The following is a 144,179-nucleotide window of genomic DNA, read 5'->3' on the forward strand; positions in this document are numbered from 1 at the left end:
CGTAAATTCATCTCTTCCAAAACAAACATAAATTCACAATACATGTCGATCCAACCCATGGAAGAAGAGGAAAAAAAATTATAAATTGTATCTTTTTTCATCTTTTTCATAAACACATCCAAGAAGGATCCTAGAATTTATAAAGATAACATTAAGTTTTTCAAAGGTTTTGTGTTGTTGAGAGGTAGGAATTGGAGAGAGAAGCTGAGGAGAACCTTTTGGCTTTTCCAGGTCGTGCCTTATTATGCTTTTGTGAGACAGGCAGAACCGGTAACTGGTAAAGCATTTTAAAATGTTAGTGATGGGTGAATTTTTTTTTGATGATGTGGACCAATGAATGGGAGTGTGTTCAATAGAGTGTGACAGAGAGTTTGTCCTTAGCATTGCTCAATGGATCATACATAAAGTGGTCCCCACATAAAGTGGTGAGACCCACATGAGTTTCACCAAATAGAAAAATGAGTGTTAGAGAGAGTGCTAGAAAGAGAGTGCCGCTAGCATTTCTCTTTATTCTAATAATGTTTTAAGCATACAATAAAAGATGTCACCAACTGATGTTTGAAATCGACACATAAACACTACATATAAGAGAATGATTTCTGCAAGGTAAGAATGTAAAAGTATTTTAAACAAGTAATCTCTGCATGCTATGAATGATCCACTCAATTTTTTCTATTAAAAAATATAGCTGTACGAAATTAGTTCTTCCATAGATGTATGCTGATGTCAATTTTTTTTTTTTTTTTTTATAAATGCAAATTTTGATGATAAGTTAGTTTCATAAATGCAAATGATATGTGGACTAGTCTTTTTTTTTATTTTTTAAATTGGCTAGTATTTTTATTCTTACTAGATACGGTATTAGCATTTTTACACACTACAATCATTATAAGAAAGTAGGTTTTTTTTTTTATTGAGCAGGGGGTAGAAATAGTAGTCAACACAAACCCGTTTATAGAACTGATCAAAATACTGGTTCATACTAATCAGTGCAGTTTTCTAATGTAAGCTGACTTTGTACACTCGAAGTTTACTCATGCCTACAGTTTAGTTAAAGGAATTGATGATTTTGAAAACTAGTTATGTGCAAATTCAGATAGACTTGTGATGACAACATTGTAACCACAATCTTATAACAACATGAATGTCAAGCGAAGTGCTATCAATACATTCTTTAACACTAAGATTGATTGAATTTCATGTAAGCCCCTCCATTTTGGAAATGTCTTCCAAGCACTTAGGAAATATAACTCCCAATAACTAGTGGGACAATCAATGTTGAAAACAGAATATTAGAATGTGTTACAAGTGCTTCTTGATATTTAATATACATCCTTGGGTGGGATTCAGATTATATGCAGTAAGAAAATCCATGCAATAACACAATTTACAAGTCTGGACAGTTCAATCTTGATTGCACATTTCAATTACAATCTGAGCTGTGCATACTTGCTATGTATTCTGAGCCGTCACATTGTCCGACTTGCCGACTGCGGGATCAAAGTTTGAGATGTGCAATCAAGATTGGATTTGCCTTGAAATCGTAACTAAAGTTCCAACTTGCTAACTGTGTAACTGCATAAAATCACATTCCTTTACCGCATAAAATCTGGAACAACCTTTGGAGAGAGTTGCATTAGACTGAGAAGCAGATAAAAACTATCTTAATTTTGGTTATGCACCTTTAGGAAAATATCTCTTGCACATATATGTATAGGTTAGAGTGAATGGGTGCTTAGAGAAACAAAAGAGAAGTTATCAACAGCAAAAACAAAAAGCAAAACAAAAGAGAAGCGCTATTACATGTACGGTCCAAGCACATTTACACGTATAAATATAATGCGAAAAGGAAAAGGTAAAAATTACAAGGCTTAAGATTACCATATGTTACCACCGCCACAGAGTAAAAACCTACCAGACTCGATTCTACTTTTTAGCATCACCCTATCAACCAACAAGCTCTCAGCTGATGATTGGAAACTATAATCACGGATCTCGCCATAATTTGATCTCATAGTTGGCACCTTTGAAACACTTTTTTCAAACTTTTTTATGTATTGTTGGATATCATGTTGAACTGTAGTGGATTCAAATGGCTTCTGTGCAAAGGAGAAGCAGGGTTTAGATTCAGTTTCCTTGCTATCGGCAGTTGAACTGACTTGTCCATGACTAGCTTCCTCAGAATCAATGCTGGTTAGTAGCTGCAATGTGTCATAATGGATATCATGGAGTTGTTCTCGAGTGCCTGATTCCTGTAAAAATGTAAAAAAAAAAATTAAATATTCATTATGGAACAAGTTTACATAAACATGTATGATTAGTTCAGAACTTAATGGATTCAAAAACATATACATTGTCCAAGAATAACAAGATGCACTTGTCAAGTAGTAAGTAATTACTGGCAAAATTAGAAACTGAAGAAGCATTTGAACTTGCCTCGGTTAAACGAGATGGAGTCGGTGGGCCGACGATACTAAGTGGAGGATCCTCTTGGGATGAAAAGTCTGAACTATCAAATGTCGATAGCGATACACACTCATCAAAATAAGCTTTGGCATCTTCTGCAAGACGTTTTGACATCCTTTTTCTTTCAATGCTTGACTGCCAACATGTTTTTGGTTCATTAATAATGGAATAAAATCAAATAGAACAAAAGCATGCAAACCAGCACATATAATGAGAAATTGTTTACAAACTGTAACAACTACAATTCACTTGAGAGCTGTGAGATAAATGTGTTAAAATATATGTGATGCATACAATCAAGTTGTGTCAATGTCTGAAAACATCACGGATTTGTTGAGAGTTAGAAGGGGAGGGGGGAAGACATGGGAGAACGCAAGACCCTATCAATGCCTATGCCCAAGTAAAGCACCAATGATATAAGCATCGCACATCAGCTCAAATGGCTTATCCAATCAGGAGCAACAATCATGGATGCACATATTAAGGCTTTCTTCAAAGTTTCAAAAGTTATCACACATTCATCAGTAATTCAAATGCTATATCATGCTGCGCCAGTTGACACAGAGGCTTTGCTAAGTCCACCTTGCGTGCAGTTTTGTTCTTCCTTAGGACTAAAATTCCATATGGGGAAACTCAAAAGGTGAACTGGTGAACTTTGGACAGCTTCGAGAAATTCCCCAAATTCTTTTCCTATTCTCATAATACTCTAAAACCTTAAATATTAGTCATAAAGTGTCTTCTTGCTCCACTCAGAAAACACTTTTGGGAGAGATAATTCTCCGGTCAGCTTCCCTTTTCTCCGCAACCCCCCACCCAAACAAACCCCAAGGGAAACATTGACATCAACAACAGTTAAAATGACATGTGGCATTTGCTTTTAAATATTTTCAGATTTGTATGGTTTTAAATAAAAAAATTATTTATAATTTATAATACCACAAAAGTGTATTAATTTTCTACCCATCCATGGAAAGTTCGTGTACAGACACATATTTTTTGCAAGCTTTACCCCATTTTTTTTTTTGCTATTAACAGAGAGCCCTCCTAGGAGAATCTTTCCACCGTACACATGTCAAGTGTAAAGAATATGGTTCATGTACAACATAGAAAACACACATGCTATATATGTTGTGGTTGTGGAGGCATAGTATTTAAGATAGTCACCCAAAAAGTTGGAAAAGATCCATTTAAGTGAATAAAATGTGAAATAAACCTACTTTTCTTGATGGACGAGACTTTGGTATATTAGGGGTCTTGGGATATGGAAGAACTTCTCTCAAAATTCTATCCAGTTCTCGTACTCGATGTTCTTCAACTGCAAGATCTGCTCGAAGACGTCTAGCTCGCTCTTCGGCCTGTAAGTATCACAAGTTCTACTCAATAGAAAGCAATATAAAAGAATGAGAAGTTAACCATACTTCATCTACAAGTATAGATGGGAATATTACCTCTTCAAGCTTTTTGGTGTACTCTCTTCTAATCTCAAATGCTAATTCTACCGTACCAGGGTTTAGCAAGTCAGGATGAATATCAGCCATGTCAGTAACAGAAATGTCTGTAGCATTACTCTTTTGAATAGCCTATAATTTCAAAAAGCCAGAAACAAGTTAGAGAATAGCATAGAATTTCGTTTTACAATTATAATAGTAACAATATAAAACTAGGTATAAATGCATAAACAAACAATAGCACCAAACTATATGGACTTTGTGATGAGGAACTACAAATTTGTAATACATAAGAAGGCAAAAATCAAGACATATAATGAGCAAATGACCTTAAGTATGCATATTTCACAAACGGGAAAGAAAATCAAATGATATTTATAACAAATGCAGACATTGCTAAATTCATGTAAAATGCAAAGTTGTATCTAACTAATAGACCTAGATCTGATATTTTCAACTATGAATATACATTGAAAACTGAAGAGTGTTTTATCCGATGATTCATTCCCTGAGAAAGAATCAACTGCCATACTGCTTTTAGGCTGATTTGTTATACTGAAAAGTGAAAACCCTAAGTCTAATCCATAGGTGTAAATTACGGTTGCAGTTATGGTTGTGAAAATAGTCATTGTGATACTAGGAATTTATATTTGCACCAAAAACAGAGATTGTTGCAGTCTGACGCAGTCTGTTGATCCATTTCATTTTGATGTGCCTGTCGAGGCCATACGTTATAGGCTACAACCCATGCTTGTGATTTAAAATTATTCCACGATAGTGTGAAGCAGTCGCAGCATTCTACATTAGTTAATGTGGTTTAAAATTCAGAAAACAGAACAATGTGCATGAACCTGTTGAACCTCTTTAGACTGTTTTCTATTTGAGAAATTGGTGAAAGATACCACAGTATAAATGCCAGATTTTCAAGGTAAAATACCGTCCATTTACCCATTATACAGGATTAATAAGTGGTTCTCTTGCTTCATTTTTCTTCAAATTTGTGCATAATGTGTGAATCACCAACAATGATGTCAATTGCAGATCACGGAAAATAGCGGTTTGCTCAAATTCTGCTACGCACGAGTGCTATAGCGCCGCTATTAGCTGGTACTTACAAAATTTTGTACTAAATAGTGTTTAACAGAACAATAGTGATTTGTTCAAATTCCGCTATGCAATAGAAATATAGCGCTGCTATTTAACAACACTGATCACCACTGGTTATATCAATTCAAATAGAGCCAGTTAACTTCAAGCCGGCAAGAAGAAAGTCATGATCTCATGAAACTTACACTTTCGAGGTCAATCTGAATCTCCGAAATAGCTCGCCTCACTTCAGAGCGAACTGTTTCATATATATCACCGGCTCCAGGCTGATCCCTTTGTACCGACTGCAGAAGTGAAGACCCAAGCTTATTAAAAAAAATTATTTACATATCATCAAGAACACTGGCTAATTTTCGGTTTCATATTGAGTGTAGAAGCATTAAATTTTCACCCTTTGGAATAACTTGTTACGGTTTCAAGTTTCCTAGATTTAAGATACTATGACCTACATCAACATATCATGAAAACAAGTACTCCATCCATTTAAAACATTCATAATTTAAAGTTTTGAACAAGAAAAGGTCAACAAACACCTTAGTTTTAGAGAAATATAACTCTATTTGATTGAATTACCCTTTTACTAGATTAATGCTCTCCATCCACTATACAGAAATTCCAGGAGACACGGAATAAACTAATAATCCTTCTCGGTCTTCTAAAGTGACAAACAATGTGAAAAAACCTAGAATTTCTAAAGAAACCATTATTTTGAAACAACTGGAATATCATTTTCAAGCATTAGTGATATGAGTATGACTACAATAAAGATGACATAATTTCCTATAGGGATATAACTTACCTTCTGTTCACAAACTGCTTTGATAGTTTTATCATCGCAACCAAATCCAGAACTTGCTGTAGAATCCACATCATCACAGATTTGAGTTTGCAAACCAGACTGCGAAACAAACATGATTAGGATTGAAGAATCAAGTAATCATTTCAATCCTCATCTCAATCATTTTAATATGATGCAAATACACACTGGAAAATAAACAACATACTGAAGTCGAAGCAAAACAATCTGAGACCTCAACGGCCGAATGCTGACTAGACCATCTACGCAGATCTTTCTCTTGATCCATCACATCTTTATCAGTTCTTCCAAACAAACAACCTTTTCTATTAGTCCCCCCTAACTTCAGACCATTCCTATCTTTACAATCAGCTTCACTCTGCTCAAACATCAAAATTGCAAAGTAAGTGGAATTTTTTACATACTTTTGTTTCCATGCTCCTCGTGGAAACAACAAACAAGAGTGAATTTGGTTAATGGAACTGGAAATATTTTCTACTTTTCGAGACAATCATGGCATGTTCTTTCCTTTCACTTTATTCTCAGTTTGAACAAATATTCATGTACAATTATTTTAAAAAGGCAAATAAAAAATAAAAATGATCTGATATTTTATCAATATTAGTGAAAGAAAATATAAAAACGTGAAACCATTTCATAAAACAAAAAGCCTTGAGAACTTGTTCGATAGAGAAAATATTTCAATTTGGATCCAACTCATTAATCTTATTTTCACTCACAATTACAAAGTCATAATCTTTAGATTCATTTTTTTTCTTCTAGATAACAATGAAAAATTGAAAATATCTTGGTGTTTTAACTATATCTTTTCTAAATTTTAGAAAGAGCTTAAATGGTATGCAGTGTTAGTGTAAAAAAGTTGTACACATGCATCCTATCACATCACCATATTGGATAACTGTGTACACAAATTAAATTGTTTTAAAAAGGTGAAAAGAAAATAAATTTGTTCTTTTTTCTGATTATCAGCAGATAGTCAGATACAATAAATAAAATACAGAAAATCATGACCTCAAGGGTCTGAACTAAAATTTAAAATGCCGTTAAGCATAAACAAACAAACAAACAAAAAAAGATGATAAACTTTCACATGGATCAAACTCTGTTTACCCTGACATTTCCTTCATTTATCAACTCCATACATATATGGTACGTAGCATCGACACTTTAAAACGAAGGTAGATATGTCCGGAGTCTGACACATGTCAGTAACATTCAATCACTTATTTACTTAAATTAATACTGGAGCATATATAATCATTTGATACCAAATCAAAAGAAAAACATTTAAGCTTACACCACTTTGCTGCACGAATCCAACCAACAAATCATTGAATTGAAAATTTTTATGAAATGGATAAATTTATAAAATCTTATCAAAATCGAAAATCACTTCATACATAAAATCTCATAATTTTTCTTTTAAGATATAATGTGTTGCAAGTTCTACGAAGGACCGCCTTCGTGGATCAGTACTTGAAAATCAGCCAATTATGATTGATGATGCCAGCCCTCAAAAGTAGAAACTCATCTTATACCCTTATTGTAACGTCCAAGATAGTGACATGATCAACGTCGATTCGGCAAAAAAACTACAAGGCCTCGGGAACATCCGCACTATCACACTCTATAAACTAACTTAACCAAACAATTTGGCTCAAGCGGTTAATGAACTCACGAATTTTATCGAATCGAAAATCACATTGTAATGCCACATTTTAAAGACCAATTGAACATAAAAACTAAAAAGGATATAGTAGTACCTCAGAAGTGGAATAGTTAAAGCTCCGCCGCGAAACCGGGCATTGTGAAGCGGACCGGGTCGAGCGTCGACCAGTATCAACCCGAGAAACACTCCGACCCGGTTTATTTCGACCGGGTTCAACATTTCGCGCCACGGAACGTCCCCTAGAGGTAGAAGAAGGCGCGGAAGTTTCTAGAAAAGGAACCGTTTGATTTGATTTGGAAATTTGATCAAAGAGAGGGTTATCTCTTTTGTTAAGAAACTCAGTGTCGAAAGTAGTTGTTGTTCTTGAAAACGCGCTAACGCTTCTTGACCGTCGGATTGGAGGGTTTTTAGTGGTAGAGGATCTAGTGGAAGTGTTTGTGGAAGATGATTGGTTATTGTTGTTGTTTCCTCTTCTTGAAGAGGATTTGAAGGATGAAACTGCCATATCTCACGAGAAAATGAAGGAAAATGTGGGAGAATAATGGTTTTTGTATGAAATGTGTTGTAATGATAATGAGTTTGTTTTCATCTTCGATTCAATCGTATGTATATCCAGCCAACCTGTTGTCTCTTGTCCAAGAAATAAATAATACCAAAAGTAAACTATCACATTTTTATATTGACTTATTTTAACATAAAAACTAGGGTCAAAAATGTAAATGTTCTTTATCAATATTTCAAATTTCGTTTTTAGTCCTTACAATAAAAAATTTCGTCTAACATTTTTAGTTATTGTAAAAAATTTCACAAATATTTTTAGTCTCTATGAAAAACTTCATTTAACATCGTTTGTCTCTAAATGCTAATTAAAAAAAAAATATTACAAGGATTAAAAAGTGTAATTTTTATTTTTAAGAATTAAAAACAAAATTTTAAAGATTTTTAGGGACTATTTGCTTAAGTAATCATAAATTCTGATTCATCTCCTACATGAAAATGCAAAGAACTTATTTGTTTTATTTTTTAACTGAAATATGTCTCAATAAACTTTTGAGGGACAACATAACATTGGCCTTGTTATTATTTAATATTATTTTATTGTTTTTATTTTAAATTTTTTATTTGTTTTTGTGTCACCTTTTGGATTTTGATTTTGTTTAGAGATGTTTATCGGTTATCATCGTGATCACATGTTTTTACAGCAAACAAAAGGTTAAATAACTATTTGATTGAGTGAGATTTTTCAAGATTCTTTCTATGTAAGCAAGAAAGCTTGGTTTTGTATGACTACAAATTTACTTATTAAATATTAGTATGTGTTTGTCATAATTAGTTTTTTTGTTAATATATATTTACTTCCTTTAATAAAGATCATTTTCGATTTACCTATGTAAAAATAAAGTTTATATTTCAACCCTATAATATAATATTTTTTTTATTTTAAACTCTTATTTCATGTGACTATGTAAGTAAGCCTACATGGTATGTAGAATTTATTAGGTGGCACGCTAACTTGTCATTTTAAAATTCTTTTAGATTTAACTTGATTCATTTGTCCAAGAACATGTTAGATGTATTACAGATGATAATCTTCATGTTCACTATCTTTCTTTTGATCTTTCCCATGATATTTGGGTCGATCCCTCCTCCATAAATAATGTGAGAAGAAGGGAAATTCTCTCGAGGGCTCATGCGTAGGGAATTCACCATTTCCATGTCCATGGGGAACTTTTTGAAATCTTCTGGTCGGAAGATTGCTATGGCTACCTCGAGGACTTTGTTTATTTCATGGCCTTATTTGGTAGCTTCATTTGTTTTTTGGTTTAAATGCTCTTTTGGTCCCTTAAGTATTTATTTGGTATCGCTTTGGTCCCTTGACTAAAAAAAAGATTGTTTGAGTACTTTAATTTAATTTTCATTACATTTTTTGGTCCCTTCCGTTAGGTTTAATAAAAAACGTTAAGTGTGGTACACGTGTCGATTTGGCATTGGCTCTGGAAACATTAAGGGACCAAAGTGATACCAAATAAATACTTAAGGGTCGAAAAGAGCATTTAAGCTTTTTTTTATCATCTTCTTCATCTTCATCAAAACCTTCATCATATTCATCAATTAAATCCAAAAAAAAAAACAGAAAATAATCGAAAAAAACTAAAAAAATAAATATCAAATCAGCATATCCTTCAATCTTTCCTCTTCTGCGTATCTCAAACTTAAAACCTCATGCTTTAAATAATCCTTTGTTGAATCTCAAACTCAAATCTTCTCCTCTTTACAACCAAGAAGAAAAACAGACTTTATTCACATAAAAATTATTCAAGCATCTTCATAATTGTTTTTCAACGTGTTCATAATTATAATAAATTGTTATCATTTCTTTAAATCATTCCTTCTCAATTGATTCACTTCAACCCAAATCCATAACCCCTCTTTTATTCAACCCAAATTCATCTTGATAAACAGGACATTGATTCATTTTCGAGTTCAATAACTCATCGTCAACAGTCATCGTCGCCGTTTCTGGGAGGATCTAATATCCATTGTCGTTGTACCGCAAGGATCTACTATCCACTGTCGTTTTTCTAGATTCAAGGTTTTGGTGAGAGAGAAAAATGGAAATGGTTTTAGGAAACTATGAAGAATAAGATTGAAGAAATGGTGGAGTTTGATTATTGCGCTAATCACCATGTTCGTCCAATTCTTCATGATTCGTTGTTCATTCCTTCACACACATCAAATTATTTAATTTCTTTTCAACAATTTAATTTAGCATTTTTTTTTGGGAATTAAAGTTGATATATGAGATTAGAGATTGAATGATTTTTGGTTCTAAATTGGTAAAGATTGAAAAAGATTTTTTTTCTGGGTTGGTGTGTTGTTGATGATGAAGATCATGAAGAAGAGGATGAAAGGAGAAGGAAGAAGAGGAATAGTACAAATCCTAACGTTTTTTTGATTTTTTTTAACAGAATGGACCAAAACAGGTAACGGAGATAAATATAAAGTACTCAAACAATATTTTTTTTAATTAAGGGACCAAAGCGATACCAAATAAATACTCAAGGGACCAAGAGAACATTTAAGCCTTATTTTTTTAACGACGGGATCTCAAAATATATCATAATTTTCTTCTAAATCTCGATTAAGTTAGTTACTTGTGTCTCAGGATAAAATATCTCTCTTGTATTTGCTTTTCTTTTACTTGTTCATAATTTGTAAATTACTAATATAGATATAAGTAAAAAAAATATAAAATAGTAATGAAATTAAATTAAAAGCTTAAACAGACATTTGACCTCGTAACTTTGCACTAGTTGAGATTTTGACCCTCTATTAAAAATAACATATTTCAACCCCTATGTTTCCTCCTTTTTGCAACTTTCAATCATGATTATTCAAAATCAACCATTCAAGACAATAAAAATAAGTGGGGTGTTTTATTGAGTAAGTTTCAGATTTATAGGGCAAAGAATATGGCTTGGGACTAGTTGCTTCATCTTCTATTGTCTTGAATGGTTGATGTTGAATAATTAAATTTGAAAGTTGCAAAAGAGGGGAAACTTAGGAGACTGGAATGTGGTTTTTATTAATAGGGGGCAAAGTTGCAATTGATGCAAGTTAGGAGGTCAAAAGTGCATGTAAGCCTAGAGATTATTAAGGCGGCGCCACGGATAGTGCGCGCCTGGGACCCTAGGACTTCTTTTAAGGGTCCTAAATCCTTCTTGACGGGTCTTTAAACCTTTTTAGAGGTCCTTCAAGTCCTTAGGAATATTATGACGGTCCAATATATATTAATGGAAAAATGCTTAATAGCAGTTTTGATCCTCTAAGCATCACGATCTTGCGATTTTGGCCGCCTAACAAAATAAATTACAACTCAGCCCTCTAAGTATTGCCACTTTTGCAGTTGGCCTCCATGTCAATTTTGACCAAATCAACATAGACGTGACACCTCATTTGAGTGATTACGATGTCATATGTGTAATTTTTTAATTTAAAATTAATAAAAAAAAACCTAGATATTTCATTAATTAAAAAAAAAAGGAAATAAAAAAAGATAGGGGCCAAAATAGATTGTGCTTTTATTAGCATGTCTAGAGTACAAAAACATATACGATACAACTAAACTAGTTTAAGAAATTCTCGTGAGTTTAACTCAGTTGATTTGAACAATGCATAATATATATATGGTTAGGAGTTCGAACCCTGACCACCACAGAAAAAACTAGTTTAAGAAGTAACAATACTTGACATTATAATTTCACAAGCTTTACCAAACTCCATGACAAACACAATTTTGAGTATTCTTATAAACACAGTGATAGAAGCATATATGACTAACAAAATAATATTATTGATCTAACCTCTAGACAAAGGATTTCTCAATCAGAATTTCATACAAATACAATGATTACATAGACATTGTTACAAAGAAAAAACAGAACAGAAGACACACTTGAAAATGACCACTTAATTAACTTCCTAATAACCACTTAATTAACTTCCCAAAACAAAAACACACACATAATTAACTGGTATAATATAAATTAAAAACATAATTGCATCACTAACTTTGATATCCCCTCTTATATAGTTGGAAAAAGCTTTATGGTGCGACAAAACTAATGACGAGAAACAACGAATTAATAAGTGCCGTAGGATCCTTCATAAGATTGCAAATTATTTTAGCTTTCATGTATTTTGAAATTATAACACCACTACCCCATGATTCGTGTGCCTGTCGTGCTATTGTTTCTCGCACTAGCTAGCAATGCTCTATATAGTTTTATAATAATAAGAGGTCTAACACAGTTCCAATGTAGAATGATTCTTACTAAGTTACTGATACCAATTTCTTGTTAATCTTTTCAAGTTTAAATGACTTAAGCTCCTCAATTAGTTCTTTCAACTTAGTATAAGAAGAACCACCAACCTCAATAGCTTTCTTTGCAGCACCACTAAGTGCTTTAACTCTTTTCCTCATTTCTAAACACTCTTCTCCACCTCCCATCAATAAACCTATTGCCTTTCCTATATCCTCCCTCTTCACCACATCATCCCCAAACTCATTCCAATTTCTCCATTCTTTTGCTCCAACTGCCACACCAATCTTCAACACATCAACCAACAATCTCTCATTGAAAAACTGTTCAGCAAACAATGGCCAAGTAGCCAATGGTAAACCTGCATTTACACTTTCCATAATAGTGTTCCACCCACAATGAGTCACAACAGCTCCAACTGCACCATGCTCTAGTATCAGAAGCTGTGGTGCCCAACCCCATATCAAATAGCCTTTGTTTCTTTCTTTCATTCTCTTCTCAAACTCACTCAAAAAACCATCATCACCGTCTTCGGCATCTTCGATTTTCCTAACAACCCAAATGAAATCATGGCCAGAATCTTCAAGTGCATGAGCTATTTCAACAAGTTGAGGAGTAGGGAACTTGTTCATGCTCCCAAAACTAACATAAAGAACAGAATCATATTTCTTTGAATCAAGCCACTTAAGCACCCCTTCTTCTTCATCTTCTTCTTTACCATGTCCTCTACCAGCTTTATCTGAATCATCTTTGTTCATCCACAAAGAAACTGGTCCCACACTCCAACTCTTACTTCCCATGGCTATCTTGTAATAGTCCTCATAAGTACCTTCAATCTCATAATAGCTATCAAACAATGATCCATAGCTTTTTTTCTCTGAATCTTTGATCATCTTCATCAAATAAGTATAACCATTTGGTGCTCTAAGCCAATCCGGAAGTTGCAAACGCGTCATTTCCACGTTGTGAGGCAACCCAGGAAGCAGAAAACTTACGCTATTCGATTTAACTTTGGCATGAGGTTCAAATTGTTCAATAGAGTTCATTGCAGAATGAGCAAAGTAACTTCCACCAATACAAATCAACCTTGGAATTCCCAATTCATCAGCAACATCAACACTCCAAGGATAAAACATGTCAGTGACTATGAAATCAGGTTTCATGTCACGAAATAGTTGTGTGAATTGCTCTTGGAGAATGGCAAGTCCCTGATAGATTTTGGAAATTATGTCTTTAGGAGTGTCAGCATTGAAACTTTCCATTCCTTGTGGCAAACCAGGTACTTGTGGAAACTTGACAATGTGAGTTCTAATGGACCGACCGCGACTTGAATCGTGGTCGATGGAGGTTTGAAAAATGGCTGCATTTGCTGGTGTGGTGATTATGGTAACATCCACATTATGCATAGCAAAAAGCCTTGCTATGTCTACTACGAAAATGAGGTGACTTTTTGATATAAAGGGAAGAAAAACAGCTTTTAACATTGTTTCTTCTTCAACTTTCACACCAAAGGATTCCATTAGAAATTAGATTTTGTTTTAATTGAGGTAGTGATAATGTTATTTTTTCCTACTAATGATGATGTTCGAATGTTTGTATACTCTAAAACAAAAGAAAGATAAATGATTATTGGTACATTGGTTGTGTTATATATGTATATATGGATATACCTTACCTTCATTGGTTGAAAAAAGAGGACAAAAATAGTGTACCAAAAAGGCATTAATGGAACAATAATGTATTAAGAAATATGGTCCACGTGCAACATGCATGAATAATTAATATTATTTTCACGGAGCCACGAGAAAAAATTATTGGTTTCATTTGACCACGTTCATTTTGGTTGCACCGTGAATCAAAGCATTGAACACGATATAATATATTATTGGACAAATTACACCTGAGCTTGTAGATATTGGGTGCTTTTAAAAAAGTAAAGATTTTGTGTTAGAAAAATCTAGAGATTTTTTTTTAGATTAATAATAGTATTTTTTTTTAAGTTATTTGTGTTTGTTAAGGTGATGTCGAAGGTGAACCATCAACTAAGTGGTTCATCGGTGGACCACCTTTGTATACCATCAAGATATATTCAAAGGTCTAGATGAAATAGAAAAGAAAATGAGAACACATACATCTTTTCTCACACAATCCATTTCTCTACCTTCTATCTCGATCTTATCTCTCTCAATTTTTTCAGATTCACATCCCTTAATCAAAAACCAATCACAACTGTAACTGCACAAACCAAAGCTATTATTCAGATTCAAATAAAATGCCTAAGATTCAAGAATTGTTTCATAATTTCCCACACAAGGCTATTGTCTTTTTCCGTATTCTAATTGTCTTACTGAAGTATCCATATTTTATATGATAGTATAATTTGATAGGAGTATTTATCATCAAATGCATGACTGATTCAACAAAAAATAAATATTGAATCTGAATAAATTATAAACCAAACAAATAATATATACAAGGAGGGCTTCAATCATGTCCCCTAAGATGTCACATAGTATTCTAATTTTCTCTCTGTATTATGATCCTTCTTAAGTTCTTCGTATTGTTTTTTTTTTTTTTAATTCAATTGGGTTAAGTAATTCTCAACTTGCAAGCATTGAGGAAAAAACGTTTAGGAAAAAAAAAAGTCAATTTTTATTTGCAGAAAATTAAATGTAACCATAAACATTGCTGAGAGAGATATGAAATTTGGTGGGGAAGAGAGAGGAACATGATATCCAGTGCGGTAATGAGTATGGAAATCGTGTGAGCTTTTTTAATCTAAAAGTCAAAATTGATGGTACACCGGTGAGGGACTTAATTGAGCCCTCACCCTAGAATCCACCGTTTGTTAACTTTTTGAAAATGTAAAAAAATTTTTTTTGGGAAAAATACATTCACCTCTCCCCTATGTTTCTCTAAACGATAGAGATATCCCTTCTATTTTGTCACAAGACACAAATCTTCCCTCTTGTTAGAAACGTAAAGTTGCCATCAAATGAATAAATGGAAACGTAGACACGCCTCTTCTCATTCCTTTCACTCTAGTTATAAAGTGCATATACATATTTTCATCTTCTCTTCTCATTGTTGTTGTAACTTGTTCTCATGTTTTTTATCATCCATGCTTTTTCTCTATCGAAGCATTGGACAATGGCTAAATCATTGGATATAGTTGCTTGAATAATCATCCTTGTTTGTTGCATTGGGTATCATTTCTTTTATTATTGTTCTCATCTTTGCTCGTCGCCATTTTCTGCAAATCCATTGTGTTCTGTTCAATATTCTTTTCTGCTCGCTGTTGTTATGGACTCATGTTTTCATCTTGCTGCTGTTTTCATCCATTTCATTCTCATTGTGAGTTAGGTTACCTTCAATCTTCAGATTAAGATTATATGTTTGTTTGATTAATTTCAATAGATTATTATGATCATCTGCCGTTTCAAATTCAGATTGTAATTAGATGACCTAATAAATTCATATTATAATTAGTTGTAGTAATAAGTTCCTATTGTAATTTAGATTGTAGATATTCTTTGACTAACTCTATCAAATTATGTATCTATTCATAAATCAATGCAATACTCATATGATGTGTTTCTTTTGTTGTCACTTCTCTTGTCATGACTAGTTGATGTCTCTTATTTACTCAATTTTTCTTTTTACACGATGTTTCAGGTTTTTGTGATAAAAAATGTTGAATAATGAATGTGATAAACCCAATCTAGGATGTGTGCATTTGCTAGTACACTTTGATGGTACACTCATTGTCTGATAATGGACATGAGAGAATAACAACGATTGATAACCCCTCATTGAGAAGAGACAATATCAAAGTCTTTTTTAGTAACAATAATAATGTTAAGCTAGTAAGGTTATAGTTTATATCTATTTTAAGAGACCTTAGGGATGTTACCGTCAAATGTAAAATTAGAAGGATGTTTAACGGTTTAATTAACGATGTTAAGTTCATAAGGGAGGGTTTTGTATATTTTAAGAGACCTTAGAGGTGGTTATTGTCTATTATTAAAATAGAGAGGGTGTGTCATTTAAAAAAAAAAAACCATGAGATGTGAGTGTATTTTTCTCTGTTTTTTTTTTTAAAAATAATTTTTAATTGGTTCATGTGTTACCTCATTGTGGGTGTGTTTGTTTCAACTTTTAAAAAATTGGATTTTGGGTTAAAAGAATCTAGAGATTTTGAGTTAAATTATTTTTGATTGTATACTATCATAAAAATCTTTTTTTATTTTTATTTTTATGATTTGAAGCTCATTCACTTGAGTTTCTTGAAAAAATAAATATAGATTTTGGAAAAGCTACTAGGGACCGGTTTGTTACGGATTAAAATAAATATTGCACTTAAATCTTTCTTAAGCTGATTTGATCCATTTCACATTTCCTTCTTGTTGCGGATGTGCACAAAACGTATTACAAATCCTACATGCATTTTGTCAATCATGAAGCATAGCTTTTGCTCTCTCCATAACATAAACTTGAGCATCAATTACCTCAAGATATAAGATATGGATAACAAAAATATTATCTTGAAAGCATTGCACAATTTATCTAAGAAAGACGTGGCTTTATTTGCTGTGTGTTGTAGAGTATCTGGAAACAAATAAACAACATAGTGTGGAATGAGGTAATTGATGGCTAAACAAACATTTAAAAATAACAAAAGTGATATTTTTATTTTTATTTTAATAAAAAATTGATGAAATTATTTTATAGGCTAAATTACACCGGGAGTCCTTTATGTTTGAGATTTGTAATAAAATGGTCTTTTAAGTTATTTTGATCACATATAAATTCTTTAAGTTTGAGGTTCGTAACAGATTGGTCATAAAAGTTATTTTGATCACACATCCTTTGATATTATTCTTGTACTAGACCATCGACCCGTGCGTTACCCGTGCTAACGCACGGGTCATATGGAAGGTAATATTTGACGGTAATATGTAACAAAATAGTTTAGATGAAAGTCATGATTGTCATATAATATTTTATAATATTAAGAAGCATAGACGTTGGTACTGTACCATAACATAATTTTCCATGACATCGTCCTTGATACCGTAACGTAACATTATAGGTTAAGTACATGGACGAAGCTAGGTACTAATGAAAAGGGGCAGCCGCCACCCATGAAATATATAGGACCCCTATAGGACTCATGTGTATATTAACCGTTCGTCACCCATGCTTTCATATCCACTTGGTTCACTTATACTAAATTTTATTTTTTTTAATTAAAGGTCCACTCATGTTCTCTTTTTTCTTACCATCCACTCATATTTTTTTATAATAATAAATATAGCATATTGAATTGATCAGTCTATTAAGTTTTATTCCTATTTCCAAGTAGAAGCCAACAACGTTTGAGAAATTAGGGGTGATAGAGATACCCTAAATCATACATTCAAGAACAATTATATTCTAAAGTTCCAATTTCTAAAAATTTCAAGTGCCGCCACACCTCAAGATCTAGTAGTATATATTTGTTATTGTTTATCTTGCAAACAAAGTAGGAGCATGGAAACAAAATAGGAGGAAACTGTTATAGGATGGACTCCGTTTAGTAAAAACAAAGTAGCAACGATGAGTTGAAAATAGGAGCAACGATTATAGGATGAAATAGTTAGCGTCTGGGTTAACTTTAATAAATAAGAGATAAGAGATCTCTCCGTTTGAAAATAAGATTTTGATTAAATTAACTAAATTAAATATGTTTAATTAAACAGGGGTAATACAGTAAAAGTAAGCATATAATTTAGGTTAAAATTAGGGCAACAGTTAGCGTCCGGTTAACTTTAATAAATAAGAGATGTAGATCTTTTTGCATCTTGGTTTATTTCTTGTCTGGATCGCAGTACATTAAAACAATTTGTGCAAAATTTGTGATGTAGATCCCAATTGAAGACGACATAGTGAATATATGAGTATTTTCGATTGAATGAGTTTGCTTCTACCGGTAGAATTTTAGGTGTTTCACCATGAATACATGATTGAATAGTTAATCAAAATATCCCCATAGCTTATCGTGAAAAATGAAATAGATATATAAAATAGGTTAAGCGTCTGTTTGGATACGTGGTAGAACCCGTAAAACGTGCGTTTGGAGTTGTCAAATGCGGTTTGACAGAAATCTCACTTGTTTGGCTAGCATCCATGTAAATCGATTCTATCACCAAAACCACGGTGGACCCGAAGCTACAATTTGGAGCTTATGCATTTGATTGAATCGCGTTTGAGTTTTAATTTCGTTTTCCAATGTGATCTTCCCTTATTGCCCTACATAATTGTCTGCCATGGCCGGAAAAAAGCGTTCTTTAACTCACCGGTAAAAACGTTTTCTTTTCACAGAGGAAGAGACCAAAAGAGATGGAGGATTTCTGGTGAAAAATTTTGGCTCGCAGGAAAGACAATAATTGATTGCTTCCGTTGTATCTCAATTCTCACCCTTTGTCTGCGTTTTGCTGGTTTTACCCCAATTCATTTTTCAAGGCGAGTCACTCACTGAGTTGCTTAATTGCTTTTGCCTTTTGATGATAGCTTTCCTTTAGTTTTTAATAAATTCATCATCTTTTTATTTTTATTTTTTACGATATACAAATTTTAGATTTTCCTTAAAAAAAGAAACTTTAGATTTAAAATGATTTTCTAAACCAATAATAATTTTTTTAATAATTTTATACAATTATCTTAAATTTTTATTATTAAATAATTATCTAAAATAATTATCTAGTTTTAAGTAAATTTAAAAGGTTAATTTAGTCATTACACATTCAAAATCAATTTTGATACAAACCAACCAAACATCATTAACTCATAAGAATCACTTTTATGTTGGTGTATCCAAACAAATCAATTTCGTCAAACTCACGTTTACTAAAATCAATTCTCCCAGAATCAATTCTATCAAACTCCATTATGTTTACCGTAGAACCAAACACACTAAATTGGAGGGGTGTTTTAAGTTTGAGATTTGTAACAGATTGATCATTTAAGTTATTTGCACAAGACATGCTGCATTGTGATACATAAGTCTATATTTTCGAGAAGGAAATGAGGAGTATCACGACGCATCATGACTTTCAATTTGAGTTTTCAATGATTGAAATACAAATGTAGATTAGATTAAAAATATAAACAATTGAGATTTGATGTCAAGTTTGACACTTGGTATCTCCTTCCCATTCTCAAACCACCCATGATAAAGCTCACCTACACTCTCTTGAATGTCACATAAATCTATCCACCAGCACGACACCTTTGCACCCCCTTTCTGTCCCCGCACTTCCTCATTTTTGCCGCCAAAACTTTGTACCATAACCCTCCCCAAACATCCAACCTCCTTCTCAGAACAAATTATGTCCCAACGGACCTCATTAATTTTGCGAGCATCCTCACTCCCAAAAAAAAAAAAAAAAATATTAAAAAGAGATTTAATATGATACTTGTGGGAGCCTAAAAGAAGGAAAACAAATTATCCAAAAGAGACAACAAGACAACAAGATAAATCTAATTAAAATAAGATGACCACCCATTAAAAGATTTATTTAAGTTTTTGACTATTTACTATTGATTTATTTGAGTTTATCTACTTACATAAATTTTGTGAGATTTTTAAAGATAATTTATAAAAATTGGTTCATGACATATTTTCGTAAACTTATTTCAACTTACTTTTATAAATTTTCCAAAATAGCTTATGAAAATACATTATTCCATATAAAAATCAATTTAACTTTATTTTATTTTTCTTTGTAAAATATGACTGCTTATAGATAAACGCTTATCACGACGAGCTTTACACTATAAGCTGTAAAAAGTTTTTTTTTTTTTTTTTACTGATTTACCAATTTATAAGCTCTTTTTTTTTTTTTTTTTTTTTGAGAGAACCAATTTATAAGCTTGTTTGTTTGAAAAGGTCATTTCAATTCAACTCCAAAACGACGTCGAAGCTCTGAACTTCTCCGATGGCCGGAAACTCCTTACCGCCGGTGAACCTCACCGACAATGGCCGACCAGTGCTCTTACCTAATGAAATCGAATGCTTCTTCCTCTCCGGCGTAGACCTTCTCTGTGAAGACGAACCTAATTCATGGTTCCCTCATCTCAAATCCGGCCTCCTCATCCTCACCACTCACCGCCTTCTCTGGCTCCCCGACACCGCCGTCGCATCCTCCTCCTCCGCCTCCGCAGTCCATCTTTCTTCGATCTCCCACATTTTCCCTAACAAGAAGTCTCTGAAATCGGTGTTCGCCTCACGAAGGATCCGTTTTCAGGTATCGCCGGAGACGGGATCGAGATCGGTGGTTGTGACGGTTGTGGTGAGGGGGAAAGGGGATTTTGATGCTTTTGTGGCGAAGTTTTGGGAGAATTGGAGAGGTAGAGCGTGGGAGGAGTCGGAGAAGGTTGCCAGTTCGAGCTCGAATGCGGTGGCCGGGGCAGGTTCGGCATCGAGTGGGAGCGGGATTTATTCGAGTGATGGGACGGTGAGGATGGTGGGAGTTTCGGGGATTTTAAGGAAAGAGCAGGAAATGTGGGAGAGTACTGATAAGAGTTTGCAGGATGCTTTTCAGGATTTGAATGCTCTTATGGTAATGTTTTTGTGTCTATTTATTTATTTATATATTTTTTGTAATAGATTTTGTTAATTTGATGCTTATTTTTAAACGATCCAATTCAAGCTGGATACTTGAAATGTAAAGGGCTCATGTGTTTTATGTGATATGAAAGTACCACTTAAGTTGAAAGGATAATTTCATTGGACTGAAAGACTTACGCATGCTGTATGGAACAAAGTTTTGGTTTGTAAAGAACAAACACGAAAATAAATTAAGCATAGCAGAGATGAGAATGTTGCGTTGACTTTGTGGTAAGACTCGGCTGGATAGGATTAAAAATGACAACATTAGTGATAAAGTTGGGGTAGTACCGAAAGTAGAAAAGATGGTGCAAACTAGGCTTAGGTGGTTTGGGCATGTAAAGAGAAGGCTTGTAGATTTGTAGTAAGGAGAGTAGATCAGATTGAGGATAGTCAAATCACTACAGGTAGAAGAAGACCTAGAAAAGCTATAGGTGAAACTATCAAGGAAGATTTAGAGATTAATGAGTTGGATAGAAATATGGTATATGATAGAACATTTGACTGCTTTTGATCCATGTAGCCGTCCCCACTTAGTGGGATAAGACTTGGTTATTGTTTTGTTAATTTGTTGGTCATTTCGCAAAAAATGAAGTTTATGTTTGAGATTTTGGTGGAAGGGAGAAATTTTTGATGAACTGAATTGAGATGAATTGTAAGTAGTACAGACACTTCAAATTGTAAACATGTCCGAGTGTGTGACACGAAAGATGTGGTTTCACTCAATCATTTTTATTTTCTCAAATTATTACCGGTTTCTACGTGTTAGAGCGGTCGTTTTGTGCTTGGTGTTCATGTTTGCGTTAGTGCTACATAGGCAAAATTGCGTTGTTTTTATCAAAAGTCTAGTTGGTTTTATGATTGATAGAGCTGTAACTTGTGAGCATGGATTTAATTTTATAGGAATTTGTTCAGAATTGACTATTGCATCATAGTTTGATGAGAATCGTATTCCAAATCTTTATATTTATGGATCATGATAAAAATAATGACTAATTTTGATCCATGTAACTGACTTCACTTGGGGAAAATGATTTGATTGCTGTTGTTATATATGACTCGCTGTGGCCATGAGATACAAGGAAATACTAGGTCGCTGTTTACTAAACATATCTAGCATTTTTCAAATATTTTGAAAATTTCAAAACACTGTTTTCATTGTTTTTAAAAATGCATTCTTCCTAACTTTCCTTCTATCTTCTCTCTATCACAATCGTTCGCAACATTAGCCATCTATCTCCATGTTAGGAATTTTAAATGAACATGAATTATAGAAAGTTCAAATTGAAAATGATTTTATAAAGTGAACGGGGCCTTATTTTTGTTTGTCTTGATGTTTACACTTTTGATTTGTGTTCATGGAGTAATATGTGGAAAATGTGTTTTCTTCTCATTTTAGGCTTGGTTACACAAAAGTTGAACATCACCTGATTTGATTTTGATCAATAAGGATTAGTCTGGCAAATGAAATCTTATTTAATAAATTTTGAAAGTTTAATGTTAATTTTATAGGTGTACAGGTGACCTGAGTTTCATCTTTATGATGTGCAAACAGATTTGGTCGTAACAATTGTAGTTAGGTCTAGAAGTTCAACAACAACAACCAAGCCTTATCCCACTAAGTGGGGTTGGCTTAGTTAGGTCTAGAAGTTATTTTGTAATATTTTATCTAGTTTTCTTTTTGGTTTGTTTTAAGCTTAAAAGCTGGTTTAAGTTTCGGGTTAATGATGGATTTGCAGAGCAAGGCTAAAGAGATGGTGATGCTAGCGGAAAAAATGAGGCTAAAACTTTTGTCAGGCTCAAATTCTCAAACAAATACAACTAATGATGAGGAGATGGGTTCAAAGGAAGAGATGCAAGAATTGTTATTGAGTGTTGGTATAATATCCCCCGTTACAAAAGAGTCGGCGGGTGCTTTGTATCATCAGCAGTTATCTCGCCAGGTACTTGTATCTCTGCTCTGCCTAAGACTGTTTTTATCTAATCTAAAGAATTCACAGTTGAGGCTTTTTTATGATGGATCGTTCAATTTTTGCCATTTTTAATTTGGGGTAAGGGGATTCTCATGTCTTATGTTGTTGATTAAAAAAGTGGTATGAAATAAGGTATCATTCATAAATACGATTTTTAGTGTTGAACCATATGTTGAGCATGTTGAAGACGAATTTTTCTTTCCCATTGGTGATGACAACAATTAAGGACTTACATGGAGCTAATATTAAGGGCAGATGGTGTTGAAGAGGAAAATATAAATAATAGAAACCAGGCCAAAAAGGATACACGAGAATAGTCAATAATAGAAGGTTAGAATTATTAAGATGTCTATGTATATAAATAAAACAATCATCGAATTTCTCCACATATAAATAATAGAATTAGAACCCAAGATGCATGCTGAGCATATTAAGACAGGGTGTCGCTTTCTTTGCAGTGCATAATTGTTTTATCCTGGTTTATTGTTATAGAAGAGCCTAGGAAATGCTTTCTAATTCATGCTCTCATTCCTAGGCAGAAAATATTAGTGGTTGGTTAACTGTAAGATATTTTGCTAACTCTTCTACTCTCAAGTTTTGTTGCTTATCATTTGATGTTTTTATCACTTGTATAGAAGCAATCGAAAAATCAATGGTCTGTATTTCTTAAGCTATAGAGTTAATAATGGTCGCTTGACTTATTACCATTTGTTAGTTTTCTGTTTGTTTAAAATATTCTAATATATCCTTGCTAATACTTAGTTGGCAGATTTCGTTAAAGTTCCACTAGAGAGATCCGGAGGAATTATCAATCTAATTGACATTTACTGTCTCTTCAATCGTGCTCGTGGGACAGGTTTCAATACTCTTCCATCTGTGTTCCCTTAGAAATGATTAATTTTCAAGTTGTAGATTGTTTGAATTAATACTGCCCTTCTTCGGTTGTCTAATAAACAGAGTTGATATCGCCTGATGATTTGTTGCAAGCATGCTCTCTGTGGGAGAAGTTTGATGTGTATGTATGGCATTATCTTCTACTTTAATTATTTCTGCCTATGCATTGTTGTAAATTGTGGTCATAGCATGGAACCTACAAGTAGATGACTTCAATTCATAATCTGGGATTCTAACTTGTTTAATCCTTTAATGCAACCTCCGTTTGGATTTGTTATATTTACATGCATTGACTATGTTATTCGATTGTTTCAGCCCAATTGTTCTGCGGAAGTTTGATAGCGGCGTCATGGTAATACAAAATAAGTCCCACAGTGATGAGGAGGTATGTTTGTTTATTTTTTCACCTTATGTAGGTTTTTTTTGGGTGAAATATGTTAGGTCTTGTTACTTCTTTATTGACTTGGGCAAAGCATCTGTGTCGTGGTCGTCCATAATATGATTTGGGGCTATACCCTAATTGTGAAGTTGTAAACTTTGTAGAATAGCTTGTATTTATTCTAGTTATGTTTTCTTAGCAAGCTCTAATATCTGGACCTTTGCTCGGTTTCTTCCTAGACAGTGTAATATGCCTGGTGGGTCCCACAAGTGAGGGGGGACTGTCATCGCCTGGTACTGTGATAAAGAGTTGTAACTTGTAATCATGGTTGTCAAAATCGAGATCCCACTAACGATTGTTCGGGTATTGAAAAGCATAGATCGTAGGATTGTAACACGGATCGTAAGATCCCACCAAATAGACAAATTATAAAAATAACTAAGAAAAATAACCTTGTAGGCCTGGTGGGTCCCACAAGTGAGGGGGAACGGTCATCGACTGGTACTGTGATAAAGAGCACTTGTAATTGAAAGATTTCATGTGACCTCAATTCTGGCTGGCTTCAAGTTGTGTTATGCTTGCACATTTGGGATATGGTTGCTCTTCTTGTTCAGAAAAAAAATAAATAAATAACTTGAGTGAGAGGACAACTGTCAGTTCCTCCTGCATAAATTTGGTTGTTTTCTATTTATTGTTTGGTTAGACTACCGAACCAGTGACCTGGCCTTTTGACTCGTTTTATCTCTGGTCTATAGACTATGCAAGGCTCTTTAGGCTTTTTCAATTGTTTATGCATAAAGTAATTCGGTTAATTTACCAAATATCCAAAACTATTTTTATAAGCTAATACTTAGTCGTTACGAGACTTTTTCCATCCCCACTTCACCATTTTGAAAAGCCTGCTATAGCAGGCGAGCGGAGGTTAATATTCAAATTTCAAAGTCGAATGTTAGATCTCCCATTTGTGGTCTTGAGAAGATTTTTATATCTGTAACGGACTACACAATATTTGCCAAATTTTATTGATTACCATGAACTGATCCTTCCCTCTGCCATATAAATTGCTTCGGGTATGTTGTGTATATAATGAATCTACGTTCAATTGTATGCAACATGGACATGAAATTCAATTTTAGATTATTTATTTCTTCTCTCTGCCCTCTAAATTTCTTGGGGTATAATGATGTTTGTACAATGAATTTACCTTCAATTGTTTGCAACATAGACACAAATTCATATTTTAGATCAACGCCTTGTATCTTCTCTAATGTGTTAACTGTGTTAATATTATGATGTATCTGATCCATGTAGCCGACCGTACTTAGTGGGATAAAGCTTGGTTGTTGTTGTTGTTGTAAATGTGTAAATCTTCATATACGTTTTTTCTGTTTGGTGTAGGTTTTCACTAAAATTAAGGCGCTTGTTATGAAGCCTGATGCTCTTCGAGCTGGGATAAGTCCTAGTGATGCTGCAAGGACACTAGGAGTCGCCCCAGCAATGGCAAAGGAACATCTCTTATCTGCTGAGAGCAAGGGTACAATGCTGTACTACTTTCTTCAATACTATTACCAACAAATCTTTATTCTTAATTTTTTTTTACTTTCCAATCTTTCCCAGGTATACTTTGCAGAGATGTAAGCCCTGATGGATTTCGCTTTTATATTAACTTGTTCCCAGAAATTGATCGAGATGATGTGTATTTGTAAGTGAACTTTCTATACTTGATATGTAGTTTTGGCTTCTTTTTTTTTTTTTTTTGTGAAGAAAATAATTTTGCTTATTGATGTTCTGGTCAAATATGTTCCTCGTTGAGCTAAAATTAATTGCTCTATTCAGCGTTTGTTTCCTTGTTCAGTTGCCCTATGTTCTGTTTTATCTTTCCCATGAATTGTTTATTTGTAAATGAGATGATCATTGAATGCTTCCACATAAAAAAAATATTTTTACTTTGGTCCCATTCTCTTTGCAGCTTATATTTCATGATTAATTTGAGTTAAAAAAAAAGTTTCATGATTAGTAAAATTATTTTTAGATAATATGGTCAAAATCTTTCTACTCGAAACATACAAATAGATTGCGTTATTGTTTCCATTTTAAAATATGCGCATCACTTTTTAAATCCATATCATTGGCTTTGCAGTCGAGCTCTCTGCTTTGTAGTTAGTTTTTTGATTGATATCCCTATTCCTACATCTTATTGTTTCCAATTTGATTACGTTTCATTGATCGAAGAAATGTTTTGTTCATTGATTGATGCTTTTATTTGTGTTGTGATGAAGTGTTGTATCTGCTATTTTTGCAGAGTAAAAGATCAGGGTATTTATCCCTCATGGGTAAGAGCAATCCCTGCTCTTGGTTAAAGTGGCAAGCTTGCTCAATTCAAAGGTATATCAGACAAATTTTCAGTGCCAAGAACTGGCCTGACATGACATGGCTGGTTTGTGTATATTTTTACTCATTAATATTAGAGGAGGAAAAATATTACACACATGTGCTTCATTATATTAGATTTACATTGTAAAGAACATTTGACAAAATCACCATGAAGAATGATTATAGTAATTGAAAGAAGATACATCGAAATAACATTTTATTCATACGAACTTGCCCCTTTGTTGGCAAATGGAAGCAAAAACTTTGCTCAAAGTTACATTACCTTCACTCAGATCGATGATTGTCCTTGTTGGGATTTTTAATTTTAAATTTAACACAGACACACGCACACATATAAATGTAATACAAGCAAATAAAAAGTGTTGCAACTTTGTAAGAATCTGAGAAATTGAATTGAAGTGTTATTAGAACTCAAACTGCATGTTTGATGTGTATCCAAGTGCTGCAAGATGAGTTGCTATGGCTTTATTCATGGGTGGTGGACCACATCTAAGTATCTGCAAAATGAAACCATTTTTGTTTTTAATTATTCTAGGTGGTGATGAATTTTCTTGGTGTTATATATGTCAATATGAAAAGGAAAGAAAATTGATTATTGTTAATTGGCAATTAAACCTGGATATCAGGGGCAGGTGCTGGACAATGAGATTCAATCATCTCCTTTGATATGTACCCAGTACCTCCATTCCATTGATTAGGAGGCTGTCAAATGTGTTGAAAATATATCAAACATTTAATTCTACAAACAACTAAAATTTATTTAGTACTTCCCAGAAAATGTTTTTGTACTTATTTGATAAAATGGATTAGGGGTCAAATTGTTAGTTTAATATAATACAGGAGTGTGTACAATATAAGAATCCTATATTATTATTTTTTGTATAGGTTTGATGGAGCAACAAACCTTATTAAGAACGTGAAAGACATGGAATCTGTGAGGAAATTTGTCTGCAAAGCGATCTAGTTCTTCCTGCATCACCAAACATATACACTGATGTGACAAACATGATTGTAATGTACTAAATAGATACAAAAAATCTTATGAGATCTAATTAATCTCATGAGTAAATTCATGTTGAATTTAATTCTCTTCTACACGAGGACACAACAACAGACATAGGTAATAATTGAAAGACAAATTTAGTTCTCTTACCAACTATATTCCTATACTAATAGTAGTTCTATATTCCTTACAAGCAAGAAACCACTACTCTAAGGACATGATTTCTTAATTAAGTAGGTTACCTTTAGTAGGATATCGTCCACTGTCACATTGGCATAAATAAGGTACACCTTTGTTTTGTCCTTTGGGTTTTCCAGTATGGCTCTTATGACCTGCAACAAAAGATGATAACAGGAAAAAAAATGTCATTTTCTATCTACTTTCAAACTTATAAGATATTATAAGTTATTCGATTGGAAGGTAAATAAAGTCTAATAAAAAATTATTTTATCCAATAATCAAATTCAGATTCTCTCAAAAGATTAACTCGTTAATTATTTGATCCCAGTAACTTAGTTACTATAAGATGAATTTAATTTCTGTACTACAGTGAATTAAAACTAAATGTACATTTTACACATCTTTTTAACAAGTACACCTTTTCAAGTGCCTAGATGTCAAACTCATTTGTACCTGAAACATTGGGGTAATGCCTGAACCTCCAGCAATCATTCCAAATGCCCTAACTTGGCCAGGTTTGTAACTGAAACGTCCCTACAAGCTCCAGCAATACATTGTTATACTTATATTTTCAAGTAGATAAAAATATATATGAAAAATTTAAACTATGCATTGTTTAGAGCCTCAATTTCTTTTGGAGTTAATAATTGGTTCACTCAATTGTTATTTTGCCTAAGATAGTAGTAAGTACCTTGGGGCCCTTCACGGCCAAGTTGTCACCTTCCTTCATTTGTCTAAAATGGTGAGACATTTTTCCATTTGGATACATCTGCTTACACATTGTTAACGTATAGTTATTTTCACAAATAAAGTTTGATAATATATATAAGTATGTGAATGATAAATTCATTTATTCTTTTGCCAAAATTTGTCCACAAAAATATTGTACCTTCACAACTAATTCAAAATAGCCAATATCTGAATCCAATGTGATTGGAGTATATGATCTCATAACTTCTTCTCCTTGACTATCTCTTCCTCTGCTCACCATTTATACAAAATGTTACACAATTAATTTATTTTTCCTTTTTTCAAATATTTATTAAGGAAAATGACACTCAATAATCTAAGATATGTCCACTTGACAAATACATTATATCTATGATCTTATGAAGACATTGAGCTATCTTTTGTTACACTCACCTCCTAGATCCTTTCTAGAAGTAGAGAGAGTATATGTGTCATTCAACCAATAATTGTGGTGGGTGGATGTTTGCTTAAAAAGAAGGGAAATGCTAACTAGTGTTCTCGGAACATTGGTTAAGGAAGCAAATATAATAACAACTTTCAATTCTTTAAAAGTTATAAAAAATATATTTTTTAATTTAAAATTTTCTGTTTTAATTTCCTTAACCGGTGTCCCCAAAACACTGGTTAACATGAACCTAAAAAGAAAAGGGATGTATGCATATTTAAGCATAGTTTAGAATAGATGATAACAACTTTTCCTTATTGACAAATAGTATAGAAATTTTATGTAGATTAATTAGTTAAATGATACTACTAGAGCAACATATGGGAGATTCTTTTTCAAACCTGACAAGTATGTTTTTTCCAACAGGAAGTCCCAATATCGAATTAGGAGTAGGAAGGGCAAATTTGAATCTTGCAGAATTGGGGCTGATCATGGTCTTCTTTACAAGTTTAAATTCTTTGAAATTTTTGGGGTCCAAGCTACCTGAAAATTTTGTTTTTTAGATGGTCACTTTGTATTCAAAGATGACTTACATAATGGCATTTTATTTTTGTATGAAACAAATACCTCCACAGTCAATCTCTAGGACTAATTTCTCAAGCTGAATAGACTACATATTAGAAAAAGTTTTCTTCGTAAGTTGAACATCGAGCTCGAGCCCACTAACTAAGTTGAAAGTAATATTTTAAAAATCAAGTTGAACCAAACGGTTTAACCAATTGAATATAGAATTGACATTGTTCACCGTTCAATTATTTGAGCTATTCAATTACAGTTTTGCCCTGGTTCAAACGGTATAAAACAATTGACCCATGATACGTGATCTTGATGATTCGATGTGTAATTCGATTTTAAAAACATTGTTGGAAGAGATATTTACCATCTCATCTTACAAGCGCTCTTAGATTATATAATGACAATTTAAAATTATTGAAACAAAATATTGGAAATGATGACTTTGAAAATGATCATATAAGTTAACAAAATCTATGAACAATCAAATAATAACAACTACACCTTTGGGGTTTTTGCGATAGTAAATATAAGCAGCTGTTAGGCCTACAGCAACAAGAGCAATTGCACCATTTAGAATTTCAGGCTCCAAGTTTTGAGCAAAAGGTAAGGACTTGAAAAATGCAGGGAAGCTAAGTGTCATGTTGAATGGTAACTCCAACATTATGTACAAAAATTAGCTAATTAATCAATAACACCTTGGTTTATAAATACACATTTGTATATGAATGAACACTGCGAAATATATATATTCCTTTAACTAGTTATTCTTTACTCCTTCTAGATACTATAGAATGAAGCAAAGAATAATCCCAAACTTCTCAAGAAGGATAGCACATTCAACTATACATACTTTTACATTGTTTCTCAAATTAAATTGTGTACAAATCAAACAATTGAACTTAAGGGATTAATAAGGTTTATTAAAGGACATGTTGTTATGGAGAAATCGAGTTTGATTTTTAGATGGAACAATATTTGGGAAGACTATACTTATCCTACGACCGAATTTTAGATTACCATTGCATTCTTTTTCTGTGAACCGAAGGATGAACGGCTTAACGCCAAAAAAATAAAAAAAAATTATGTATCATCTACCGAAAGAGTTTATATGTAGTTGGCAGTGTTGGTAGATGAGCAAGCACTATTAAAGCTCTTTTCCCCATTAGATAGCACTTTTAAAACGACCTTATATAAAATAAGTTGTCTTTTTCACCGTTTGGATTAAGATTATTTTGAGTTTATGCAAATAAATAAGTTTTTATGTTAATTTATAAGTTCTCACTAACGGAAATTGTTTCTTTATAAACTGTTTTTTTCTTCATAAACTATATTTACAAACTAATCAATAATACATTAAAGTTTATTTATTTACCTAAGTTGTTTTACATAAGTTCAGACATGGATGATGAAGATCAAGAAATAGAGTGGAGTTTTTTTGTCCAATATCCTTTTGGATTTCTGGCTTGTAACATTTTCTTGTTTGCTTATAACTTATAAGGGCTTTTTAATGTATTACATTCCTAGGTAGAGTGTAACACCACTTCAGTATGAACCTGTTTAAGCACCAACTCCCACTCAAAAAAGTTGCTAACATTTCTCTCATTATATCACCTCCGTTGATTTCAAATCGAAACAGCAACAATGATATAAGAAATTAAGAGATTAATATATTGTGAACATTTTAAAACATTTTCGCACATGCATCCCATCAAATTATCTACATGTGAGATATGATTGGATGCATGTGTAAAAAGATTAACATTTTTATTATCAGTAGGAATCAAACTCGATACCATGAAGTTTCCAACACGCACACACCCTGCGCGCCAATCATAGACAGTGCATACAAATAATTCCAAGAAATTAATCTATGTTTTTCCAAATTTAAAAAGTCATTACAAGTATGTCGGATTATTTCAAATATATTATTTTAACACTAAGCAAGATAGAGCCAACAAAGAATCCTAATATGATAACTGCAATATAAGCTACAAAGCTAATCACATCACAATATATGTTACATGAGAGTCTTCAACGTGACGCACTCGCTGACTAAATTATCCCTCAAGTAACATTTCTTTCTCGAAAAATCTCCATCTCTCCTTTTTGTTCTTCATATTTTTAATGCTTTAAGAACATAAGTTGTACTCCTTTTCATCTTGATGATTAACAAATTAACTCCAGATTTATGGATATTTTTCAGAATCACAAATCAATATTGATTCCTTTGTTTTTGAACATCAAAAACTTTAAAAGCATGTGGAGTGATAAAGGGGTCAAGGGTACTGTCCCTCGAATAATGTTGATTAGGGAACATAATGTTGATTTGGTGGTTGGGTTGAGGAAGTTAAGGAGTCGAGTGATAAAGGGGTCAAGGGCACTATCTCTGACCCACAACATAACACTGATGATTTGGGATGAGGTCCATCAGCGGATAGGGTTTTTGCCCAATCCGAAACACTAATAATTGTCATTTAAAAAAAAACCATTAGCCTACAAGTATGAACCACTAATATGGTGCGGAAAACAAAAGTTATTTTCTTCATTATCTCTCTTTTCTTTTAAAAAATCAATCCATAGTTTTCTTCTTAAGCATCTTGCAAACTTAAATATATATTGTAAATATAAACTCATAAAATTTCATTGAAATTGTGTACCAACTTGGCCACAGTTGAGCTTATCCTCAATTGCGCACCAACATAAGCATATACTAATCATTTTTTACATTGAAAAAAGCTTGAGAAGAAAACTACCAACTTGTTTTTCAAAAGAAACACGATAGGTATTATGATGAACCAAAAACCTTGCCACATGCACCAATGTTTGTTTCCACTGATGAACCCCCTTCCAAATCATTTGAAACATCATTTAATTTTCCTAGCAGATACATAATGTAATCAATTATGAAATCAAGCCTGTTGAATGCTAATTACTGGAGCATTTCTAAAATCTCTTCGTCTTAAACTCTTACAGCCTCAATGTCTAAGCTTGTATAGTTTCAACAACTGCACATTTGGTTCTAAATTACCTAGCCGATAGTATATTTTTGGGAGCATTTGGTAATTATTGAACATGTCCTCAAAACATGTGAGCTTTTTTTTTTTTTTTTTTACAAAGACAGAACGATATTCATTCATTCAAATCGATAGAGTACATCAGATACAAACATCGCTAAAAACGTAAAGGGTGAATCTGCGAACAAACTCACAACACCCAAGTTAATAGCATACAATGGCAAAATGCCTACAAATAATATGATAAAACCTAAGTCACCGAAATACCCACGCTTTCGGATCTGCAACGTTGATGTCCAAATCATTGGTTGAATTTGTAATTGACTGATGTCGATCTTTCAATAGTACCGGAGGTAAGGCATTATGGTAATACATCATGGTAAAGCATTGTACTCCCTCCAGTCCTATTTACAAGAGAATGTTGACATTTTAGATAAATTGAATAATTTATGTATCTACTCAAGAATCTAAACCAAATACATAAATTATTTAGGCTTAATTGCACTTTCCCCCCCTATCTTTTGCTAATTGTGCGATTTTGCACCCCCTCTTTTTTTTTGAGCGTTTTGCACCCCATCTTTTTGCCCCCTTTCTGATTTTGCACCCCATCTTTGTGTTAATTGCACTTTTGCCCCTTATCTTTTTGTTAATTGTGAGATTTTGCACCTTCTCTTCTTTTTTTTTTTGAGCGATTTTGCACCCTATCTTTAGTCCATTTTCCTCTCTTTTAATGATGATTTTGAACAAAACACAATTGACAAAAGATGGGGTGCAAAATCGTTCAAAAAAAAGAGGGGGTGCAAAATCGCACAATTAGCAAAAGATAGGGGAGAAAAGTGCAATTAAGCCAATTATTTAATGTATCAAAAAATTAATTGTCTTTTGTAAATAGGACCGGATGGAGTATTACTACAAAGAATTGAGCATTTCATCGGCCCGCGGCACAAATGGAGCAAAAGCAAGCTCCCTAGGACGCCATCCTGAATCAAAGAAAGACGCAGTTTCGACAACAATATCTCTAGACTGAGAGTATGCTCTAACTACAACCAACCGGTCTAAGCACCTCATCCATCACCCAAAAACAGACACAACCCACACCCTAATTTTCAATTTCAACTAACAAAATTTTCCCTTTTCACAATTTTTTTCAATTCTAATTCAACTTTCATCACTCTTAACATAATAAATTCAACAAAATCCCCAATTTTTTTTGACAATGATACGATAAGAATTTGAGGAATTTACCAACAGATTTTAATCCCATCATGAAATCGAACCTCTCTAGAATCATTGTACGGTAAGGAATAACCTGAGATCCATAGATTATTGAAGATTGAAATTGATGATGATGATGGTGAAATTTGATTATCGGAGAAAGGAAAACAGAAGGAAAAGAAAAATGGGTGGAAAGCGAATGGATATTTTATTTATTATTATTATTATAACAATAAAATAAAATAAAATAATAAACAACAATGAACGAAACACAAAGAGATGCTTTTTTTATTTTTTATAATTCTATTACAACTTATGGTTTCATTGACTGGGAAGAGTATTCATCGACGAGCAATAGTTTATCAACCCACAAAACAAAACCAGAATTAATGAAACACAGTATAAACCCCTCTTATAGATAGAAACCTCAAGCAGAAAGAAACCAAATATTGCATTCGTAATAAGCTGAAGAATGAAAATCAATGTGGTGTGATAAGCTATGGAGTCTGGATAAACCGTGAAAAAGGCAGCGTTTATTGGAACGGTGAACATCTAGTTGAGTAAATTTCGAACTAATTCATCCTAATTTATTTGTGATTTATGTAATGGGTTTTCAATTTTCAAACCCACAAACACGTGAAAAGAAAAATGTGAGTTTTTTTAATTTTGTGGACGTAGCTGAGGAATTCTAAACAATTTTTTAATGGTCCTTCTAATGTTATCGGCCAACATTATTTATCTTTACTTTTAAGTTAGATCATGTATTTTTCATATTTTTTGAATGAGTTTTTGTAGATATGTTTAGTATAATAATAGAATTTCTTCCACAAAAATTTACAATATTTTACAAAGATTAATTGAATATAAAATTTTAGGCGTTAAAAACTTAAAATTCATATTTAAATAATCCCTTGTGAAAAAAAATTGCATCAGACATTTTTATAATGTTTTAAACATAATTGTAAAAAAAAAAGGTTTAAAATTTAAAAGGTATCATACAAGTTGAGTTAAAAGGTATGACCAAAAATATGCTAACTAAAAATATTTGAAGGATTGTTGTTTGAAGAAAACTTTTAAATAAACTAAAAATAAAATATAATATATTTATAAGGGGTTTTGCTAGAAGTCACCCATGAAGGTGTCTTTTAGCAATCCACACCTCAAGGTGTGATTTCCACTTTTTAGTTATAACTTTGCTAAAAAACACTTTCATAAAAATTAGTTGGTGTCTTTTAAAAAATGCTCATAGAATAACTTGCTAAAAGACACCTTCATAAAAGGTATCTTCTATCAAAACACAGGAACCACAAAATTATTCAACTCTTAAATTAATAAGTATTTTACATTAATTGTTCAAAAAAAAAATAAGTATTTTACATTAGTTTAAGGTTATTTTTAAGCCATAGAATTTTGTCCAACTGTTGAAATTTTCAGAGGATATAGCATTATTATTTTTTATTTTAATTTTTAATTTTATAATATATCAATGGTAAAATGGATCCTGACCCTCCCTCTCTTAAACATATACTAGTGTATTTTCCCGGCATTACCCGGGTTATATATATAGTATTAATATTTGTGGTTTATGTTTAACATTTATTAAAAGTTCATATAACTCAAAGAGTTATAAGATAAAAAAGACTACTCATGTTATGACCTGTATTTTATTAATAAACTATTAATAAATGTTTAAAGTATAAAATAAATATATTCTCATTTTTTTGACCAAAAAAATATTATCGTAGTTTTCTAAATTGAAAAAATTATCATGTTGTGTTATATGTATAATATTTGTGTTCTTGTAGGTTTAGCTCAGTTGATATGGATATATGCAAGGTTGAGTGTTCAAACCCCGACCACCACCAAAAAGAAAAAAAAAGTATGTATAATATTTGTCGAAAATATATATAATTTAAAAGTAATAAGAAAAACAAATTGCTCAAATTATAACAGATATTTGTTTTGTGTCGTGATGTTACCCTTAACTTCTTAAATAAACTATTAACAGTTACCTAAAATATAGATTTAAATGGGGTCTTGAAAATGGACGACAAGATTGAACTCTTTGGATTAGTCGTTCCTTGGACCATATACCGAGTTTTAAAAAAATCTACTTAAAATATAAAATAAATAAATCCTAGTTATCTAAATGGAAAAATAATTAAGAGTGCGTGTTTACAATGAAAATAATGAGAGAGTATAGATAAAAATAAATTATTTTATTATAAATATATGAAATTGATTAAAATGAATAATTTAATCAAATTTCCCTAAAAAATGTAATCCAATAATAAAATAAAACTTTCACTATCAATTTATTATTTAAAAATGAAAGGGTAATCTATTAAATTTGACAAAGTCTATGCTAAATAAAATATAATTTAAAATGAAATTTAATGAAGGAGAAAACTTTAAACGCATAAATAGTTTGAAATAAGGACACAACTCATGAATTTCTTCACGTGTTTTTCATATGATTCTTAACTAAGAATACACTTTTCATGAGTAGTTTATTTAGGAACCATATGAAAAGCACCTAAGAAAATACACATAAGTTTTATGCTAGAAGTAAAACAAGGATAAAACCTAGGTGCATTTTTTATATGCTTTTCGTGTGGTACTTCATGTAAAATACTCACAACTTGTTTTAAAAAAAAATATATTAACAACAAACTATGATTTCTCAAGTCCATAATTTTTTCAAAGTTTGTTATAGTCAAAAAAATAAATTTTAATTATAAGAAGATTCATGTGAAAAGTATGTATGGAATAGGCACCAAAGTTTTGTCCTCAGAATAAAGGATATTTCTAATGAGAAATATTAAAAATTAGTTGTTAAAAAAGAACACAAAGTATATAAATGAATATAATAGTTTTTTTTAGGTAAACTAGGAGAGAGGACATACATCAAGGAGAAACAACGACATTCCAACTATGTTGGCACCCCGATGAACTCCCATCCTATACCGCCAATCTCAAATTTTATTAAAAAAAACGGGGGAAAATACAAGAGGGGGACTAGGCCAAAACCCTTGAAAAAAACAGAAAACCAACAAAAAAACAGACAAAAGAAAAGAAGAATCACAATAACAACCAACTACGGAAATCTAAACCGAGGTAAACCACACCGGTCCGCATAAAAATCCTACTGAAAATATGATGGTAGGACTGACAAACACACTTCCGAATTACCAAAACCACAGACATTCCAGTATATAACTATCACTGATTAGAGGTAGAATTATCACCCGTAGGGCAGATTTTTGTAAGGCTTACCAATAATGGTCTTTTTAAGGTGCTGCTTCTGCTTCTTGGTTAACACATGAATATAACAGTAATAATAGACTTATGAAGGAAAAAAATAATAGTAATAGTAGTTTATATGCATGATATCCATGGATAAAATCGACCATTGACACGAAATGAATAGCTTAATAGGTAGGTACACACAAATAAAATAAATTGATATTTCAAGTACTTTAAATTAATGAATACATATGTAGAAGTAATGGTATCTCTCCAGACAATTTATAATGATAATTAAGACGTGCAATTTGTGTAGAGATATTTATACTACATAAAACATCGGTTTTTTAATGAATAAACTGTTAATATCTTAGTATAGAACATGTCCATTATAAACAAATTATAAAAATAAATAATATGTATTTTGAGAGCTTTTCCACTTGTTGTGTTCCCGACCGACTAAATATATTAGTCTTTATAGCTACACTCAAACAATTCTCGATTCACACAAAAAAAACAAAAAATTTAAAAAAAGGTAAAATAAAATTAACATTGGAGTAACACACATACTAAAAAAATATATAAAATATTTTCAAAATTTGAATTTAAATTAAATTATTAAACTTATTGAAAAAATATTTTAAAACTATTTTAATTTTTATAGGGGAATTAGATTTTTTTTATAAAAATGTGTATATTTGGTTGGATTTAATGAAAATTTATGTGTAGTTTGTTGATATATTTATGCTATATAAAATATTACAAGCTAATTTAAAATTTAAATGAACACTTTTTAAGATTTGCAAACAATTTATTCTCTCTCAAAACATTAAGAATATCATGCAAATGATCAACATGTTCATCAAATGTTTTGCTATAAATTAAAGGGTTAATAGGTCTTTACCCCCGTGTAATATATGTCATTTCTGATTTTCCTCCCTGTATTTTTTTTTTTGATTTATTAAATTTTTTTTTTTTATTTACCCCCTTAATAGATGAAACAAAAACGAAAATTTCTTGAAAAAAAATTGGTTTTTGTTTGACCTATTAGGGAGTAAATAAAAAAATATATTTTACAGGGGGTGTATAAAAAAAAAATTACAGGAGAAAAACCATAAATGACCTATATTACATAGGTAAATACCTGTTAACCCTAAATTAAAATATCATCAAAATATACTACAACAAATTTCCCAATGAAAGAATGCAAAACATGGTTTATTAACCTCATGAAGGTGCTGAGTGCATTACTTAAGCCAAATTAATGGCATCACCAACCACTCATATAAACCATATTTAGTTTTAAATGTTGTTTTCCATTCATCACTTTCTTTCATGCGGATCTGGTAATATCCACTCTTCAAATCTATTTTTGAAAACAAACATGAACCATGCAACTCATCAAGCATATCATCCAATCTAGGGATAGGATATCAACACTTTCCCGTGATTTTATTTATGGCTCGGAAGTCAGTACACATCCGCCATGTCTCATCTTTCTTTGGAACCAATATCACAGTAAACGAACACGGGCTAAGACTCTGATACCAACTGATACGTGACCGACAGGACCGTCTTGAAAACAGGCAAGGAATTTGACCCTAACTGCGACCAGCTGATAGAACCAAGAGTGAGACCCTAATCGCGACCTTCCGGTAGAACCAACACTAAAAAAGTTCTTGACCCAAGAACAAAGGAAAAACTCTCACAATAGAGAAAACTCAAATATATTAATCTTCAAATTGTGATTTGAGAATTAAATGAGCTTCTTATTTATAGCCTAGGCTTGGAATACTAAAGATAAATTTCCACTACCATGCATTTAACAAATACAATGATAAGTGCATCTTTATTACCTAGAAAATAGGCACTAATATGATTAAAATTCCCACTAGCCACTGTAATAACTTAGATGACTACATTTGGAGAGGCTAGGAGAATACAAAAGACCATCTAAAAATCCACCCAAAATAAAAAAACGAAAATTGCTTATTTAAATGGAGAAAATTGAGCTTCAAGTTGGGCTCAAAGCATCTTGATCCAATTGTAAGAAAGTGACCTAATTTGGTGCAGCCTCTGATGCATGTTGATTTTTTTTTTTTCATTGATCTTTATGATTAAGCCCTGTAAAGCTTGATTCATCCTTGAATCTGATCTGTTACCTGCATCAAACAAAGATAGATCAGCTACATTAAAAGTGGCACTAATATTTCCACACTCACTTGGCAAATCCAGCTTGTAGGCATTATCGTTGATCTTCTCTAGAATATGAAAAGGTCCATCTCCTCTTGGGTTCAGTTTGGATTTTCAGTAGTTGTTTTAAGTTTATTTATACATACTAAGAAAATTAGTAAGTTTTGTTATTTTTGAAATTATTTGTTTTTTTCTTTATAATACCCTCCTAAAATTATGATCTTGGTCGACTTCTCTCTTGTATATATGGAATTTGCTAGGATGCACTTAATAGTTTACGAAAGAGTATTTAGCAGAATGCACATTAGAGTGTATTTAATAATTTTTTAGCTATCATTTGCTAAAATAGTCTTTCTAAAAAAACAAATGGGTGTATTCTAACAAATAACATATAAGGTTGTTATAACGGGACTGCACTTGTGTACCTCAAAGTGTATTTAACATGCACTCAAAGTGTATTTAACTACTTTAGTGTCCCTGTGAACATATCTCAGTTGGCAGAGACATGCATTATATTATTATATACAGGGGTTGGGGTTCGAACCCCAGACACCCCACTTATTCAACTTGAAAAATGTGAATCCTAACCACTAAATACTTTAGTTATAACTTGCTAAAATATTCCTTCTAAATATTCAGTGTGTGTACGTTAGCTAATCAAGCACACACTCGCACGCGCGCACACACGTTCAGCTCTTGTCCATCTCTCTTATGGCTTATCAACTTGTTTTCCATCTTTTCGACAAACTGTAAGATTCATAATTTAGCCTACGTTGTATTAGGGTTTTTGTCTGTCAAACCTAGAAAGTGATGTCAATCTAAGTTTCTACTTGTTTAATTATTGAAGACTGCTTTGTGACAATACTAAGTGTGCTTAATATGATGTCCATGATGTTATGCATATCTAATTATGTGTGAAATATGTTGTGTTATGTGAAATTGTCTGTTTGTTGTTAAAAAGATTTGTCAATTAATTAAATTTTTTGTCGACTGTAAAATTGATATGAACATGTACTCATTACCGTTTGAATTTCTATTTATTAAGTGTGTATGATCACTTAAATCGTGAATTGAGCGTTTGGTGGTTCTATAGAGCTTTAAAAATTATTTTATGTTAAGATCTAATAAAACACAAATTATTCTAGCTGTTTAAATTTTGTTTGACTCTGATTGCTGCCAAAATTTAAACAAGGATTTTACATATTTATACAATGCTCCTATATAAAGAGAATATGGAACTTTGTGCTGATTTTTTATTATTCCAATTATACCCTTAAATAAATTTTCTTATAATAATATTATGATATTATTCTAAAAAAAATAAGAATTTATAATATATCATATTTTCTATGTTGTTGGTGTCACCGTAAAAAATAAACATGGTTTGTTAGGTTTGCTATAATTTGAAAGTCATAAAAATATATACCTATACTTTTAAATTTTAATCAAAATCAAGTGAGGTTCAACGATCTAATTTCCAATGGAAGTCTTCTATTTCAAGAGTTATGGTTGATGTTTTATTTGACCGGAAATTAATACAACAAAAAGTGCTTCTTTTCATCTATCTTTGATCTTATTTTCTGAAGAATTTTAAGTTGCTACCAATCCTACTAGAGCTCCATTTATAAATAAATAGGTTTATTATTGGCAACCTCCTCTACTTGATTGGGAAATGAAACATATATGGTTTTGTTGTTGGCACTCCTGCTTTTGTTGCTTGTGGAAGAATTTTAAGGAATAACTCAACTGATTATTTACGAAGTTTTGCATCCAACATTGCTTCAGGAAATGCTCTTATTGCTAAGCTATATGGTGCTATGTTGGAAGTTGAGCTAGCTTCATCTAAGAATTGGACAAAGCTTTGGATGGAAACTGATTCCAAACCTTTTTTTTTTTTTTTTACAAAAATAAAAGATATTCATTCATTCAAATTGGTAGAGTACATCGATACAATGAAAATTCGCTTAAAATAAAAAGGATGAATCTGTGAACAAACTCACATCATCCATGTTAATAGCATAAAACAACAAAGTACTAAAGCCTACACATATGACTATATTTAAGTCTCCGGAATACCCATGTCTCTAGATCTGCAACGTTGACGACTCCAAAGTCATTGATTTGATATGCACTGGATCGAAGCTGATCTGACAATCTGAACTAAACAAATACCTGAACGAAACACGAAAGGCAAACAATGTCGCACAAAGACGATGAACAAAACAAGGTCGCACTAAGACGACGAAATCACAAAAAAAGAAACGAAATAGATGTGTAAATCACTTATTTAAGTAAAAGGGAAATAGAAAAACAAGTTAGAGGGATGATTTTGGATCAAAAATTGACCCTAAATCACCCCTCTTTGGTGGATGAAGGTGAAGAAACTAGGGTTTTGATGACGGCTCCCAGAAGAGAGAAGGGGAAGAGAGAAGATGTTTTTTATCCAAAACTTATTGATAGTGAACCTGATTCCAAACTTGTTGTGAAAGCTTTTAGCTCTATTTTATTATTCTCTAGAAGCTTAGAAATAGGTGGTATTGTTGTTGCATGCTATAAAATCTTTGGATTTTATAGTTTCTCATGTGTTCAGATAAGTTAGCTATTTTAGGTTTTACCGCTCATAATTTCTCTTGGTGGGATAATGTTCATATAGTTCTTTTAGACGATTTTGCTAGAAACAACCTAGGGTTGCATTACTTTAGATTTGTAAATTAAGAGGGTTTTAGTTTTAGTCCCTCTCTTTCCTTTTGTATCTTGCTCTTTTCTTTAATATATGTCTAGGGCAGCTTATTGCTCCTTTTTTGGCTAAAAAAATATAACCATTTTTTTTAGGGACAATAAAAAATGATATTCATTCATTTAAATTGATAGAGTACATCGATACAATGCAAATTCGCTAAAAACAAAAAGCATGAATCTGCGAACAAACTCACAGAATCCATGTTAATACCATAAAACAACAAAGTACAAAAGCCTACACATATGACTTGACTATATTTAAGTCTTCGGAATACCCATATCTCCGGATCTGCAACGTTGACGACACAAAAGTCATTGATTGAATCTGCACTAAGCTGATCTGGCAACCTGAACCGAACAAATACCCGAACTAAATAAAAAAGACAAACAACGCAGCACAAATACGACGAACACAACAAAGTCGCACTAAGACGACGAAATCATGAAAGAAAAAACAAAATAGATGTGAAAATCACTTATTTCAACAAAAGGGAAAGAGAAAAACAAGTTAAAGGAATGATTTATGGTAAAAAAATTGACCCTAAATCACCCCTCTTTGATAGGTTGAAGGGGGAAGAAACTAGGAAAGAGGGTAAAAAATATAACAATTTGAAATTCGAACATTTGCTAAAAAATTCAAGTGGCTGACACATAACAAAGAAACCTTGGAGTTGAAAATTTTAAAGTGTTCAAACCGATTTAAGGATAAGAATACACATTATATGTTGGGATGATCTTTTGATACTAAATTAATAATAGAAACAAAAGGAGTTAATTATTTGTGTTTGTTGATGAATGTTTTTGATGATTTTGTTTGGTTTTCTCATTAGATATATTTTTGTTATGTAATGAAGCGGGTGGTGTGGGAGGAGATAGAGATGTTCATGATTTTCTTTTTTCTTCAAATTGGTCTCCTTTAAACTAACTATGGAAGATGAAATGATGCAGTATCATAATACATATGGAAATGGCAACCTCAAATACCAAAATTAAAAAAAAACATGAGTAGAAGATATTTATTGAAAGGGAAATGTTAACCGGTGCTTCTGGGGTATTGATTAAGGAATTATAAGAGGAAATAGTGTCTTGAAAATTGTGTATTCTACTTTTTTAAAGTTAAAAAAGTGCTGTTTTCAATATAAATTTTATTTTTCTTTCTACTTTTATCTTCTTAACTAGTGCTCCGGGGCACCGGTCAACAAGACCTTTATTGAAAAAGATTTCATTTGATTTTTTCTATTTTAACATTAAACTGATGTGTCTAATTTAGTGATTTTAATTGGTTGACAGTGTAAAATTGTTTTACACTATCGATCTATTCTAATTAATCTCAAAGTTTAAATACGCAAGTCTTTTTTAAAGATGTTTCATATGTAATCAAAAGTGTTTAATTAATGATTAAAAAATATAATAAAGTATTACCATAATTTATCAATGATTTATACACATAAACAATTAATCGTAAGCTTGAAGAGTATTGCTGTTCACACATTTGGTTTTGCTGAGAAACACGAGTAATTTACCCAAATACCTTTCGGCAGTTAACTGCTGAAATTTTAAAGAACCGGCTGCAGTTAACTGCCGAGGAAGACTTCAGTAGTTAATTGACAAAGAATTTCAAACCTGAAATTAAATAAGGAAATACAACTAAATTTTCCCTTAATTAAATTTAATTCTTTACTACATGATTCTTTTTATAACGTTGTTGATTTTATTCATATAATTTTGTTGCCATAAATGAAGAAATATGAGATCCTAGAATTATATATTCGATCACGTTTCTTGCTAGTAATAGAAAAAAGGTTTTATTTCTACAAAAAAAAGAGGTTTTGTTAATAGAATAATTGCAAATATAATTATTTGAAAGAGAGATGAATAATATCTAAAATATTATAAAGTAATAATAGGTTAGTCAAACCTATGAATAATGACAGACATCACTGAAATTAATTACAAATATAATTATTCTATCATTTATAATATTTTTTGTTGTTGCATTTTTTTTTATTGAATCACCATTTTAGGTCTATTAATTACCGATGACAAACATTTTTATTTTTTGTTGTTGCATTTTTCATGTTAATTAAAGTAATAATATCTGAAATATTAGTATAAAGTAATAATAGGTTAGTCAAACCTATGAATAATGACAGACATCAATGAAATTAATTACTAATAATTACAAATATAATTATTTTATCATTTGTAACATTTTTGTTGTTGCATTTTTTTTATTGAATCATCATTTTAGGTCCATTAACTATCGATTGTAGATATTATTCATCTCTCATATTTCTTCATTTATGGCAACAAAATCATATGAATGAAATCATAAAAATAATTATTTTTAATTCCTTAAAATGATTAAAGAATTAAATTTAATTAAGGAAAATTTAGGTGTATTTCCTTATTTAATTTCAGGTTTGAAATTCCTCGGCAGTTAACTGCCGAAATTTTCCTCGACAGTTAACTGCAACCGGTTCTTTAAAATTTCGGCACTTAACTGCCAAGAGACATTTAAGTAATTTACTCGTGTTTCTCAGCCAAAAGTGTCAAGAACAATACTCAAGCTTGAATGTTATTAACCATCTACTAAATATAATTACCATAAGTTTAAAAGGTGTTAATCATAAGTTAAAGTTGAAATTAATGTCAAATTCATACTTTAAAATTACAAATTCGTACTTAATTCACACAATTTTAAATTCAAATTTAATAATATCGATTTTATCAGTTGAACTAGATCTTATGAAGGATACATCTTACTAAATATTTTTCTTTGCCGTCCTTTCTCTCTCTACACACACAGTGCCATTGACCTCTGTGCTGTCCAAATTCACAAAGCTTCTCTCTCACCAACTTGCTTGCTTCTTCTTCTTCTTCTTCTTTTTTTATCTTCATCAACTCAAACAAAACAACCATTTCTCCAAAGCTACCTTTCACTTCTCATCTGCAACATTTTCCAGATTTGAACTTCTGGGTTTGTTTCTTTTCCAGTTTTTTTTTTTTTTTTTTTTTTTTAAAATTTTTTCACTGTCTTTTGTTTCTGTAGAAACAAACTTGTGTGTGAAACAAACAACGTTAGTGTTGGTGTTTCATGTTTTTATGTCTGTTTGATGATTGGATCATGTAATTTAATGTTGTTTATTATGTTCTGATCCCATATTTAAAACAACCTTAATAAATGTTTTAGTACTAGAACAAATTATGTTTTTTTTCAAGATCTAGTTAAGTCAAAGTCAAACTATAATGGATACAAAAAACCCATCTGGGAATTCTTCAAAGATTGAAACTTTCATGCATAATTCATCATCAAGAAGAAGTTCTGGTAGAAATTCAATAAGGGAAGTCACTTTTGGTCACTCTGAGTCCAAACCTGTGAGATATGGATCAAAGGGTGCTGTTGATTCTGAAGCATTCAGCATGTCTCAGAAAGAAATCAGTGATGAAGATGCTAGGTTGATTTATGTTGATGATCCTGATAGAACAAATGAGAGATTTGAATTTGCTGGGAATTCGGTTCGGACCGGAAAATACTCTTTTATAACTTTTCTTCCTAGGAATTTGTTTGAACAGTTTCATAGAGTTGCTTATATTTATTTCCTTATAATTGCTATTCTTAATCAGTTACCTCAACTAGCTGTTTTTGGTAGAGGTGTATCAATTTTGCCATTAGCTTTTGTTCTTCTTGTTACTGCTGTGAAAGATGCATATGAGGATTGGAGGAGACATAGATCAGATAAAGTTGAGAATAATAGGTTAGGATTGGTTTTGGTTAATGGTCATTTCATTGAGAAGAAATGGAAAGATATTAGAGTTGGTGAGATCATTAAAATCAATGCAAATGAACCGATTCCTTGTGATTTTGTTTTGTTGTCGACGAGTGATCCTACTGGTGTTGCTTACGTTCAAACTCTTAATCTAGATGGTGAGTCTAATTTGAAGACTAGATATGCAAAACAAGAGACTCAATTTAAGTTTCATGAAAAGGAGAGGTTTAGTGGTTTGATTAAGTGCGAGAAACCAAATAGGAATATATATGGATTTCAGGCTACAATGGAGGTTGATGAAAAGAGATTGTCACTTGGTTCCTCGAATATTGTACTTAGAGGATGTGAACTTAAGAATACTAATTGTGTGGTTGGTGTTGCCGTGTATTGTGGTCGTGAGACAAAAGCTATGCTCAACAACTCAGGAGCTCCGTCTAAGAGGAGCCGTCTTGAAACACAAATGAACTCTGAGATAATCATGCTTTCGTTCTTTCTTGTAGCTTTGTGTTCAGTTACTTCAGTTTGCGCTGCTGTTTGGTTAAAGCGAAACAAGAATGAATTGAACCGATTGCCTTATTATAGGAAATTGGATTTTTCAAAGGGAAAAGAGGAAAGTTATCAATATTATGGATGGGGAGTGGAAATCCTTTTCACATTCCTCATGTCGGTTATAGTTTACCAGGTTATGATCCCGATATCCTTGTACATTTCTATGGAACTTGTTCGTGTTGGTCAGGCGTACTTCATGATCAAAGATTCTAGATTGTATGATGAGGCAACAAATTCAAGATTTCAGTGTAGGGCCTTGAATATCAATGAAGATTTAGGGCAAATTAAATATGTCTTTTCGGACAAAACTGGCACTCTGACTGAGAACAAGATGGAGTTTCAATGCGCTAGTATTTGGGGTGTCGATTACAGTTCTGCAAAACCCAGCCTTGAGAATGAGCAAGTTGAATACTCTCTTCAAGGTGCAATTTCTTCGTCAAATATGCTTGTCTGCTGTTCTAACATACTTTTAGCTTTAAGTTTATTGCATTTGATCTCTTTTAATTAACTTCGCATGTTTTTTTATTTTGTTGTTGTTATTTGGTCTCAGTGAATGGAAAGGTCTTGAAGCCAAAGATGAAGGTGAAAGTTAATCAAGAGCTTTTGCGATTGGCAAAAAGTGGATTTGCAAGCAAAGATGGAAAACGGATTTACGATTTCTTTCTTGCACTGGCCGCATGCAATACTATTGTGCCTCTTGTAGTTGACACAGCCGACCCTACAGTCAAGCTGATAGATTATCAAGGGGAATCACCAGATGAACAAGCCTTGACATATGCTGCCGCTGCCTATGGTTTTATGCTTATAGAACGAACCTCAGGTCACATAATGATTGATATTCATGGAGAACAACAAAGGTAAATTAATTTTTTTAATAAATTACTTTTTGCTTCTTTTTCTTCCCCAAACAGACATTTTTATGTTGAAAATTGACAATTTAGAATGATTTACTGTTAATGGTTTTGTATTAATGATGTTTAAGCAGTTTGTAAGAGTATTTGCAAATATTATTTGAACCCCAGCCCCTTAACTCCTTCAATTGCTTTAGCCCGTGAATTAGGTCCCAATATGTAGTCCTTTTTTTTTACGAATGCTCCCATTTTTGGGCTATGCAGGTTCAATGTCTTGGGTTTACATGAATTCGATAGTGATCGGAAAAGGATGTCAGTTATATTGGGGTGCAACGACAATTTGGTGAAACTTTTCGTCAAAGGGGCGGATACATCAATGTTCAGTGTGATCAATAAATCATTGAATACAGACATAATACAGGATACTGAAACCCATCTTCACTCTTATTCTTCTGTGGGTTTGAGGACACTTGTTATTGGGATGCGGAACTTAAATGCTTCAGAATTTGATCAATGGCACTTTGCCTTTGAGGCAGCAAGTACTTCTATGATTGGCAGGGCTGCTTTGCTTCGCAAGGTTGCTGCAAATGTAGAGAATAACCTATGCATATTGGGCGCTACTGCTATTGAAGATAAACTGCAGCAAGGTGTGCCAGAATCTATCGAGTCTCTAAGGAAAGCCGGTATTAAAGTATGGGTGTTGACTGGGGACAAACAAGAAACTGCCATATCAATTGGCTACTCGTCAAAGCTACTAACAAGTGGCATGACTCAGTTTAGAATTAAGAGCAATAATCGAGAGTCGTGTAGACGACGTTTACAGGATGCACTTCTCATGTCTAGAAAAAACGTAACTGCACCAGAGGTTGGCAACTATATTGAAGGAAGTTCTGATGGAGTTGTTTCAACTCCTATGGCATTGATTATTGATGGTACCAGCCTTGTATATATTCTTGATAGTGAACTTGAAGAAGAGGTATGTGCTGATAGATCTCAGATGGTGTTTACAATGCATTTCATGCTTATTTCTTATGTGCTGACTTTGACCAATGCTGTTGATTCCAGCTCTTTGAACTTGCACGAAGATGTTCCGTTGTTCTTTGTTGTCGAGTAGCTCCACTGCAAAAGGCTGGGATTGTCTCTCTCGTAAAGAATAGGACGGCCGATATGACTCTAGCCATCGGAGATGGTATGGTATCTTCATTTTACTTGTTTCAGATTATCATTTCCCTTCAAATAATGAGAACAAAATACAAGGACAAAGAAAATGGAAAAGAAAGAAAAAGCATCAGTTAAAAACAAAGATAAAAAATTCTATACATGATTTATTTTTGTGTAAATGATCTTTCTCCTTCATGTGTTATAGGTGCTAATGATGTATCAATGATCCAAATGGCTGATGTTGGGGTTGGCATCAGTGGTCAGGAGGGTAGGCAAGCTGTAATGGCTTCAGATTTTGCAATGGGGCAGTTTCGGTTTTTAGTTCCTCTCTTATTTGTACACGGACACTGGAATTACCAACGACTAGGCTACATGGTGCTATACAATTTTTACAGAAATGCTGTCTTTGTGCTCATTCTGTTTTGGTAAGTTAAAATTCAGCTTATTTCTCTATGTGCCTGTGTGCACGCTTGCATGCGTGTCTTTGCATCACTTTAACAAGTTTATAAAAACTCTTATACAAAAACTATGACCATCGCTCTTTGTGGCTTTTGATATCTTACTATCTTGTTGTGTGTCTTTGTCTACCAGGTATGTTCTCTTCACTGCTTTCACTTTGACAACAGCTATAAATGAATGGAGCAGCATGTTGTATTCAATAATCTACACTGCAGTGCCAACTATTGTTGTTGCCATTTTTGACAAGGATCTTAGTAAAAGGACTCTTCTACAGAGTCCTCAGCTTTATGGGGCTGGACAAAGACAAGAGGCCTACAACAAAAAATTGTTTTGGTTGACGATAGCCGATACGTTATGGCAAAGCGTTGTTGTCTTTTTTGTTCCTCTCTTTGCATATTGGGGAAGCACTGTAGATATCGCAAGTATGGGGGATCTTTGGACTATTTCGATAGTTATTTTGGTCAATTTGCACTTGGCCATGGATGTAATCAGGTGGACTTGGATTTCTCATGCATCCATTTGGGGGTCTATCATTGCAACTTTCATATGTGTCATGGTTGTTGATGCTATACCGTCCCTTCATGGTTACTGGTACGTATTCTATCTTTATGCAAATGAATCCAACGCCGTAAAACACAAGGAAATGATATGTTTATTTTTAAAACATTGCCAATTAGTCATGTCATGCATGCATGTGAATATGTTTATTTTTATAGTCATTATAAAATAAGTCATTTTATTATGTTATAAAATGGCTCAGAGTCACCAATATGTGATAGATCAGAGTGGTAATGGGATCAGGCAGCTTAAGCAAGTGGTCAAAGTTTCAATTCCTAACTCGTGTATAGACAAAACTCTGTTGGGGCGAGGGTGGGAGGACCCACCTTGTGCATCCAACAGGTTCCCCGACATAGATTATACTTGTTAATTGGTGTGGCAGTGGATACTACGTACCTATAACATGTTTATTGAAAACAGTTTGAGTGTTCTAGTTAAAATAAAAGAAGCAATCTATATAGAAATGTAATTTATACATAGATGGAAGACAAGCGGAAAACAGGATGCTTCACTAATCCTTTATGCATGGCAAAATCAATCCTCTTAAATAAGTCTATGTTGGATAGTGTTATACTCTGAATTGGGGTTATAAGTAGGGGAAAATCCTTATCTTACAAGTCAACTTTGTAGGGTTGAGTTAAACTCCACTCGAATTCTACGATGATATTTGTTTCTATCCTAGACTTATTAGACCACCTAGGTCATGTTCCAAATGTTCAATCCTAGGCTTGAGAAGGGCGTGTTGAGAGTTCCACATTAGATGGCTTAAATAGTTTTTATATGCGAGAATTTCTACATTATTTTGTAATTGTATAACATAAAATCTGACTATTACATGTGTACAAAACTTTGCAGGGCTATTTTCGATGTGGCAAGCACCGCATTATTCTGGTTATGTTTGCTAGGAATACTAATAGCAGCATTGCTTCCACGTTTTGTTGTAAAGTTTATTTATCAATATTATTGTCCCGACGATATTCAGATTTCAAGAGAAATCGAGAAGTTTGAGAATAGAAGGGTCAATGGAGATAGACAGATAGAAATGCTTCACATCTCAAATCCACAAAGATAACACTAGTGTTGATCTTGACCCTTTGTTGTATCATTTCTTTTTGTAAAGTTATTCATTCTTTAGGCTACGTCAGAATATTATTGATGTTGGTTGCCATGATTTCATTGTTTTCTATCCAAAGGGTAGATAGAGTTTTTGTTTCATACAAAAAGGTTGTTGTATTTTTGTTCTTCTTGTATTGATAAAATTAGGTTGTTGTAAATTTACATTGATTATAGCAGAAAATGAGAAAAATTGATTATATGTTACTGATCAAATTTTAATATGAAGAGTTGCTTTCATTGCCTCTTTTGATGATACTCATGTTTTTACCTCATATATGAGCCTACTTAGTTCAATTCTACTTTACTAAAAAAAAAGTCAGTTCTACTAAACTGTAAAAAAGAGAATAAATTGATTCTAATAAACTGTAAAAAAGTAAGTTCTATTTAATGTGTATAAAACTCCAATGTAAGATATATGATAAAAAGTAGTTTTTTGTATTGGATTTTTTTTTACTTTATTAAATTTATTTTCAGACTATTAATTTCCAAAAAAAAATTCAATTTACTTCAAATTGAATTGCAACTAAATAATTAAAAAAAAAATCAATTCCCTTTAATAAGTTGATCAAAGTAGCATGTAATGGCAGTAATAATGCAGATGACAACATTTTAGGACTCCATGAAATTAATTCCCTATAGGACAAGTAACTATTCCTATGTCACCTGACAAGGGTCAGTGTGACTTTGTTGTTCATATATGGAAAAAGAAAAAGACTATGGAAACACCACAAATGTCACAAGTCGGTCCTTTCTTTTATTTTTGCTTGCATCACAAGTGGACTCTTCAAAAGGAGCAGAAAGTGGCTTTGTCTTTTCTTTCTATTTTGTGGACCCTAATGTGAGTTACTCATTTATTTTTTTGCTTAAGCCTAATTACTCATTTAGGTTAATTAAAATGTATCTTAAAAAATTATTTGAACATATGATACATATCTTTAAATTTCCAGTGAGGGTAGAAAGTAAATTTGAATTTAATTAGTATACCGAGGAAAGTCTAAGTTTGGTCACAAACACAAATAAAAATGACTTAGGCACACACATATAATAAAAATTTAAAGATAAAAGTAAAAAATGATGTGATTAATTTATCTTTCTTTTAATTCTCTCCATTTATGTATGTGTGTCCAAATATTTTTTATTTGGGGTTGTGATCAAGTGAGAATTGCTCATATATACCGATATAGTATATGTTTTTGTTTTCTACTTAAACATATCTATGAATATCTCACAATATAAATACTCTTGTCGATAATTTGTGCACGCTCTAATGAAGGTAGTCTTCCATCTGTGTATATATATGTTTGTTCTATCCCTTTTTCATGTTGAGGTTATTGAGAAACCAACCTCTACTATCAAAATAAAATAAATTAATTATAAAATTAGAAGGAATTATGTTGCATGAATGCAATCACGAATCACATGAACAAACAATTTCATCTCCATTTCTACAACAAGGGAAAGTACAAGAGATCCAACCTTATTCATGCAAAGTTAGTAAGAATGAGCCCATAGGCTGGCAACCAAATAAATGTTTGAATGTGATGTGGGTCATGCTATTTTCAAAGGGTCTTTTAGTTACCTTCTACAGCCAAACAATTTTGATACCGCAAAGAATAATCACTTTTAACTATAAAATGGTGGATATTGGTTCCAACACACTCAATTGTGTAACGATTGTTAGATATGTAGGCGTTGAAAGAGTTAGAATTTGACTAAGTGTGTGTTTGATGAAAGGCAAAATCACAGTAGAAAGTAGCGTTGAGATAGAACCTACAAATAGTAGCTTTACAAATTCACGATGAAATGAGTTGCAAATGTGAGGCAGCGGTGGCCCACTGGGTAACCAAACACAAGCTAAAAGTGTCAAATGACAAATTGTTTATAAGGAAATCATGGTCCCAAGCGCTCGAAGGACTCAGAATATCCATAACCAAAAGATACTGATCAAGGATTTCCAAAGAGGAGAATTATAAGGTTGTGCACTGGTACTCACCAGGAGATCATTATTACACCCACATTTCATGTGGAAAAAATCGACACCAAAGGTCGTCAGAATTGTCTATAAGGTTCCAAACATTCTTCACAAGAAAAACCTAATTCACATGTGAAGCTTAACTTTTATCCGCTCCGCTCTAACCCATACTTATGAGACGAAAACTTAAACTATAAACCACTTTAATTCGCTTTTAACCTTCAACATCACTTTCATATCATAGCAATATTAAAATTTTAGCACCCTACCCCCACCTAACCTTTCTTTTTCGTGATAAATATACATCTTATCTTACTTAATCCAACAAATCTTACACACCTAAACTCTCAATGAAAAGTTTTATAACTAAAATTAAATTTGATTAATTTTTTAAATTTTTGCATGCCAAAAAAAGAAGAGTACTTACATACAATATATAACATCATTCTTGATATATATATATATATTCACATTGTCTTACCTAACTTAAGAGATTAAAAAACAAAAATTAAATCGAAATATAAATGAACTATTTCGTGCATAAGACTTTTTTTATTTAATTTTACTCACTATAATGATATTTAATTTCATTTGAGTTAGATCAAGTGGTAAATATAAGTGAAAGTTTTGATAAAAATTAATAAAATTTACAAATACATCATCAATATCCCAAATTCAAACATAAATAAAATATTCAACCCAACAATTTCGACATTATTAATCGAGTTAGATTTTACAAACAATTTCATTTGACTTTATTATTTCTACATCTATCTATATAATAAACATTCCCATGGTTTTGGGTTTCTTTGTTTGTTTGTTTCTATGTTGCGCCATCTTTTCTTCTTTAGTGACTTTTTTGAGTCATTTTCCACTTTCCTTCTTTTTCCATCCTAAGGAACTTACAAAGTTGTTCCATTTGAGGCATGTTCCATGTTAAAGAAGAACAACAAGAAGAAGATCCTTCAATCAAGCTTTTTGGAAGTGATATTCAAATTCATACTCCCATTAACCAAACTCACACCACAGATTCACAGATTCACTCTCTTCCACATCAACAATCCATCATGGTCATGCTTTTCATTTTCCTTTTCATCTTTTTTTGCACCTTTTTATCTTTCTTACATATTTTTTTGGCTTGCACTTTACTTAATGCTAAAGTTTGCATTTTTATACTAAAAAATGAAAACCCAGAATTTTATTTTTCATATTGAATGGATATAGATGCTATTTATGATATAAAAACAATTTTTTTATTCATATATAGTTCTAAGTTGTATATACTTTTATAATAATGAATATTTTGATTTTGTTATTCATATCTATAACTCAAAAATGTTTATGTTCTAGCTAGGTATAGTATATGAAGTTGTTTGATAATTTGTTTTGAAGGTACTGAGACTTGACTTTTGAGTGTTACTATAGAAAATAAGTGGTAGGGTTCAATTTTAATTATTAGTGTTTGAATCTGGTTTTTTAAGTTGGACTCAACTGTTTCACCAGTAATTGACATGGAAAATGTTAAATTGAACCAAATTAATTGAGGTGTGTTCTGTTTACTGTATCATTGGAATATGTATGGTTGACCGAGTAATTGAGTTCAAATTATTAATGAACTCTACTAAGTACGAATCGTTCGTGGGAATCTGAGTTCGATTTTTCAGTAGAATAATTATTGGTCAGACTTTATTTACATTTCGGCCGAACTCTGGATTACTGGAACGCCTTTCCTTAGGAACCGAAGGATTAACCCAAAAAAATAATGAAATATGTCAGGCGAAAGAGATTTTTTGAACTTTTGTTATGTTAGAAGTTCAAGATCGATTGCATTTTAACTTGATTCTTATTGTCCTATTCTTTAACTGTTTGATTACTTCACTAGAGTAAAACCATGAGTTTTTGGTATTGTTTAATCTGTGGGTTTTTCATGTATATAGTTTTAACGTGTAGAAATCAAATAGTGGCTATAGCGTAGCAGAATTTGAACAAATTATCTTTGTTCCACGATACATTATTTAGTACAAAATGTTGTCAAATAGCAGTGCCATAGAACTGTTACGCCGCTAATTTGAATAAGTCAATATTTTCGGCGATCCACTATTGACAGCACCGATAGAAATGCATACTATCAAAGAGTTATAACTTTTGGTCCAGATGCAAGTTGTCTTTTTAATGTATGTCAACTGACACAGTTTGGTACTCAATTGCAGAATGGACTTGAAGAATCAACTAATGCTGATGTTGAAGTTTCCAGCAAACAAGTTAATCCACAAGAAGATGCTAATGCTATTCCAAACATGTACAATACCGGTACTTTGAAACCGGTGACCAAAGCGGTTCACAGAACTAATGAACACAAGACTGCCAAAAGAGATACTGACAATCAAGAGAAAGTTTTCAAGAAGCCAGACAAGGTTCTGCCATGTCCTCGTTGCAATAGTTTGGAGACAAAGTTTTGCTATTTCAACAATTACAATGTTAACCAACCAAGGCATTTCTGCAAAAATTGTCAGAGGTATTGGACAGCTGGTGGAGTAATTAGGAATGTTCCTATTGGAGCCGGTAAGCGTAGAAATAAGCAATCGCCTTTGCAGAATTGTCAAGTTCCTGTTACCCTTGATGCAGTACCTGTCATACACATAGATTCCAAGGAGGAAGTTCCTCTTAGTGAATCAGTAGAAACTGTGTTAAATCTCAAGGGCCATAGAAAAATTGAAATGGACTCTTCTACTGTCAAAGAGGATATTGAGAACTCTTCCAGCTCTTCTGTGAGAGCTGCTGAATCCGGGGAAATGGAGTATTCAGAAAGTGGAATAGAGCATGTTGGTTTGACTTTGACACCACAATGCAATGGCTTAATTCCTTTACATTCGCTTCATTATTACTCTGCTCCTCCATGGACTTATCCATGTTGGAATCCAGTGGCATTTAAGTCTGATAACATAACTTCAAGTCCTGCAACCATGATGACAGTAGAAGTACCGATGACACCTTCATATTGGGGCTGCATGCCAAATTGGGTTGGCCAAATGGAAGAATTATCGTTAGTTGGATCTGCGTTCAACGGAATTCCATCCCCTTCATCTTCACCAACTTTAGGAAAACATTGTAGAGATGGAAGTACACAAGAAGAAGATATAATGAAGCCGAATATTTGGGTGCCGAAAACTATCAGAATTAATGATCCAGAAGAGGCTGCTAAGAGTTCTATATGGTCAACTTTGAGAACAAAATCTGAACAGAACAAACCTATTATGAAAGGAAGTGTTTTTAAATCATTTGAACCTAAGTCAAATGCAAGTTCTCGTGATTTAGACGATAATCAAATTCTAAGAGCAAACCCTGCAGCTTTCTCTCGCTCCGGATCCTTTCAGGAAAGCGTGTAATATCCTAACCAAGTCCTAGTAACATTTGTTGTTGGATGAGGCATTGAGGATTCCTTCAAGTACATCGCTGTCATGGCTAATTCCATGTATTCAATGTTTAAGAAGATAGCTATGATAAGAACCACGAGGGAATGTTAAGCTTATTTGTTCTCTGATCAATAAGAATTTCAATTTTGCGACAGGAATAGTTTCATGGTAAGATAGACTTGAGGGTTTGTGCTTCAAGTTCATTAGAATAAAGAGTCATGGAAGTTGTTAAATCCTGACTTTGAGGTATGATATTTAGGATTCCAAGCAGTTGCAATCAAGATATTAGCTCATTTGAGTTTGAGTTCGTGCGCAACGCTCACTTCTTTGTGTATTGTTTTTCATAATTTTTAGGAATGTATTTCATTGTTTTCTGTTCGTTTTTCCAAATGTAGTGTACACTGATTCTTGAGTTAGTTATATAACATAAAAGAAAATGCTCTGGCTAATTTCTGTAGCAAATTTCTGTGTTTTATACACAGGTGAAGTCAAACATTGATCTTAATCAAAATCAGGTACTGTAGAAACTTATTTAAGACATTAATGAATATTTTAGAGCATCATAGACAATGTTTTCTTTCTTTTTTTTTGTTTATTCAACTAGGGATACTTGGTGACTTAAAAAAAAGTTACAAAAAAAAAGGTTAATCATATATGTTTTTTTTTTTTGGTACAAAGTTAATCATATATGTTATTATTGAGGAATTCTAATATGGACCGCCTTCATAACTGATCCACCATGGTCTAGTACTTAAAAATTTATTAAAACTCCAACAATGACATACTCGTTTCTTAGTGATAGATGTTAATGATCCTCCTCATTTTTAAGATTGAAATAGTGACTTAATTGAAACCGGTTTGATTAAAACAACGGAAAATAAATATGTAGCTCCTATTGAACCGATATCAATCAAGTCACCATCTTAGCCGTAAATATGAAAAGGATCATGTGTTTTATTTTTCAATAGTATCGTTGACTATCGTTGGAATTCCTGATAATTTTAAACACTAGTCCATGGTGATCCACTTATGAAGGTGGTTCACTGAAGAACTCACCTATTCTTGCTATCAGCAACCTGACTACAGAGTTTTTTTAGCATGGTGAACGTAGCATATACTTTTGGGCCAACATTTTCTCAGTAACAGCTGTGGAGTAGATTTTTGTACTCTCACTCGAGTGGTATTGACTTTAAAGGTAAGCAAATTTTATATGTTTCCAAAGAGTAAAACTATAGCAATTCAAAAGTAATAAATAAGTCCAAATTATTCCCCGTGGAAGATCAAGCTAATGTGGCACTTAAAGCATTTGATGACAGTCCGTCATTCGCTATTTTTAGAGTCTTTTTATATGTAGTTTGATCACAAATTGGAGTTCACAAGGCAACTTATGCAGCAAAAGAGTAGAAAACTGAAGAAAATACAAAGAAGAGAATCGTGTCACGATTTGGTAAAAACGTGACACGATTTTAGAAGACCAAAATCAAGCTTCGACATTGAAGAAATCGTGTCACGATGGCATAATCGTGGCACGATCTGAGGAAACCCTAATTCAGTGATTTGCGATTCAAGGAGAATCGTGTCACGATTTTAGGCGAAATTATGTGCCTATTTAAGCTGAAGTCTATTCCAAAGACAAGGGTTACGATTTGGGGAGAGCAAAGTGCGATTTTGAGACCTAAAGACGGCTAGGAGGGCGATTTCTTCAACCTTCTATCAGTTCACGTATGTTTTGATTCCACTATTGATTATGCTATTTGTAAACTCAATTATGAGTAGCTAAATCTCTTAGAGATTAGGTCTGAGATGATTCTTTGTAACCCTAATTGAACCATGTTGCTGTGAAACTCTATTTATTGTGAATGACAATCTAGTTTTTATTCAATTCAATTGTTCTTAATGCTTTTTATATCCTGATCAAATATAAATATGATTTAGTGAGAATGAATGACTACTTACCATAGCTTTCTACTTAGACAGAATTGAATTGTTCTTATAAACAGGGTTAGTCTAGGAATGGATAATCGTTTGTTAATGATATTAGGTTAATGTGCTTTAAACCTTCGAGAATTATTAGACCGCCTAAGGAATTAGGGGCTGTAGTTTGAGAAGAGGGTCCTAACTCAAGGGATTGATTAGGACTATTTTGTTAACTATCGTGGAACTAGAAAATCATTCATAAGAATAGGTGCAGTATACCAATTAGGGGAACATAGATGATTCGAAAGACCTGATCTCATCTCTCTCTTATTCTTTCCAAAACTATCTTTATATTCTGTTATTTAATTTTATGCAAACCAAAACTACTGCCTCAGGCACTAAAATAATTTACACATCCTAAATATTAACGTTATTGTTGAATTGAGATTAACACAGTCCTCGTGGGAACGATATTTTTACTACTTCGATAGTATTTGGTACACTTGCCAAAATATCTATCAGCATTCTTGCCACAATGTTTAGAAGTTTGACATGTTGTACTTTTTTTATAAAAGCTTGTCATGTCTATTATTCAGGGACCAATGATAAATAATGTAAGATCAGAAAAAGAGATTAATCTAGAGTGTTTCGTTTCACTCTCTAGATTTAATGATTTTTACTATTGCTGCACCATGTAGCGGATATAGAGGATCTAGTATTGTTTTTTAGTATCTATCTTGATTCTTTGAATTAATTCAGTTGAGAATGTCAAGTACAATTCATGATACTTAGAAACCTTCAGATTTTACTTTCTGCAGCTTGGAAAATTTTGATTTAATTATATGTTATGAATGTTATTTTTTAGTAAAATCTTTTGAAAATACTATGAAGCAGCACTTTTAGTATTAGTCACTACACAGTTCCTTGTTTGTTCAATTAATAAATCAACATTGTTCTTTAAGTTTTCTAAAGTGTTCCCGTTGCTTCATGAACAAAAGAAAGTCTGAAGAATGTAAAATAAATGTTTTGTACGTTATTTGTTGTTACACAATATATATGCATTATTATAGAAATGAAACTGTAACTCATTTTCAATTTTGTTTATCAATCAATAGTTAATGTTCTCGAAGGGGCCTCAGCCCATATTGCCGGTCCAATACATTACGGTCCAACAATCCATAATCCTCGCCACTCAAGGCATGACATAAGACCTCATGTGTGCTTCACAGCACAAGCGCAACTCCATCCATTTGGACCGTTCATACAATCTCTAACAGACTTCCGCCTTTCTCGACGGGTTTCAGAGTCATACAAATGTGCTCCTCTATAAAAGTGTGGCTCTGCGCCACACCCAAGGTACGATCACATTTTACACCTTTTTAACATTACTCTCCTCATTTCTCTCAATGACTTGGGTGCCAGAGTGTTAACCTGTACCTTGCCCGAGCACTTTCACCGGTTACTCATCGAACTTGTCCATTCCAGATCGTTGACTCTAGAAGGAGGAGAATCACTTTATGGATAATTATGTTGAAATGAATTAAAGTGTAGCACATAAATAATTCTTAAGGGACTCACAAAAAAAGGCATGATTTTGGTTTCTGCATTCAGAAATTGAATGAAAGCCAACAAATGAAATCAACAAATATAAATAAAAGGATTATCCAAAAAAATATAAATAAAAGGAAAAATTGATGAACAAGTATTTAGTGAATTCTGGTAACAAAGATAATTTTAAAACTGTGATAATTAATCATGCTCATACAATATTATGTATATATAAAATGAAACATTTTGTACAAAGTAGCATACACCCTATAAATTTCATAGTAACCTTATATCTCTCTTGAGGATGATATAGGTGAGTCTCTATGATCACTTGTTTCTCTTTTCCATGAATTCTGAACTTGTGCTGCAAACTGTAAATTCCAAAGAATATCTTCCACAGAAGGTCTTTCATTTGGTTCACTAGAAAGACACCTTACACATATCTCCATCATTTTCATCAATGATTCATCTGAACATTCCTTATGAACAAATGGATCAACAATACTCCTTCTTGCTATATCATCGGTTTTTATGCTTACATGTAACTGCATCGAGACAACGCATAAAACACCGTTAGGATTAGGAGATGTCTAGATATACAACTTTATCGACTATATCATGTCAAGTGCTTATACTAGTGGATAAGGTTAGATAAGTTGTTCATAACACAATCCGAATGCAGCCCTATTGTATAAGCATTTTGGTATAAGTTGCTTCTACATCGAAAGCCGAAAATAGCATACGATAATAAGCTATTTAGAGAAGCTAAAGAAAACAAGTTATGTTAAACTTTTAGACATGTCTCATACTATTTTCATAAGCTCTTTCAAACAGTTATAGAAATGCTTAGGTTATAATATAAGTCCAAATAAGCTCTGCCAAACACTCTCTAGGTGGTAGTTTACTTACTTTTGTGCTTAATAAAACAGAAAAGTTGGGTTTTATAACTTGGCTCATGTTTAGATAAATTTCACAAAGTTGCTTAGTTGCAAATGAGAAACTTGAAAGTAATACTCACAAGATCTTTCAATGTTCCAACTTCATTGTGGAACATTATTGGTCTTCCCAGAATGATTTCTAGCAAGATTACCCCAATATCATAGACATCATTCTTGTCTCCGTCGTTTATCCTGCACAAATAATAAGTGTAATCATCTTTTTAAAAGCAACAAATTCGATTTTAAAGTAAACAAATAAATAAACCACACCAGAACACAACAATTGATCGGAGTTTGGCTAGTTACGCCTGTGTCTCTGACAACAGCGTGTCTATCGTAGTTTTTCTAGTATAAAGTACAAAACTTAGTTTATACAATATGGTCCAGATTACAAATAGTCCGCCCACTTATCTGCGATCCAGCAAATACGAGCTGTTGGAAATCCCGCTCTCATTGCGCCTCCCCCCCCACCTAATTGAGACATTTAGGCTGCCTTCATTGCAACCTCCAACATCTTCATTGTGTGTGTGTGTGAGGGGGTGGTTTAGTCCCTCATTACCTAGAGATACGACATGCGTAGTGTTTATAAATTTTGGGCAGCCCTCACCTTACAAGGTGGTTTTGTAAGGATGAGTTAGACCCAACCTAAAATTCTACGACGAGCCATACTCAATACTTCTCAACTAATGTCAAGTAAAAATAACTATATTATATGAAATCATCAAGGCATCCTTTGCACAAGGTTTTGGAAATAGGTTATGTGACATGTCCACGTAATTGTAGATATTGAAACCTAAACATTTCCAAACTAGGGTGACCAAGTTATGCCATTAAAGGTAGCAAATCAAGTCATTCTGTGTTAAATTTTCTATACCTTCATTCTCTCTAAGTAGATATGATTACTAGATTTGGTAACATTGTAATATCAAGGAAGCACAATTTTTTACCTTGCTTGGAGATTTCCTTTTACTGCAGGAGAAGTTCCATTGCTGACCTGAATATTTATACGAAAACAGTTATACCGAGAAATATCATAAACAATTGAAGATATTTTAGTAGGAAGAGAAGAGCATATACAAACTGATATTTATCCATTTACCATTCTTTTGTTTTCAGCATAAAGTGGCAGATTATAACTGCTTATTTTAACATTATGATTGTTATCCAAAAGAATATCAGTTATCTTGAGATTATTTGAATACAGTCCAGGCACTATCCCTGTATGCAAAAATTGAATGCCTTTCACTACTCCAATTGTGGCCGCTATTCTCTGTGTCCAACTAAGCTTTTCTCCGTTTGATCCTATCGAAACAAAATGTTATTAGAAAACACATTCTTTGAAGTTTCTGGCATACAAGATATATTAGAAGGAAGATTGTAGTGGAAAATTTTCATTACCGGAGACGCGGCTTCTTAAACTTTTGTCTTGAACGAACTCAAATATGAGAAAAATAGTGTTGACACTTGAATCTTCCTGGTTGCATTCAAAAGAATGACCAAGTGAACTAACCAAATGTGAATGCCTGAGTTTTGAAATCAACTCAACATGGTGCATATAGGCCTGAGGGCTGTGCCTCTTTCGTATCTTCATTCCTCTAATGGTAATATGCATCCCATCAGAGAGCACCCCTTTATATATCTGATATCATAGTACAGGAAAATGAGTTATAAAGATTCTAAGAATTATATGCACAATTGTTGGGAGAACTATAGATTCTAAAACAATACAAAACTATGACAAAACCATCCAGTTCATACATTAGGAAAGTATCAAATAATTTTATAAAAATCAGACCAGAGATCTGATAAGTGCTCAAAAGTAACATATTTTATGCGTTAATCTAGGCATATTAGTGACTTGTTTTGCAAGTTATCTAAGAAAATAAATCATTTGTTGTAATTTAAGCATTTATGCTTTCGATGCCTTACTCTACTCAAGTTGTGCAAGAATGGCAAGCAAGGACCAAGTAACCATGTTCCAAGCCAAGCAGAACTTGCTTAAGAGAGATCCATTCGCTTAAGCGAGAAAGTTCCAGGGAGCAACACAACATCTCGCAGCCAGTTCACTTTCAGCTCGCTTGTGGAAAATGGAAATTCGCTTACGCGAGATTAATGTCCAGCGCAAATGGAATTTCGCTTTCCATCTCACTTCCGGTTCGCGCAAGCAAAGATTCAAAGACTGAAGAAAACTCGCTTACGCGAGATTAATGCCGAGAGCAATTTCAGGACTCGCTCTCAGTTTGCTTCCAGCTCGCTTACGCGAGACTCAACATCTTCAGGGGATAAGGTCCACATGGCGTAACTTCATTGGCCAACGTGGGATTTTCAGGCAGTTCGCTTGAGCGAGATTTCACGAATTTAGCCCATATAAATAGTTTTTCCTTCTCTTTCCAAAGGGGACTACTGTTTTATTTGACATTTTTCTGGTTTTAGAGAGAGGCTAGGGCTTTTTAGAGAGAGAAACACAAAGCAAGGTAGTTAAGAGTAGATTCAACCCAAGATTTGTTGAGACATCATGAGTCTAGGCATGGAATCTTCATCTTTTCTTCATCCTTTGCAAAGCTATCATAGACATATGTAGCTACATCTACCCTTGTGGGTTTTGAGGTATTCAAACAAGCTATTATATAAACTCTTGATCTTTTAATATATGGTTCTAGCTTATTTATTCACTATTGTTGTTATTCTTGTATTTAATGTTTTATTGAGATTCAAAATGATATTGACAAATACTTTTGGATCTAAGAAATAGAATAACAATCTATTTTAAGTTATCACTTTAGACATAGATTTTAATATTTGATAATCACTTTTAATCTAGAACTTAATGTTTTTGGGTCGTTTAATAGGTTGGGAAATCGTCGATTAAACGATCCAATCGACTCTGTGATTGTTTAAATGTTTGAGAAATTGACATTTAAACGATCCTTAGAAATAACGATATCATTTGGACACGAATGATGTTGTCGAGTGATTGTGATAATATCATTTATAAAGCAGAATCCGTTATTTAATCGAGAGATTGCAGCTGTTACGCTTGGTTGATATCTTTAACCCCAAGCGAAATAGCCCTATCTCGTCTCGTTTTACTTTTATGTCGAATAGTTAAAATAGTTTTACACAAACAAACAATTTATACCCAAACACTTAATGTGATAAATATTGTGAAAATGCTTATGAAATACGCAACTCCCTGCGGAAACGATCCTATTATACTTACGTGTAAATAGTTTTATGACAGTAAAAATCTTACATCAAGATCGAACTGGTGAGACCTCCGGATCATGGTTCCATCGATTCAACCATGGTTGAACCAGATCACAAATAAAGAAAATTTAAAAATTATTTAAGAAGTAAGAAAAAGTATAATATGACAAGAAGCAAAAAAAAAAAAACGGTTGAACCAACACACCTTCGTGTCCTGTATGCAGCAGAATTCATTCTAGAGATTAAAATGTATCACATCAAAAGACAATACACAGACATTGGTCATATAATTAGGTAACTCACCCAAATATCCTTATTAACAAAAATATTTATGAAGTTCAATTACTACTAACATTATTCTTTTATGTCGTGCATATTATTGACATATTTGATTCTAGTATGCAGTTTCTAAATTTAAGTGTGTAGTTAACATATTATATTCTTGTAGGTAATGGTGCAAAATATTTGGTAGAGAAATATGATTCTATATAAACCTTTATAGCTTCGAATACATACCTGACCAAGTGGACCTTCACTTATGAGACTTGATGCATCAAAATTATTTGTAGCTTCCTTAAGTTGGTCCAAAGGAAAGGTCCTATATGCAGGAAGACCAGTCCCCATCTTCATTGTTTCAGATATACACCCTGTTAACAAAGAATACAAAGTGACTATGTAGCACAAAAACTTCAAATTAAAGGTGTGTTAGGTGTCCGACACATGTGGTTTGAGTCGAACTCAATCGTCTCTAATTATTATTGGTGTCGACAAGCCACTATCGTGTCTGGTGTACATATGTATGTCGGTGTTTCATAGGTGATGTGTACATTTTTTATAATTGATCCTATCTACTGCAGCAGTATAACCAAAATTTTCTTCAACCAAAGTTTAAAATATTTGTCATACCTCGACACATATATGTTCAGAAACAAAAAATACTACCAGAAACTCTGATTTCCTTAGAATCATATAAAGTATAAACAAAACCAAATAAACACATTTTTGCAGAATTAAAGTTATGTACAAACAAAGCAAAGGATTTGTGGATTTACTTGCATCAGTGAGTAGTTTTGCAGTGTTTAATGATGATACATGTTCTATTATGGACCTTGAAGGCGCCCTCACAAGGCGTCTGTTATTGAATCGGCTCATTATATGTTTCTTTATGGATCTTGTCAGATTTTTCATGACATTTTTATCAGGAACCCATCTGCTGAAATACTCCACTATAGACCTTGCAGTACTTTTCACTTTCTCTTCATTATTTATCTGACTAATAATAACATGTTCCAATGTTGACAATGAAGTTTCTTTCGTAGCATTTTTTCGATGAACCTGATTTACAACCAAGATAACAACTCCAACAATCAATAATCCAACAACTCCTATGCTTGATGAAACAACTACTGCTTTGCTTATTGTTCCCTTATGCTTCTGTTGTCGATGAGGCGAGATATTCACCGCTAAAGCTTCACTGCTGCAGAAATTGTAACTATGCTGATCTTGTTTCTCATTTGATAAACAATTCCTAGCATACAAAACAACTCTCGTTTTTGGTCTCAAACAACTAGGTAGTTCACCTTTCAAAAGATTTGAAGATAAATTCACAAAGTGAAGATCCTCATTGCATGAAAAATTCTTGAAAAGCATACCAGTGAACTTATTTGAAGAAACATCAAGGTAATTGATCGAAGGGAGTGACAATAAAGACGGTGGAAACGGTCCTACAAAACCATTCAAAGAAAGGTCCAATTTCTGAAGTTGATATAAAGAACTTATATTAGAAGGTATACCAAGCCTAAAGCTATTGTTTCTAAGCACAAGTGAAACTATCTTTCTAGGAAGTGAAGGAAAATCAGATCCTAATGTGTTATTTTCCAAATGAAGTACTTGAAGGTTAACCAACTTATGAAAATGAGGTAATTCACCAAATAACTGATTATTTGATAGATCCAAAACTCTAAGAGTAACAAGATCATTCACTGAATTTGGTAAACTTCCACTAATGAAATTTTTCTTCATACTAAGCACAACTAAACCATGAAGTGAGCCTAAAATATTTGGAATTTGACCATTGAAATGGTTATCATCAAGTACTAATGATTGAAGATTGTTAAGATGTGAAAGTTGAGATGGTATTTCTCCACTAAAGTAATTTGAGCTAATGTTAAGTATTTCTAGTGAAGATAATTGAGCTATTGTTTCAGGTAGTGGCCCCCATAAACCAAGTGAAACCAAAGAGAGTACTTTCAAGCTTGATAAAGTGGAAAGTGTTGAAAAGAGTGTGTATGAGTTGAAATTTTGAGGCAATGAGGTGAACTCATTGGTGTTTCCAACAACATGCAACTGTGTAACATTTTCTTCATAGCACACTAGTGTTAAATATGGAGTAGGTTCAATGTTGCAGAAATCTGTGGTGCTGCTTAATGTTTTTAGTGATGAAGGGTAGCCAAGAATTTCTTGAAGTTTGTAAAGTGTTTGAGACTGAGAAAATTGTAACTGTTGTGAGAGATGAATGGTGGAAAGGAAGAAGATGAAGAGGAGTAGGTGTTGTGAATGTGGAAATGGTTTTGCCATTATTTCTTCAAGTGGAGAAAAAAGATAGAGTTGGATAAATAAGTACACTACACAGGTTTTGAACCTAGGTTATAGGAATAGGACCAAGCTGCAGTCTCTGCCATTCATTCAATACCAATGAATGAACTAACTATCTGTTCACACATGGTTCTTTCTCCTGCATATATTTTGTATGTATTGTGATGATTTTTTTTGTTAGGATTCTTAGAAATCGTGGTTGGGTCTGGGACAACCTAACAAACTCGGCTTGTGAGATGATGATTACCCTCACTTATAAACACATGTTCATGTCATTTTTGTTCGATGTAAGGCTCTGATACCTGGTTCGTGGACATAAACAACAGATCTTGGAGATACTCTGATACAATCTTAAAAATTGTGGTTGGACCTAACACAATCCCACAAAACCGGTTTGTGAGGTGAGAATTGTTCCCACTTATAAACATATGTTTATGCTATTTTTTGTGAATATCTTTGATAGAAGTCCGAGAGTTATTAAACATTGACACAGACACGACACTGACACGTCTATACAAATATTATATTGAAAACCTATAATAATATGTAACCATATATGTCACTGTAGAATACTCGAATGTCTTTAATCAAGTGTTAGTGAATACAATTGCGGACTAATCATATGCATACTTTAAGAAAATTGATTATTTGTAAACTGTCTCACACTATATCAATAGTTTTGAGATGGGATTACACTTCATGTACTAGGGAATAAAAAGCCATAAGCTTTAATGTTAGGACCCTATTCTCATTCCAACCTTACCCTTTTTTTGCAATCTACTTTCTTTTGATATTAAAGCTTTTCAGTTAGTTTGGTAGCACTTAGTAATGGCAACATATACAAATTCTTAAATGTCATTTTTATATTCTATAAAATGGTGTATTCTTCCTCCAAAAATAAATAAATTTAAAATGGTCTACTTTTTTGTTGTGTATCTCACTCACTGAAATTTGGATTGTTTTTCCCCTCTTGTCTTGTCTCCTTTAGACACCCAATAGTGTGGTCCTTCTTCATGATTAAATTTAATTTATCTATTTTAAGAAAAAATTGCTTTGAATATATATATACTATGGAAAAAATTGCTTTGTAGACATTAACCATTGTAAGTAAACACATAAAATGTAATGAACTTGAGAGTCATTAACATAATATTAATTTGGAAAATACATAATTATTGTTAGATTGAAAATAGTAACAGTAACACTTATTTTAAGAAATGATAAATGAAGTGAAAATTTATATTTTCAATGGTTAGAGCTTCACTTTGTAATACAAAGTTTCAATCCTATCGGATTTGAGCATTAATGCCACTATTTTTAATAATTTTCTCCATCCCCATTTTTTTTTAAAAGTGAAAATTTTAAATTGAAAAAATAGTGTAAGTGAAAAAGATGGAATAACAGTAAAATACTTGAGATTCTGAATTCACGTTGTGTTAACTATTTTAATAAAATAATTGTGGAATGCTAACCTGACAGGCTGACACACACATAAAAGTTTTTTGTTTAGTAACTAAAAAGTGGCATACGTGATGCCAAAAGTGTCATTTTAATCGAGTCATAATTGATTTTTTATATGTTATATACTTTCACTTATCAAACATAATTCAATGTTGATTACTTTAAGTTATAATATTGCAAACAATTGACAGTAAATTAGTGAACTTAACTAAGTTTTATAAATGTAAGTTTGGTATTATGGTGAGTGCGTTAGAATCAGTGGATCGTCGTGATTCTACCATAGATACCAAACATAGATTAAGTTGAATAGGACATCAGTGTAAGTTTTTTTATAGGGGAACAACGCTTGATCAGTGCACATGTCTTTACACACAAGTCGGATTAGTCGTCTACCTTTAATGGGTTGGAAATTGGTGCGAAAAAAAAATTAATTAAGAATTTGCCCATATTTACTATATAGTATGTATATACTATTGGTTTGAAGTCCACAGCACCCACCTACGAATCACACTATGAAAAGTACATAATAGTCGACAGAGGGTATGTTAATGTTGTTAAGCTCGTGACACATTTGTGTGATGCCAAAATATGATGTAGTGTCACATTATGGCTGATGAATGAAAGGGACAAATGACAGTGGGACCCAACCTCACGGGTCTGCTTTATAATGTTCTCGTGAAAAACAATACTTACATAATAACAACAAAAATTAAATTCATATAAAAAATAAAAGAAGAGAAGCAAGCCTATATTGATGTGTTTTTATTTTTTCCACAGATATATTAATGTGTTATTTAGTTACAAAAGAGTGAACATCGATCCACAAGTTCTAACTCAATCGAATAAAATGTCGAAATCGTTAGGTCTGACATCGTGACTAAAGTTTGAACTCCGATATATCTACTTATGTGTGTGAATTTTCAATGATTATTGTTATTTTGTTTACCTACTAAAAGAATTTTAATGTCAATTTCTTTATGACAGCAACATTGCTTTTGGAATTTCCATTTTTAGTTTGTTTTTAATATTTTTGTTGTTTATGTATCATCATAATTTTTACTATAAATATATATATATATGAAGATGGCTGTCGGATTCCTCCTACATCTTGACTAAAGTCTAGATATTTACACATATGAACTTAGTCGTGTTGCAGGTAATGTGATAGTTAGAGATGATGATGTGGTGATAGTTGAAAACCTAGAGAATGATGAAGACGGGGTTATAGATGAAAATAAGGTTGTACGTTTAGTAAATAAGGTTATATATGATATGTTGAAATATATATCATAGTCTTTTTTTGACAAGTTATATTATAGTCTTGTATATATAATTATTTTTATATAATTATCTATTTATCTTGGTCAAATTTTGTAGTTAATGAATGTCTGTTAAATCCACATATGTATTCATATGGTACAATATCATTTTCTCTAGTCGGATTGTTTCGGATTATTAAGTTTTGTGCTTGATTTATTTATCTTAGCTTTTTATTAGAATTCATACAAAGACTAAAAAAAATTATATAAGTTGTTATATTATGCTTAGTTGTTCAAATTAATTTTTAGCTAGCCATCAAATTATATATCCAAAACCAAAAACTAAAAGGAGACCCACATCTCAATTATTGAGGAATCTTGGAATTCACAAGAACCTGGTATTCTATGTTGTCACTGAAAATTTCACCCGTGACTTCTTTTTGGAGCTTTTCTCTCCCATAGTATACAATACGTTTCAAAAACAGTGAAACTGAACTGCATTCTCAAAGTGTATTATGCAACATTTAATTAAGATTTCTCTTTATTCATGCATTAGTTTATTTACCAAGTTGAAGTCAGTTTATTAATGTAAAGAACTATAAAAATACTTGAAACTGACACCGACATGTTGACACCGATGATTATTTTAGAAAACGAATTAATTGAATGTGATCAAGGGTGTCGGTGTTGGACACACTTTCAATCAGAGGTATCGATACTATAAAGGTAAAAAGTCTTGTCACCACTTAGAGCAAAGATTTTTTTTCCTGAATAATAATGTATATAGTATATATGTTGATTACATCTTTACTAAAAGGAGAAGAATAATAGAGAAAATCATAAAGGGGACAAAAATTGAACATGACACCTATTTTCATGCTGTTCAATCTTCAATAATGTACCGGTTCCTCCTTGCCCCAAATGCAAATCTCTGTATGATAACAAAAAAATAAGGCATTAAGTTCTGAACATGACAGAAATTGCTAGATTATGTTTTGGTCACTAGCCCCATGATATAAGAAAATTTAGGACGTGGGCACGGGTAAACTAATGTGACGATGCATGCAAGTATGAGATTTAGACTACCAAAGATTAGACTTTTACTTAACTGAAAATATTTGGGAATAAGCTTTCAAACCAGTGAGGAACCGGATGTATGTCGGCTTCATTGATCTGTTGGCAGGGATAGATCTAATGTTTGGAACTAAGTATTCTGCAACCTGCGAATCATCACAGATATGTTAGAAATGTAATAATGTTCCTTCACTCAACAGGTTAACATTTTGGAGGAGTTGAATCACTCGAGTAATCCATGAAGAACTTCACTTCAAATATTTTACGGATCTATAGTCTATACCATTTTCCCACTTGAGTTTATTTTCATGAAGTTATTCACAAAAGCTACAAATTTATGAAACATGAATGAACAAATCATTTGCTATGTCTATCTATCGCCATTCCCTGCTATGAAAAACTTACCACTTCGGCTGGTTCAGCCAAGACATTAATGAAAAACTTTGCCTGCAACGAACAAAGAAGTCAAGTCAGTTCACAAAACTAAGTCGAAGAAATAAGATAATTGCATATTTACCTGTTTTGTATTGGCGCCAGACATGAGAAGATCTGTTGTAACCATTCCAGGCTGTAACACCAAAAATGAAGAGGGTAAAAAGAGAAAAATAGGTTCTAAGTTCTAACAGTTGAGATGAAATGAAATGAGTGTACATTAACCATCAAAGATTCACAGGAATTTCATCCAGATGTTTATTCTTAAGTCATGTTTTCTTAAGGTGAAACGTGAAATGATGAAAACATCAGAACAAAGTAAATAACCATAAATAAATAAGAAAACCATGTAAGTAACATGGGTTTAAAAAATCAAACTTTTCTGGCAATGGATTCCGGTTAGAAGGATTTGGTTTTGATGACTGCACATTTTTAACATTCCACTAAGATCCACTACCATAATTCTCTTCGATGCAGCGAGCCCAAGTTTTTCTTCAAGCCTTTCTCCTTTTAAGAATTAAATCACTCAAGCTAGTGAACAAGAGGTATATTTTGTCATCTAAAATTTTATCTAATTAGCTCGCATGACCAATTAAAGTTAATAATAATGGCAGTAAGCCACTCAGCTTTTCAGGATGTCAAATTCATGTGTATTTTATCATAGAGAAATGATATTTGAACATCCATTTAGTGACAACTTTTGCAACAACTTTCTCTCTCATACTCACATTATTTTCTACTTTATCTCTCTATTGCTATGGTTTCCGTGCCAATACCACTTTTTTCTTTGTAAAGTATGGTTGTCAAATAAGTTTTCACCAAATTGGTTGTTCAAATAACACTCCTCTTTATCATATGATCTGCCTATACAGTGTGTTAATCTCAGGTATCATCTGATCTTTTATATTTGAACAAGACCTTCAAAACCACTTTATTGTTCAAGGGATGAAAATTCTGCAACAGGACCGGCACAGACCATCACGATATAAAGGGAAACCTAGTGTTACATAGCTCCCACAATGATTTCTAACATACCAGTACAAAATTGAAGTATTAGGCTCTGATTTATGCCACTAAATAATCCAACTATTTCAGTATTTCTTCCTAGATGGGTGGCCTTTCTATTGATTAGGGATCCAGTCGAATAACATCACTGTTTCCATTAGATCAATATATTTTGGTCAGAAGTATTAAGCTTAATTTGCTAGTTTTGCTTCCTCCAAAATGAGGTACGTACTTTAGAGGGTACAGTGGAGAGTTGTGCCTGTTGATGACGTATCGACGGTTGAGATTTTAGCTTCACATAGTTATATGTATGTATTGTATCATACTCCCTCCGGTCCTAAATATAAGAGAAGAATCTTTTTTTAGGTTCATTGAATAATCTATGTATCTAGACTATAATATGAACTAAATACATCATTTATTCAATGAATTTGAAAAAAGAATCTTCTCTTATATTTAGGACCGGAGGGAGTAATATCAATCGTTGGTTTTTCAATCAACGGCTAAAACTCTGCACTTCGTCTCCAACGCTTTAATATAGATCAACTCGTAATTTATATTACTAAAAGTTTCTCAACATTAGGGTCTGTTAGGTTTGAGAAAACTTTTTTTTTCTTCACTTTTCATTACAAACCATTATCTTGTTTTCACTTTGTTTCTTGTTTCCAAAGATTTTTTTTCATCCATGGGGTGTTAGCTTAGTAGTAATATCCTGACCTTGTAACCTCAAGGGGTGGAGTTTGAATCTCCTAGGGGAGGGGACAATTATAAAATGGCCAATATTTCCCTTTAATAAATAATAGCTTCCCCTTCCTCGTTTATAAAACAAAGAAAGAAATCGAAATAAGGTGGCAGCCTTGTAACTAAAAGTGAAAACAGGAAATAAAAAACAGAACATATTATGATACCAAACAGGCCCTTTATTATATTTTAAATGGATGAGGCAAACATCATTATTTCACCTAATTGGATAAGCATGATAATTTTTATCACTACTAAAGCTAACATAATATTGTTTAAAGTTCCTTCACTAAAGTTCATTCAGAATATGTTCGTTGCGAGTTGGGCCTGTAACTCAGAAAATGTGGCTGTAAATGTGAAGGGGTTCATCAGATCTAACACCGTAATTAATAAGGACTGGAATCATTCAGCACAACAAAAACTATGCCAAATTACTAATTCTTTGTAGCCAGATTTATTAAATTTATCATACGAATAAATAACTATAACAGCTTATATTATAGAAGACAGAAGTTTAATCCATGTAGAAATGCCTATTATACATCATCAAAGGATAAATAAGTCAAAACATACCGAAAGATTGTGAACCATGACATTTTTAACATCTTGCATCTGCAATTCTGCCTGTGAAATTTCAAGAAGACTGTTTTACTAAAGTTTACAAGATACATTAAATTGGTATTACTGCACACCATACATGTCATATGTGAAGAAAAAAAAATCAAAGTTCTTTGATGAACTGCTAGAAATGCCAATCATCTATCCAGTAAGCAGGAATTACTTTTTCTTTTGTGGAATAATGTAACTATACTATTGAAGAAACTGTATGGCATTGCAGGTCAACTAAGTAGGTTGATTATTGATTAGGTTTATTGTTAACCGTGTTATCCACCAGCTTTGCTAATGACTAATCTCCAATGAGAAAATTATATGGCCACCTTTACTTTGGCCTCCCCTCCCAACCACATTTTTTCTTCTATCCACAAGACTCATAGCCGGAACCTTCCTTAAATGATCCAATTTCAGTTCCACTCAAACCATTGTAAATACGTAATATTTGTAGTTATATTCTAGTTACATTGATTATTCAGGAATTTTATCTGATAAACTCATTTCTCTCTAAACAACTAGAATTACATTTAGAGGAAAAGAAATATTTTTGTAGGATTAGATGTGTCTTTTCTTTTCCATATACTAGTTCAAAAAGTAGCATCCTTTTAACATGATCAAGCTGATAACTGTGATGATGTCTCAATTATTATCACAGGTAGGGGTCAAAAAAAGAAAGAATCAGTATGAAACATCATAGAATTAGAAATCTGACTTGATTACCAAAAACATTTGTTGAGATTTCCCTAATTTTCTTCTCTCATTTGTATACACAGATTTGATCATACGTGATCAGATGAATATATGCAAATTAAGATACGGATGCAATTAGCTAACATTTTACATCTAAAACACCAACCTGTAATGACTTTGTCAAATGCACCACACTTCTCTTTGTTGCTCCATATGCAGCAAACCTAAGAAAAAGGGTAGAAATCAAGAATTTTCATGGCATGTATAAGACTACTGATAAAGTTGCAATATATAATGGAATCTAAGGTGCATTTTTGGATATCATCCAAAATTTACCTTTCAATACACACCCATCACCCATAAAATACCAACTCATAGGCTTTGCACGTATTGGTGAAGAATATAAAAAATAAATAAACTGAAGAAAAAACTAATGACCTTTGATTTTCATCAAAAAGCGAGTTAAATCATTTAAACCACAAAAGACCACAGCATGGTTAACCAAATAATCAACAAAAGACGATTCAGTATGGCATGTGTAATTTGGCTATCTGTCCTAGAAGACAATAACAGATAAACGGAAACAATCAAAAAGCATAACCAGGAATACGCACCCAATCAACTAATTATGTAGTAGTTCAATAAAGTCAAAAAGTACCTGGGAGTTGGTCTTCCATCTGAACCTGCCCCGTCAATATTGAAAATATGACCTCCGCGAGGTTGGCCCACCATCATCTTTATTGCCTAAATAGAAACTAAACATCCATGCATAACAGAGCACCTACTTTATTTACAGTGCCTCTTACATGAGAATATATTTTACCTCTCGACAGCATATCATCAAGCCAAGTGTGTTTGTTGTAACCACCTCACTGCATGCACAGAATTAAGAATTTCAAAGAAATAAAATGTAAGAATGATATTTAGGGTGCAAGGTCTAGTGACTCACATAAGATCCTCATCTGATGCTTCGGCAAGTGGCTTGTAGCTATACGCATTTGATCCAGCATTATTGATCTACACCATTCTCAGCATAGGCCGAGAAAGAAAAGAATTAGTAAAGTATATTTTAACAAACACATTCAATAAGATTAGGGAGTTAAAACAAATGAAATATTGGTATAGCTTTGTGTTATCAAATGCGGATGGTGGATAATGGTGGAAAGCCAAAAATTCATCACTCTAAGCGACCATATTCACCATAAAACGCCATGGTGCAGCAATCTGTAACAAATTGGCCATGGCTGTTATCAAAAAACCCTCCACCACGATCCACCATGGCCATAATTGACAACAATGATATAGCTACGAGACAATTTCAAATTATAAACAGTGTAAGAATTGAAGGGAAAGGGGAGAAGGAAGGAAAATCGCTGATGCTAAGTGTAAGTGATGATGATTGTGAATCTAACTACGAAAATAAGATGGCCAGAATTTCGCTAAGATCGTCAGCTTACATAGTAGATCAATCAAACCATGAGTTTATCAATGAGAACCAATTAAATCCTCGCAAAAAGTTTCTACTCATATTGCAAAATAAAAATTTCAATGGGAAAAAGAAATCAGACATTAGTACCCATATATCAATGTATTTCAGTTTTTCTTTAGCAAACGAAACTAGTTTCTTCACATCCTCTCCATTTTTCACATCACATGTAGTGCCCTGCAAGAAACAAAATGCGAACATGAGAACATAAAAACGAGTGATATATTTATCGTAGATGGGTTTCTACTAAGATAGAAGTTCAAGAGGAGGTACCCACACATGCTGCTCCCCAAATTCTTCTCTCAAGCTCTTGACTGCAGTCTCTACCCTTTCATCTATAAATGAATACCAAGGTATATAGAGAAAACAAAAACAAAGTCATGGAAATGAGATAAACAAGACTGTGAAATCCCAACCACTCAGTCATAATTCACAAGGTAAATTGAGACAAACAATAACACAAAAGTGATTGGTGCTTATATTTTTATACCAAGTTAGTATCAAATCATTATCAATCGTATTACACCGAAATCATATTTGTTTTCATTCTTCTCCCTTTTTTTCCTAAAACCCATAACTTAAATAGAAAGAAAATAAAACCAGCATTCAATTTAGTCCCTAAACTATGAAAAAAAAGGTAGTTCATATAGAATATAAAATTCGTAAGTTTACTTCCTAAAGTATATGGAAACGGGAAACTGTGAATTTAGCACCAAATATCTTACGATCAAAGACGAAATTGACGGATTCTATATACTTTACGAACTATTTATTATATTTGGATAGTTTAGGAACTAAATTGATAATTTATCCAAAGGAACCAAGGGAAAGATTAACAGAAAGATCAATCATTGATGAATCGATAGCAGAGTGATATACATATAACTTGAAGTGATATTGAAGTATATAGCATGAACAAATAAACAAATGCATAGTTGAAACATAATGAAAATCCAAGAAGTTATCCACACCTGATCTTGAGCAAACTAAAACGTTATCTCCTGCTTTTAGAAACTCTTTCGCCAAAGCATACCCTATCCCTAAATCATAAGGTAAATATGATTCAAGGTAATTGTTGAAAATGAGCAACTAAAGTGCAAGCAAAACTTACAAGTTACAACAACAACGAAGCCTAATCCCACTAAATTGGGTCGGCTACATGGATCAAACTATAAACTATATTTCAGTCCAACTCATTAATCTTTATATCCTTCTTAATCGTTTCTCTTATAGTTTTTCTAAGTTTTCCCGTGCATCTAGTGATTTCACTACCCTTCATCTAATATACTCTCCTTACTACAAGATCTACAGGTTTTCTCTCTAGTGTATGTTTGGTTCTACGGTGACAAGAATTGATTCAGACTAAAAGTGAGTTGAAGGTAAAATGATTTGTGTTTGAATACATTCATGTAAAAGTGATTTGAACAATAAATTTGTGTTTAAAAATCAATTCTAAAATTAAAAACTACAAATTCTAGCTTCAAATACAATCAACTCTGAAGGCAAAATCAATTCTACTCGATAGCATCCAATCATGTCTGAATCAATTCTACAACTTAAAATCAAATTTGGCCTCTTTAGAAGTAGAACCAAACATACACTAAGTTTCTGTTTGGATTGACTTAATTTTGAGCTTATTCAAAATAGCTTATGCAAATAAATAAACTTTTATATTGATTCATAAGTTATCACTAACGAAAATTGTATCTTCATAAGCTGTTTTTTCATGAACTACCTTAGACAAACTTATGAATAATACATACAAGCTTATTTATTTGCAAAAATTGTTTTGCATAAGCTAAAAAATAAAACAATCCAAAACAGACTTAAATTGTTACCTGAACTCTTAATCTAATATTGCCATTTCTAATCTTATCTCAACTATTTTACATCTGAATAGGATATAACCATGTACATATCAAGATTTTACCACTCACTGAATACTAACACTTTCATTCAACCATCAAAGAATAAATACAAATAAATTTAAATTATCCAAAAAGAAAAGACCTTTGGTTGAGCCAGTAATCAAAACGTTATAAGGAGGAAGCATGGTATTGTCGTTAGAAGAAGCTGTTATGATGAGAAAGGATGAAGAAGTTGGTTTAGTGAGAGAAAGAGAGAAGCGGTTATTATTGTTGCTGTTGGGGGTGCAGGAAGTAAATGTCGTGTTGAATTTAGGCAGACGAGAGAAGGGAGAGATGCAAAGCTGATGAGAAGAAAGCAATTGAAAGGAAGCCATTGATGATGCCATGCCAATTCACTGCTACAGCCTCAACACTTCCAATTTTCTTCTATTTACTCTTTTTATTTTTGCGGATAAAATCATTCAAATTTTGATTATTAATAAGTATTGTTTAGTCCCCATCAGCTAACTCATTTGTTAAGGGATAATGCACAATATGTGCAGGGGTCGGTGTTCGAACTCCGGACATCCTACTTATTCATTTAGCCACTAGACTACTTGATAAAAAAAAGAATAATAAGTATTATTTATGACGTTTTAAAAGTTATTTTTTACAAAAAGTTAGTTTTTATGTTTTGAATGTATAAATCATAAAAAAAAGTTAGTTTAAACTTTTTTATCAAAAAACATTTGTTAACATTTTCTTTGTTTATGTATAATGATAGTTTGATTTTCTTTTCGATTATACCTTTTAAGATGACAATTATATTAATAAAGGAGGATATGATTATTCATCTAAGTTGACACCAATGAAAATTATTTATTTGTCTTCAATGTTTTACTGGATAACATAATAGTTTTATTTTTTATTTTTTTTAAGGATGTATAACATAATAGTGAAAGACAAATTAATTATTTTGATTGGAGTCAATTGATAATAATTCATATGTGTCATCTCCACTCAGTTTTGTTCATTTGTAAATAAGAATTTACCTTTATTTAAACTAGGGTTAAATAATATAAAATAATACAGAAAATACAAAGAAACATGGAGGGACCTAACCTAAATTTAACCATCAAAAAGAAAAAAAAATGATACAAATATTATTATCTAGGGGTGTTTGTAGTGCGGTTTGAATCAGTTATGGACCAAAAATTCGTTCGATTCAAATAATTTAAATAGTCGTAATGCGGTTCGGCTTGGATGACTTCTTAAAAACTCCGATCCAACCCAATTTTATGCGGAATAATTTTGATTGGATTTTGAATATTCAAATTACAATTTCGTGAAAACATCTATTGAAAATAATATTTTAAATTTATGATAAAATCAATGGTTTGATGCAAAAAATAACTTATACTATACTAAAAAAATAACAATTATGAATGATAATAATAGTTAATGTTTGAAATAGTAAAATAATAATAGTTAACTTCTAAGTTTTTACTCAAAGAAAACAACAAATAATAGATTAAAGCGATATATTATTGTAATTGAAAAATAAGTATTGATATTTATGTATGTGATTCGGTTTGGTTCGATACAAATTCAAATTTGGCAGTTTTGTGTTGTTTTCGATCTTTTTCGATAGATTTGTGATTTTGAATTCCCCTACTTTACTCTAATTACATATAGTGTTAAATTTATTTTTTTGTCACTATAAATATACACTTTTCATTTGAGTCTCTATGAAATTTACAATCACAACTTTTGGTCCATATTTTTTTTTTTTTAGCACAAGCTAAAATGATATATATTAATAACACCGGCTATAACACCCCGCACAAGGCGTGCAAAAAGTGGAATTTCGAAAAATATTTACAAGTACAAAATGCCCAAACACAGGCACCACCCTACCACAAATCACAATAATTCAATAAAGGACCCCCATACAAAGAAGCGGGTGAGTCCACCAATCATACCAGTTAAAACTACAGTATTTAAAATTTGCTTTCATCCAAAAAAATGAATAACGCTTAACATTGTCTAGTAAACCGTGAGAATCGAAAGGCTCGTTTTGAAAAATGCATTTGTTCCGATTCTGCCAAATAACCCAAGCGCAAGAATACCAAATTCCTTGCATAAAAACATGAGTGCATCTAGGAAGTCCCGCCATGAAACAGAAATGCTTGTGATGATCATGTAACTCAAGGTGGCGCGCTGTTTCCGTCACGTCACAACCAGCCGTGCAAGAGACCGCTGCCGGATGAAGAATATTTCGTCGTAAAAGATTGTCACGAGTCGGAAGTCGATTACGAAGCAAACTCCAAACAAACAACGAAACCTTTGTCGGAATAGACTTATGCCACACATTGTCAACGAAGCTCCTATCCACCTGATGACCATTATTAGCAACAAATCGATACGCCTCTCGTACAGTGTAACCATGAGTAGTATCAAGTGCCCAACACCATTTATCGGTAACATTAACCTGCAAAACAACGTTATGTAATAATATGGAGCACTCCCGCACACACTCCTCCTCCCAAGCAAACAGACGACGTCTCCACAACCACGCCCGACCATCCACCTCCCACCCCTCCCTCTCCATCTCCGCCACCATACACTCCTTATTTACAGCCAAGTCAAAAAGTCGAGGAAATTTAAATCGCAAAGGCATTTCTCCAACCCATTTATCAAACCAAAATAAGGTAGTAGAACCATCTCCCACAACCCGACGGACATTACCTTCAAACCAATTTCCTGCACCCTCTCCAACCCCCCCCGCGGATATTACAAAGCATCCGCCACCAAGGCGAACCAAATCTACCCCCTCCTTCAGCCGGCCCCCCTCCTCACCATATTTTTAAATCAACTTATGTATTTTATTTTACCAAATTGTGCATAAATGTATTGACAAATATGAATCAAGTAAAACGATTTTGATGTAATATTATTTTGATGTAATTTAATCCCTCCTCTGCTACTTCAATTCAATGTGCAATGTAAAGACAAGAAATCAATTAAACGATGCCATGCGAAATGGAATTGGGAAAGCAGTTGTCAATTGATACGCTTATGTACAATTTTTGTTTGTTTATAATTATTAAATGGCCCACATAGGTTATATTATTTGAAAGAATAAGATTAAGGGTTAAATATGTTTTTGGTCCCTATAAATATATTAACTTTTCGTTTTAATCCCTCTAAAATTTTCCTTCAACTTTTAGTTTCTCTAAAAAATTTTGCATGCTTTGATGTCATCGGACCGTAGAGTTACAGCATTCTTTGATGTCGAAGCACAAGTTACCTTGGTTCATGCTAGCTGACTTATCAGAGCAGCATAGCACAAAACTATTGTGAGGTCTGGTCGCATTCGAAACAATTGGAGAGTTCACTAAAAATTGAACCAACATTTTTTTTTTCAATTTCTTTTATCATTTTTTTAGAGGTTATTTCATCATTTTATGTCTTTGTTTTCTTGACTCAATATTACCCAGTACAAAACAGATGTTACATATCTCATCTAGCAATATTAAACAAAAAAGGGAGACGACTTATTGCATCTATAAGATGATGACCCGGTACAAATTATATAAGTAACTGCCAAAACTGTACCTACCATATATAAATAAAAAATATAAACATTAGTGTACATAATGGTTACAAAATATTTTGGATTTGGCTTGAAGGAGACGACTAAGATATTCATTCAATCAACCTTTCAAGTGCAAACCAAATGCCAAAACTGGATGCCCTTTCAAATTCAAAAAAGGGAGAAAATGAGAATAACGAAATCAGGAGCCACTAAATAATGCCTAGGAGAAACTCATGTAGGACACCAGAATGGGTAAACTAACCTAAAAAACGATCAATTGATAATAATTCAATCAGAACGTCGTTTCGATGATTTTCTACGCTTCCCTAGGAGTTTTAACATGTTGTCAGTGACATCAGGAGGAGATTTATCGTCTTCAGGCTGAGCATTGTCAGAGGTGTGAGTTAACCAAGCTAATGCCTCTATAGCTGCATCCCTTTCTGCAAGTTGCTTATTCCTTTTCGGTTTGCCAACAAATTGCATTCCTTTAAACTCTACCAATGCCCTGAACTCATTTGTCTTCAGATGTTTTGTTTTATATTTTGGTGCGGAGTGCCCTGCTCGCATCAAAAGTGTTTGCAGCAAGCTCTTGGGGTTTGTTCCATCTTTAGTGAATTTATTCTCGTCGTTAGAGGCCTTAGGCTTCCGGCTGTCACGACCAAACACAAATCTTCCTTCACACTGATCCCCTGAAACCAATTCTTGAACAGCAAGCATCAAATACTTCCCTTCCTTGTGAATGTCAATGCCTGGATCTTCTAGCTGCATTATTATAAAATCCATTATCATTCAGCATTGTTTTGTATTGACAAGTAAAGAAGGAATACAATTTTTTTTTTGAAGAAGAAAGAAGGAATACAATTACAACAACAAAAATATGCAAACCTTCTTTTGGATAAGCTTATCAAGTTCGTCCTTAAGCTTCAAATAGCAGTCAGCTAAATTAGGATCCAGAAAGAAGTCAACATATCCATCTAACATTTTCAGATGCCCGGCCTAAACCCATCAGGGAGGAAAAAACAAGGGCAAGTTATTGTACTGAAATATTTGGATCCTTATCTTTCTAATGGAAGAAAAATATATACAAAGAAATCACCTGTATCCCATTACTTAAAGCACCACCAAATAGGATAAGTATTGAATCAGACACACCAGTGGAATCGCGGATGAAAACAGCATTGACCTTTACTTTCTCCCCAAAAACCAACCATGGGTAGGGAATAGTCTGGTACCTTGCATTCACTGAATTCTGGATAAAATCATAAAAAAAAAAATCATATATGAAGAACAGGAATAATATGGGGGCAGACAAAATTCATCTCAAAATATAAAATATCTCTGTTAGCTGAAATAAAATTGTCCAATGGTTTTGCAGCTTTGCCTCTCAAACTAATGCATACACAATCACGTATATCCAAGGAATCTGTTCCGACTACATAAAATGCATACATACCGTCTTTACTATTTCAAACTGCATTTTTTTTTAACTGTGATGTACCAACAAAAACTGCACAGCAAAGGAAGCTGCTGAGGTTAAAAAATATTCTTTCAAGTGCCATCGTGACTTCTACCGTGAGCTCCAAGGATCAGTTATGTCTTCACTTCAGTCTTTAAGGTGTCGTAGGGTAAAATTTATCTCTAACAAGTTTGCTACATACATGTTCCAACCTCGGTAGAGTGCTGACCATAATTTTATTTTTCTGTTACGCAGCGCTGATCGTAATCAGTTGTTATTATTCAGTTCCTTTTATTCTCAGACACGTTTCATATTTTCCTCAGATAGATTGGAAAGGATTTACCAATTACGTATTTCAATCTCTTAACTCGAGGGGTTTCTCATTTTAGTCACTTTGTATATATGTATACTCGGGGGCGGATCTCTTTGGAGACCCATAGGTGCCATGGCATCCCCCAAGATTGCTATATATATATGATATTAGGCATAGATATATCACAAATTTCCCTTGGTTGCAATGGAAGGGGTGCCAAACTTTCAGCGAAATTGCGCAGGTTCGAGTCCTGCCTCCGTCTAGTTTTTTAATATGTCTACTGTAATTTTTATATTTTATTCAAAAAAAGTACCCGTGGGGAATCGAACCAGCTCCCCCAGACTATAATCAAAAGTGAACAACCACTAGACTGTTGGTTACTCATTGTTTTTTCATGAAACTGTTTAATAATTTATGTTATATACAATTTTGGTACCCCCAACAAAATTAACTCAAGATCCGCCACTGTATTTACTATATGATTTTCATGTAATAGAAACAGAATAAAGTAGAGTACACAGTTCAGTATTCAGTTTCAGGCAAAAATTTAGATGCTCAAGAATAATCTGAAATGCAAAATGGATATTTATAACACAAGATAGATGAAGAAATTCTATGAAGATAATGTCACTTACTGCATATAATAAAACCTGGCCATCGTCCATTGTCTTAAATGACATGGATGTCTCCCTGTGCTGTAGATAAGAAGAAATAAATGATTAACAAAAATAATGAAGGCTCAACTAGTAAGATAAGAATCGTAGCTACTAAAATAAAATTATAAGAAATAAATAGCTCACCACAACCGATGCTATGCCAGGAAAGAGTCCAGAACATATGACAGCACGTACAAGAGATTGATTATGACTCAATTTATTATTAATGCTTGCATCTGTATCTACCAAGCCAGCTTCTTTCAAGATAAAGCTGAACTGTTTCCGAAGTGAATGAATTGCCTGAAGAGTTTGGGCGGAGAGAAAATTTCTCCAGCAGTATTCATAAGCTGATCCCTCTCTTTCAGCATCTTTCCATCCTTCATATGCTCGAACAAGAGCCATATGATCACTGTAATCTTTAGCAGAAAACCTAGACTTTGCAGTCCCTGCTAACTGAACACAAATGCAAAAGATAATTAGTTTTCTGTAACAGTGTTAAACTTAATTTTTTTTATCGGTGCTCTTGGTCCAAGTAGTAATCTCAGACTAGGAAAAATATGCATGGCATGCAACCCAAAAGGTGATCAAGTCCAAAGACTGGATACTCATCAATGATGCACTATCAGACCAGATTTGTTAGGATCTAGTATAAGAGAGTGTTTTAAGTAATCAATAGGTAATTAATTAGGTTTAAGTAGATTATTAGTAAGTGGCCCATTAGGATTATGATATAATAATAAGAGACTCATTAGGGTTAAATACTAGAATGTTCTCTTTATTTGTATATAAAGAGGAATTCTTTGGAGTTCAGAATAGGACGGAATAGGTTTTCTGTTTAGGGCCAGAGTAGGATTCCTCTGAGTTATGTCGGAGCTTTGCTCTGGGAGTAGTTAGAGAACTCTCTCTTCTACTATTTTACTATTTTCATTCGTATCAATAAAGCACCCCTTTTTTCCTTATTGGTTGTGTTACTATTATTTCGTTAGTAGGATCTATTGGTTCCTATCAAAGAAATGGGCCATAGCCATGCCTCTGAAATTTGGAGCCTTAATTGGATTGCAGGGCCAAAGCTTTTGTCATCTCCAGGAGTGGTTTTTTGCCTTTTTCTTGATAGGAGGTTGGTGGGTTTTGGTGTTCCGCTTATATCCGGCACCTATTGTATTTTTGTTGCTATGCATACCATATGTGTCTTGTGCGGGTATAGCTTAATAAAATTTGCTGTTTCAAAAAAAAAAAACTACCTACTGATTACTTAAAACACCCTCTTATACTAGATCCTAAAAAGATTATTGCCATTATAGAACACAGGAAGCAGCACAATATCAAATACCAGGATGAAAAGGAAATCAAATGTAGGACTAGTGTACATACCTAAACCAAATTGGCATATACACACTAAATAAAAGGAAGAAGAACACAAAACTAGAAGTTACTAGACTGAAAGTCCACATTTATTTCAATATCAGTAACAAGTACATTTTCTAATACATTACATTATATATTGATGAGAAGACATTTTATTTTATTTTCAATTCTAGAAATCTTGAAACCTGACACTACACAAATAAAGTTTTCAAAGACATAATGATGACACTGTTACGATAACAATCCTGTTAAAGATGAGAATAGCCATTCTTCAGTAAAAGGTTTTTCAATCACATTTGGTGCCAAAAGGATGATAAGCTGACTTACATCTTTCTTGTCTTGGGGCAAAAGGAAAGGATCCCTGACACTAAGGCCAGCAACTATTGTAAGAACAGGATCAAAGCACCGAAATATAGCTCCCATTATCAGCATTTTTCCCAGCTTGGGATCTACAGGAAGTATCGAGAGAAACTTCCCTGATTGATAGTAAATGAAAACAAATCAAGGAATCAACAATAACAAAAGAAAATAGTGACAGACTCTTAAACAACCAACTGGACAGGAAAACAGACTCACCAAGATTGGTAAGATTTTCTTTTTCATCTAATGCTCCAATCATCGTGAGAAAATCAATAGCATTTTGGACCTGTTCCATTATATTGTGTAGATATGGTATAATTACAAAAAGTCTAACCAATAACAAGGTCTCAAAAACATGAAATATACAATTAAAGAGCAGTGATACTTACGGTACGTGGCTTTGGTGCCTGCAAAGCTGATGATAGGAATTCTCCAATGCTCTCAACCTGCAAACTTTTTATTTGCAAGCAAAGAGAATTCAAGGGTGTTCTCAAAAGTTCAGGAAGTTGATATTCAGAAAAGGCTTCATAAACACATTTGGGGTAAAGGTGGTAGCATTCTCCTGGCTGTACACGACCAGCCCTACCTCTTCTCTGCAAATAAAGTAGCCAACACAAGAAAAGACAATTACTTTCATGTTTAGATGTAAAGTATAAAATAAGAATGCTGTTTGAACATGCAGCATAAAAAAGAAACAAAAGCTATTCAAGGCAACCTAAAATTTTCAAATAACACAATTTCAGCATAAAACAATTCTAGAATAAAATGACACAGAAAATGAGAAATACAAAACGGAGAAAATCTAGATTAAGTAAAAGCTTAAAGATCTAAAGACACGTGCGTTTGGCCTAACTTTTTTCAGACAAAGAAGCAACTTTAAACTTAAATTTAAAATTATTAGCTTTAAAAATGAAGTTAAAAGTTGTTTGGTAAATGTTGCTTTTCATTTCAAAATATTTTTTATGTCAACATGTTTGATAATTTTTTTTTTATACCAATAAGTTTTATGTTTTATACCAAATAAAGTGTTTGATAATATTTTCAAATAAAATGAATTTATTTTAAGAAATTTCACATTTTATTATATATTACAACAAATAAATATTTTTAAAATGAAACAAAAATTTAGAAACGAGAAATCATAACGAGAATGTAAATTATATTAAAAGGCCTGAATAATAATAATTCTTTTTTTTTTTGAAAGAGAGAATAATAATAATTCTTATTTCATTAAAGAAAAATACACATTGATTAAGTATATAAATAATGGACCTGTAAATTTACATCATAATTTTTTTTAAAAGTCAGAATCAAATGTTAATGATATCGTTAGAAAATATTATTTAAATACTAATATACCATTGCTAGTAAAAAGTACCACGATACCAAATTGTGAATAGTATATTTTAGATGTTTAATAAAAAGATAACCAATTTTTAAATAAACAAATTATAGAAATTAATTAACAAAAAAAATGCGGTAAAAAAAACAATACATATCAATTGAAGAGCACATGACTCGGTAAACAAAATTGAGTTTAAGAGAACATGACGTCAACAAAACCAATTTAACGGTAAGAAACAACTTCAGAAAAATTGCTCTCAAAATAAAAATGTCAGAAAAATTAAAAATGTAACATAAAATATGTACTCATTGGGATTCGAAGGGTGGAGCAGGGAAAATAAGTCACGCGTGCCAGGTAGAAGTAAGTCTCATCAACTTATTTAAAAGTCCTATTTTCTTATTTTTCTTCTTTATAAAAAAGTCACTTTTTAATTGAGGAACTTAATATAAATGTTGTTTGGCCCTGCTTCAACTTTGAAGTAGAAGATAAGTCAATAAAAAGGCAGGCCAAACAGGACCTTAGAATTAGTAAAAGATTCAAAGCTCAAGCCAATCTCATGACATTGAGAAAAGAAAGAACTTTCAGCTCAATACCTTTGAAATCTGCTCTCAAACAATCAACTTTAAGCAAGGTTAACAAAGACATCACCCTTGAAGATTCTTATTGTACAGGTTCCGGGAAAAATTGGAGGAATCGAAATTTCCAGGAAGCTTATTTGTGAAAAGGGAAAAATTGGGTTGACCTATATCACTAGAAAAGGTAGACTGTGGTACATCAAACTAATGGATTTATTTCAAACCAAACTGCAAAAAAAAAAAAAAAAAAAAAAAATCTTAACGGCAATAGCTATCTTGAAGCCTACCTTCTTTCCATTTGGAATAAACATTACACTACAGATTGAGGGAAAAACGACCAACAGATATTAGTTCCTACAATTTTCCCCGGTGCCAATTTCTTTGTGGAAATTTGGCTTCTTCAAAAAATAAAAAAAATAAACGAAGTTCCAACAATTTCATGGTAAAAGGAAATAGGCTTGATAGCAGTTTTCACCCCCTAACTTTCACGAAGTTGCAATTTTGGTCCCCTAAGAAAAAAAACTACAAAACCGCCCCCTAAGCCAAGGCCAATTTTTGGTAAAAAATAAAATAAAAAAAATAACACGTGGCACCTCACTTGGGGTGCCACGTCAGCGTAGACTAAGTCAAAATTGGCCTTGGGGGCAAAACTGGCACAGATGCAAAACTTAGGGGGCGGTTTTGTAGTTTTTTTTTCTTAGGGGGCTAAAACTACTATTACGCCAAGGAAATAACTTACACCACATACTCTAGGCCATTATATAACGTGAAAATGGATCAGAATAAGTATGTGAACTTCTAGGACTCATGAAACAAATATGACAGGAAAGAATTGGACAATATTTAATCTTTTGGAGTGGAACAGAAAAAGAAATATAATTACATAGGAAGACAGAAGAAGAGAAGTTAAAAGAAAGTTGCCACAAATAACATATTCCTTTGATCTCCTTAATATTTGATCAAAAAGTGCCACCTTTTGTGGAATCTTAGCAGTCTATACATTTCATTACCCTCAACTCTTGGTTAGGCATTGCCCATTTGACCAAGCAATTGTTGGAACTAACTACATCAATCATTTTGCTATATACTGATGGAACATCTCCATCTAAAATGTACCCAGAAAATGAATCTGTGATGCTCTGCACCTAACATGGCTGATTTTGTTTCCTATTATGGGTGGGTTTTATAATCGCATATAGCTTCATCTATTTTATGATGGAGAGGAATGCTAGCAACACTCACTTTTCAACACTCTATCTAGCACTCACTGATTTATTGGATAAAATCATTTTATGTCCCATCACTTTGTGGGGGTTCAATTTTCAAAGTGTAGACTCACAATGATTTAAACCAATAAGAGAGTGAGTATTAGAGAGAGTGTTCAAAAGAGAGTGTTGCTAGCATTACTCTATGATGGAAACCACCATAAAGAAAAGATGATTGAAAAAAGCTAGAAAGCAGAGAGATCTTTCTTAGAAAAGAAAAATAATCAATTAAATAAAGCTAGTCAATTCCTCGCGATACTAAAAAATACCCCCTACATCTTCTACTAAAAAAAAAAAAGAAGGTAAATAGAGCCGTACAAACAAATTTGACAAGACAATTCAAGTAGAAAAGTTCTTTGAACCACAACCTCATATGATGTAAACAAATGCAGCCGTGTGATTGTGATCACTAGAAAATTTACAAGTAAATATAAGACAGGAAGATTATGATATGAAAACTTGCCTGCCGTGCAGATGCTTGTGAAATCCAAGAAGGTAGCAGACATGGTGTGTTATTCAAAGCATCATAAGTGGTCTCTTTTGCTTTTCCACAGTCTATGACAAAAACAACGTCATTGATCGTAATACTTGCCTCTGCCATATTTGTCGCAAGTACAATTTTCCTTACATTTGGAGGAGGTTTATCAAATATGAGTTTCTACAAAGAATATAAAGCAAAAATAATAAATGATTTATCTAAACACACTAAGATAGATTCAAATTAAGTAACACAAGAAAAGATATAATCATCACTGGTCTTAGAAATTGAACATGAAAATAAAATTCTACCATCATTATGGAACCCCCAGTCTCGGTAGGAGTAAAAGTTTAACTATGGTATTGTCTACTATTAACTACCTTTAAATATTATTGAAAAAAAGCTTATTGAAGAGATTTTTATTTGTGTCAAGAAAAAGGAAAGATGGTTTTTTATTCAGAACAAAAGAATGAATAAAGACAGAGGCTAAGGCATCCCTGAAAATCTATAGCAAGATTAGTTTTGAATCCATGATAAATCATAATGGGATACTCATTTATATTTGTTGTTTCATCACTACTTTATCCTTCCAGTAATGGTGCCATCTATTTTCTTTCTAGTAAAATAATTTTGTATCCAAAAAAATGAGATGTGACAATGGAATACCAACAAAATTTAGCTGCATTGCATCCTATATCAGTCAAACATATGACATATTAAAAAGCATCTCATAAACATAAATATATAGGTGATAACATAAAAGCTATATTAAGCAATCAATATTCTTTATTCTTTAGCATTTACTTGTATCTTTCCTGTCGAAATTTCAATTTCTTTCTTTTTATATGATTCAACCACTATGCCCTTTTAAGATAACTGGAGAACACCAAGCAAAGGAGAAACATGCAACAATGAGAATATTTTGTTACGGAACGAGAAACGGCTATACATAAGTGTCTTAAGCTATACTGACCAACAGATTTTTTATTGCTAAATATATCAAAAGCATGCTAATTAAAAAATCAAATTCATTAGTATTCTATAAAATCAGTTTCAATAAAAAATAAAAATAAAAACATAAATTGATCTAATTACATGACTTGTTTCAATTTGTTGCAAGCAAAAAGGCACAACAGGTTTACATCAAAGGTTTGGAGTACATTATAATGTTATGGAACACCCATAAATAAAAAAAATTAACCAAGAAAATGACCAACCTGTTCAGAAGTTGCCATTGAACCATGGCATGTTTGAAGCAGAACCCTATTGGGATCTCCTAAAAGAGGATGTGCTTTAAGCTGATCTCTTAAACAGCTTATATCTTCCCACCCAGTCATAAATACTAAGACGGCCCCTGGTCGTTCCTTCCGACATATATGGCATAGAACAGCCTCAATGAGATTAAATCCTATGCAGTCAGGTGCCCAGGAAGATAACGAGTCGCGTGTCTTGGGACTATAGTTCTCAAAGCTTGATTTAGAAAGGGAATCCTATTCGAAAGTAGGAAAGTGAAAAATTCCTTGTCAGCATAATGCAGTTAAAAGAATCCATTTTCAGTTTATAAATCAAACAGGGAATATCAAGATGCTTCCTTTGATTTTAGAAATTACCACAAATTATAGAATGAATTGTGTTATTTTGACACAAAACGGGACAATAATTGATGACAACAATTTTTATGGTTAACGCAGTTCAGACACATGGTTAATTATGCTCAATGGAATGCCTCATCTCATTAATCATTGTGAAAACTGAATATTATATTTCAGAGATAAATAATGTACAACCACTAATATGTGTTTATAAAGGCTATTCTAACCTAATGGTCCTGACTAATGACTAATGGGCCAATTACAAATTATTAATAATAATAGTAAAACATCATTATTTACAGCACTCCTAGGCTTTGTTTAAATCCCAAGCATACCATAACTTTAGTGAATCTCCCAAAACATGCTCGTGGTGATTGCTTTAGCCCATATGAAGTCTTTTTTAACTTGCACACGGTGTTGACAGTACATCAATGGTATCCAGGGGGTGGATCCATGTATATCTCTTCTTCCAGATCTCCAAGAAGGAAAGTGTTTTAACATCAAATTGGTTTAAGTTCCAATTGTAGTTAGATGCTAAAGATAATATCACCCTAACAGTATTTATTTTTGCAACATGAGAAAATGTGTCTGAATTATCTACTCCAAAAGTTTGAGCGAATCCTTTGGCAACCAATCTTGTCTTGTACCTATCCATCAGCCTCTCAATATTCTTGAACTAATCCTCCATCTGACATATGTGGAACTAAAAACAATTGCAATAAATATATCGGGTTCACCTCCGTACGCTAAATTCTACGTTTTGCACGTCTTCTGCTATTACAATCTATATCAACTAGCTTGGATTGTGAGGGTGATGGTAGACCAATAGATTCTAGAATATCAAGAATTCTCCTTTTTGCATGTGTTCTACTGCTAACACAGTCTATATCAGCTAGCGTTGGTGATAAAACATGTGAAGGTGCTTCTAGGCCAATAGATTCTGAAATATCAAGTTTTCTCCATTTGTCACGTGTTGTACTACTAACACCGTCTATATCAACTAACATCGATGATGGAACATGTGAGGTGTTTACATGCCAATAGATTCTAAAATATCAAGATTACTATGTTTTTCATGAGTTCTTTTGCCACCGTCTATATCAATTAGCCTTGATGATAAAACATGTGAGGGTGCTAGCAGGCCAATAGATTTTGGAATATCGAGATTTATCTGTTCTCCATGTGTTCTACCAACACCCTTACCTTTTCGTATAGATTGTGATAGTTTAACACATGGAGAACAGAGAAATCTTGATATTCCGGAATCTAACTCTCACCTGTTTATGGTGGTAGAAGAACACTTGGCAAACAGAGTAATCTTGATATTTCAGAATCTATTGGCCTACAAACACTTCCACATGTTCTGTCATCAATACTAGTTGATATAGATGGTGTTAGTAGTTGAATACGTCGCAAAAGAAGAAAACTTGATATTTCAGAATCTATTAGCTTGCCAGCACCTTTACATGTTTCATCGTCAAGACTAGTCGATATAGACGGTGTTAGTAGTAGAACACATGCAAAAAAGAGAAATCTTGATATTCCATAATCTATTGGCCTATAAGCACCCTCGCCATCAAGGCTACTTGTTATATATGGTAATAGCAGAAGACGTGCAAAACATAGAATTTAGCGTTTCCCTCATGGAGGTGAACCTGATATATTTATAGCAGTTGTTTTTAGTTCACATATGTCAATTTTCTTTTTCATTTAGTGATGTATTGGAAATCAATTGCAAAAGTGTTAACAGATAGAATTTCATGAATACAAAGGTTGTTAAATTTAAGTGAAATTGAGTTCCACCAGAATGGACTTGCCTTAAAATCTTGCTCAAATTTCTTCGAAAAAGGGTTAGGGAGCCTTTTGGACCAGTTTTAAAACTAAGAAAGAGGCATTATTTAGACCTTGTATCAAATAATATATATATATATATATGTATGATAATGAACAAACCAACGCAATGAAAAGTACTGCGAAGTGAGCATTTCAACCGGAATGAACAGTATTTTCTGATGAACGGCACCAATATGTGGTACTAACTATGGTTATGAGACATCATTCTTAATAGTAAAGATGATCGTGGTGTGAAGCTTATTACACTTGCTACTCACTTAGATGATAACCACACCAATTTGATATCAGTGTAACATATTCATTTCTACATGGATATTTAGAGGAGGTGCATACAAAGATTCCCTTAGACATGGAGCAGTAAGGGGGAAACAAGATAGGCATTGCACGTTAAGGAAGCCTTGTTTGGGTTAATGCAGCAATCTATGTTTTGTTTGAGAGATTCACAAGAACATTGATATCCCGAGGATATAGACAGAGTCAAGGTATACTAATTGTAATATTTGTGTATATTGATCTATGAAACATGGATACGGACGGGACATGGACAAGCCGATACCGGTAATAATTTGAGAAAATCACGTAATTCAATGCAATCATATGTGTCAATGTCGCACACCAACATGTGCCCAACACCGGGACACCCCTAATCCGAGGAGTGTCCGTGCTTCATGTGCTGATAATATCATTTTAATATGTGATAATTCACATGAGTCAACTATTCAAGGAGAAATTGGTTGTTGAATTTGAAAAAGGACCTTGTGAGTACTTTTGTGGGATTGAGTCAGCCAACTCTAAACAAGGTATTGGCTGTTTTGTAGGTGCAAAGCGCACTCTAAGCCAAAAATAGGAAACTAAATATTGGGATATTTTCCAACAGCATGACTGTCAAGTAGCTAGTTAGTAGTGACTGCTATTCTATTTTTGTGTAATCTAGAAGCTTTTGCACTATAATATTCTTGTATCAGAATGACTGAGCTGATTAGTAGAAATTAATCATCAAGATTCTTGTCCATTCTCTGATTTTTTTTCTCTCCTCACAACGCAATAGGTATATTCATCACTCAAAGGAAATATTCCGTAGTCCCAACTATCTAATTTGGCATGAGAAGACAAAACAGATTGAGATAGGTCCATGCAATATTAAAAGGAAGTCGGATAGTTGTTTGATAACAACTGCTTATATTATTTTCAAGCACCAACTACTGTTATATACTAACTAGGGGCTTGTAAGTTGTAACTAAGAGGATTCAAGAACTTAATATTGGGAATGAATTACCTCTGCTTACCAACTTGTGGGAGTGTTGTAAAGAAGTGTGAATAGCACTATTTTAGGATAGGATATTTCATAATTTTATTTTCTTCTTTTGTTAGCATCGCTACAATAGTTTGAATCAGTAGGACATATTTGATTTTGTTTTTTCTAACTATCAATAATTAGCATTCAAGTGCAAATGCAATAGTCTATATAATTTCCAATTAATAAATCACTACTGTTCATATTATTTAGCTCATTAAAGTGTATCTAATTAAGATTTATCAAGGAATTGAGTTCAGTTATAGATCCCCTTTATGTACCATGTCTTATTGAGACTTCGGACAATTATTACTAGTTATAGATCCCCTTTATGTACCATGTCTAATTGAGACCTTGGACAATTATTACTATTGTGACTCTTGCTTCGTCGTATAACTTTCAAAATTGAGTCAAAGGAACACTCCATCCCAGAAGAGCCCTCCAGGTTTAACAGGGGAGTATCTTCCAAGAGAAGAACCCTGGGTCATTTACCGGGGTACCCTACCAAGAGAAGAAATCTCAGGATACCTGACCCATAACAAGGGGGAGAAAAGAGTAAAAAAAGTAGGAATGGAAATTGTTGGGAGATGGGACTATCATGAGTGTTTTCTTTCTTTGTGAACATCCATTGTCCCTCTAATTCTAATATACCTTGGTAATGGTTCAATGAGGTTTATCATGTTTACAACATCAGTATTAAAGCATCATTGGATCTTGTTCAACACTTTCAATATGTGGATTTTTACTAAAACTTTCAGACTACCCATGTGCAACTCCTAGGAATGCAGAAACACCAAACTTTTAAGCCAGCTACATACCTCAACAAGAGCAGTGATCTGGTTTTTCCTCTTTCGTGGTGCAAGCTGCTTTTGTGTTTTCCACAGTTTATCTTGACCATAATCATCAACTTGGTTGAAAGATGTCACCTTATATCCAGTCATTTCCAAAACATCTTCTAAAAAGTGAGCTCTTACGGGATAGGTGAAACCCTGGACAACAAATAAATGCATTCAAAATGCCTTGTTTCGTAAATAAACAATACAAAAGCAGCTTATATAAACAGATATAGTCACGTTATGAACAGTTAAAAGTGTGTACCAAATCTCCTAAATTTTGAAATGGATAGAGATATTAAAATTACAAGTATTGCACAATTCTATAAAATATGGCAATCCAGTGTTAGGTATCCTATGATGAATTACAAAACACTTTAAATTGGGTGATACATGCATAAACCCGTGCACTCTCTGTATCACTGAGGCAAATCCCAAGTTTTAGCAATTTGTTTTTGATTTTTCACTTTTCTTTTACCAATTACATCAGAGAAACTGAAAATAAAAAATGCTTACACTGTTAAATGAAAATTATGAAATGCATCCTATTTTATTATTCTATTTTTTTTTTGCCTTTGTTGTTCTGAACCCAGGCTTCACACAGCCACTCACTGTGTTACTTATTTGGATGTCCTATAACTCTGCTTTCATTCTTCTGTAATAGAGGTTTCACACATTGTTGTTAAACTCACGAACCAGCTCTCAAGACCGTATGTATGATTCTACGAATTTACAATTCTTTTCTGGTCACATTCCTTCCAGAGAATGTAAAATGGACAGCTCTTGTAGAATCACCGTGCAAACTTGTGAAAAACAAAAGGATCGAGTGCGTCTAAAAAAGTTTGCAAACTACAAAAAAACTGGCCTGGTTGCAGTACCTGATTGGGGAAAAAAACTGATTTCCTGCAATTCACTTGTTCAATATTTAAATGCCCTATATCACTTGAGCATTCGTTTGTGAAACCCTTGATCCTCCTCCAATAAAATTGAAACTAAGCTACCTGTTTGGGGCTGTGGGTCTTATAAAGCTAAGCTAACGGACAATAATCCCTACATCAAGAATGGAATATGTTTAAGACAACTATATAGCAGACATAGCCATTCACTTATCACACTCTACCTTCCCTACTAATGCACATACAATAGTTTCAGTTGAGAAACCCAAAACAATTTCAATATCAATAAAAATACAGTTGCATTTAACATTTAACAATTATAATAATAAAGTTCAGTTGCAAGTGGGCGGTGGGACTGGTCCCCTTGGATTAGTCGGTCCTTGGATCGGATACCAAGTTTTCAAAAAAAATAAAATAATAAAGTTCAGTTATCGACACAAATAAATGCTCAATTAAAACTAGAGGACCACCTTACCGGGATATGAAATGTCGGTGCACCTCCAAAATAATTTGAGAAAAGTTCAGCATTCAAAGTGGCACTCATCAATACCAATCTTAAATCACGACGACGTGGAAGAAGATCCTTCAACACAATCAGTAAGAAGTCTAAGAAGCACAAAAACCAATTATGTAAGATATCTACTTGGTTAAATATTTAGAATTATACAATCAATAAACTGGTGTTACTAGAGAATATACCTTCATTCATTCCTCGCTCGTGAATTTCATCCACAAACACATGGGTTATACCACTCAGGTTCCGATCACTCAGCAACCTTCGGAGTAATATACCACTGGTACAAAATAACAGATGGGTGTTTTTCCCTCTCATTCCTTCTAACCGAACTTTGAAGCCAACCTATCAAAAAACCTCTGTTGTGGTATAGCAGGAAGAACAAAGATATTCCCAATTTTAAAATCTCATTGAAAAGCAAAAAATATAATTGATGAATATTTTATTTTCTTAATGAAAAATAGTATTTTATACTCGTGTTTTCTGTACAACTACATTTGTTTCTGTTTTGGTACATTTCAAGAAAAAGAGGACTTACTGTTTCTCCCAGAGACTCTCCTCTCTCTGCTGAAACTCTCTCAGAAACTGCCATAGCAGATATCCTTCGAGGTTGTGTGCAAATAATGCTGCAAAATGCCCCACGGCCGGACTCTATCTCGGACTCTAATATATATTGAGGAAGTTGAGTAGTTTTACCACAGCCGGTCTCTCCAGATATAACTATTACCTAGATAATTATTCATAGAGATAAGGTATCAATGAATAAAAGAATTCAAAATCAAATTGTTTGTTTATATATGCAACATGATAAGATAATAATGCAATCTCAAATAGCAAATAGATATTGAAAATAAATTCTGATTTTGGGATGTAATATCATTGCAATTTTTCCACAGGGTGTAGTATATTTAGGACCTATTAGGTTATTTTAAGCGTCAGTTCAGTCAAGTTCATCTGAATTTTTGCTTCTCAGTTGCAAATGTTCCTTTCTAGTTTGGTAGACTGTGAGCAAGAATTTTATTTGATCTTAGATTTTACAACATTTAAACTTACCAAGTCTAATGTTATGATACTGTTCTTGTCTAATATGCATAACTAAATTTTAAAATATTGTGGGAATATAGGTAATTTGGTTTTCAATCTCAACATGCTGAAGACATACTCGTAGCTAACCTGGCAGACATCTAATCTAATGATAATACAAAGTAAAAAAACTAGCAACCATACCTGATTACGTGCTATAGCTTGAAGTAAACCTTCCTTCTCCCTAAATGCTGGTAAAGACTTCCGGAATTCCAGCATCTTCTTGCCTTCAGGTGATTCCTATATATAGAATCCAGAAAATAATAAAGGGAGTTCCTCTTGTAAAATACTAATATAGAGTAAGAGATACATAAAGGCTACACAATGGAACATATAGAAACCAAGTCAAATCTACTCATATACCTAAAATCACAGTTGCTACATGCAAGGAATACAAGCTTTTGCCATGTCAATAATACAAGCCTGTGTGCTTTCATACACTGCGCTCTTTGCACTATTGCATTTAGGATGTTTGATAACTTGAATAAATTTTGTATCATTATCTTCAACGAATTTCGGCAAACAGTCATTTCTAAGATTGTATTATCATCGAAAGATGCATACTTGTAATGCACTCCATTGACATGTTCTTTATGATTAACTAGCGTTCACACGGGCACGGCCCGTCTGTCCACTCTTTTTATTGCGCTAAAGTGTGTAAATTATGAACAATATTTTTTTATGAAATTAGTTAGATTTTGATTAAAATTATACGTATAGATTTTTTATGAACAACATTTGTTACAGATTATAAGTGATTTTCAGATTTAATAATTTACGGATTAAATTTTAGATATTTTTAAATAAAATAAAAAAAGTAACAAACAGAAGTAAGTTTTTGTTTGGTTAACATAATGAAAATTGATTTTTTATAACGTTTATCGAAAAAGATTTGCAATAGAAGCTACTTAAAACAACTTCTCATTTGAAACAGTTTTTAGGTTTTTTTTCAGTTTCTCATTCTTTTAAAAATATGTAACAAATGGGATGAAAACTCGTAAAAGATATAATTCTTTGAAGGAGGTGATATTTTCACACAAAAAATGCAACAAATGGGCCTTTAAAAAATATGTTAGCTTATTTCACACATAAATAATGTGTAGAAACCTGCTTATCATCCATTAAATCCACCCTTTATTTGTAAGCTTTCACCATAGACAAGCAAATATCAAGAAATCAAACAAACAAAAACAAACCTGCCAAGATCTTTGCATATTACGCATCCTCAAACTCCTCTTTTGGAGAACCTTTTCCATAACAGATTCATCGACAAAAGAATTGGCATTTTCATCCATATCTATATCTCTAATCTGATTGGTGGAATTCAGATTATCCAGAGAGTCTGTTGTCTTTGCAGAATTTAATTGTAGTCTATCAAGGTACTCCTGCACCAAACCCTCCACCCTCCTTTGCAAACTTAGTGGAATCACAACCTGTGATGATGGAACGGAGTAGGATTATATTTCTAGGATGACACCAATCTCAGTATTAGACTATTAGTTGAAACATTCAACCCCACAAAAGGGTTGTAAATTAATCCGTGTCTCCAAAGATATTACCTCTCTTTGTGGACGTTTGTCATCCAAATCTGGTCGGTAGTTAGGAAGAGGCACCTTACTTGCAACAACTACTTTCCCAAACAGCTCACTGTACATTAAGATAAAGGACAATATTGATCGATGATTGATGAGAACGAACAAGGATTCATTTAAAAGATTGAAGTAATCATTAAAAGTCGATCAAAGTGACGATACTTCAAGCAAATAGATATTGTTTTCTTATTCCATATGGCATACGAAAATAAGTATCTTCTACCTGTAAAGTCCCATTCTTTTGGCAAGGTTAGCTATTTGTTCATAGTCTCTCCTATCTCTTTTGTCTCTAGATACAATTTCCTGATCCTTTTCATTCCGTAACAGCATACTGAGTTTCCATTTCCACTCATCCACGTTGGCCACGGTAGACGATGCCTACGATAACCATTACATTATCTTAGAACTACTGAAATCACAAACTATGAAGCACTAGCACGTTCATGACACAGACAGATTGACACCGGTAGTAATTTTTTAATTTGAGAAAATGACAGAATTGAATGTAATCACATGTGTCGCGTTAAACACGGACACGCCTTTGATCAAAGTGTCGGTGCTACAGAGATCGCAAATAGTAGCCTTATGACAGAGTTGATAACAAATTTCAGAAGATAATTACTACAAAACAGATTGATAGAATATTGAATTTAACTCCATATTTGATTCAAAATTTCCAAACAAACAATCTTTACAGAGTTGCAGTTGTAAAACGCACATCTATAACATGTTGTGTTATGATACAAAAAAAAAATATATATCAGTAACCAATGAATTCTTGTCAATTCAATATCAGTTTAATTCAATCAATTAAGAAAAGTTCAGGGAAAAAAATCACAAATGCCACTTAAAATACTTAAAACATTAATCAACAACGACAACCAAGCTTTATCTGACTAAGTGGGTTCGGCTACATGTACCAAACAACATCATAACGTTCTATTATACATCATATCTCAATCCAACTCAATAATCTCTAAATCATTCTTAATAGTTTCTCATATAGTTTTTCTAGGTCTTCCTCTTCCTCCAGTGATTCGAGAACCCTTCATATTATCAACTCGCCTTACTACGGAATCTACATGTCTTCTCTCTACATTGTCAAACAACTTAAGCCGAGTTTCCACTATCTTTTTTACTATAAATGCTAACTCTATTTCTCTCCCTAATTTTGTCATTTCAAACCGTAAACATAAATCATTTAAAAACCTAAAATATTTCCATCAAAACTAAAAAAATATACTCAAACATTAATTATAAATCTTTTTTCTATATCTTATATAATACAATTAGCAGAAAATATATCCAACACTTTGTAAGGTAACAATTGAATTCTAGTAAATTACACTTTACTTTAAATTCAACAAAAAAAATAATTAAAATTAAGTAAGAGAAAGAAAATAAAACCTGGTGATTCTCGAAATCACATTCATATTCATCATCAGAGAACTGTTCAACGTTATAATATCCAGAGAAGAAGCGCGTAGATATAAACGGTTTAGAAAAGCGCGTGGAGAGTAAGAGCAACGGTGAAGTCGAAGTGAGAAATCGATAATTGCGGTGGCGAAATTGTAGAGAGTTTTTAGCGCAGCCTATGAGGAAAGATGCTGCGGATTTTGGAATATGCATTGTTGTTGTGAAGTGTGAGGTTGATGCATCGCGGTGGTGTTGCTGTGAATTCAGGAAGATGAAGATTGTAACTGCGATGAGTTTGCTTTGGTTTGGTTTCGTCAATGGAAAAACGCGAATTGTTTTGAAGGTGAATGAAATGATATGAGCTACTGTAATATGAACCGAGGAGAGTGAGATTGGGTCGGATTTTTTTAGGGTGGGTTGGCCCGCTTGATTTACCCATTAAAATTGACCCCACACCCCAACTCAATTAGAAAAAGAAATCCGCTATTTACCCAACATAAATTGCTTGCTCCCAACTGAAATGACAATTTTACCCCTGCATAAGTGACAGCAACAACGATATAAACACACATTGTTTCAAAACATCCCAAATTCAAAAATTCTTCTACCAAATCAACGTCGAATCACGTAAATCAACAAGTAAGTGTTGCTTATCCTAGTTTTTAGGATTGTTAGTGATGAATTAAGTTAGGAATTGTAGTTTAGATGTTGTTTAGAGTGCAATGAGGTAGTTTTAGGTTTTTGAAATTGTTTAATTTTAAATTGATTGAAAGTTGCATTGTAGGTGTTTGATAAAATGTCTCAATGATTTTTTTTTCTTTTTTGGATTGTTAATGATGGAATTTGTTAGAAATTGATTTGTTATAGTTGATTATAGTTAGTTTGATTGCAATGTGGTAGTTTACAGATTGAAATGACACTGCCGAAATTTAACTGTTGTTGTTGAATTGTCCGAATGAAAATGTCCAATTGATTTTTTACTTTTTGAAATGTTGTGCAAATATGTTTCAGAGGCCTCAAAGGCCTGACGGACTTAGGTTAGTGAGGGAGTCCTCTACCGGTAGTGCATGGAGGGAAAAAGAAGCACTAGGCCCTCCTATGGCTGGTCAAGGGAGAGGTGGGGGCACGAGATTTGGTAGGGTTGATACTGCGGGGGATCATCGTCACAGACGGATCCATCCTAGATGGTGGACCCGACACAGTATTAGTATCAACATCAATAGCAGCATTATGAGGAGTATCAGCCTCGGTATTAGGAGGCGTATCAGCCTCAGTATCAGGAGGCGTATCAGTATGAGCAACCTCAGTATTAGGAGGCGTATCATTATGAGAAGTCTTAGTATGAGCAGCCTCCTCATCAATAGGTTGAGGCTCAGGGGGAGCCTGGTATGGAGTTTGAGATCGAACCGGATGGCTTTCCAGGGTGCCTTATGAGTTGTCGCTTTTACCGAACTTCGGTAAACACGTGACATGCAAGATTTGGGGCGATAAAGTAGTAAGTATAATTGCTTTATTTAATTTAATGATATGTTACTTATTATTTTCCTTATTTAATGTTTTTTTTTTTACAAAATAAAAGATATTCATTCATTCAAATTGAAAGAGTACATCGATATGATGCAAATTCGCTAAAAACAAATAGGTTGAATCTGTGAACAGGCTCACAACATCCATGTTAATAGCATAAAACGGCAAAGTACAAATGCCTACATATATGACTATATTTAAATATCCGGAATAACCATGTTTTCAGATTTGCAACGTGGATGACGCCAAAGTCATTGATTGGATCTGCACTGGATCGAAGCCGAACTGACAATCTGAAGCGATCAAATACCTGAGAGAAACAGGAAAAACAAACAACGTCGCACAAAGACGACGAACAACCAACGTCGCACGAAGACGACGAAATCACAAAATAAAAAACGAAATAGATGTGAAATCACTTATTTCAATAAAAGGAAAATAGAAAACGAGTTAGAGGGGTGATTTTGGGTCATGGTGGATGAAGGAGAAGAAACTAGAGCTTGTGTGACGACTCACAGGAGAGAAAGGAAAATAATATGTATTAATTCCTTATTTAATGTTTACGGTATTAAAATTTGAGTAAACCATCAAATTGGTCCCTATCTTTGTACCAAATTATCAATTTGGTTCCTAACTCTATTAATAACTCAAAATGGTCTTTGTCTTTGTCAAATGTTTCTCATGTTGGTCCACATGACTCTATTAGTTGTTTTGTATTTTGAGTTTTAATGGTTCAATGTCTTTTGAATATTATTTAGTGGTTAATGACATCATGTCATTTGGAATTATTAATAGAGTTGGGGACCTGTTTGAGAATTTAGTACAATGATATGGACCAATTTAATGGTTTACTCATTAAAATTGACTTATTTTAATGATTATTTCACTTATTTCATGTTTATCTTAGAATATTTCACGTTTATTTTACTTATTATTTTTTTTAACGGTGTTTGTTAGAATATATGACATTTTTTTTTACTTAGAATATTTCATGTTTAATATTGTTTGTTTTTATTACTTATTTAATTATTTGTTTATGTTACATTTTTTTTTACTTATTTCACTTATTTAATTGTTTATGTTAAATTATTTTTACTTTTTTTTTTTTTTTTGCATTTAAGTTTTAAATGGACCATAAGATTACTAGTGTCTCGCACAGAAAGAAACTTAAGCTTAATAACTTGTCATTACCGTTGCCGGTAGATGATAATCGTTGGTTCTGGGATCAAGTGAATTATGCTGGTCTTAACCTCCCCTTCTTAATACTGGGTACGAAAACATCTCTCACAAGGTAGTTTGTGCCTTGACTGAGAGATGGTATGAGGAGACCTGCAGCTTCCATCTGCATGTGGGGGTGATGACTGTCACACTAGATGATGTGGCGTGTCTTCTAGACATCCCCATCGCTGGAAGGCTCATTCAGATTAAACTAGCAAACTAATATATCAATTATGCTGGTCTTACCCCCCTTCTTAATAGACTAGCAAACTTATATGTAAATTAGATTAAACTCTCTTTTGATAATCAACATGAGTTTTTAGGGAATTTGACTATATATTGTATCATATATAAGTTATAGTTTATAATAATACCATTTAAATATGCAAAAAATTAATTTATACTAATAAACTTAAATTACTGAAAAAGTTAACACGTTTTTATTTTAATATAAAGTACAAAATATAATATAATAATAAATAATATTATTCATATTTACTTAAATAGGCCAGCCTAATAGGCATAAGAGACTTTTTGAAAAGTATGTGGCCTGACCTATTAAGTTAAATAGACTTTTAAAAAAGCTCATACCTTCTCTATTTAAGAAAAAAGTCTGACATGTCGTAGGCTATGCCGTAGACCCTTGTAGATCGGTCTGACTTATTCCCATTCCTACCCCTATCACTAGGCCGGTTACACCCTCATATACGATGTGTTGTAAATGTCTCCCTAATGTTATTTTATTGAATTTTGATATTTTTTTTATTGCCTCTGCCTTATAATTATGACTAATATGTGATTATGCGATCTAATTATATTTAACCATTTGAACGTAATATTTGATTATATGGATGTTAACAACGATCTTTCAAAAAAAAAATGGATGTTACCAACGTGAAACCTTATACAATTCATTGTGGAGGGCGTTCTACATGCACTGTAACAGTGTTTCGTATAATCCTTAGCCAACGACAAATCTACAAGGCTCTTTTGAGAGTGTTAATTTGATTTGATTCAATGAAGTTTGTTTGAATTAAGGTGTTTTTGAAATTTTATTTGATCATTTATATGCACACGTTACCAATTTCCAACTAGGCACAAAACCAGGAAGGAAAAAAAAAGTGTTTTGGCAGTTTAACAAACAGCTAGTGTGTAATTGATACCCCTCCGTTCCAAATTGTACGTCACTTTAGAAAAAATATTTGTCCTAAATTATATGTCACTTTACAATATCAATGAAAAATTAATGTTACTTTTCATATTACTCCCTCCGTCCATAATTATAAGACCCTTTTGAAAAAAAAATTTGTCCCCTTTTTATAAGATCCTTTTGTTATTTCCAACTATATTAATTATTTTTTTACATACATGCCCCTATTTATTATACATTTTTTTCTTCAATCAACAATAAATAACATGTTGAAAAGATAAACTAACCTTCTTTCTTAAAGGATAAAATTGTAAAAACAATAGTGATTACAAATAACTTTAATACAAATATCCACTATCTTAATTCCCGTGATTTTGGCAAAAGGGTCTTATATATAGGAACGGAGAGAGTATATCCTTAACTATTTATTACTCTCTATTCTTTCAATTCCTTCATTTATCTTTTCTATATCATTTATTGAGGATAATTTTGTAAAACAACTCATAATATCTCTTTCCCACACAATATTAATTACATTTTTTAATATATGTGAAATGCCTAAAACGTCATACAATTTGGGACGGAGAGAGTATCATGTTTGCTTTAGTCAAAAGTGTATTTTTTTTGCAAGTTAAAACCTTGTAACTATGATTGAAGAATATAGTAGCCGAAGAATTAAAGATTTAACTCTTTCTTGGTAAAACTACTCAAAAAATGGAAAAGCCACACGTCTCAGTTTATGTAAAACATGTATCGCTACATGAAAGGTTTTGACGTGAAAAAATTAAACTTCAGAATTAATAGGTGTCATTTGCATGATCAAACTTCTCGCACACATCGACTGGATGACGTGTTATGACAAATTCGAGTTAAAATCCTCTCCATTTATATGCATCTTTATTTCTTTCTTTTGGAGAGATAAATATACAAAATATTTAAAAAAATATAAAATATTAATGATGGTGGAATCTACTGTCTATTTTTTATGTCTATCTCTTTTCAAATTGCATTCTTCTCCATTTATTTTATCAAATGGAGATGATTCTAACCCGACAAATTCATAATAGGTGTCATTTGGAAAATCAAACTTGAGACAGATGGACTAGATGTCATGTTGCATGGCAAATGCATCATACTATATACAGATAATTAATCTAGTTATTAAATGTTACAAACTCCCAGCTCCTAAGAAATTAAAGACAATTAAGTCATGGCTTGGAATTCACCAGTAATTTGCCAAATGGTTATACCAATTTCCAATGTGTTCTTTTAGTAGTAGTAACAAGTTTCAAACGTGTCAAGGTTATAGCACATTAAAAATATTTAGGAATACGTTAAAAAAGAAAACAATTGTTAAATTCTACGTGGAAAAAGTTACTTTTTAGCATTTCAATAAGTCAGATACACAAGTTCTAACATAAAATTTTTATTTTTAGTTTCTTAACAAATGTCTAAGGCTACTTGTTAGCATTTTCTATAATTTTTTTAATGTTTAAATTTTTTTTTTAATACACTACAAGAAAAGATGCAATTAGCCAGTGAACTATGCCGGTATCAAGGAGCAAGAACTCCTAACAAATTTACCAGGAGCAATGCCAGGGATGCCCCTCGCAAAATGACTTTAGATCTAATGTACCATTTTTGTCAAGTGAAAACTCTTTTACTTCTCATAAAACTACCATTTTGTCAAGTGAAAACTCTTTTACTTCTCTCTCTCTTCTCTCAGATCTAATGTATCGTACTACTGTGTTGTCGCTTCTCTCTTCCTTCCCATCAGATTCAAACTCTATATTTTTCCCAAAATTGTCTAAATCATCCAATTTCTCCATCGATAACCTCCGCTCCCAATCGAAGATGTTTACAAAATTGTCTAAAGTTCTATATTAAACAAACATATGTACTCATTAATCTTGTCAGCAATTGTAGAGTTAGATTACAAACCAGTTGTTAATAGTCTTAGATTCTTAGTGTTGATCACTTGGAGATAATAGGAAAATTGATTATTAAAATTATAAACTTTGATTAAAATAGTATTAATGTTTTGTCGTTGTAGGGAATACGATAATAAAACTGTAAAATGTCATTCAAAATAGTTTCTATGTCAATTTTTATCTTTATGAATTTTATGACGAAACACATTAATTGAATATATACTTATTTGATTTAAAATGAGTGTTGTTTACGGTTATCGTATACAGAATAAGAATAAGGAATACAATAAAGTAAGTAATCAAAAGAAATGTCATTTTTATTAAATTAACCTTATCAATTATTGGTGTGTATATAAACATCACAAATGTAAAGTAAAAAAATAATGTTTTGGAGTAGTGTATTAGTCCTAATTAGATGACATAATTGAAAAAAAAATTGATTATACATCGAAAAGTGAAAGATGACATTCATTCCAAAACAAATTTTTTTGTATTCATTATAAAATGCAAGAGTATATATATATAGGTCATGCTAAAATGTGCCTTAAATTTACATATTAAAGATTTCACTTATAGCAAATGTTTATTGAAGAAATTTTTTTTTGTTTTCAACTTTAAAAAAAAATTGGCGTAATTTTCAAGACATAATTTTTACATTGAGTTTATTAAAATGTGTCTATAAAACACATAATTTCTCCTTTTGTGTGAAATATTTTTCGCACAAATTGACGCAATACTTTCAGACCAATTCTAGACGAAATTATGTGTATAGTCCTAATTAACCGTTCCAAATCCATTTAAAAATTTAGTATGATTTGAAACATAATACGTTTTGTCCAACAAATTTGCCAAAAAACTCCATACTTTTATTATTTTTTTTTGGGGATTTGAACCCAGACTTTATATATATTATGCATTGTCCAACCAATTGAGCTTAACTTACAAGGATCCATAATTTTATTATTGAAAATAAAGAAATAGTTTAGAGATTTACAGAATAATTAAACTAAAATCATGATATTTTTAATATATATTTTTTTGGGTAAATTGAACTATCTCTATAGTGGAGATTAATCTCTAAAAAAATTGAGATGCATATAATAAGTGGTTAATCTTCTGTATCTAACTTTTCTCACTTAACCGCACCATTTTGGTTATTTTAGTATATATTTCATATATGTATTTTTGGTGGTGTATATTTCATAGATAGTTTAATATTTTCTTTTGACAAGAGATAGTTTAATATATGGTGAGGCCCACCGAATTCACTTTATATACAAGGCAAGAATCCTTCATCTTCCTCATACACACATACTAATAATCAAGCTTTGAGCTTCTACAATGCAGTTCATACATCTATATGTTTTCTCTCTATTTTGTGTAAGCTATTTTCTGCTTTGCTTGTTTCAACTTCTTCCAATCAATTTTTGTGCTTTTCAATGTATCATTTCCGTTTGTGTTGCAAATTATACTAACATATTTTATTTGCTCTTTTTAAGTTGTTATTTTTTTTTTTGGTGGCTGGGATTCGAACCATAAATCTTGCATATTTTATGCATTGTCTATATCAACTGAGCTAATCTCAGGAGGACTCTTTTTAAGTTGTTTAACAAGCCTTAAGACACAAATTATGATTATCCTTCATTGATTTAATAGTTATTCTAATCCAATGACACTGATAAAACACAGTAATATTTGCAGTTGGCTCTTGTGGGAATCAATGCATCACAGTCAGAGGAAAGCTATTGGAAATCCATTTGGCCCAACACTCCTCTGCCCAAGGCTCTGTCGGATTTGTTGTTGCCCGGTTAATAAATGAATAATTTACTCATTTTATCTTTAGTAGAGTAGTCTTTTGATTAAAAATTATCTCTTAAAATAAATAAGTGAGAAGATTAAAGTTCCTACTTCAGCCGTATATAGAATACAATGTCATTATATTAATTAAGTTAAGTTTATGGAGACTTTTGTTACTCATTTTAAATAAGTTTTTGATCTTTATAAACATCTCAAATTTTGTGTTAGTGTTTCTAAAACTTTATTGCAAGTTAAGTTCCTCTAAATATTTTTGTCACGAATTTTTGTCAAATCAATTCATATGCACTTTTCACATTTTGAATGATTTTTTTACATAGATATTTATAATATTACAACAATCTCCTTCTTAAAAAATATATTATAATGATCTCTCCCACATTTTTTTTAATAAGATGGTCTTATAAAAGGTAGAAATTATTTGATGTTGACTTATAAAACTTATATGTATCTTTCATTTAAGGTTTTTCTTTTGAATATTTATGTATTATCTAATACTTCACCATTCTCTATCATGGTATATTTGTAAAAATATCAAAAAAGTTGCAACAACTAATAATTTTATTTTTTTTGTTTGTTTTTCTTTTGGTCTAAATTGCTAGTCCAATAATACTACTAAAAAAATAAAACTCAGTGAGAAAAATTTAGAGAGGGAAAACGTAAAATTGCTCTCTAATACAGTCATTAAATTTTGTGATCAAGGAATTTATGAGGGGTTTTATTTTTTCCCACACTAATTTTCCTCCCTAATTTTGCTTTTTCTAGTAGTGTAATTGGGAAAGGATGATACTTTGATATATAGTACTAGAGTTATCATCTAAAAAATATATACTAGTACAAGAATTAATTTTATTTTCCTTATCCATAAATATATTATTATATTATTTATGCGTTGAGAGTTACTTTCAATCTTTGATGGTGCAGAGAGCGGAACCAATGTACCCATAAGAGGTGAAGAAAGTAAGCAGTATTGGACATTTTTTTTCGAACATGACCTATATCCTGGAAATAAAATTAACTTAGGCATTTGTGAATGGAGAAATGAAAAAAATAATTCTGATGACAACACAAAAGAAAAAACAAGACAATCTTTTGGAGCTCGCATATGGCCTAAGCAATCAAGTGATGCTTTTAAATCTGGTGATGAAAAAGAGCGACAACCTCTTACAACTCGCATGTGGAATGAAAAAGAGAGACAACCTCTTATAACTCGTATGTGGGGTGAAAAAAAGAGACAACCTCTTACAACTAGTATGTGGGGTGAAAAAGAGAGACAACCTCTTACAACTCGCATGTGGAATGAAAAAGAGAGACAACCTCTTACAACTAGTATGTGGGGTGAAAAAGAGAGACAACCTCTTGCAACTCGCATGTGGAATGAAAAAGAGAGACAACCTCTTACAACTGGCATGTGGAATGAAAAAGAGAGACAACCTCTTACAACTCGCATGTGGGGCGAAAAAGAAAGACAACCTCTTACAACTCGCATGTGGGGTGAAAAAGAGAGACAACCTCTTACAACTCGCATATGGGGTGAAAAAGAGAGACAACCTCTTACAACTCGCATGTGGAATGAAAAAGAGAGACAACCTCTTACAACTAGTATATGGGGTGAAAAAGAGAGACAACCTCTTACAACTAGTATGTGGGGTGAAAAAGAGAGACAACCTCTTACAACTAGTATGTGGGGTGAAAAAGAGAGACAACCTCTTACAACTCGCATGTGGGGTGAAAAAGAGAGACAACCTCTTACAACTAGTATGTGGAATGAAAAAGAGAAACAACCTCTTACAACTCGCATGTGGGGCGAAAAAGAGAGACAACCTATTACAACTCACATGTGGGATGAAAAAGAGAGACAAGGGCTTGACAACTATTGTAGAAGCCCATCAGCTATAGGAGAAGATAAGTATTGTGCACTATCCCTAGAATCAATGGTAGATTTTGCCATTTCAAAGCTTGGGACCAACATTAAGGTGATTTCAAGTTCCTTTGCCAAAAATAAGGACCAATATGTGGTGGATGAAGTGAAAAAAATTGGAGACAAAGTGGTGATGTGTCATAGATTAAATTTCAAAAATGTTGTATTTTATTGTCACCAAGTTAATGCAACTACAACTTACATGGTGCCATTGGTGGCTTTAGATGGAACCAAAGCTAAGGCACTAACTGTCTGCCACCATGATACAAGAGGTGTGGATCCTGATGTGCTCTACGAAATTCTCAAAGTCAAGCCTGGAACTGTCCCTATTTGCCATTTTGTTGGTAACAAGGCCATTGCTTGGGTACCCGATAGTGATGTGAATGATCATCCTTGTGTCATTTAAATGCTATTTGGTTATCCTATATTTTACTTTCCAAGTCTTGCATAGGGAGGCATATGATATGATGCATGTGCAAGTGTCAAATCTTATGCATAACTCATATGAGTTTTATCTATCTAAGTTTTCTAAATAAAACTAGTTCTAAACTAATTAGAACTATTGGTGAGAACATAAGGTTCTTGTGTCTTTGATGTTAAGAAATTTCTATCCTTGTTAGGGTTGAACTAAATTTGCCAATCACAAAGACCTATCGTTTCACTTAAATCTTAAAAGATACTAATGAAGTTGTGTGCTTAATGACTTGTCTTAAAAGTCATTAAAATTTAAAACTCCTCTAAAATACATATCACTTCAATATATCATATCTGTTAACAATATTTATTGACACAATTTTCTATTGAAAAAATGTTTACAATAGTTTGAGGTACGGATCCATCTGTTCCAATAATTTGAGGTGAAGGAAAATTAACATCTCCATTTGCATCCAATACACACTAATTAAGCTACAAGGGTGAAAATTTTGTTTCTTCTATGGACATAATTAAGGTTCAACTATCTTTATCACATGATAATGGCTCCATGTTGTTCTAGTTCGTGCTTCAATTCAATGAATTATCATTACTCAGATAAAACTCCCCAAATTGTGATTCATTAAAAATAGTTTTAAATATCTCTATTGTGATATTCAAACAAAATCACACCAATAAATTGAGATTTGTGGAGTAAAAGAAAGTAGCAATTGATAAATTAGGGAAAATGTTAACGAGTGTCTCCGGGGCACTCTTTAAACACTAAAAATGGTAAGTTTTTTTTTTATTTTTTTTTTATGAAAAGATGTGTATTCAATACATTGAAAATTGTAATAGTTGACTTTTTAAAAGAACAATTGCTAAATTTAGGATCCATACAGAGTGTTCCGAGTACACTCGTTAATAAGACCCTTAAACTAAAAGTAACTTCAAACAACAACAATAGACCGAATATTTAAGCTTAGCAAAATCACAAGCGCAATTAAAGCAACAAAGATAAGAGAGTAGAGAAAACTAACATTCTTATCCAGTTCGGACCAATATATCATATGTTTATGGGAGAGAGCATCTCTCTAATTCATTATGAAATGAACCGTACAAAGAGGTAACAAAAAATTATATTTCAAGCTCACAAAAAACAAACCCTAATTTCTACTCATTTTTTAAGTCATTCAAGCATACACTTTATCCTACAAGAAAACAAGAAAAAAAAGTTTTTTTGATCATTCTTCTAATGAAATCTCACTAAAAAAGTTTTATGAAGTATTTTCCTTTGCATCAAATACACACTAATTAAGCTTCAAGGGTGAAATTTCTTTCTTCTATGGACATAATTAAGCTTCAACTATCTTTATCACATGATAATGGCTCCATGTTGTTCTAGTTCGTGCTTCAACTCAATGAATTATCATTGCTCGGATCAAACTCCCTAAATTGGGATTCATTAAAAATAGTTTTAGAAATATCTCTGTTGTGATATTCAAACAAAATCACACCAATAAATTGAGATTTATGGAGTAAAACAAAGTAGCAATTAAATTAAAGAAAATGTTAACGAGTGCACTTTTTATGAAAAGTTGTGCATTCAATGCATTGGAAATTGTAATAGTTGGCTTTTTAAAAGAATACTAATTGCTAAATTTGGGATCCTAAAAGAGTGTCATGATGACACTCGTTAATAAAACCCTTAAATTAAAAGTAATTTCAAACAACAACAATAGACCGAATATCTAAGCTTAGCAAAATAACAAGCGCAATTAAAACAACAAAGATAAGAGAGTAGAGAAAACTAACAATCTTATCCAGTTCGGACATATATGTCATATGTTTGGGGCAGAGAGTATCTCTCTAATCCATTATGAAATGAACGGTACAATGAGGTAACAAAAAATTATATCTCAAGCTCACAAAAAACTAACCCTAATTTCTACCTATTTTTTAAATCATTCAAACATACACTGAATCTTAAGAAAAAACAAGAATTTTTTTTTTTTGATCATTCTTCTAATGAGATCTCATCAAAAAAGTTTTATGAAGTATTTTCCTTTGCATCCAATACACACTAATTAAGCTTCAAGGGTGAATTTTCTTTCTTCTATGGACATAATTAAGCTTCAACTATCTTTATCACATGATAATGGCTCCATGTTGTTCTAGTTCGTGCTTCAACTCAATGAATTATCATTGCTCAGATCAAACTCCCTAAATTGGGATTCATTAAAAATAGTTTTAGAAATATCTCTGTTGTGATATTCAAACAAAATCACACAATTAAATTGAGATTTGTGGAGTAAAAGAAAGTAACAATTAAATTAAGAAAAATGTTAACGAGTGTCTTTGGGGCGCTCTTTAAACACTATAAATGATATAAAAAAAATAAATGAAAAGTTGTGCATTCATTGCATTAGAAATTGTAATAGTTGACTTTTTTAAAAAATAATTGCTAAATTTGAGATCCTCAAAGAGCTTCCCGATGACACTCGTTAAAAAAAGACCCTTAAATTAAAAGTAATTTCAAACAACCACACAATAGACCAAATATCTAAGCTTAGCAAAATCACAAGCCCAATTAAAACAACAAAGATAAGAGAGTAGAGAAAACTAAGGGTCTGTTTGGTTAACCCCAAAAAAGAGCTTTTAGCTTTTAGCTTATAGCTTATAAGCTCGTTTGACAAAAAAAGCTCTGTTTGGTAACACTTTTTCACCATGAGCTTATAGCTTATTTCACGAGCTTATAAGCTATTTTTCAGAAGCTATTCCAAGTAGCGTTTGAGCTTATAGCTTCTCACTTTTTCTTCCAATTTTACCCTTATTATTTCATTTAAATTGTATTTTTATCCATTATAATTTTTATAATAAGCTACGTAATAAAGACTACTATCCCTTTATTCCAATTTTTGTATATATATCAGCTGGCCTTTTTTTTTTTTTTTTTTTGAAAAAATATATACCTTCGTTTTTTTTTTTTACGAAACAAAATACTATTATTCTATTAGTGTTACTTTTTTTTTTTTTTTAAGGTAAGTGTTATTTTCTTTATTCTCTGTTGTTAGTATTACTCTATTAGTGCTACCTTTTTTTTTTGTTTTTGAGGTAAATGTTATTTTTTTTATAAAGTGGAAACACTTAAATGATAATAAATATAAGATAAAATTTTAGTGAATAAAATTTAATTTAATTTATAATACATAGGATATATTAAATTAATAAATTTAAAGTATTTTTTTAAAGAAAAATTAGTTTACAAAATTATAAATACTTAAATTAATGATATAATTTTTATTATGAATTAAGAATACCCTTTATGTCATTTTACATTTATCAGCTAGTTGAACCGCTATTTTTACCAAACACTTCAGTTAGCTTATCAGCTAAAAGCTATCAACTAGCTTATCAGCTATAAGCTATCAGCTAGCTTATCAGCTATAAGCTATCAGCTAGCTTATCAGCTAAAAACTATCAGCTAACTTATAAGCTATCCGCAATTTTTACCAAACAGAGCCTAACAATCTTATCATGTTCGGACCAATATGGCTTATGTTTGGGGAAGAGAGCATCTCTCCAATCCATTATGAAATGAACGGTACAAAGAGGTAACAAAAAATTATATCTCAAGCTCACAAAAAACTAACCCTAATTTCCACCTATTTTTTAAGTCATTCAAACATACACTGAATCCTCAGAGAAAACAAGAAAAAAAGAAGTTTTTTTTCATCATTCTTCTAATGAGATCTCACTAAAAAAGGTTTATGAAGTACTTTCCTTTCCAAAAATCTCAACCAAAGACACAACACTTTTAGTGTCTAAGTTACTTTGGCATTTCAAGATTACTCAACAAATGATAAAATAATGCTTAAATAGTGTCAAGATCCCGAGACAAAATAGCGCCATGATTTTCCTGGATAGCGCCCTCATCAAAATTCGTGCAGAAGACCGTTTCTCCAAGCTTGCTGAATCGCGTCACGATTTCAACAGATAGTGTTACAATTGTTGACAAATAAATACATGTAACCAAATGCACCAAATCGTGTCGTGATTTTGACAAAGCTACTTCACCAAATTTCAAGTCAAAACTCCACATTCTCAATTGATTTTTTCAAAGCCCAGTATTCGGCTCAAAGACCAACTAATATGAGGCAACCAATTCCACAATTCACTTATTATATATGTGGATTTAAAGTCTGAGCAAAACTCTGTATCGGACATTCATGTTTGTCCTACAAACACATGCCCATGATTTTACGTAGTCATCTCACTCCTAACCTTAGTTCAATGCTTTTGCATGATAAAAGGATCATAAAAAATTTCAGCTACAATGATAAATTAAATCGACAGATCCCAACGACCAAGTCCAAAAATATACAATAGGTTTGCAGGGTCATTGAAATTTGATAAACAATATAGCATCCAATTGTTTTGACCTTAACTTGAATGTAAGACAAAGATTTATAGTGCTTCCTAAATGTTTCTTTGCTAGGAATCTAATATAGATCCAACTGTGGCAGAGTCCAATTTTTAAACCCAGCAATTTCTGATTCTGAGCATAGATAATGAAAGCACATCGATTATAGTCCATGTAAGGAACATAAATATAGTTATTTCGGGTAACACAAACTTTGGTGGCAAGAAAAAAGCTAGAAGGGTGTTGGTAATGGCGGAAATGGAGGGTCTTAGTATACTGACCTAGATGGAATTTGTGCTTCTTACATAACAGCAAAAATGTCTATGGGTTCAATATTAAACTAGACAGGGATGACATGGTGTATGCCTTGTGTTCAATGTAGACATTAAAGAAAAAGGGTAATCATAAACAATCATTATCAAGGAAATGTTTTGTTAGATCACATCATATTTTTTTCACTTAATAATCATTGTCTATAATATTAAAGGTATGTGGCGTTTAATTTGGACCCATTGAAAAATTGGTCCAACTTGGACCCATTAACTTAAAACCATTGATCAAATAAGATGTACATATTTTACGGTAGTCCATCCACACATGAGTGCTCACTCACTCTACCAGTATCTAGACATGACAACAAAACCCATACTTGTGGGTACCCACCCGAACCAAATTCAAGTTGACGGGTTTTCCCCGCTTTGACTGGGTTTTGATTTGGGTTTTCTCCGATTTTAAAACACGGGTACGAGACGGGTAACGGGGATATAGATACCCACCCCGAACTCATATCCAAACCCATCACGAATGTAAAAAAAATCAATTTATTGTCCTTTTTATATAAATATAAACCCAAGCCCTAAATTATTCCCCTCACACAATCAGAGTTTCAGTCTTTCATATGACAATCACTTATCATAGTTATCTCTTTTCTCCTTCCATATTTCACACTCTCGACCTTTTTCTTCTCCTTCACCATAGTCATCGATCGACAACATCTTTTTACTGGATAATGCATTACAACATTGCGCTCGTGGCTAAAAAAACTTTTATTTTTATTAAAATAAATTATCGATTGCGGGGATGGGAATGAGACGGGGATACCCAAACCCGTCGAGGACGGGGATGAAATTCGATTTCTCATCCCCAATGGGTATGGGTTGGGTAACATGTAAATAAATGAGAGTAGGGTATGGGGATGGGGAAGGTAAAACCCGTCCCCACCCCGCCCCATTACCATGCCTACCAGTATTTCTCTCCTTTGATACACCGTCACCAACCTTTTTCTCATTCTTGAATTCAACTATTGACAATTTTCATGGACTGTACATTACCAAATTAACACTTGTAACACCGTCTTTGATTATTTGATTATTTTGTTGAGTTTAAAGTATAATTATATGATTTAAATGATTATGTGATGTGTTGTGATTTATTAAGTAGCTTATTTTATTATTTAATAGAATAAGATTTGAAAATAAAATAAATATTGAGATGAGGGATTGTTTTGAGAATTTAGAGAGTTTTGTGGGAAAAGAGGAAATAAGATAAAATAGATGGGAAGAGATAAATAGGAAAAAATAGGTTTAGAAAAGTTTTCACGTACAACCAGTTTTGGAGAAAAGGGAGAACAAGAGGAGAGAAGAACCAAGAGAGAGCTGCTGATCGATTTTCTTAAAATTAGGGTGGGACTAACATTCAATCTTCTTAAGCCTTTAATTATGATGATTAGATTTAACAAGTTGTAGGGTTAGTTTTTGGAAATTGAAAATTAGGGTTAAGAGTGATAATTGAGGATTAGATGATGGAAACTTGTGGAATTAATGTAGAAAGTGTGTACAGACCTTAGATAATCCATAGGGTGATGTTTAGAATCAGTCTTAAGCTTAGAACCATGTGATTAGGTGCATTTTCGTGAAAATCAGCATTCTGCCCGAGCTGACATTCATCGCTCGCCCTGACGAGGGATGATCCTCGCATTGAGAGTGATGAACTTCATCGCTCGCCTCGCGAGCAATTCCCTTCGCCTCGCGAGTTGCACCTTGTTACTCACCATAACGAGCAGATCACTCGCCATAGCGAGTTGGCCAGTGAGGAAACCTGATTTTGTGATTTAACTCCTTTAGTCGAGCTTTAGATAATTTTGAGTGCCTGAACATGTATAATAATGATTAGGCAAGTCTTTAGATTAAAATTGAACATGGGGAAGTTAAAAATGAGATTTTTGGGTGAAAAATGTCAAGTTTCCGAGAGCACCCAGTTTCTGTTCGCCAAGGCGAGCAGCCTTTTTCTGAACTCGCCATAGCGAGTAGAGTGGCTCGCCTCGCGAGCTGCACATTGTCAGACAGCCTTGTTTAGAGTTTTGCGATCTTTGTCGCACGAGATGTTATGAGTTGACCCTTAGGGTAGGAATGGAGGTTGATTATAGTACTGTTAATGTTCAATGAGTCCAATATAATATGATTTGATGTTGATAGTAATGTGATATAGTTGTATATGCATTATGTGAATTATATAAGATATTTAAGTTGATGTTGATTATTATTTGGTATTGTTATATCTTGAGATGTTTATGTGCTGCCTATTTTGCTTTTGTAAATTAATTAAGCTGCATGAGTCGGTCAAGATGTAAGATGTTGTTCCAAAATATTGGAGTTATATAAGATGTCGATGTTTCTAAGATGTAAGTTGTTGAGTCCATGCATACTCATTCATGTTGGGGGCTTGATGCCCTAGAGCCTTTGCTCAACACATTGGGGGTTTGATGTCCTGGAGCCTTTGCTCAATTAAGTTGAGGGCTTGATGCTCTTGGAGTATATTAATGCTCAAATAAGTTGAGGGCTTGATGCCCTGAAATGGTACCACATGCATGATTAAGAAGTTAAGTTGCATTGTCGAGTCAAGTTGTTGAGTTGTTATATTTTAATGAAGTGTTTAATGAGGAATTATTATTATGATGTGTTGATGATGTTTATGTTGTTAAATATAATTGATGAATTATATGCTTAATATTATTGTTTGTCAAATCTCACCCCTTCTGCTTGGAAATGTTGCCCTTCGTATGGGTAACTTGCAGGTGATCGAGAATAAGTTGCTGTTTGATTGCTGTCGTGAGTGGACTATCTCTCACGCGTGTCTTTAGGTGCTCTGATACGTAACGGGATGAGAACTTTGTTATTGCTTTTCTATTCCTTACGTATTAATTACTTTATGAAGTTTCATGACTATGTTTTTAGATTGGATTCTTATGAGATATTTATGATGAGGCCTTCGTGCCAAAGAATGTTTTAAATGTTGAATAAATTCTGTTGCGAATTATTAATTATTATGTTGTTGAACATTGAAGGTTAAATGGTTATTTATTTCCGTTTATGATTTCTAAGAAAAGAAGTGGGACATTCCGTTTGTGATGAATACTTTAATTATTTATGTGAAATTTTTATGTTGGGAAAACGGGGTGTTACAACATCGATCATCTAAATATGTACTCACCAGCATCACCCCTCAAGTCAATCCAAGCTCCACATTGATAACTAAGCATCTCTCACTTAACCGCACCATTTTGGTTATTTTAGTATATTTCATAGATTTATTTTATTTTTTTGTTTTTGTGAGGTATATTTCATAGATAGTTTAATATATTTTTTGACAAGATATAATTTAATATACGAGGAGGCCCACTGAATTCACTTCAAAAACCTTATACATACCACTAAAAAATACATCCTCCGGTCACTAATATAAGCAAAAGTTTGATTTTTAGATTCATTCATTAAATGACGTATGTAGTCTGACTACATACGTCATTTAATGAATGAATCTAAAAATCAAACTTTTGCTTATATTAGTGACCGGAGGATGCAAGCTTCTAAGAAAATTCCATATCATTGTTTATTAAAGTTTTTATCAAATGAATGGTCTAGAATTAAAGTTGATTATAAAATTCAACTCAAAATTTTTATAGGGGGTGCCCCACATTAACCCTATGAGAAGAGCCTATGGATTTTATAGGGATGCCCCACATAGTATTTTTCAAGAATATTTTATTGAATTCATATTTTATTTCATTGTATTTTTTTTTTTTTTCTGCTTGAAAAAAAGCCTAAAAATATAAGATGTTTGCCTTCAACATTTTACAGGTGCACATGGACATCAATTATTTTACAGCAATAAAAGCTCTTTAGAGCTTGAAATAAATGCAACTTGACTTTAAAAATTGATTTTTTATTGAGTTTAATAAAATAATTTCAAACTCATAACTCATATCACTTAATTTTCAAAATACTTGCACTCAGAAATTTATCTATTCAAATCTTATTCTATTAAATAATAAAATATTTTTTCGAACACCACAAAAAAAAATTCATGTGTCTTTTTTTCTTTTCGTTTGGTGCATATTGGTCTGTAATAGTGCATGTATTATATTAAATGAATTGAACACAACCGATCAACTAAGATTTAATTTTCAATATTAATTATTACCAGGCTTCGAAACTTTATGTCGAAACACTTTGAATATCTTGATTTCATAGTGATGGTGTAGTGTAATTTGTAAACCTTATTCTGTAAGTTGCATGTCATGTTTTTTTAACCTTATTTTAATGTTTCTGTTGTTAAATCATTTTGAATTTTGTTTTCATTATTTTTATTCTATCCAATTCAAATTATATTGTTCGATAAAAGATACGTTAACCCGTGCGAACGCTCGGGTGATACACTAGTTATATACAAGGCATGTAAGATTCCTTCACCTTCCTCATATACACATACTAATAATCAAGTTTCGAGCTTCTACAATGCAGTTCATACATCTATCTGTTTTCTCTCTATTTTGTGTAAGCTATTTTCTGCTTTGCTTGTTTCAACTTCTTCCAATCAATTTTTGTGCTTTTCAATGTATCATTTTCCGTTTGTGCCACAAATTGTTACTAACATATGTGTTGATGAAAGTAATGTTGTAAAAATTAGTCATGATAATTATATCTAAATAATAATCAAAAATAAATATATACACATGAATCAAATATAATCAAAAGGAGATAAATAAACTTAGCTGTCATTGAAATTTGTATAACTAGACACTGATACAACTCTATCAACATCTCATATGTAGCCTGCAAAACAATAAACAATTATCTAACCTGAGGCGTGACATAGTCACTGTCCTTGAGGATTTTTTCAAGTCAGTCAAACCCACAATAAATCCTAAAAGAAAACATGAAAACAAGTTTTTGTGATTCTTCTTCTAATGAGATCTCAATATCCAACATGTTCACGAAGTATTTCCCAATCCAAGAATCTCATCCAAAGAAACTCAACACTTAGTGTATAAGTTCCTTTGGCTTTTCAAGATTACTCGATAAATGATAAAAGAATGCTTCTATTGTGTCCAGATCTCGAGACAAAATAACACCATGATTTTCCTGGATGTGCCGTCATTAGAATAGTGTCACAACTTTTGATGAATCAATACTTGTAAATAACTATACCAAATCGTGGTGTGATTTTGAAAAAGCTTCTTTGAAGCTCCATTCGTTTCAGCTAGCACTAATATTTGAAGAAGTTATGTTTGTGTCAAATGTGTAGAGGCATCTCTACTTAGCTTTGCTCATGATCATAAACGATTCGACTACAAATGTTATGCACTTCAAGAGGTAAACACATGAATCTTTAAAATATTTAAGTATGTGTTTGTTAATCTGTGATTATTGATTTAATAATCCGTTCATCAAGATTTGTTCCACAAAGAGGATTCATTTTTTTGTTGAAAAAACCATCTTAAAATGCCAACAATCCTATTGTTTCTTTGTCTTTATATCACCCAAATCGACGCATGCAAAATTATATTAAACAAAATCATTTATGGAGTTTCCTACTCTTTGCCTCATCGGACCAACACTCCAAGTGAATAAACAATTTGGAAAGGGTAACCAAATTAAATTCTATCTAACACAACACCTTTGCCAAAACCTTTTCTACAAAGTTACAATGTAAAAAAAGGTGGGTTGAAGTTTCCACACCACCTCCACACAACACACAATTTATTGTAGCTTCCGTGTCCAAAACATTCTTAATGGAAAGATTTGATCATGTCGTAATACGATTAAGAAGTAGCGTCCAAGAAAAAGCCACCACTTTTGAAAGCATCAAACTCTTCCAAATCTACCTAAACACTCCTTCCTCCAACATAGTCAACCCGCCATCAAGTAAGAGAATAACCTCTAACACCTCGTTGGAGGATCTCACAGAGAGCACGCCTTCCCCTTTCGGCCTTCATACCTAATCCTCCTCTTTTGAACCACTCAAATCCCCAATTAAAACTAAAATACGATCAATTAACTCCCTCTTCCAAATAAAAGGTTTTCTACACCAATTTAACCTACACACCTCCCTAATCTCACCCACCTTTGCCTCCTTTTGGTTTGAAATAGAATAAATGCGCGGGAATGTAACATAAAGTGGTGTGTTTTCCACCCAAATATCTCACCAAAAACTAGTGTTTTCACCATTTTCCACGTGTCTCACCATTCCCCAATTTCATCCCATTATATCCTCTATACTAATCAAATCTTTCAACCACCTACACGCATACCAATGTCAATTTGACTCTCCTGGGTCCACCAAACGACCAATTCCTATACAATACTTAAAAGAGAAAAACTATAATTTATTGTATGATGAAAAGAAGGGGTTGAATGTAAGCCATATGACTGAGAATGAAAAGGAGAAGATTAGAACTACAATTATTTTTTACTTATAATATAGATATAGGAAATATAAGTTGGATAGTCTATACCATTAGTAATTTCATTCCTACTTATATGAAGAAATTTTTTTTTTGACAAAAGGATGTATTCAAATTCTTTTTTAAGAGGATGTATTTAAAAAAAAATAAAATTGACAAAAGGATGTATTTAAATTCGTAAAAGTATACAAATGACTTCTTTTAATCCAAATTATTTACATGTGAATTTCGTAACATTTATCTCAAAAGCAAAAATGTGTGTATAATTTTTTTTTTTGATGCACTAGAATGGACCACTACATTTTCCTTGCACCTATAACCTATTTTATTAATGGACCACTCCCTGTTTTTTTTAAGGAATTTGAGATTCGCTAAAAAGAAGTTGAGATCTTCTCCATTACTTACAATAAATGGACATTTTTATTATTATAGTTTTGATGTATAAATGTCCAATTAATGTCTCCAATAATATAAATGTGTGCATTTATATCATTTATAAAGGGCTGCTATTTCGATCACTAGATTTTGACCCTTGATCGCCAAAACCCAAAGACTAGACAATTACTTCCCTATTCCTAAATACATGATATAGTCCATCATTCCATACATGTTGATACACAACTTTTTTTTGACAAGGAAAAAAAAATCCATTAAAAGGTGTCTGACAGTAAATCAAACGCCAAGACAACATGAATACAATTGGGAGCATCTTTAATCCATACATTCTCATGATGAGATGATGCATATTTTGCTAAATAATGCGCAGCTTGATTAGCTTCACGCCTAATATGCACAAATTGTAAATTTTGAAAATGACAAGCTAAAAGTCTACAATCATCAACAATGGTACCCATGTATGAAAGAGGTGATTGAGCATCCGTGACAACAGATATCACATTTTGCGAATCAGATTCAACAATCACGTTCAAAAATAACATATCCTTTGCGAATTCCACACCTTTTTTCATCGCCATAGCTTCAACCATATCTGAATTTGGGAGAATTGGTATTTTCCAACATGCTGCAGCAACAACAACACCCTCAAAATCCCCATTCTGTCCAGCTGCATCAGTGTTGAGTTTATACTAGCCGGGTGGAGGCAAAGTTCATCGCACATTTGAGGTAGGTATGGGACAACCTTGCTTTTGCATTTGCATCAGTATCTCACTAGAGTTATTGTACTGCTGGACCGTTTGCATTGCATGTCTCAAGCTCTCAACCGGATCTGGCACATTAATTACTTCGAAACATCTTTTATATCTAACAAACCAAATCTCACTACAAATTGCCATAATCAGCTTATTTATTTCATTATCACTCTAAATAATATTTTTAATCCATTCCACAAAGGAAATAGGTGTAGGCATAAACTAAGTTGTTATTCCAAGTGGGGAAGCAAACCATAAAACCTTTGACCACTCACATTGAATGAAAAGATGATCTATTGATTCATAATATTGGTCACATAAGTTGCATAAAGGTTGACAATTAATACCTCGTTTAAGAAGAGCTATCTTGACTGGAAGTTTCCAATGAAGAATTCTCCACATCAACTGAATATGACGAGGTATTGTTTTGATTTTCCATAACTTCGACCACACCGGCTCTTCGCTCAATTCAACGGACCTGATGGAATTAATTACCTCATTTCTTTTTTTCAAAAAATTGTATGTAGATTTAACAGAGAAGAAACCGTTCTTGTCGGGCCCCCAAGTGAAGATATCCCTCGACTGGTTATTTGAGATGGGAATTTGTGTAATTTTATGCGCTTCAAACGGGAGAAGGAGACCATTTATCAGTTGCAAATTCCATTCTCCACTCTCTTCATTAAACAGATCAGCTACAATCTCTACATTACAGTCAAGAGGTTTAGGAGTCCAAATTTTGTGACCATATTGAGAAGGGAGCCAGTTGTCTTTCCACACTCGGATACTTCTTCCATCACCTACTCTCCATACACCAACTTTATCAATCACCTCAATTTTTGCATGCATTATCTATAATAAAAAATATAAGATCTTGGGCGGAACTTGTCATTTTTGTGGCGATGTTGAAAATAAGATGGCATGTCCGTGAAATGAGAGGTTTCATATGTGTGTAGTGCAAAAATAAATTGAAGGTAGATAAACAGAGTAAATTAAAATTCAATGGTAGTATTGTTAAATTAGGCAAATGTTAACATATGTGTCTTTAAGGCTATATGTTAATGAATAGGAATATATGTTTAAAAAGTCGTACATTCAACTTCAAAATAAAGTTGAGATATTGTGTTTTCTAATGCAAAGTTGCTACTTGTACATTCCTTACTATGCATACTTAAAATACAAGTTAGCAAGACCATATAATTAACAAGAAAGTTAACACGTGCTCTTAAGTTATTGATTAAAGTATTAAAAGTAACAAGTTTGTATTAAAAAGTGGTGTAATCATTGTATTGACAAAAGTAACAATTTGTAAACCAAGTGATTGAACTTAGTGATTAATGATCTTCACCAAATGATGAATTGTTCGGAAGAATTCGAGTTCTATTCTTGCGTGGAACAATTCCTAGCCATTATGTATTGTACTTACCTCACGATCAAATATCCAGATTACCAAGACCCATTCTCTTAAAAACCAAAAAGTTAACAAAATAAAAAATAAAAATTTATATACTGAAGACAAAATTTTCTTTCATAGGTTCTTTAATCAATATTCTTAAAACACTAATTAACAATGTCCAATAATTAACCAGTATCATTTGACAAAACTTAAGACGCATGTCAGTATATGATATTTTATGGCAAGACATCGTAAATCTAATTACTAGAACATATTATAAGTTCCTGATTTTATTTGATGTCATTTCCATTATCTAACTCAACATTTAGGTAAAAATTAACTTGAGTCACGCAATGAAAGGATAAGGTATTGAAAAGGATAAATGTACTATAGCTAACAAATAAAAACAGAGAACTTTCTTCTTTAATTTCTTTGATACCTTCTTTATTCAATACTTCAACCTTATAAAGGCACGCTAGTGTAGCTAAATGATTGGTGACTCATGCATTCTAACAAACTAGAGTGAGTCAGCAACAAACATTGATACAAAAGGAATATTCTAAACATCATTCTAGAAGGTCTGATCTTATCATTTTAGTACAGCTGATATCCATTCAGCCTCTTGGGTTTCTGCTTGTTTCGTTTGGGCCTAATTCTCTTGACAGGTCCAACAGGTTCCTCTTCAGCTAATTCATCATCTCCCTCTTCTGGCTCAGTGTTCATTTCATCCCTGGATCCATAGAGAAACACCTTGTCCTCAAGGTGTAGTTCTGGGTACGTCAACTGAATGTCTCCTAGTTCTTCCCATGTTGCATCTTCCGGATAGGAGCCTGCCCACTGTACTAAAATCTGTGTTTCTCCAGTTGAAGGATCTTCCTTCCAGTCCAGAATGCTCAAAGGTGTGATCACCGGATGATTATCAATTGAAGCCGGGGGTAAATCCAAGGAAGCTTCAGAATCAGCATAGCACGGCTTCAGTTGGGATACATGAAAGACCGGATGTATCTTGCTAGTAGTAGGGAGTTCCACTTCAAATGCTACCTCACCAATCTGTTTCAGCAATTTGAAAGGTCCATAGTACCTTTTTGACAATTTATGATTCCTTTGAGCAGGCAGGGATGTTTGGCGATATGGTCGAAGCTTAATGAAGACCTTATCTCCTACTTTGAAAGTGTGCTCCAAGCGGCGTTTGTCAGCTTGCAGTTTCATGGCCTCTTGCGCCTTGAGCAATTTTCTTTTGAGCATACCTAGCATTTCATCCCTGTTAGTGCACTCGCTATCAATAGCCTCCAGTGTGCTAGTCCCTTGTATGTATTGAGGTAGAGATGGTGGTTTCTTTCCATAAACCACTTCAAAGGGTGTTTTTCCGGTGCTGGAGTGTATGGTTGTGTTGTAATGCCATTTCGCCCAGTGTAAGTAACGACCCCATTTCTTAGGCTGTGTATGAACAAAGCATCGTAAATACTGTTGTAATACTTTGTTTACTACCTCAGTTTGCCCGTCACTTTGTGGGTGGTAGGCAGATGACATTCTCAGCTTGGTACCGCTCAATCTGAACAACTCCTGCCAAAAACGACTTAAGAAAATGGGGTCTCTGTCTGAAACGATGCTCTTGGGCATCCCGTGCAAGCGACAAATCATTCTTGCAAATAAATCTGCTACCTTGACTGCTGTGAATCCTATGGCCAACATTCCAAAATGCGCCGCTTTAGATAGTCTATCTACTACCACCAGTATGACTGTGAAATTTTGGAAAGAAGGGAGCCCAGTGATGAAATCTAATGAGATGTCCTGCCAAACGCCGTCTGGCACTGGTAACGGTTGCAGCAACCCATAAGGTAGGTGAGCAGGTGTTTTTGTGTGTTGACAGGTTAAGCACGCATTTACAAACAGTGTTACATCGTTTTTCATACCTTCCCAAAAAACGTTCTCCTTAAGGCGGCCATATGTCTTCTGAATTCCACTATGACCACCCAATGGTGTGCTGTGAAACTCCTGTAGGATTGCTTCCTTACACAGGGATGTAGGAGGAATATAGAGTTTTCCTTTGTAAAACAGCAGCCCTTGAAATACTTTAAACGAGGGAAACGCTTCAGGGTTTTCCATTACCTTATGTAATTGTTCCTTAGCTGTGATATCTGTGGTATATGTCTCACGCAGCTTCTCCAAGAATTCCCAATGTGGAACAGTTAGAGCCATGAGCATGGGGAAAGTGTCATGAATACGAGATAGAGCATCTGCCACCCTGTTCTGAGCTCCTGGTTTATAACGAATCTCATAGAAATACCCCAGCAGTTTTGCCAGATAGTATTGTTGCTCTGGCGTTTGGATTACTTGAGTCATCAACTCTCTCAAGCTGCGTTGATCAGTGAGTACTACGAATTTCCTGCCCAATAAATAAGTCCTCCACTTCTTTACAGCTGACGTAATGGCACATAGTTCCCGGACATAAGTGGAGGAATTCAGCAATTTGTTACAAAACTTTTTGCTGAAGAAGCATATAGGATGGTGGTTCTGTGTCAAAACCGCCCCCATGCCTATGCCAGAAGCGTCGGTTTCAATCACGAATTCTTCATTAAAGTTAGGCATGGCCAGCACCGGAGCTTGTGTCATGGCTAGTTTCAGCTGTTCAAACGCCTGTTGGGCGTTGGAATCCCATACAAAAGCATCCTTTTTAAGCAATTCAGTGAGAGGTTGAGCCACCATGGCGTAGTTCTGAACAAATTTGCGATAAAACCCTATCAGTCCTGTTATACCCTGTTTTTGGACCTAAAAATACTGGGCCCAATTTCATTTCAAACTTTGTCAAATGTCAAATTTCAACTGCACAGTTCAATTTGTCTCTGCTACGCAGTGTTTTCAATCACATTTTTACCTATGTTTTTCTTGCATAAAACCTTTCAAGATGTCTTTACTTGTCTTGTAAGTCATTTAAAAGTGTCTCTGAATCATTACATTGCTTTTTCTACAAGTTTATTTCAAAATTTGCAAAAAGTTATACAGAAGGGTATTTTGGTCATTTCCTGCAGTGGGACCCATTTTCATCCTTGTGACTATCTCTGAGCCTTTTCAAATTCATTTTTGACATTTCATCAGTAAACCCTGTTTAAATTCATTTCAAATTCGCGTCTGAGTCAGTGTCAGGTCAATTTGAATCTGTTTAGGTCGTTTTTAGCCCTAGGGGCATTTTGGTCATTTCACATAAAATTTTGGCATGGGGAGGTTACTTTGAAGTACCTCATTTAGGCCATTGGTTCGTTTTAGTCCGTTTTGTCAATTTTATTTTTTGTTTCGCTTTACGTTGGGTCAAATTACGTTTTTTATTCAATTTTATTTTTTAATTGCATTTTGGTCCCTCAAGTGAGGTCCCAAAATTGCATTTCAGTCCAGAATTTTCTTTTTTTACATTTCAGTCCTTTTTGTCAATTGCAGTTTAGTCCCTTAATTTTTCAATTTTGCAGAAAGGTCCAATTTCATTTTTTGCCCAAGGCCGTGCCATCTTTTTTTTTCAGGTCCAGGTGTCACTTTCTCATTTGTTCAGATACACACATGTCAAGCTATAAAAGGTGCACAGTGCCACTCAGAGCCGGAGATTACACGCCAACTCATAAACACAAATTCATTTTTCTTTTTCCAGCAACTGAATCAAAACAGAAGAATTTCTCAGAATCATCAAGAACATTCAAACCCTAACCGTTTCTGAACCAACTCCAAATCAATTCAAATCAATCCAAATCAACTCAAATCAGTACAGAATCAACAAGATTTTTGCAATTCTCAGAGATTCTGCATCGAATCTTCATCATCGAATTGAATTTCTTCGCAATCCAAAGTGAGAATTCGCCATTGGCGAACTCCAGCACTGATCACGAAGATTTCGAGAGTGTGAAAAGAAGAAAGAAAGAAACAGAATCCAGACCGGTGAAGAAGAAGAAGAATCACTGATTTATTTTCAGTTTCAAAACCGGAGAACAAGAAATAAAAGCCAAATCCAAGTGTTTCCGAAGAACTCAACAGAATCTCCATAAAAAAGCTCAGGTAAAACTCAGAATCCTTCCTCAAAAAAAGTAATATCACAGTTAAACCTGCAAGTAGAAAACAGAAGATTTTCCAGAACCACGAAACAAAACCGTAACCGTAAACACAAAATCTAGATCCATAAGGATCTAGGTTTTGAAAGCAAGAACAAGTATCAGAAAAGCCATCAAGCGACGAGATGATGTAGATCTTTAGAGATCAAAACGATTTAGTTCAAAAAATCAGAAAAAAATCATTTCAAAACCGTAAAGGATTTTTTAAGATCTACGTCGTTTCAGGCCGTGTATGAGAAAATAATTGCTAGATCCGTGTTTAGGGTTGAAGGACGAATCGTTAGATGTAAAAATCACAAGTTTTCTGAAAAATTTCACGGCGGAACCCTAGATCTTCACCGGAGAAGATGAAGTTTCCGGTGACCTATGAAGGTTCCGGCCGGTCCTTCATCCTCTCCGGCGTGCCATGCCAGAATCCGGTGAGAAGAGAGAAGAGAGAGAAGCTCTGAGCTAGAGAGAGAAGGGGAAGTAGAAAATGAAAAAAACCGGTGCCATGCCTTTTAAATAAGCTAGTGAACCAGACCGGTTCAAGACCGGTCCAATCCTGTTGATTCCAGGCCGTTTGATCTAGGGTTTCAGGACCCTGGATCAATCCTGTGGCTCCTGTGAATCCGGTTCCTTAGGGTTTTGGGTTGGGCCTTTGTTTCCTTTGGATCTTTACGTTTTGCTATTCCTGTGCTATTCACACCTCTATTTTTTGCTACCTGTACCTATGTCTTGATTAAAATTGTGATAAAATTCCTAGAAAAATTCATACATGTTTCCTGATATTTTCTTAGTGTTTTTATGACATTTTTGCACATTAAGGATCTATGAAATTTTGGTATGGTTAATTCATAGCATTTTAATTCTCTTTGAATTATTTGTTATGGATTCTTCTTCATACATTTGTCCTTGATGTGCGAATATGTGATAAAAGCTTTTTGATGTGTTAATATGAGAGATTTGTGCCTATAATTTCGTGTTGTTTTGCTGTTTTGATTTGGTTCATGAGTGCTTGATTTTATGAACAATATATGCATATTTTGAAAGATATAAAATGCCAAGTTTATTCTAGAAAATATGGCATGAAACCATGCTTGCATGTTTCCAATAACTTCATGCTATAACTTGAGATAAAGAAAACCCTTTCAAAATTTGTTAAAGCATGAGAATTAGAGGCCAAGAATGCTTTAGGCTTCATACCTAAGTTTTTAGGATTTGATGTCATTTTGTTAACTTTTTGTGTCATCTTGCATGCTTTTATTTCTTAGTGCTTATTATGTTTTTTCTTTTGACTAACGAGTTTATTTCCATGTTTCATGCATCCCATTTAGTATTCCCTCCACCTTCTTTAGCCTAGCATTTATTTTTGCAAGTTTTAATTCATTTGGTAATGTAATTTGTTATCATTGGTTTGTAGCTTGGCAAAGGGGCCATAGAATGTATTTAGGCAATTTTTGTAATATGGACTATGGACACTATGACGCACCGACACGCACACACTCACCTTAGATGTATGCATAGGATTGTATGGTTAAATAAGCGTTTAGGTTTTAAACACTTAGAGAAAATCCATCTTTTTTTCAAAAAAAAAACAATTGAACTTCACTTCAAAAATTTTCATAATAAATATGAAGTCAACACTTCATTTTTTTCTTTTCTTTTTCTTAAGAAAAATTCAATTCATCTTAATCATTTAGACTTTCTTTTTAATCACTAATCAAACCTCACTTTTTGCTAAATCTAATGCCCTTGAGGCCTCTCATCTCTATTCTTCAAAAATCTCTTTTCAAACTTAAAATCAACCAATAAAAACAAAAACCATCTTTGAGCAAGAACTACGAACGGTTTTGATCCCTAAAAAGGGTACGTAGGCAATGAGTCAAAACTCATCCAAGCCGAAATAAAATCAAAATTCTACTTCTTCTCACCCCCATTCTTAACTAAATAAACCTCCCATTTTCAAAAGTAAGTAAAAATAAAGCGTAGAAATCGACTTAGGAAAACGGCTCCTATAGAGGACTATAGTTACTCCGGGTGCCTAACACCTTCCCGTAGTAAAACCGACCCCCGAACTTAGAATCTAAGGGTTTTTTCTCAATTTTTCCCTTCCCAAGAAAAAAGAGAGATATCAACGGTCGAAAGGTTCAAGTCCAATTAATGGCTTGGCACCCAAAAACCATGATAACAGAAATGGCGACTTCACTGGGGATTCTTTTTAGCGGGTCGCGCCTAGTTTTCCTTAGTTTATATTTACGCTTTGTTTTATTGCTTACATATGTGAATATTTGTTTACTTTCATTCAACGTGTGGGGTGAGAATATCAAAAGTCCTATACCCGGGCTGAGTGAACTTATGTTTAGGTAGAGATATAATCGACAATTCGATCCGGGGGTTGCCTCGTGTATTGGATTATGCGATCAATCTCACATAGCTGAGGCATTTTGAAGGTGATATTGTCGGCGTGTGTTGTCATGCTTAGGCACTTCACTTTCAATTGTTCGACGAAGCTATGAACCGTAGTTACCAAACCCATCCTAGCCTTTTTAGGACGTAGTGCGGTGGCTAAATTGAGTGTTGTCTCAAACTTTAGTCGTCACGCGATACTACACTCAAACTAGACCTTCTCACAAATAATCATGGAACGGGTGTCGTCCTGTACTACCATGATATATGTGAGAGAGGTTGCAGTTTGGGAACTGTGTTAGAACCTTGGTTACTACTATCCAAAGCCTTAGTTCACCGGACGCCGTGTCCATCCATGGCCCTGTTACTTTGAATCTCAACCCACCTTGTTCTTTGTAACTAAACAAAACAATCATGCATACATGCATTCATGCATAAACATTTTTCATGCATTCATCGAAGGGTTTAAACAAATGAGAATTTTTGTAAATAATCACAGGTATGAAGAAGACTAAGTGCTACAAGTTCAAGGAAGTGGATTTGGTTAGTTTGAGAGAGTTGGCACTCAAGGTCAAGAGTCAAACAGGGTTCCGACTCCGATATGGGGGATTGCTTACTTTGCTCCGAACCGATGTGGAAGAGAAGCTAGTGCACACTCTAGTGCAGTTTTATGATCCAAGCTTCCGTTGTTTCACTTTTCCGGACTTCCAGTTAGTTCCTACTCTCGAGGCTTACTCCGATCTAGTGGGTTTACCTATAGCCGAGAAGACACCTTTCACCGGTCCCGGGGCTCCTCTTACTCCTCTGGTTATTGCTAAGGATCTCTACCTCAAGACTTCCGACGTCTCCAACCATCTTATTACCAAATCTCACATCCGGGGGTTCACTTCGAAGTATCTTCTTGATCAGGCTAATCTCGGTACTACTCGTCAGGATACACTCGAGGCTATTCTTGCTTTGCTTATCTACGGGCTCATTCTCTTCCCGAACCTCGACAACTTCGTGGACATGAATGCTATCGAGATCTTTCATTCCAAGAACCCGGTTCCTACTTTGCTAGCGGATACTTACCATGCCATTCATGACAGGACTCTCAAGGGCCGTGGGTATATTCTTTGCTGCACATCTCTTTTGTATAGGTGGTTTATTTCGCACCTTCCGAGTTCCTTCCATGACAACTCAGAGAACTGGTCCTACTCGCAGCGGATTATGGCCCTTACTCCTAATGAGGTCGTCTGGCTCACTCCGGCCGCTCAGGTGAAGGAAATCATTATGGGTTGTGGAGACTTTCTCAATGTACCTCTTCTTGGTACTCGTGGAGGAATCAACTACAATCCCGAGCTTGCTATGAGACAGTTTGGTTTTCCTATGAGGTCGAAGCTCATTAATCTTGCTACATCTCCAGAGTTCTTCTTCTATGCGAATGCTCCTGCCGGACAAAGGAAAGCTTTCATGGATGCTTGGTCCAAGGTTCGAAGGAAGAGTGTGAAGCATCTAGGTGTGAGATCCGGTGTCGCTCATGAGGCTTATACTCAGTGGGTGATAGATCGAGCTGAGGAGATCGGTATGCCTTATCCAGCTATGAGATACGTATCTTCATCCACTCCATCTATGCCTCTACCTTTGCTTCCCGCAACTCAGGATATGTATCAGGAGCATCTAGCTATGGAGAGTCGTGAGAAGCAAGTGTGGAAAGCTCGGTACAATCAAGCCGAGAATCTAATCATGACTTTGGATGGTAGAGATGAGCAGAAGACTCATGAGAATCTGATGTTGAAGAAAGAACTAGCTAAGGCCCGGAGGGAATTGGAAGAGAAAGACGAGCTGCTTATGAGGGATTCCAAGAGAGCTCGAGGACGACGAGATTTCTTTGACAGATACTGTGATTCAGATTCCGAGTCCGATGAACCTCCGACTACTTCCTATGCTTGAGGGCTTCATATGTTTATCTTGTTGAAATTTCAAAGTCTTCCTGTTAAAGATACTATGTAGTTTTGATTATTTGCAAGATTTCTAATTTGTTTTAAAATCCTTCGATGAAAAAATAAGTCTTTTGCATTCGCATTTGCATATCATGCATCATATGCATCATGCATTGGTCACAAAGGCTTCCAAGTGCTTACTATCTCCTGGTTCCTCTGCCGCAGTGTGAAAAGTGGCTCGTGCTCAGAGAGTTTACGAACCAGATAGAATTGATCGAACCAGAGAATACAGAAGAAAGAAAAGGGCTATGGAAGAAGAGAACGCTCAGCTTCGCACCGAGTTAGCCTCTCTAAAGGAGGAATTGGCTAAAGCTAATGACGTCATGACTGCTCTACTAGCTGCTCAAGAGCAATCAGCTACAGCTATCCCTACAACCACAGCTGCACCAGTAACTACAAGCGTGCTCCCTACCACTTCTGCAGACAATCGCTTTGCTATGCCAGTGGGGTTTCCGTATGGGCTTCCACCGTTCTTCACTCCCGTTGCTACAGCAAGCACCTCGGGCACTGCTAACAATGTTCTGATCCCTGCAACAAATGCCGCCTCCATCATTGCTACTTTGCCACAAACAACAGCAGCTGTCACTGAGCCTCTGGTACACACTCTGCCTCAAGGTATTAACGTCAACACACAGCACAGAAGCATCCCCGTAACCAAGACTATGGAAGAGATGATGGAGGAACTTGCTAAAGAACTCCGTCACGAGATCCAGGCCAATCGAGGGAATGCAGACTCTGTCAAAACTCAAGACCTTTGCTTAGTGTCAAAAGTGGATGTCCCTAAAAAGTTCAAGATTCCGGACTTCGACCGGTACAACGGGCTAACTTGCCCTCAAAATCACATCATCAAATACGTCCGGAAGATGGGCAATTACAAAGACAATGATTCCCTTATGATCCACTGTTTTCAGGATAGTCTGATGGAGGATGCCGCAGAGTGGTATACTAGTTTGAGTAAGAATGACATCCATACCTTTGATGAGTTAGCCACCGCTTTCAAGAGCCATTATGGGTTTAACACTCGACTGAGGCCAAATAGGGAGTTTCTCAGGTCCCTATCTCAGAAGAAGGAGGAAAGCTTCCGTGAATATGCGCAAAGGTGGAGAGGGGCGGCTGCCCGTATCACTCCTGCTTTAGATGAGGAAGAAATGACCCAGACGTTCTTAAAGACGTTGAAGAAAGATTATGTTGAGAGGATGATCATCGCTGCCCCGAACAACTTTTCGGAGATGGTCACCATGGGAACCCGTCTTGAGGAAGCCGTCAGGGATGGAATCATTGTGTTTGAGAAAGCTGAATCTTCTACGAGTGCATCGAAAAGGTACGGTAATGGACACCACAAGAAGAAAGAAACGGAAGTGGGGATGGTATCAGCTGGAGCCGGTCAATCAATGGCTACTGTTGCTCCCATCAATGCAGCTCAAATGCCTCCGTCATACCCATATATGCCATATTCTCAGCATCCGTTCTTCCCACCGTTTTATCATCAGTACCCTTTGCCACCGGGCCAGCCTCAAGTGCCCGTCAATGCAATTGCCCAACAGATGAAACAACAGTTGCCGGTTCAACAACAACAACAAAATCAGCAAGCTAGACCTACTTTTCCTCCTATACCAATGTTGTATGCAGATCTTCTTCCAACTTTACTCCAGAGAGGGCATTGTACAACTAGACAGGGTAAGCCCCCACCTGATCCGTTGCCTCCAAGGTTCAGGTCTGATCTCAAATGTGACTTTCATCAAGGTGCCTTAGGTCATGACGTCGAGGGGTGTTATGCTTTGAAGTATATCGTGAAGAAGCTCATCGATCAAGGGAAGCTGACTTTTGAGAATAATGTCCCACATGTCCTCGACAATCCGCTACCAAATCATGCCGCTGTGAATATGATTGAAGTGTGTGAGGAAGCTCCTAGACTTGATGTCCGCAACGTCGCAACTCCTCTGGTGCCTCTGCACATCAAGCTGTGCAAAGCTTCTCTGTTCAATCATGATCATGCCAAGTGTCTGGGATGCCTCCGTGATCCTTTGGGTTGTTATACTGTTCAAGAGGACATCCAAAGCTTGATGAATGATAACTTTCTGACTGTCAGTGATGTCTGCGTGATCGTGCCAGTTTTTCACGATCCGCCTGTCAAGAGTACACCTTTGAAGAAGAATGCTGAGCCTTTGGTGATAAGGTTGCCAGGACCAATTCCTTATGTTTCGGACAAGGCAGTGCCATACAAATACAATGCTACTATGATAGAAAATGGAGTAGAGGTGCCTCTAGCCTCCTTTGCCACAGTAAGCAATATTGCCGAAGGGACTTCTGCAGCGCTAAGAAGCGGGAAGGTCCGTCCGCCGTTATTTCAGAAGAAGGTAGCTACACCGACCATTCCACAAGTTGAAGAAGCAACTCCAACCGTTGTTTCACCCATTGCTACAGATATGAATCAGCCAGGCAAGTCTATAGAGGATTCGAATTTAGATGAGATTCTGAGAATAATAAAGAGGAGCGACTACAAGATCGTTGATCAGTTGCTGCAGACTCCTTCGAAGATATCTGTATTGTCATTGCTCTTGAGCTCCGAGGCTCACAGGAATACCTTGTTGAAAGTGCTGGAGCAGGCATATGTTGACCACGAAGTTACGGTAGATCGGTTTGGTGGCATAGTGGGAAACATTACTGCTTGTAACAACCTCTGGTTCAGTGAAGAAGAGCTGCCGGAAGTGGGAAAGAGTCACAATCTGGCTTTGCACATCTCGGTGAATTGTAAATCAGACATGATATCAAATGTGTTGGTGGATACCGGTTCCTCTCTCAATGTAATGCCCAAGACGACTCTAGATCAGTTGAGCTACCGTGGGACCCCGTTGAGGAGAAGTACTTTCTTGGTCAAAGCTTTTGATGGATCTCGAAAGAATGTGCTGGGGGAGATAGACTTGCCGATAACCATTGGCCCTGAGAATTTCTTGGTTACCTTCCAAGTGATGGACATTAATGCATCCTACAGTTGCCTGTTGGGAAGACCGTGGATACACGATGCAGGTGCGGTTACTTCCACCTTACATCAGAAGTTGAAATTTGTAAAGAATGGAAAACTCGTTACAATCCATGGTGAAGAAGCGTACTTAGTCAGCCAATTGTCTTCTTTTTCTTGTATTGAAGCAGGGTCTGCTGAAGGGACTGCTTTCCAAGGTTTGACCATTGAAGGTGCAGAGTCAAAGGAAGCTGAGGCTGCTATGGCTTCATTGAAGGATGCTCAGAGAGCCATTCAAGAAGGTCAGACTGCCGGCTGGGGCAAGATGATACAGCTCTGTGAGAACAAGCGTAAAGAAGGTCTCGGGTTCTCCCCGTCATCAAGGGTTTCCTCAGGGGTCTTCCACAGTGCTGGGTTTGTTAATGCTATCTCTGAAGAAGCCACTGGATCTGGTCTCAGGCCTGTATTTGTTACACCAGGAGGCATTGCGACAAATTGGGATGCCATTGACATTCCTTCAATCATGCATGTTTCTGAGTAATGTGTCTTGTTGCTTTAATGCTTTGTTTTCAAAATAACAATCCTCTCGCTCTGCCCAAAGCGAGAGTGATATTTTCTGTAAGGGCATGTTTGTTTCGGCATTGCCGTTGATTAATAAAATTTTGTCGTTTCTTCCACGACTACTTTTTTTTTTTAGTGCTTTTTCCCTTGGAAACAATGGTAATGCCAGAAAAAACCAAAACTTCTGTATTTTCTTATTAATTTCAAAAATCTGCATGAAAAAAAAAAAAAAAAAACTCTTTCTAAAATCATCCAATCATTATATGCAGGTTGAACCATAATAAACCCGTTGAACACAGTAATCCTACGGTTCCTCCAAGTTTTGAATTCCCTGTGTATGAAGCCGAAGATGAGGAAGGTGATGACGTACCATATGAGATTACTCGGTTACTTGAGCAAGAAGAGAAAGCCATTCAGCCTCACCAAGAAGAGATTGAGCTTATCAACATAGGTACCGAGGAAAACAAGCGAGAAATCAAGATTGGTGCTACTCTAGAGGAAGGGGTTAAACAGAAGATCATCCAACTCCTCCGGGAATATCCGGATATTTTTGCATGGTCCTATGAAGATATGCCAGGTCTAGACCCTATGATCGTGGAGCATCGGATCCCTACCAAGCCTGAATGTCCTCCCGTCAGGCAGAAATTGAGAAGGACTCATCCTGATATGGCTCTCAAGATCAAGAATGAAGTTCAAAAGCAGATTGATGCGGGTTTCCTCATGACAGTTGAGTATCCCGAATGGGTTGCCAATATTGTGCCCGTGCCAAAGAAGGATGGTAAAGTCCGGATGTGTGTTGACTTCAGAGACCTGAACAAGGCCAGTCCAAAAGACAACTTTCCATTACCTCATATTGATGTGCTTGTTGATAATACTGCTCAATCTAAGGTGTTTTCCTTCATGGACGGTTTTTCCGGTTATAATCAAATCAAGATGTCTCCTGAAGATAGGGAAAAGACATCTTTTATCACTCCATGGGGTACTTTCTGCTACAAGGTGATGCCGTTCGGCCTAATCAATGCTGGTGCTACCTACCAAAGGGGAATGACCACTCTGTTTCATGACATGATTCACAAGGAAGTTGAGGTATATGTGGATGACATGATTGTGAAGTCAGCAGATGAGGAGCAGCATGTTGAATATTTAACAAAGATGTTTGAAAGGTTGAGAAAATACAAGCTGCGATTGAATCCCAACAAATGTACATTCGGTGTCAGGTCCGGAAAGTTATTAGGCTTCATTGTCAGCCAAAGGGGCATTGAAGTCGATCCTGATAAAGTCCGGGCCATCCGAGAAATGCCAGCTCCACAGACAGAGAAGCAAGTCAGAGGCTTCCTCGGACGTTTGAATTACATCTCCCGATTCATATCTCATATGACCGCAACCTGCGGGCCGATCTTCAAGCTGCTTAGAAAGAACCAGCCTATTGTATGGAATGATGAATGCCAAGAAGCTTTTGATAGCATCAAGAATTACCTGCTGGAACCACCTATCCTTGTCCCACCCGTGGAAGGAAGGCCTTTGATTATGTATTTGGCAGTATTTGATGAATCCATGGGATGCGTGCTTGGTCAACAAGATGAAACTGGAAAGAAAGAGCATGCTATCTACTATCTAAGCAAGAAGTTCACCGATTGTGAAACTCGGTATACAATGCTTGAAAAGACTTGTTGTGCTCTAGCTTGGGCTGCCAAACGCCTGCGTCATTATTTGGTGAATCATACGACTTGGCTGATATCCAGAATGGACCCGATAAAGTATATCTTTGAGAAAGCGGCCGTTACTGGGAAGATCGCACGCTGGCAGATGCTTTTGTCTGAATATGATATTGTGTTCAAAACTCAAAAGGCAATCAAAGGCAGCATTCTTGCCGATCACCTTGCTTATCAACCTCTTGACGATTACCAACCAATTGAATTCGACTTCCCTGATGAAGAGATCATGTATTTGAAATCCAAAGACTGCGAAGAACCGTTGATTAATGAAGGTCCAGATCCCAATAGCAAGTGGGGTTTAGTCTTTGATGGTGCTGTCAATGCTTATGGTAAAGGAATTGGGGCAGTCATTGTATCCCCGCAGGGGCATCACATCCCTTTTACCGCCAGAATTTTGTTCGAATGTACCAACAACATGGCTGAGTATGAAGCATGTATCTTCGGGATCGAGGAAGCAATTGACATGAGAATCAAACACCTCGACATCTATGGAGATTCTGCGCTCGTCATCAATCAGATAAAGGGTGAATGGGAGACCCACCATGCTAATTTGATTCCTTATCGTGATTATGCGAGACGTCTTCTGACATATTTTACAAAGGTTGAGCTGCACCATATTCCTCGTGATGAGAACCAAATGGCTGACGCTCTTGCTACTCTATCTTCCATGTTTCGAGTGAACCATTGGAATGATGTGCCAATAATCAAAGTGCAACGCCTTGAAAGACCTTCACATGTGTTTGCTATTGGGGATGCGATCGATCAGGCTGGTGAAAATGTGGTTGACTATAGACCCTGGTACTACGACATCAAACAGTTCTTGCTAAACCGTGAGTATCCGACAGGTGCTTCCAAACAAGATAAGAAGACCCTGAGAAGATTGGCCAGTAGATTCCTGTTAGATGGAAATATTCTGTACAAGAGGAACTATGACATGGTATTGTTAAGATGTGTTGATGAACATGAAGCAGAGCAGTTAATGCATGATGTACATGACGGTACCTTCGGGACCCATGCTACAGGGCATACTATGTCAAGAAAGTTGCTACGGGCAGGTTACTACTGGATGACCATGGAGCATGATTGCTACCAGTACGCCAGAAAATGCCACAAATGTCAAATCTATGCTGATAAGATTCATGTGCCGCCGCATGCTCTCAATGTTATGTCATCCCCATGGCCGTTCTCAATGTGGGGCATCGACATGATCGGAAGAATTGAACCGAAGGCTTCAAATGGTCATCGTTTCATCTTAGTGGCAATTGACTACTTCACCAAGTGGGTTGAAGCAGCATCTTATACCAATGTGACCAAGCAAGTGGTAGCTAAGTTCATCAAGAACAACATCATCTGTCGATATGGTGTTCCCAGCAAGATTATTACCGACAATGGTACCAACCTGAACAACAATGTGGTGCAAGCTCTTTGTGAAGAATTCAAAATTGAGCATCATAACTCTTCTCCTTATAGACCTCAGATGAATGGTGCAGTTGAGGCCGCCAACAAGAATATCAAGAGAATTGTCCAGAAGATGGTAACCACTTACAAGGACTGGCATGAGATGTTACCCTATGCTCTGCATGGCTACCGTACTACTGTGCGCAGTTCAACCGGGGCAACCCCTTTCTCTCTTGTATATGGTATGGAAGCAGTTCTTCCTTTGGAAGTGGAGATCCCATCTCTCCGTGTGATCATGGAAGCAAAGTTATCCGAGGCTGAATGGTGCCAAAGCCGGTATGATCAGTTGAATTTGATTGAGGAAAAACGTATGGATGCCATGGCTCGTGGACAGTCATATCAAGCAAGAATGAAGACTGCTTTTGACAAGAAAGTACATCCTCGAGAGTTCAAGGTAGGAGAACTTGTATTGAAAAGGAGGATAAGCCAGCAACCCGACCCAAGGGGCAAGTGGACGCCTAACTATGAAGGTCCTTATGTTGTCAAGAAGGCCTTCTCCGGTGGTGCTTTAATCCTTACACACATGGATGGTGTAGAACTTCCAAATCCAGTGAATGCCGATATAGTCAAGAAATACTTTGCCTAAAAATGTGAAAAGAACAGCGTGGTAGGTCGAAAACCCGAAAGGGCGGCCTAGGCAAAAATGCGCTTCCCGGTGGATCGAAAACCCGAAAGGGCGGTCCAGGCAAAAATAAGGGACAAAAAAAACAAACAAATATGAAAAGCTCGCTGAGATTGTACGCAACTCAGGCAAGAATGAGCGTCTCGATGAGCCGAAAACCCGAAAGGGCGGTTCATGCAAAAATGAGATTGAAACAAAAGGCAAGTAACTATATCTGGCCAACCACCGTCCTCCTTGGGGCATCTGCAGCTGTTAATGACCGTCTTCATCAAAAGCTCTTATGCTTGCGAATTCAAAGTTTTTGGGAAATGTCATGATTACTGTGTTCAATGTACCACCAACCAATAAAAATTACCATTTTCCAAGCTTTGTGAATCCGTGGAGTCACGCCTTTGGCTGACCACCACTCTTATACATCAATTTGAGCTTGTGCTTTTGTTTGAAATTCTATTTTCTTCTACTTTCAAAGCTATATACAAAACATTTTCTTTCTATTTTGATAATGACAATGCTTGAAACGAACATTTTTGAAAATTAAAAACTTTTTGTCTATTTTGAAAAGCAAACCTGAGCAACAGGGTACATTCAAATGAAACATGCATGAGCGAGAGTATGTTGATGTCTATTTCAATATATGTTACAAGCAGGTTCTCCTCCAGGATAGTCTGTGGTCAATGGCAAGAATGAAAAAACAGAATGAAAATGCATGAAAGTGAATGAGCTCGCTAAGTTGAAAACCCGAAAGGGCGACTTAGGCAAAAATGAGCACCCCGCTGGATTGACAACCCGAAAGGGCAATTCAGGCAAAAATGGGGCATGGAAAAGAATTTATTTCCCCGGTGGGTCGAAAACCCGAAAGGGCGATCCAGGCAAAAATGGGATGCAAAAAATGAATGATGAAAATTGAGAAAATAACATGCAAAAAGCATTGACCACAGATGCAATGTCTACAACATGCCCAGCACAACGGCATTGTCCCCGGTAAAGTCTTCCAAGATTCTATCTCCAGCAAGTTGCATACCTACCTGCCCTCAGCCTTGGTTCTGATACGTCTCCCAACGACGTCATCTCCAAAGAGGATTTCCAAGAATGTGTAATATAGCACGAGCCACTACGTGCCCAATACTCTGATGTCTTGTCTTCCCCGTGAAGTCGTGCCTACAAAATGCCAACAGTCATGCATTACAAGCATTCATACATGCATAATCATGCATATTACGTACCCATGCATTTAATGAAATTGTTATATCATCCATGCATATTGCATTTCCAATGTCAACATCAGTCTCAATTCAATACTCATGTCAGGTTCTCTGTCAAAACCTTGTGAGCCAATAATATCGGTCAATTTCTACCTTTCAATTCAAATCGACGTCAAGTCAATCTCAATCTATATTTTGTCAACAAACCAATCCCCTGTGAATATGTTTCTGTTCGGTCAAGTGGCTAGTTCAAGTCCAAGAACAGCTTGTACCTATCAATTTGCTTATGTTATCGGTCAAGTGCCCAGCTCAATCCAAGAGCAGCTTGTACCCGCCTATTTGTCTCTGTTCGCTCAAGTGGCTAGCTCGATCCAAGAGCAGCTTGCGCCTGTCTATTTTGTATTTGTCTCCGGTGGAGTAACCAGTTCGCATCCAAGAACAAGCTCGCACCTGTCTATTTGCCTTGCTTTCAGTCGAGTAACCAGTTCGAATCCATAAGAACAACTCGTACTTGTCAATTTTCTCTTTTTCCCAGTCGGGTCACCAGTTCGAATCCATAAGAACAACTCGCACTTTCCAATATCCCCAAGTGAGTTACCAGTTCGAATCCATAAGAACAACTCATGTTTGTCCAGTAACCTCTATCCCCTGTGAAGTGACCAGTTCGAATCCATAAGAACAACTCGCAGTTGTCTGTTTGTTTCATCCCCGGTCAAGTGGCTAGTTTGAATCCAAGAACAGCTTGTACCTTTCCAACTTGTTTCTAGTTTCCCGTTACTCTGCTATTCACTATCTTTGTCAATGTCTACCAATCCCGCAATGGATACGACATATTTTGTTAATTTCCAATCCCCATGAGATCTTGCATTCATAATCCAAATGATGCATGGCATGCATATTATTTGAAAATGGGTAGGCGTATTTTTACGTCCAAACACAGTGCAAATGCTAATATTTAAGTATCTTCGTCCTGTCAAGCCAAAGACTCCGTCTCTTGACTCTCCAGACAAAGAAACTTAAATAGGGGCAGCTGTTATACCCTGTTTTTGGACCTAAAAATACTGGGCCCAATTTCATTTCAAACTTTGTCAAATGTCAAATTTCAACTGCACAGTTCAATTTGTCTCTGCTACGCAGTGTTTTCAATCACATTTTTACCTATGTTTTTCTTGCATAAAACCTTTCAAGATGTCTTTACTTGTCTTGTAAGTCATTTAAAAGTGTCTCTGAATCATTACATTGCTTTTTCTACAAGTTTATTTCAAAATTTGCAAAAAGTTATACAGAAGGGTATTTTGGTCATTTCCTGCAGTGGGACCCATTTTCATCCTTGTGACTATCTCTGAGCCTTTTCAAATTCATTTTTGACATTTCATCAGTAAACCCTGTTTAAATTCATTTCAAATTCGCGTCTGAGTCAGTGTCAGGTCAATTTGAATCTGTTTAGGTCGTTTTTAGCCCTAGGGGCATTTTGGTCATTTCACATAAAATTTTGGCATGGGGAGGTTACTTTGAAGTACCTCATTTAGGCCATTGGTTCGTTTTAGTCCGTTTTGTCAATTTTATTTTTTGTTTCGCTTTACGTTGGGTCAAATTACGTTTTTTATTCAATTTTATTTTTTAATTGCATTTTGGTCCCTCAAGTGAGGTCCCAAAATTGCATTTCAGTCCAGAATTTTCTTTTTTTACATTTCAGTCCTTTTTGTCAATTGCAGTTTAGTCCCTTAATTTTTCAATTTTGCAGAAAGGTCCAATTTCATTTTTTGCCCAAGGCCGTGCCATCGTTTTTTTTCAGGTCCAGGTGTCACTTTCTCATTTGTTCAGATACACACATGTCAAGCTATAAAAGGTGCACAGTGCCACTCAGAGCCGGAGATTACACGCCAACTCATAAACACAAATTCATTTTTCTTTTTCCAGCAACTGAATCAAAACAGAAGAATTTCTCAGAATCATCAAGAACATTCAAACCCTAACCGTTTCTGAACCAACTCCAAATCAATTCAAATCAATCCAAATCAACTCAAATCAGTACAGAATCAACAAGATTTTTGCAATTCTCAGAGATTCTGCATCGAATCTTCATCATCGAATTGAATTTCTTCGCAATCCAAAGTGAGAATTCGCCATTGGCGAACTCCAGCACTGATCACGAAGATTTCGAGAGTGTGAAAAGAAGAAAGAAAGAAACAGAATCCAGACCGGTGAAGAAGAAGAAGAATCACTGATTTATTTTCAGTTTCAAAACCGGAGAACAAGAAATAAAAGCCAAATCCAAGTGTTTCCGAAGAACTCAACAGAATCTCCATAAAAAAGCTCAGGTAAAACTCAGAATCCTTCCTCAAAAAAAGTAATATCACAGTTAAACCTGCAAGTAGAAAACAGAAGATTTTCCAGAACCACGAAACAAAACCGTAACCGTAAACACAAAATCTAGATCCATAAGGATCTAGGTTTTGAAAGCAAGAACAAGTATCAGAAAAGCCATCAAGCGACGAGATGATGTAGATCTTTAGAGATCAAAACGATTTAGTTCAAAAAATCAGAAAAAAATCATTTCAAAACCGTAAAGGATTTTTTAAGATCTACGTCGTTTCAGGCCGTGTATGAGAAAATAATTGCTAGATCCGTGTTTAGGGTTGAAGGACGAATCGTTAGATGTAAAAATCACAAGTTTTCTGAAAAATTTCACGGCGGAACCCTAGATCTTCACCGGAGAAGATGAAGTTTCCGGTGACCTATGAAGGTTCCGGCCGGTCCTTCATCCTCTCCGGCGTGCCATGCCAGAATCCGGTGAGAAGAGAGAAGAGAGAGAAGCTCTGAGCTAGAGAGAGAAGGGGAAGTAGAAAATGAAAAAAACCGGTGCCATGCCTTTTAAATAAGCTAGTGAACCAGACCGGTTCAAGACCGGTCCAATCCTGTTGATTCCAGGCCGTTTGATCTAGGGTTTCAGGACCCTGGATCAATCCTGTGGCTCCTGTGAATCCGGTTCCTTAGGGTTTTGGGTTGGGCCTTTGTTTCCTTTGGATCTTTACGTTTTGCTATTCCTGTGCTATTCACACCTCTATTTTTTGCTACCTGTACCTATGTCTTGATTAAAATTGTGATAAAATTCCTAGAAAAATTCATACATGTTTCCTGATATTTTCTTAGTGTTTTTATGACATTTTTGCACATTAAGGATCTATGAAATTTTGGTATGGTTAATTCATAGCATTTTAATTCTCTTTGAATTATTTGTTATGGATTCTTCTTCATACATTTGTCCTTGATGTGCGAATATGTGATAAAAGCTTTTTGATGTGTTAATATGAGAGATTTGTGCCTATAATTTCGTGTTGTTTTGCTGTTTTGATTTGGTTCATGAGTGCTTGATTTTATGAACAATATATGCATATTTTGAAAGATATAAAATGCCAAGTTTATTCTAGAAAATATGGCATGAAACCATGCTTGCATGTTTCCAATAACTTCATGCTATAACTTGAGATAAAGAAAACCCTTTCAAAATTTGTTAAAGCATGAGAATTAGAGGCCAAGAATGCTTTAGGCTTCATACCTAAGTTTTTAGGATTTGATGTCATTTTGTTAACTTTTTGTGTCATCTTGCATGCTTTTATTTCTTAGTGCTTATTATGTTTTTTCTTTTGACTAACGAGTTTATTTCCATGTTTCATGCATCCCATTTAGTATTCCCTCCACCTTCTTTAGCCTAGCATTTATTTTTGCAAGTTTTAATTCATTTGGTAATGTAATTTGTTATCATTGGTTTGTAGCTTGGCAAAGGGGCCATAGAATGTATTTAGGCAATTTTTGTAATATGGACTATGGACACTATGACGCACCGACACGCACACACTCACCTTAGATGTATGCATAGGATTGTATGGTTAAATAAGCGTTTAGGTTTTAAACACTTAGAGAAAATCCATCTTTTTTTCAAAAAAAAACAATTGAACTTCACTTCAAAAATTTTCATAATAAATATGAAGTCAACACTTCATTTTTTTCTTTTCTTTTTCTTAAGAAAAATTCAATTCATCTTAATCATTTAGACTTTCTTTTTAATCACTAATCAAACCTCACTTTTTGCTAAATCTAATGCCCTTGAGGCCTCTCATCTCTATTCTTCAAAAATCTCTTTTCAAACTTAAAATCAACCAATAAAAACAAAAACCATCTTTGAGCAAGAACTACGAACGGTTTTGATCCCTAAAAAGGGTACGTAGGCAATGAGTCAAAACTCATCCAAGCCGAAATAAAATCAAAATTCTACTTCTTCTCACCCCCATTCTTAACTAAATAAACCTCCCATTTTCAAAAGTAAGTAAAAATAAAGCGTAGAAATCGACTTAGGAAAACGGCTCCTATAGAGGACTATAGTTACTCCGGGTGCCTAACACCTTCCCGTAGTAAAACCGACCCCCGAACTTAGAATCTAAGGGTTTTTTCTCA

The 144,179-nt window shown here is 33.9% G+C and overlaps 10 protein-coding genes across 12 annotated transcripts; 4 read left to right on the top strand and 6 right to left on the bottom strand.

Annotated features, from left to right (window-relative positions):
• Positions 1 to 1,699: 1,699 nt before the first annotated feature.
• LOC11426128 (uncharacterized) lies at positions 1,700 to 8,155 on the bottom strand. Of its 2 annotated transcripts, none has more exons than XM_039828955.1 (8): positions 7,602 to 8,155; positions 6,053 to 6,196; positions 5,821 to 5,919; positions 5,207 to 5,305; positions 3,915 to 4,046; positions 3,684 to 3,821; positions 2,437 to 2,601; positions 1,700 to 2,252 (listed from the first exon to the last, which is right to left on the bottom strand). In XM_039828955.1, exons 1-8 carry the CDS (start codon positions 8,010 to 8,012, stop codon positions 1,878 to 1,880), a joined length of 1,563 nt encoding a protein of 520 aa, XP_039684889.1. In that variant the 5' UTR covers positions 8,013 to 8,155; the 3' UTR covers positions 1,700 to 1,877. The 2 variants fall into 2 exon arrangements, with proteins under 2 accessions (XP_039684889.1, XP_003628136.2); XM_003628088.4 differs by having other exon boundaries at positions 6,026 to 6,196; positions 7,602 to 8,154.
• A 3,684-nt stretch (positions 8,156 to 11,839) lies between these two features.
• LOC11409777 (soyasapogenol B glucuronide galactosyltransferase) lies at positions 11,840 to 13,961 on the bottom strand. Its single transcript, XM_039829591.1, has 2 exons — positions 12,288 to 13,961; positions 11,840 to 12,097 (listed from the first exon to the last, which is right to left on the bottom strand). Exon 1 carries the CDS (start codon positions 13,848 to 13,850, stop codon positions 12,342 to 12,344), a length of 1,509 nt encoding a protein of 502 aa, XP_039685525.1. The 5' UTR covers positions 13,851 to 13,961; the 3' UTR covers positions 11,840 to 12,097; positions 12,288 to 12,341.
• Positions 13,962 to 20,256: 6,295 nt separating this feature from the next.
• Positions 20,257 to 27,708, top strand: LOC11410802 (vacuolar protein sorting-associated protein 36). Of its 2 annotated transcripts, XM_024773249.2 has the most exons (9): positions 20,257 to 20,933; positions 22,720 to 22,923; positions 23,716 to 23,809; positions 23,911 to 23,968; positions 24,163 to 24,232; positions 25,625 to 25,760; positions 25,844 to 25,928; positions 26,529 to 26,611; positions 27,506 to 27,708. In XM_024773249.2, the coding sequence occupies exons 1-8, from the start codon at positions 20,310 to 20,312 to the stop codon at positions 26,584 to 26,586; spliced, it is 1,329 nt and encodes a 442-aa protein (XP_024629017.1). In that variant the 5' UTR covers positions 20,257 to 20,309; the 3' UTR covers positions 26,587 to 26,611; positions 27,506 to 27,708. The 2 variants fall into 2 exon arrangements, with proteins under 2 accessions (XP_024629017.1, XP_003628139.1); XM_003628091.3 differs by lacking the exon at positions 27,506 to 27,708 and having other exon boundaries at positions 26,529 to 26,880.
• LOC11409778 (NADH--cytochrome b5 reductase 1) lies at positions 26,800 to 30,307 on the bottom strand. The gene is made up of 9 exons (XM_003628092.4): positions 30,016 to 30,307; positions 29,340 to 29,481; positions 28,693 to 28,783; positions 28,495 to 28,572; positions 28,257 to 28,337; positions 27,866 to 27,955; positions 27,525 to 27,590; positions 27,236 to 27,322; positions 26,800 to 27,117 (listed from the first exon to the last, which is right to left on the bottom strand). Exons 1-9 carry the CDS (start codon positions 30,173 to 30,175, stop codon positions 27,025 to 27,027), a joined length of 888 nt encoding a protein of 295 aa, XP_003628140.2. The 5' UTR covers positions 30,176 to 30,307; the 3' UTR covers positions 26,800 to 27,024.
• Positions 30,308 to 44,697: 14,390 nt separating this feature from the next.
• On the top strand, positions 44,698 to 50,610 carry LOC11405245 (phospholipid-transporting ATPase 1). The gene is made up of 7 exons (XM_003628096.4): positions 44,698 to 46,662; positions 46,791 to 47,097; positions 47,356 to 48,067; positions 48,157 to 48,280; positions 48,458 to 48,677; positions 48,844 to 49,302; positions 50,125 to 50,610. The coding sequence occupies exons 1-7, from the start codon at positions 45,171 to 45,173 to the stop codon at positions 50,339 to 50,341; spliced, it is 3,531 nt and encodes a 1,176-aa protein (XP_003628144.2). The 5' UTR covers positions 44,698 to 45,170; the 3' UTR covers positions 50,342 to 50,610.
• A 2,554-nt stretch (positions 50,611 to 53,164) lies between these two features.
• LOC11409779 (cyclic dof factor 1) lies at positions 53,165 to 56,219 on the top strand. The gene is made up of 2 exons (XM_003628097.4): positions 53,165 to 53,427; positions 54,568 to 56,219. The coding sequence occupies exons 1-2, from the start codon at positions 53,284 to 53,286 to the stop codon at positions 55,741 to 55,743; spliced, it is 1,320 nt and encodes a 439-aa protein (XP_003628145.1). The 5' UTR covers positions 53,165 to 53,283; the 3' UTR covers positions 55,744 to 56,219.
• A 3,159-nt stretch (positions 56,220 to 59,378) lies between these two features.
• Positions 59,379 to 66,108, bottom strand: LOC25501137 (probable inactive leucine-rich repeat receptor-like protein kinase At3g03770). The gene is made up of 7 exons (XM_013589742.3): positions 64,433 to 66,108; positions 63,897 to 64,027; positions 61,572 to 61,812; positions 61,273 to 61,475; positions 61,121 to 61,167; positions 60,254 to 60,365; positions 59,379 to 59,780 (listed from the first exon to the last, which is right to left on the bottom strand). The coding sequence occupies exons 1-7, from the start codon at positions 65,955 to 65,957 to the stop codon at positions 59,523 to 59,525; spliced, it is 2,517 nt and encodes an 838-aa protein (XP_013445196.1). The 5' UTR covers positions 65,958 to 66,108; the 3' UTR covers positions 59,379 to 59,522.
• A 3,312-nt stretch (positions 66,109 to 69,420) lies between these two features.
• On the bottom strand, positions 69,421 to 76,989 carry LOC25501138 (chlorophyll(ide) b reductase NOL, chloroplastic). The gene is made up of 13 exons (XM_013589743.3): positions 76,746 to 76,989; positions 75,707 to 75,775; positions 75,009 to 75,070; positions 74,826 to 74,912; positions 74,199 to 74,266; positions 74,073 to 74,121; positions 73,908 to 73,993; positions 73,416 to 73,473; positions 72,521 to 72,571; positions 70,287 to 70,337; positions 70,175 to 70,216; positions 69,805 to 69,915; positions 69,421 to 69,626 (listed from the first exon to the last, which is right to left on the bottom strand). The coding sequence occupies exons 1-13, from the start codon at positions 76,987 to 76,989 to the stop codon at positions 69,579 to 69,581; spliced, it is 1,026 nt and encodes a 341-aa protein (XP_013445197.1). The 3' UTR covers positions 69,421 to 69,578.
• Positions 76,990 to 80,178: 3,189 nt separating this feature from the next.
• Positions 80,179 to 99,396, bottom strand: LOC25501139 (DExH-box ATP-dependent RNA helicase DExH3). The gene is made up of 19 exons (XM_013589744.3): positions 99,059 to 99,396; positions 97,875 to 98,029; positions 97,619 to 97,706; positions 97,256 to 97,492; positions 96,204 to 96,299; positions 95,515 to 95,703; positions 95,162 to 95,321; positions 94,938 to 95,068; positions 93,552 to 93,722; positions 89,211 to 89,483; positions 87,979 to 88,173; positions 84,720 to 84,923; positions 84,547 to 84,616; positions 84,298 to 84,446; positions 82,750 to 83,058; positions 82,585 to 82,644; positions 81,277 to 81,429; positions 81,066 to 81,176; positions 80,179 to 80,942 (listed from the first exon to the last, which is right to left on the bottom strand). The coding sequence occupies exons 1-19, from the start codon at positions 99,278 to 99,280 to the stop codon at positions 80,469 to 80,471; spliced, it is 3,447 nt and encodes a 1,148-aa protein (XP_013445198.1). The 5' UTR covers positions 99,281 to 99,396; the 3' UTR covers positions 80,179 to 80,468.
• Positions 99,397 to 105,130: 5,734 nt separating this feature from the next.
• LOC120577473 (uncharacterized) lies at positions 105,131 to 109,276 on the top strand. The gene is made up of 3 exons (XM_039829022.1): positions 105,131 to 105,184; positions 106,595 to 106,700; positions 107,633 to 109,276. Exons 1-3 carry the CDS (start codon positions 105,131 to 105,133, stop codon positions 109,033 to 109,035), a joined length of 1,563 nt encoding a protein of 520 aa, XP_039684956.1. The 3' UTR covers positions 109,036 to 109,276.
• The last annotated feature ends 34,903 nt before the right edge of the window (positions 109,277 to 144,179 follow it).

Source organism: Medicago truncatula, chromosome 8 (assembly GCF_003473485.1).
Source record: "Medicago truncatula cultivar Jemalong A17 chromosome 8, MtrunA17r5.0-ANR, whole genome shotgun sequence".
Classification (NCBI taxonomy): Eukaryota; Viridiplantae; Streptophyta; class Magnoliopsida; order Fabales; family Fabaceae; genus Medicago; species Medicago truncatula.

Coding starts and splice junctions, on each gene's coding strand:
- LOC11410802 (XM_024773249.2), top strand. CDS start 20,310: ATGGCCGGAAACTCCTTACCGCCGGTGAACCTCACCGACAATGGCCGA. Junction 23,969..24,162: donor CTGTGGGAGAAGTTTGATGT/GTATGTATGGCA, acceptor CGATTGTTTCAG/CCCAATTGTTCTGCGGAAGT. Junction 25,929..26,528: donor GATCGAGATGATGTGTATTT/GTAAGTGAACTT, acceptor CTATTTTTGCAG/AGTAAAAGATCAGGGTATTT.
- LOC11426128 (XM_003628088.4), bottom strand. CDS start 8,012: ATGGCAGTTTCATCCTTCAAATCCTCTTCAAGAAGAGGAAACAACAAC. Junction 5,306..5,820: donor AAGCAGTTTGTGAACAGAAG/GTAAGTTATATC, acceptor TCACTTCTGCAG/TCGGTACAAAGGGATCAGCC. Junction 2,602..3,683: donor AGTCTCGTCCATCAAGAAAA/GTAGGTTTATTT, acceptor ACATGTTGGCAG/TCAAGCATTGAAAGAAAAAG.
- LOC120577473 (XM_039829022.1), top strand. CDS start 105,131: ATGAGTGTTGTTTACGGTTATCGTATACAGAATAAGAATAAGGAATAC. Junction 105,185..106,594: donor AGAATAAGGAATACAATAAA/GTAAGTAATCAA, acceptor TAATATTTGCAG/TTGGCTCTTGTGGGAATCAA. Junction 106,701..107,632: donor GTCGGATTTGTTGTTGCCCG/GTTAATAAATGA, acceptor TTGATGGTGCAG/AGAGCGGAACCAATGTACCC.
- LOC11405245 (XM_003628096.4), top strand. CDS start 45,171: ATGGATACAAAAAACCCATCTGGGAATTCTTCAAAGATTGAAACTTTC. Junction 47,098..47,355: donor ATTCATGGAGAACAACAAAG/GTAAATTAATTT, acceptor TGGGCTATGCAG/GTTCAATGTCTTGGGTTTAC. Junction 48,678..48,843: donor TTTGTGCTCATTCTGTTTTG/GTAAGTTAAAAT, acceptor TTTGTCTACCAG/GTATGTTCTCTTCACTGCTT.
- LOC25501138 (XM_013589743.3), bottom strand. CDS start 76,989: ATGGCATCATCAATGGCTTCCTTTCAATTGCTTTCTTCTCATCAGCTT. Junction 74,913..75,008: donor TTGGGGAGCAGCATGTGTGG/GTACCTCCTCTT, acceptor TGTTTCTTGCAG/GGCACTACATGTGATGTGAA. Junction 73,474..73,907: donor GATGGAAGACCAACTCCCAG/GTACTTTTTGAC, acceptor CCTTTTTCTTAG/GTTTGCTGCATATGGAGCAA.
- LOC25501137 (XM_013589742.3), bottom strand. CDS start 65,957: ATGGCAAAACCATTTCCACATTCACAACACCTACTCCTCTTCATCTTC. Junction 61,168..61,272: donor ATGCTGAAAACAAAAGAATG/GTAAATGGATAA, acceptor ATAAATATTCAG/GTCAGCAATGGAACTTCTCC. Junction 59,781..60,253: donor TTGGAACATTGAAAGATCTT/GTGAGTATTACT, acceptor GTCTCGATGCAG/TTACATGTAAGCATAAAAAC.
- LOC25501139 (XM_013589744.3), bottom strand. CDS start 99,280: ATGCATATTCCAAAATCCGCAGCATCTTTCCTCATAGGCTGCGCTAAA. Junction 95,704..96,203: donor AAGCTATAGCACGTAATCAG/GTATGGTTGCTA, acceptor ATAATTATCTAG/GTAATAGTTATATCTGGAGA. Junction 83,059..84,297: donor TGCCCCAAGACAAGAAAGAT/GTAAGTCAGCTT, acceptor ATTTGTGTTCAG/TTAGCAGGGACTGCAAAGTC.
- LOC11409777 (XM_039829591.1), bottom strand. CDS start 13,850: ATGGAATCCTTTGGTGTGAAAGTTGAAGAAGAAACAATGTTAAAAGCT.
- LOC11409779 (XM_003628097.4), top strand. CDS start 53,284: ATGTTCCATGTTAAAGAAGAACAACAAGAAGAAGATCCTTCAATCAAG. Junction 53,428..54,567: donor CACATCAACAATCCATCATG/GTCATGCTTTTC, acceptor ACTCAATTGCAG/AATGGACTTGAAGAATCAAC.
- LOC11409778 (XM_003628092.4), bottom strand. CDS start 30,175: ATGTTGGAGTTACCATTCAACATGACACTTAGCTTCCCTGCATTTTTC. Junction 27,323..27,524: donor TCTTTCACGTTCTTAATAAG/GTTTGTTGCTCC, acceptor CACATTTGACAG/CCTCCTAATCAATGGAATGG. Junction 27,118..27,235: donor CACCTGCCCCTGATATCCAG/GTTTAATTGCCA, acceptor TTCATTTTGCAG/ATACTTAGATGTGGTCCACC.